This window comes from Harpegnathos saltator, unplaced genomic scaffold (assembly GCF_003227715.2).
Source record: "Harpegnathos saltator strain DR-91 unplaced genomic scaffold, Hsal_v8.6 scaffold716, whole genome shotgun sequence".
In the NCBI taxonomy this organism is placed as follows: Eukaryota; Metazoa; Arthropoda; class Insecta; order Hymenoptera; family Formicidae; genus Harpegnathos; species Harpegnathos saltator.
In genome coordinates, this window is record NW_020230556.1 from 1 (window position 1) to 144,179 (window position 144,179).

General features: G+C 38.8%; 4 protein-coding genes across 8 annotated transcripts; 2 read left to right on the forward strand and 2 right to left on the reverse strand.

The window, feature by feature from the left end:
• Positions 1–1,820: 1,820 nt before the first annotated feature.
• On the reverse strand, positions 1,821–76,567 carry LOC105186858 (solute carrier family 35 member G1). The gene is given in 7 exon segments (XM_025305814.1): positions 1,821–1,850; positions 1,853–1,887; positions 1,890–2,143; positions 2,145–2,226; positions 2,229–2,301; positions 2,672–2,887; positions 75,950–76,567. Coding segments are annotated over 7 exon segments (1,113 nt in total). The 5' UTR covers positions 76,373–76,567.
• On the forward strand, positions 15,830–18,162 carry LOC112590102 (uncharacterized). Of its 2 annotated transcripts, none has more exons than XM_025305813.1 (3): positions 15,830–16,050; positions 16,468–17,417; positions 17,662–17,748. In XM_025305813.1, exons 2-3 carry the CDS (start codon positions 16,469–16,471, stop codon positions 17,679–17,681), a joined length of 969 nt encoding a protein of 322 aa, XP_025161598.1. In that variant the 5' UTR covers positions 15,830–16,050; position 16,468; the 3' UTR covers positions 17,682–17,748. The 2 variants fall into 2 exon arrangements, with proteins under 2 accessions (XP_025161598.1, XP_025161597.1); XM_025305812.1 differs by having other exon boundaries at positions 15,836–16,050; positions 17,574–18,162.
• LOC105180859 (uncharacterized) lies at positions 68,451–71,561 on the forward strand. 4 transcript variants are annotated; one of them, XM_025305809.1, is made up of 5 exons: positions 68,453–69,092; positions 69,161–69,343; positions 69,417–69,506; positions 69,582–70,200; positions 70,282–71,558. In XM_025305809.1, exons 2-5 carry the CDS (start codon positions 69,179–69,181, stop codon positions 71,376–71,378), a joined length of 1,971 nt encoding a protein of 656 aa, XP_025161594.1. In that variant the 5' UTR covers positions 68,453–69,092; positions 69,161–69,178; the 3' UTR covers positions 71,379–71,558. The 4 variants fall into 4 exon arrangements, with proteins under 4 accessions (XP_025161595.1, XP_025161594.1, XP_025161593.1 ...); XM_025305811.1 differs by having other exon boundaries at positions 68,753–69,092; positions 70,326–70,435; XM_025305808.1 differs by having other exon boundaries at positions 69,582–71,558.
• A 54,944-nt stretch (positions 76,568–131,511) lies between the features above and the next one.
• Positions 131,512–134,664, reverse strand: LOC112590100 (uncharacterized). The gene is made up of 4 exons (XM_025305805.1): positions 134,073–134,664; positions 132,633–132,803; positions 132,359–132,429; positions 131,512–132,279 (listed from the first exon to the last, which is right to left on the reverse strand). Exons 1-4 carry the CDS (start codon positions 134,662–134,664, stop codon positions 131,512–131,514), a joined length of 1,602 nt encoding a protein of 533 aa, XP_025161590.1.
• Positions 134,665–144,179: the final 9,515 nt, after the last annotated feature.

Here is a 144,179-nt window from a genome sequence, read left to right on the forward strand (position 1 = left end):
GTCGCAGTTTAATTGGCTTTTAGTTTTCTTGATATGTTCAACGTTTGTTATTAATTAAATAAGATTATGCCTTGTCTAGAAAATATCTATAGAATAATTTTAGTTTTAATTAGGTTAATCTAAAACACCAGAGCTACCTTATATATTAAATGTGTATTAGTAATTGTATTTATTTTTGTTTTAATATTCTTTAGCAGAAATTACAGTATTGGGTAGTGCAAAAGTTCGTGCGGAGTTTGTGAGTAAAAGTCACACAGTGATTAGGCAAACAAAAATCTTTATTCAATCAATGATATATTCTCATCGTCTTTCTATAATCTTTCCCAACGTTCTGACGCATACGGATGCCTCGATCAATAAAACTGCGCGGTTTAGATCTCGAAGAACGAAGAGACGCCGTTTTTTAAGGCCTTAAAGAAGGTCAAAGTTTTTCCCATTTTAAATAATTTTGCAATGACCGGAACAAGTGATAGTCGATGGTGCGATATCAGGAGAATTACGGTGGATGCGTTAAGACATCCCATTTTCAGGCTCTTCATTTGCGCAGCGTCTTTTTCGAAACGTGTGGTCTGGCGTTTGTCGTGATGAAAGACGACTCTCTTGCGATTTGACAAAAATCGGACGTTTCTCTTTTATTTCTCGATTCAGATTGGTTAATTGGCGACAGTACTTGTCCGAATCAATCATTTCGCCAGCGGGGAGAAGCTCGAAATAGATTATGCCCTTGCAATCCCACAACAGAGAGCATCACCTTCATCGGGTACAAACTGGCCTTTGGCATTGCGTACCATGCTCACCTGATTGTTTTCCATGTCCGTTTGCGCTGAACATTGTAGAGGACCCATTTCTCATCGCCCGTCACTAGTCGATCCAAAAACGACTCGTTATTGAGTCGCCCGAGTAAAGAAACGCTGCAGAAATTCGCTTGATTTTGTTCTTCTCGGTCAGCAAATGGGGCACCCATATATCGAGCTTCAAATCGAATCCCATCTTTTTTAAACGCCGAAAAGGGTTGATCGGTCAACGTTTAGTGCTGTAGCAACTTCTTCTGTTGAAATTCGCGAATTATATTGAGCACTAAAGTACGCAAAACATCGTCATCAATGTCAGAAGGTCGACCAGAGCGTGGCTCGTCTTCAAGGTTAATTCTCCGCGCCGAAATTTAGCAAACCATTTTTCCACAGTCAGATGAGCTGGTCAGATGAAGCTGGTGCTTCATCCTGATAAACATCCTGAATGTTTTTACGGCTGCAGTAACGTTTTATTCCCTTCCGAAACTCGTAAAGCATAACATGCCGTAAATGCACCTTATCGATACTCATTTTTAAAGTGATATTTCTCGAAGCAGTTTGTATGAAAAAATTGATTTTTTTTAATAACAGCTGAAGACGTCACCTTTCCAACGTTATATAATATGTAGATGGAAGTATTAATGACAACACTTTACGACGCTTATACTCCATCTATTGAAACTCCGCACAAACTTTTGCACTCACCCAATAATATAAATATTATTTTAATTTATCTTACATACAGAAACATGTTTAATCTAAACATCTCAACTTTTTTAACATATTTTTCTCTTGATTTTTGAAATGACTATTACAAGAATATAAAAAGAATTAATATTTACATTTATTAAAGTGACTACTACTTGAAAATATAAATATGAAAATAAGAATTAAATTTTACCGATTAAAATTTAATAATTTTTGCTTATTTAAGAGAAACAGGACAAGTAATTAGATAATTATATTTAATAACATTGCTTATATTTGTTAAGTCGACATTGATTATTCACAATGTTAACAGTTAATTGACTAGGGAATAAAGTCGCAAATAGAATATATTTTTCTTTCTCGAAACCCATACAAACGACAGAAAAATAATTAGAACCGCGCCTATTACACTAGTCGATGTAGGTTTTTCGCCGAAGAGATATACTTGAATCATATACGCCAAAAATATATCCAGTGATCTTGTGACTGAGACTTTACCTGCACTTTCAATTTTTAACGCCTTCGTTACTTAATACCTGCCCCATAAGGCCGGTACATGCCACCAACAGATTTGGATCCAAGTGAAATAATCATGTGGCAATTTTAGTTTGTGCTCATAACCGCCAGATACCACGATATAAAATTACAGCGGCAGCAAATGACCAACTTGACAAATTCAGAACTATAATGGAGTAGTGTATCTCCGAACATTTTCTCATAACAAGATATTGAGAGCTGTAAAGAGGGTTGCCAGGAGAGCACATACATATCCCATAAGGTTATAGTGTTCGGCATGATGCATCTGAAGATAACGAAAAATCAAAACGTTGCTTGCAACAATAAATGTAATCTTATTTTCTGGTGACATTAAATATCTATAAATTTAATTTTTTTAACACTTTGTCGGTTGAAAACTTAATTTTACCCACGAAAAATAGATAAAATATTAACTCAGAACTTTCAATTTTATCGGTTATTTTTAATAAATTCTAAACAATCTAAACAATAATTCTAAACAATCTTTAAGTAAAAGAATATAAATATATAACGCGTTAAATACTTCATAAAAATTATGAAATATTTAACGCGTTTGCTTTTAATTGTTAATTATTGTATTAATTGATTTTTCAGTTGTTGTAGTAGAATCTTATTTCTATGAAATTTTTGATTACCTGAAATAAGAATGGTGGCCTGGCAACTAAAACAACACCACCAAAGAGAGTGCAAACTACTATTATTCGCAGAACACCACAAGGTTCCTTTAGAAAAAGGAAAGAAAGAGTAATTACAATCACTGGCGAACTGAAGATGATTGTGGTAGCATCACCTAGAGGTAATTCTCTAAAGCTGTAATATAGCAACGACAATGTCATGCCACCCACTATGCCCTGAAAGAAAACTAAATTAATAGACGTAACATTTAGGAAATATTCATTTCTTTCCATTTCATCTTTCATTTCAAAGGAAATCAATCATCATTTTTTAGTTTGTTGATAATTTATACGAATAAACAATGAAGTTATTAAGGGGTTAACGCCCTTTTAATCTAGGTAAACGCCTGAAAGCATAGGGTAACTTTGGGAATTTTTTGTAGGTAAATAATAAAATAAGTGAAAAGTCAGTTTGAAGGCCTTTAATGTGCATGTCTTAAGCTACACAAAATAATTTTATATTTTTGCGTTAAGATGGCGACGCTGGAGTTGTGCAAGTGAAACTGCTTTTTGGTCCATGAGCTTCCGCGGCTTGCAATAGAAATACCGTACACTTTCGCTAAGGACAAAAAGCAAAATATTTTTATAACATACATCAAATTTGCTAGAGAAGTACAACACGTATACAGGGTGCACGATTTATCTGAAGACATTGAAATATCTCGAGAACTATGCATTGGATAAAAAAAAGTGGTTAATGAAAGTTGTTAGTCTCGAAGGGGGACATCCAATGATACCAAACTCGACCTCCCACCCCACCCCCTAGGGGTGGGGGTTGGGGGCAACTTTGAAATCTTAAATGGAAACCCCCATTTTTTATTGGCAGATACGGATTCTACGCCACAAAATACGTAAATTTTGTCCGAAACTTTTTTTTTTAATTCGTGATAGATGGCGCTGTAATCGCAAAAAATTATATTTTCCGCAATTCTCCAGAAATGATCAGGGAATATTAGACCGTGATTACAATGGTCGGTGGATTGGCAGAGGTGGGCCCGATTAATTGGCCTGCTAGGTCGTCTGATTTGACATCGCCGATTTCTTTCTGTGGGGTTACCTAAAAGATAAGGTTTATCAACAAGTGCAACAACTCGTGAAAACATGGTAGAACGCATAAGAAACGCTTGCGTTGAAACTCCCGCAGATATGCTTCTATCTGTGTACAGTCATTTGAAAAAAGGATCAATAAGTGTATTGAAGTTGAAGGTAAAATTTCGAACACTTACTCTAATTATTGAACAGTGAGAGGCAAGGGGACTCACATTAAAAAAGCACCCTGATCTGTGAGAGGCCAAGGGGACTCACATTAAAAAGCACCCTGATCTGTGAGAGGCAAGGGGACTCACATTAAAAAGCACCCGAAGGGAACATAAACTACTACGTCCTCGTCGTTGTTCCTGTGTAACGCTAAAAGTAGTTTCTCGGAAAAATTCAACCGCTATCTATCACGATGAAAAAATTGTTTCAATAAAAGTTTCACGTACAATCTAATTCTGCAATGAAAAATGTGGGTCCCCATTTGAGATTTGAACGTTATCACCCACCCTACCCCGAGAGGATGGGGGGGGGAATAACTTTATTATGTTCTTTTAAAAAATATTGAACAGGTATTTTTTATTTCTCAATCCAATGATCATTTCTGGAGAATTGCGGAAATATAATTTTTTGCGATTACAGCGCCATCTATCACGAACCAAAAAAAAAATTTCGGACAAAATTTACGTATTTTGTAGCGTAGAATCCGTATCTGCAATAAAAAATGGGGGTTTCCATTTAAGATTTCAAAGTTGCCCCCAACCCCCACCCCCAGGGGGTGGGGTGGAGGTCGAGTTTGGTATCATTGGATGTCCCCCTTCGAGACTAACAACTTTCATTAACCACTTCTTTTTATCCAATGCATAGTTCTCGAGATATTTCAATGTCTTCAGATAAATCGTGCACCCTGTATATTAAAATATTGATTTTTGTAGAAATAGTGAACATTTGAAAACAAAGTTCCATTTTACCCAAAATTCAGTGAAAAGTATTTATAAGTTATTAAAAAAGTTATTAATCGATCGTAAAATCATATGTACTTCTCTAGAGAATTTAATTTAGCAGCTGCTGTAAAAATTTCAAGTGGATCGAATAAAATTTGTTTTAGTTATGTTGCAAGCTAATTTGAAAAACATGCTTTCGAGAAAAACGCGTTTAAAATTTTCGGTATAGTTTTAACGGTGATGAAATATTTATTTTTTATCTTAAATTGAATCATTAATTCCATGCCCATAAAATAGACCTTCTGCAATTGAAAAAGCCTTTAAAACGCTAATTTGCTCTTGTCTGCGACGCATTCTGATCTCTTTCGCTCGTTGCTCGGCGATGTTAATCCACTCATCGTTCTCTTTAGCTGCGTGAGCGTGCGCATACGGGCCACAGAAGACTCCTATGGTATCGATAATTTGTAGTAAGGTTATGAAACCTTCATTAAAAATGTAAGCGCATATTATCACATATCACTATAATTTTGAAACCAAATCCTCGCATACTTGCAGTTTCAAATTTCACATCATTGTTACAGTTTGCACACATCACTATTACAAGTTTCGCACTTCACAAAGGTAGCAATTGTCGAAAATACAGTAATAAAATTTAAAATTCTGTATTCTATTGAACTATCTTGCGGCACGACGATTTCTTTCTGCATTTTCAGTTTCTTCACAGATACACTAAAACTGCTCTCGTCGCTCTCCGATATTTTAGTTTTGAAATGCTGCTTTCTTTCTTTGGCCTAGATTTTTTATACTGTTTAGAATTTCTCGTATTTCGCGTAACTTTTCAATGTGAATCTATGATATCGAAAACTGGCAAATATTAAGATGTAAATAACAAACTTTACTGCTCGACGTTGCCTGTTATACTGACGTATTGTCTTAAATATCTTTCAGTTTGCTAACGGTAACTGTTTAGACCTTATGTATGCAATAGTACAAGCATATTTCATCATTATATTTAATGCCTGACCTGACCTAATCTCCGTAAAAGGGGCGTGGCTACTCGAAAACAGTTGTGCGCTACCTGCGCTAAATGCACTGTACTTTTTCAAAACAGAGTAGCTTCCTCAATTTTGAGCCAACTTGAATGAAACTTTCAGGGAATATTCTTCAGATGTTATACTAAAGGAAATGGAAATTTTTCAAAAATATATTTTTTGACCTTACTGACTAGATGTAACCCCTTAAGTATAGAGAATATCTTATTTTAATCGTACATGAATTTCTTGGAAATCATACGAAATATTGTAAAAATATAGTATTTTAATGAAACATCTCAAAATCAACAAGTAAGAATATTAAACCTAAAGAAATTTTTTTCTATGTGAGTTTTTATAATATACAATCGCGACTTGGTTACATGGCGTACGAGTGTATGATTGCGTGAGTTTGAGAGAGAGAGAAAATAGAGATTGTAAAATAAATAAGATAGGGGAGTAAAGTAGGAAGGTAGGAAAAGAAGCAGAAGGAGGTAAGATAGCGATAAAAATAAAGGCGGATAGAGGGAATAAGGAATAAGTAGAGAAGGGGCAGAATAGGAAGTGAGTAGTGCGGAGAGGTTAGGTAGACGGAGCGGAGATATGAGTACAGGGAGAGGAGGAAAGGGGGTAAGAGGAGGCAAAGGAGGAGTGGATGATAAGCAAGGAAAATTGGTGATAGAGAAAGGAGATCAAAAGAGGAAGGTGAGTTTCAGGGGTACGCATGGATTAGGAGACGAGGAGGTTAGAGAGGAGATAAGAAAGGAGATAAGAAAGGAGTTGAGACAGGTAATAACGGAATAGAAGAAGGAGATAGAGAGAGTAGGATGAAGGAATTAGAAGATAGAATGATAATTGCGGAAAGATTTATAGAAGAAAGTAAGCAAGGAGAGATGAGTGAAAGAAAAGGAGAAAATAGAGAGGAATGGGAAAGTCGGCGTCTAGTAGGCTAAGCAGCAGAACGAGATTGAGTAGTAGGTATGGTTCGATAAGAAGCGTGGATAGGTTAAGTGAATGCCTGAGTGAAAGGGAAATAGGAAAGATAAAGAAATTAATGGTAGAAAAGGAAAAGGAGGAGAGGCGAGGTAATGTTGTTATAAAAGGGTGGGAGATAGGGGACAGAATAACGAATGGAAAGGGAGAGGAATTTATAAAAAAAGAATTGGATGTGGAAATAAAGGTGAAGAGATGTAGTATAAGTGGGAAAGTGGTAGTGGTAAGTCTGGAAGAAGAGGAGATGAAGAGGGAGATAATGAGAAATAAGAGAAAACTGAAAGGTAAAAGTATTTTTATTGAGAACGACTTGACGTGAGAGGAAAGGAAGGTACAAGAGAAAATGGGCAAATGGGTAAGGGAGGAGAGGAGGAAAGGAAAGACGGTGAAAATGGGTTTTGCGAGAGTGATGATTGATGGAAATTGGAAAAAATGGGAGGAAATAGAAGAAGAAATAATTAGAAGAAAAGGAAGGGATAGAGATAGGGAATTAAGGGAACTAAAGGGAAGGGAGATGAAAGAAGCATTAAGGGAGGAAGAGGATAGGAGAAGAGAAAAGGAGGAAAGAGATGGAGAGAGAGGAATAGGAGAGAGAGAAGAGGGGGTAGGGAGGAGAGACTAGAAAAAAGAGAGAAAGAAAGAAAGGAGAGAAAGAGAAAGGAGGGGGAAGGGAGATTAGACAGGATTTTATGTAAGCCAAGAAGGGGAGAGAGGGAAAGGAAGAGGGAGGGAGGGGAGGAAGGGAAGAAGCCTAATTTTTTGGAATGTGGCAGGAATACAGAGGCAGGATAAAGATTTTTGGAACTGAGATAAAGGGCAAGGATTTTATCAGTTTATGTGAGACATGGTTAGAAGAAAAGGGATGGGAAGGGTTTAAGGAAAGATTACCTAACACACACTGGTGGGCATATAGGCCAGCGAAGAGAGAGAAAAAAAGCAAAGGGAGGTTTTTTGATAGGTAGAAGGAAAAATTGGGGAAAAGAAAGTAACATTTTGGGGGAGGAAAAAGAGGAAGGGTTACTGGTTTCCGAAATAGAAGGTAAAGGCAAGGATAAGGAAATGATAATTATCTCAGTATGTAACTCGGAAAGATGAAGGGAGATAGGACAAAAGATAAAGGAAATAATGGAGGAAGGAAGAGAGAAGAATGTAATAATACGAGGAGACTTTAATATAAGGATAGCAGAAGAGGGAGGATTAGAGGAGGAGGAGGAGCTAGGGAGAAAGAGTAAGGATAAGATAAAAGGAAAAGACAGCAAAAGTATGTTAGAAGTAGTGGGAGAGGTAGGAGGATATATATTGAATGGATCTGCGGAAGGGGACAAAGAGGGAGAATTTACATATATAGATGCGAGAGGAAGCTCGGTAATAGATTATGTAATTGTTAATGAAAATTGTAAGGATATTGTGAGAGAATTTAAGGTTGGAGAAAGAGTGGACTCGGATCACATGCCCATGATGGTGGAAATAAAAGGAAACGGAGACTGCAGAAAAGATGAAGGAGAGGGAGAAGAGGAAAGAAAAACAAGAATAAGATGGGATAAGAAAGCAATTGAACACTTCAAAAAGGAAACAGAGAAGATACTAGATACAACAGGAGAAGAATTAAAAGAGGAGCAAGGATCGGTAGAACGGAAATGGTTATCTCTGAAGACGGTAATTGGGGAAGCATTAGTCAAAAAGAAATGGAAGTGAAAAAGGAAAGGAATAGGACACAAGGAATGGTGGGACAAGAGCTGTACGTAAATGAAAAGGAGGGTGCATAGAGAATTTAGAAACTGGAGAAGAGGTAGAATAAGCAGAGAAAAATACATGGAGGCAAGGAAAAATTTAAAAGAGCACGTTGAGAACAGGAAAAGAAAGAAGAAAGAAGAGGAAGAAGAAGAGTTAAGAAATCTGAGGAACGAAAGAGAAGTATGGGAATTTATAAACAGGAGAAGAGGTAAAAGAAAACAGGTCAAGAATAATATAGACAAGGAGGGATGGAAGGAATATTTTATGGAATTATTAGAAGGGATAGAAGAAAACACGAAAGAGGAAAGGAAACTTATACAAGAAAGAGAAGAAGATGAGGTTGGAGGAAGTTAGGAAGAAGAGGAACTGAAAGAGGAAGAAATTACAGAGGCAATAGATAAACTCAAAAGGAAGAAGGCAATAGAGATTGACGAAATACCGGCGGAGGCATGGAAATATGGAGGACAGGCAGTGAGGAAAGGAATTAAGGAATTATTGCTGCAGATATGGAAGGAAGGATCTATACCGAAGGATTGGAAAACAAGTGTGATTTGCCCCATATACAAAAAAGAGATAAGGAAAAAGCAGAAAATTACAGAGGGATATCAATACTATGTATAGCATATAAAATTTATGCAGAGGTGTTGAGGAGGAGATTGGAGGAAGAAGTGGAAGCAAAGGAATTACTACTTGAAAGCCAGGGAAGATTTAAAAGAGGAAGAGGAACATTGGATAACATCTTCGTACTAAATCATATAGTGCAAAGAGAAAAGAATAATGAAAAAGATAGGAAAATATACGCAATGTTCGTGGATTTTAAGGCGGCTTTCGACAACATAGAAAGAAGTTATGGGAGATTCTGAAGGAAAAGAAGATAAATAGGAAGATTATAGGAAGCCTGGAGAAGATTTATGAAGAAACTAGATACGATAAAAACGAAGGATGGGTTTACTAGCTGTTTCAAGACTACGAAAGGAGTAAGACAGGGATGTGTGATGAGTCCACTGCTTTTTGATTTGTATGTAGCGGATCTAGACGATCACATGAGGAGGAGAGGAGTAGGAGGAGTAAAAGTAGATAAAGAGAGAATTAGGTCTCTGGCATATGCTGATGATTTAGTTTTAGTAGCAAAAATAGGGAAGCATTAGACATGATGGGTACATTAAGAAAGTTTACAAAGGATAGGAAATTAATTGTGAACACGGAGAAGACAAAAATAATGGTATTTAACAAGGAAGGAAAGGAAAAAAAGGAGAGATGGAAATGGGAAGGTAAAGAGATAGAAGAGGTTCAGGAGTTTAAATATTTAGGATTTAATTTTAATAAGGGAGGGGACTATAGGGAGCATATAAAGAAATTGAAGAAAAAAGGGAGACTGGCGGTGAATAAGGTATGGGGATTGGGAGAAAGGATTTGTAGAGATGACTTTGGAAGGAGAAGGAATTTATTTAAATATTTGGTACAAAGTGTGATGTCGTACGGCGTAGTAATATGGGGATGGGAGGAACAGAAGGAGTTAGAGAAAATTTGTATGGATTATGTAAGATAGGTGTTTAGGCTAGATTTTTGTACGCCAAGGTATATTATTAGGAGAGAATTAGGGTTAGAAAAGTTGAAAATTAAATGGGATATAAGGGCTAGAAGGTATGAATTAAAGATAAAGAAAATAGAAGACAAAAGATGGGTGAAAGAATGCTGGAAGGAGAAGGTTAAGGATGGATGGAAGGAAAGGTACGGAAGGGAGAGAGAAAAGTATTACAATAGGAACGGGTGGGGAATAGCAGCAATAGATAGTTTAGGGAGTGAGGAAGAGAACATAGAAAGGAAATTGGTTAGAAGAGAGAAGGAAGTACAAAGGCAAATAGAGGAAGGGCAAATAAGAGAGGCGAGATATAATAGGAAATATAAAGAAATAAACGAAACAGGGGAATGACCGAAATATTTAGAGGAGGGACACGAGATAGAAAGGAAGGAAGGAATGGCAATTAGGGCAATGATGAGGTTAAGGTGTGGAAATATGGAGGAGGAAAATAAGTATTGGGTAAAGGAAGAGGATAGGAAGTACGTGTTTTGTGGGCAAGGTAGGGATAATATAGATCATTTTATAGGAGAATGTGAAGTTACGAAGGAATGATTTAAGGAATTAGGTAACAGTAAGGAGGAAAGAGTGAAGAAGTTATGGAAGGATGAGTTAAATAAGGTGAAAACAGAAATTCTGAAGAAGTTATGGAAGGAAAAAGAAAAAAAAGGAAAAAGAAGAAGAGAAAAAAAGGCAGGATGTGATATAGGCTGTGATATAGACTGTAAGAAATTAGTAGATAAGATAGTCGATAGGTAATAGGTAATAGGTATTAAGATAGTTAAGATAAGGTAGGGTAGGAATAAGGTAGAGAGGGTAGAGTAGAGTGTGTAGAGTGTGCAAATGAGTGTAGGAATGAGTGAGATAAGGATTATTGTAAACCAAGTCCCGCTTCTTGGTAATGTATGCTGAAGTGAATAAAGTTTATATATATATGATATACAAGCATTCTTAAACGTTTAAATAGAATAAGTGCGGATGTCCCCACGAAAACAGGAATGTTGTGTCCACGTGAAATGCATATGGTTTTGTAGATTCCACATGAATGCAACAAATGCGTTCCACGTAGATTCGATGTACGTTTTTGTAGGGACATATACAGGGTGGACCATTTTAACTTTTAATGGAGAATAACTCGACCGGTGAGCGAAATAATGAAAAAAGTTTCATACAAAAGTTGTTGGACAAGGAGGGGGACGTATGACCATATCCTTGAATTTGACCTTGACTTTGACCATAGGGGTTATTTGAAGGTCAAATAACATTTTTTAAATGGAATTGCCTATTTTTGACCCCGGATTTGGAAAGAGCGGGAAATTTTAGAATAGGATATGGTATGATCGATAAGATCAAATTTCATGTTTTGAGGTCATTTCAAAGTCAAAAGGAACTTGTACGTGTATTCATGCGAAAATCGTATCTATATACGGGGATTTCTAAATTATCTTCTACACTTAGCATTACCCAGAGACAACGACGTAGACGTGGTAGAATTCTGCCTCTTTCGGGGTGCTTGTTTAGAGTGAGTCCCCTTGCCTCTCACTATGCATACTTTGCTATTGTTAATCTAGCTATTCAAAAGGTTTTCGAAAGTTGCACCGTTAGCATTTATGCAATAGTTGAGCCTTCTTTGGAAATGGGCCACTGTGCTGAGCAAGACATTTCGTGGAATCGCTTCGTCTTATGCGATTTTCCATATCTTCTCTTGTTGTTGGTTCTTCTTTGAAAACAACTTCTTTCAAATAGCCCCAGAGATAAAAATCGAGTGACGTCAAATCAGGAGAACGAGGAGGCCATGCAATCGGACCCTCTCGACCAATCCATCGGTTCGGGTACCTTTCATCTAAAAACCTCCTGACTATACGTGCAAAGTGCGGTGGTGCACCATCCTGTTGGAAGAACATCCTTCTCCTGGTTTCCAAGTCTACGTTCTCCAACAAATGAGGTAATTGGTCTGTGAGCAAATCGAGGTACGTATTTGCATTCACAGTACGTTCGAAAAAGAATGGACCGACCAAGTATCCATTAACAATCCCGCACCAGACATTGAGGCTCCAGCGGCGTTGATTGTTAATGGATACTTGGTCAGTCCATTCTTTTTCGAACGTACTGTGAATGCAAATACGTACCTCGATTTGCTCACAGACCAATTGCCTCATTTGTTGGAGAACGTAGACTTGGAAACCAGGCGAAGGATGTTCTTCCAACAGGATGGTGCACCACCGCACTTTGCACGTATAGTCAGGAGGTTTTTAGATGAAAGGTACCCGAACCGATGGATTGGTCGAAAGGGTCCGATTGCATGGCCTCCTCGTTCTCCTAATTTGACGTCACTCGATTTTTATCTCTGGGGCTATTTGAAAGAAGTTGTTTTCAAAGAAGAACCAACAACAAGAGAAGATATGGAAAATCGCATAAGACGAAGCGATTCCACGAAATGTCTTGCTCAGCACAGTGGCCCATTTCCAAAGAAGGCTCAACTATTGCATAAATGCTAACGGTGCAACTTTCGAAAACCTTTTGAATAGCTAGATTAACAATAGCAAAGTATGCATAGTGAGAGGCAAGGGGACTCACTCTAAACAAGCACCCCGAAAGAGGCAGAATTCTACCACGTCCACGTCGTTGTCTCTGGGTAATGCTAAGTGTAGAAGATAATTTAGAAATCCCCGTATACAGATACGATTTTCGCATGAATACACGTACAAGTTCCTTTTGACTTTGAAATGACCTCAAAACATGAAATTTGATCTTATCGATCATACCATATCCTATTCTAAAATTTCCCGCTCTTTCCAAATCCGGGGTCGAAAATAGGCAATTCCATTTAAAAAATGTTATTTGACCTTCAAATAACCCCTAAGGTCAAAGTCAAGGTCAAATTCAAGGATATGGTCATACGTCCCCCTCCTTGTCCAACAACTTTTGTATGAAACTTTTTTCATTATTTCGCTCACCGGTCGAGTTATTCTCCATTAAAGGTTAAAATGGTCCACCCTGTATATATATATATATATATCAGGATGCATTATAAACGTCAATATAAATAGGCAGTATCGTCTGCTTAAGTGTGATGAAGGCATTAAAAATATTAGGAGTACAAATAAGTTTCCGCCGTTTGACAAAAGATGGCCCCACCAGAAGGTTATGTTGAAATTGTCACATGTAAAACATAATATCGTAAGTTTGGACATCTGGTAGCAACATAACCTTGAAGTATTAGTGACTCTATATCAGCATCACATAATTTTTTTCGTGCGAAAATGTCAAGTTTTGTGCCGAATAAGCGTCATTTGCGGGAACTATTGATTTACTTCTTTAATTTGAAGAAATCTGCAGCTGAGGCGCACCGATTGCTTGTAGAAGCATATGGTGAGACTGCTATAAGTGAGAGAAGTTGTCGTGAGTGGTTTCAAAAGTTTAAAAACGGTGAGTTTGACGTGGAAGACAAAGAACGTAGTGGAAGGCCGAAAGTGTACGAAGACACGGAATTGGAAGCATTATTGGAGGAAGATTCGTGCCAAACACAAGAAGAACTTGCATTTACATTAGAAGTGACTCAGCAAGCAATTTTACATCGTTTAAAATCGTTGGGAATGATTCAAAAACAAGGAAATTGGGTTCCATATGAACTGAAGCCGAGAGACATTGAACGTCGATTTTGCACGTGTGAAATGCTGCTTGCCAGGCATGAAAGAAAGGGTTTTTTGCATCGTATAGTCACTGGTGATGAAAAATGGATCCACTACGATAACCCAAAGAAGAAAAAAATCATAGGGACTACCTGGCCATGCTTCAACATCGAAAAACTCATGCTGTATATTTGGTGGGATCAGCTTGGTGTCGTGTATTATGAGTTGCTCAAACCGAGCGGAACCATTACTGGAGCTCTCTACCGAACACAATTAATGAGATTGAGCCGAGCACTCAAGGAAAAACGCGCCCATTACTCCCAAACTATTCCCAAACTACTCCAGACACGACAAAATTATTCTCCTACATGAGAACGCTCGGCCACATGTTGCAAAACCGGTCAAAACCTATTTGGAAACACTTAATTGGGAAGTCCTACCCGCCGTATTCATCAGACATTGCCCCTTCCGATTATCACTTGTTCCGGTCGATGGCACATGGCCTGTTTAAGCAGCGCTTTACATCATATGAAGATACTAAAAATTGAGTCGATTCGTGAATAACCTCAAAAGATGAAGAGTTCTTCCGACGTGGTATCCGAATGCTGCCAGAAAGATGGGAAAATGTAGTGGCTAGTGATGGACAATACTTTGAATAAAACGTAATGTATCGTTCTTTTACAATAAATTTCTAATTTTTGATAGAAAACGGCGGAAACTTATTGTACTCCTAATACATAAAAACATAGACAACATAGACAACGTCACAACAAAGCATGTACAGAAAAGTGGAACGGGGTTTCTGATTGATTAACTTCCCACCATTTCTTTTATTTGTTACTGTTGCGCTTTGCTATTTCTTTCTGTATCGGAATACACCCTTATTCGCAATAGAAAGCATTTGCAGCTTTTAATGGATTGCATGAATAATTGTGTTATATAACATCAATGTAATATGAACGTAATTATTGTTATATAACGTGTTACATTACTGTTATATTATTATTATAATGTTATCTCCAGCTTATAGCAAACAATGTAACATATATATATAACACAATTATATTACAATTATAAAACCAAATTATATAACCTCAATATAAGTAGAGTATAACATATTATATCATATGTTACTTCTATATTATATAACAGTTATATTCTGTGTTTGCTGGGTCATCTGTTCCGGTCACTGCAGCATCACCTGGTTGATTCCCAGGTAAAGTTGCCCTAGGATATCGAATAAAGCATTAAGGACTTTATCGATTCAAAACCGCAAATTTTTTTCACTAATTGTCTGAAAGATGGCAGAAATGTGTCGAAAATAATGGGGACTATTTCAAAAATTAACATGTTTTTCGTGTATTTGTAAATAAATATCAAAATAATGTAAAAAAGGCACCGAACTTATTTGTATACCTAATATGTTTATAGTTTCTCATTATAAGTTCAACGCACTATGACCCAAAATTGTTAAGGGGATCCTGGAGTCGTCTGTTTTACCGACACATTGATTCAATCTTCTCAAACACTATTTTTTTTATTAGCTGGACAGATTGGAAAATCCTTTTGTACAACGAAAGTACTTATAATAACAAAGTCCGGAAGACAAAGTTTTATGTAAAATTCAATGAAAAATTACAAAATTACAGTTTCGTTATCATGTTTTGTGTCAGCTCGTTATTTTACTTATTAATTATAAAAGTTCTGCAGTTTATCCATGCAAAAGATTTTGCTTCCGAACTAGCCATAATATGAAAGAATAATACTGAAATAACAGAAATGAGCTCAGAAGTCAGTGTAAAAAGAATAGTGTTTGAGAAGAATGTAATGCATACGGAATTGTGTTTGCTACATTTTTGGATAAAACAGAACAGTAGATTAGTTCCGCATAATCGTAATCAATGGAGCTGCAGGCAGACACAATCATACTATCCTTGTCTGTTTCATGCGTAGAGTAATATTATGACAATGAAACTGTAGTTGTTAAATTTTTTGTCGAATTTTACTTAAAACTCTGCTTTCCAGACTTCGTTATTATAAGTACTTTCATTATGCAAAAGGATTTTTCAATCAGTGCAGCTAATAAAAAGATTAGTGGTTGAAACTCTCTCGTATCTTTGGTCCCTCGATTGCACGCTCATTAAGCCGCGTTTACAATCAGTCGAAAGACGTTGTCATATGTCGTACGTACGTCGTACGTAGGGGAGACTGGGGACAAAAGTAACAGGGTACGGTTGTAACATCGTGAATATTTCTGAAACTATAATATATATGTGGTTATGGTTGCGAGGCGAAATTCGTTAGACCAATCGACATTTGTTCGTTAGTTCCCTGCCGGCCTTCGCGGAACGTGCACGTGTGCAGGAGCAAATGTTACTTTTTCATGTCTCAAGTAAGTTTTATTGCGTGCACAAAATCTGAAATATTGTTCTTCCTTTATTGCGAAGGTATAACGTATGGTCCTAATATGATTTAGTGATTATCTATGTTGATGAATCATATATTGCAATTGACCTCCGTCTAGATATTTATGTATAAAATTGACTATAAATCATAAAATACCAGTAGGGGACAATAGTAACATTAATGCCTGGGGACAGATATAACGTTACAATTGTCCCCGTACAGTACGAGTCGTATTACCTAACCTAACTTAACCTGGTTATATTCCAATATTCTCATTCGTACACCATCAAGAATCAGGGCCCTGACAGTGAATATCGGAACATAGCCCTAACGTAACATAACCTATACTTTCTTGGTTTTTTTGTGTTGTTTTCTATAATGTTATTAGTATTTTTCTTCGTAGAATGCCGCGAACAAGAGTACGCAAGACTCAACGAGGTACAAAAGAAATGTCGTTATATGAGCAAGCTCTTGAAGAGGTTATGAAGGGCCAATTATCCATTCGTACAGCGGCAAAGAAATATGACTTGTGTCATGTATCTCTAATGAGGTATAAAAGGAAGAAAGATTCTGCAAATGAGAAAGGTTACATAGAATCCTCTGTTACCATGGGATATAAAAGCTGCAATAAAATTTTCACCGCGGACCAGGAAAAACTCATGGTGGAATATATTATAAGAGCTGCCGAAATATGCTATGGTTTATCGTCTAAAGAAATTCGGCGATTAGCCTATGAGCTGGTCAATAAATATAATTTTAAAAGACCTCAATGGGACGAAAATTGTCAAGCCAGCGTGGATTGGTTCTATTTTTTTATGAAGAAACATCCAGAATTATCAATAAGATGTGCACAACCGACTAGTCTTTCTAGAGCAACGAGTTTTAATACTACTAATGTAAACTTGTTTTTCGACAATCTGGAGAAAGTATTGGATAGGGATCATTTCGAAGCTAAAGACATATATAATGTCGACGAAACTGGTGTGACTACCGTTCAACGACCTGACAGAATCGTAGCAAAGAAAGAAACGAAACAAGTCGCAGCTCTGACATCAGCGGAACGTGGAACACTAGTTACAGTGACTATGGCTGTTAATGCCATTGGAAATTCTATTCCTCCGATGTTCATTTTCCCGCGGCTAAGATATCAAGAACATTTTGTGAGAGATGGTCCTATAGGATGTATCGGAGCTGCTAATGCCAATGGATGGATGCAGGAAGAACAGTTCCTCATATTTCTAAGACACTTCCAAACATACGCTAATGCATCAATCAATCATAAAGTGTTACTTTTGCTCGATAATCACTCTTCCCATATTTGTATACAAGCCTTGGATTTCTGCAAAGAGAATGGTATTGTAATTCTTTCGTTTCCGCCACATTGTTCGCATAAATTATAGCCCTTGGATCGTTCAGTATATGAGCCTTTTAAAAAAGCTTTTAATTTTGCATGTGATAGTTGGACGAGAAGCAATCCGGGTAAAACGATGACTATTTACCATATTCCAGGAATTGTAAAAACAGCTTTGCCTGTAGCACTTACCCAAAGTAATATTCAGGCAGGATTTAATTGTACTGGGATATTTCCATTTAACAGGCATAAATTTACTGATATAGATTTTGCTCCATCATATGTTACGGATAGACCAATGCCTCCATCAAATATTCTCAACTCCAATGCAAGTTCACAATCCACAAATACTGATACTGAACCTCAAACATCCAGCAGAAATGAAATTGCACTTCAGATGTCCACAAACAGTGACAATGAAAGTCAAAGAATGTCGATTACAATTGATTCTGCTATTTCATCTAATTCTGAAATAACCAAGACCAATGTAGAACTCCAACAAGGATCAGACAATGTTACTCTTACTGTATTTTCACCAGAAAATATTCGACCTTTTCCCAAAGCTCCTGCTAGAAAAATAACAATAAGAGGGAGGAAAAAAAGAAAATCAGCCATCTACACAGATACCAGAGAAAGAAAATATACAGATTGAATACGAAGAAAAGGAAAAGAAAAAAGTTAAAAAGAATCTAAGGAACCTAGGAAGTAAACAAAACAAGACTAGTAGTAACGTTATAAAACAAAAAACATAGATTTTTATGTTTTATTTTAATTTTATATATTAATTATTAGATGAAAAAAGCTATTTTCTGTTTTTATTTGATTTTGTTCCTTTATTTTAATTTCATATATTAATTAGAAGGGGGAAAGAGCTATTTTCCGTTTTTATTTGATTTACTTCCCTTATTTTAATTTTATGTATTAATTATTAGAAGGAAAGAGCTATTTTCTGTTTTTTTCTAATGTTATTATGATTGATTTGTTTAAATATATATGATAAAAAAGTTTTTAAGTTGAACACAGTATTCTGTACTTTTATTGTTAATATGTGAAGATATGCTGAGATATTGTCATGTAAACAAATTATTTTAGCATTAGAGTTGCATTTGTTATAGAAAGTTCGTAAGCCTATTTAATCAAACCTAATAAATAACCATTATTTTGCTTATAAATGGTGTTGTACAATTATCCCCATGTACTGTTACAATCGTTCCAGGGGTTGGGACGGTTGTAACAGTATTCCTCATATACTTTAGACAGTAATAACTTTTTTCCTAATTACTTTAAGGAATTCACGATAATATATTTTTGTAGTCAAATAAATGCTACATCTAAAGGTACAGGTCATTTTTATGTTGATATTATATTTTAACAGTTATACGATCTTAAATTAAAAATGTTACTTTTGTCCCCAGTCTCTCCTACCAATCACAACCTCACATGTCGTGTCCTCAATAAAATTACGTTTAAATTAAATTAGCTACACACATATATATATATATATATATATAATTAATATATATATATATAGTTAATTTAATTTATAATTTATATATATATATACATATGTCATAGGACATTAAACTTGCACATTCTCATTATTTTGTTCTAATGCAAATATTTAAATTTTCAACATAGAATACATAATATTTAATATACAGGGTGTTTGATAGCTGATCATGCAGACGAAAGTTGGAGATAGATTGGGTGTAATCGAGAAGAAAAGTCATGTACCATAATGTCAAATTGGCAATAGTTATCGAGTTATTAATTAAAACATGTGAGCCAACGAGCGCGTAGAGAGCGGAGGGCGGCCGCAGTAAGCACGTAGACATTTGATACAGGCGGAGTCAGAGAGTGTCGGTAGGCAAGCGCGCGCGGCGAGGGGCAACGTAAGCGACAAAAGGTGATCGCGCGCGACGAGGAGCGAGCGAGCTTTTTCTTTATAGGTTTTTCCTTATAGCTCGCTCGCTCCTCGTCGTTCGCGCTCGCTCACTCTTCGTCGCGCTCGCTCGCCTCTTGTCGCTTGTGCTCGCTCGCTCCTCGTCGCGCACGTTCGCCTCTTGTTGTTTACGTTGCCCCTCGCCGCGCGCGCTCGCCTATCGCCACTCGCTGACTCCGCCTGTATCAAATGTCTATGTGCTTACTGCGGTCGCCCTCCTCTCTCTACGCGCTCGTTGGCTCACATGTTTTAATTAATAACTCGATAACTATTGCCAATTTGACATTATGGTACATGACTTTTCTTCTCGGCTACACCCAATCTATCTCCAACTTTCGTCTGCATGATGAGCTATCAAACACCCTGTATATATACAGGGTGCACGATTTATCTGAAGGCATTGAAATATCTCGAGAACTATGCATTGGATAAAAAAAAGTGGTTAATGAAAGTTGTTAGTCTCGAAGGGGGACATCCAATAATACCAAACTCGACCTCCCACCCCACCCCCTGGGGGTGGTGGTTGGGGGCAACTTTGAAATTTTAAATAGAAACCCCCATTTTTTATTGCAGATACGGATTCTACGCTACAAAATACGTAAATTTTGTCCGAAACTTTTTTTTTATTCGTGATAGATGGCGCTGTAATCGCAAAAAATTATATTTTCCGCAATTCTCCAGAAATGATCATTGGATTGAGAAATAAAAAATACCTTTCAATATTTTTAAAGAACATAATAAAAGTTATTCCCCCCATCCTCTCGGGGTAGGGTGGGTGATAACGTTCAAATCTCAGATGGGGACCCACATTTTTCATTGCAGAATTAGATTGTACGTGAAATTTTTATTGAAACAATTTTTTTCATTCGTGATAGATAGCGTTGAATTTTTCCGAGAAACTACTTTTAGCGTTACACAGGAACAACGACGAGGACGTAGTAGTTTTATGTTCCCTTCGGGTGCTTTTTTAATGTGAGTCCCCTTGCCTCTCACTGTTCAATTAATTAGAGTACCAGGTATGTCGGTAATTACTTTTCGGTTTTTGTAACAGATGTCACTAGCCGTAAGTATGCAATGTTATGATTTGATACATATGTCATTTTATTCTACTGACATTAACCTCAAAACTACACAAGTTACGTTCCGCCAAAATAACAGTGTTATAGATTAATAATTTTTTGAAAATGTCGAGTTTTGTACCTGAAAACGTGCATTTGCGGCACGCATTACTTTTCTTGTTTAATCAAAAGAAAAAAGCCGCTGAAAGTCATTGTTTGCTGGTAGAGACTTACGGTGAGCATGCTCCAACCATAAGAACATGTGAAACGTGGTTTCGACAATTCAAATGTGGTGATTTCAACGTTCAAGACAAAAAACGTCCTGGTAGGCCGAAAACGTTTGAAGATGCGGAATTGCAGGAGTTATTGGATGAAGACCCAACACAAACTCAAAAGCAATTGGCAGAAAAGTTGAATGTGAGCCGAGTAGCCATTTGTGAACGATTACAAGCGATGGGAAAGATCCAAAAGATGGGAAGATGGGTGCCACATGAATTGAATGACAGGCAATTGGAAAATCGAAAAATCGTCAGTGAAATGCTGCTTCAAAGGTATGAAAGGAAGTCATTTCTGCATCGAATAGTAACGGGTGATGAGAAATGGATTTATTTCGAAAATCCCAAGCGAAAAAATCATGGTTATCACCTGGCGAAGGCGACCCATCGACTGCAAGGCTAAATCGCTTTGGTCGCAAGACCATGCTCTGTGTCTGGTGGGACCAGGTTGGTGTTGTATATTATGAACTGTTGAAACCTGGAGAAACAGTTAATACTGATCGCTACCAACAACAAATGATCAATTTGAACTGTGCATTGATCGAAAAACGTCCACAATACGTTCAGAGACATGATAAGATGATTTTGCAGCATGACAACGCGCCGTCTCATACAGCAAAACCAGTCAAAGAAGTGTTGAAATCACTTACATGGGAAGTTTTATCGCACCCGCCGTACTCTCCAGACCTGGCTCCATTCGACTACCACCTTTTCGCATCGATGGGGCACGCGCTTGCAGAGCAGTACTTCGCCGATTTCGAAGAAGTTAAAAAATGGCTCGATGAATGGTTTAGCTCAAAGGAGAAACAGTTCTTTTGGAATGGCATCCATAAATTGCCTGAGAGATGGGCAAAATGTATAGAATCAAATGACCAATACTTTGAATAAATGTATTTTAACTATCCATTGTAAATAACGTGTTTTCTTTAGCGAAAAAACCGGAAAGGAATTATCGACACACCTGCTAAGTGTTCGAAATTTTTACCTTCAACTTCAATACACTTATTGATCCTTTTTTCAAATGACTGTACACAGGATAGAAGCATATCTGCGGGAGTTTCAGTGCAAAGCGTTTCTTATGCGTTCTACCATGTTTTCACGAGTTGTTGGCACTTGTTGATAAACCTTATCTTTTGGGTAACCCCACAGAAAGAAATCCGGCGTTCTTTAAAATGTTCTTTAAAAATGTTCTTTATGTATGTTCTTTAAAAATATTGAACATCTCTATGTTCTTTAAAAATATTGAACAGGTATTTTTTATTTCTCAATCCAATGATCATTTCTGGAGAATTGCGGAAAATATAATTTTTTGCGATTACAACGCCATCTATCACGAATAAAAAAAAAGTTTCGGACAAAATTTACGTATTTTGTAGCGTAGAATTCGTATCTGCAATAAAAATGGGGGTTTCCATTTAAGATTTCAAAGTTACCCCCAACCCCCACCCCCAGGGGGTGGGGTGGGAGATCGAGTTTGGTATCATTGGATGTCCCCCTTCGAGACTAATAACTTTCATTAACCACTTTTTTTTATCCAATGCATAGTTCTCGAGATATTTCAATGTCTTCAGATAAATCGTGCACCCTGTATATTAAATGTATGTATATATATTAATTATGATCGAAAATTTAAATATTCATATTTAAAAATCAAAATAATAAGAATTTCCAAGTTTAGGTATATATCCGGGTATCGGCACTTTTACTTTATCTACTAATATGTTATTGAAAAAAGAACATTTCTTTATTGTACCAAAACTTATTTGCAGAATCTCATTTGTATTTGTATGGTAATATATTTTCTCTCCTAATACATTAAAATGACAGTGCACAAGGTGAACAATATAATTTTTTGCAAGGATTGATTGCCTATTTTGTAAATTGATATACAGCCACAAATAAACTTACTTCAGAAACATCTATATATAATATATATAGTAATACCTGCAGTAATTAAGTCATAATAATTACACACACTCTCTCTCTTTCATTTTGTACACTGTTATTGTAATTTATTATGAGAGAAAATATATTATCACAATACAACTACAAATAAGATTACTACAATGAGATTCTACAAAAGATTCTGCAAAGTTTTGATGTAGAAAAGAAATATTGTTCCTTCAATAAGTCTAACATATGAGCAGCTAAGTATGGCTAATTCTGTTACATTGCCCAAGATTCAAATAGAGGAGACAGCAATAATGAATTCACACTGGTATTTATCGCTCTAATCTCGCATAACAATAACATGATGAGACTTACATATCAGCGGATTTATTAATTATTTTAGCTAAAGAAAATTTGAAATAAGATGATGCGGTACGCGCCGTCAGTTGTCTGCGATTGTTATCGTAGATGGTACAGAGAGACACCAGTTACACATGATGCTCGTTTTAGCGCTGAAAAATTATCCGTCACATTTTTCACTTATATCTCTGCAAAGTAGAAATATCGACATCAGTAGCAAAGCATTACATTGCACGTATTCTGTTTTCCATGGATTAGTAGTTTATAAAGGTAAGAATAATGAGCATTCGTTAATTAGCGTGGAAGTTTGTAGGCCTTGCCTCGTGCCGCTATCTTAATCCATAATTCGAATACTCATTGTTCGTATCATTAGAAAAAAATATAAGAGTCACCACCAGATAAGCAGGGTGAATAAGGATAAGCATAAACTTGTGCTCGCGCAAGAAAACAAAATAAAGATGAACAGTTTTAACATAGTTTCACATGTGAATTCATATATGCGGTTATCAAACCATACATTTTATTTGTTTTAATCTTTTCGGAAACCAAAACATATAAATAAATAAAAAGTAAAACTTGGAATGAAAAGAACCTATTTTTTTTCAGTATGTGCGCGTGTGTGTGTGTATATATATATGTTTGCACAATCTGTGTGATGTAACAATCTGAATATTAGTACAATAAAAAAGTTGCGAATATTATATGAAGAATGTTGTGTACATGATAATAAGTGATAATAGAATATATGAAATACACATATATATTATTGACATATAAGCATTTTGATTAATTCAGCATTCAACTTATTAATTTATTATCTCACAGTAGTGATGCGAATTTGGTGACAGGCTTGCACGAGAATTTCTCAGCTGTGTGAAGTTGGCCTCCCGACAACGAAAAATTTTATTTTGACCATTGCCATTCGTTTGGTGGTCGTTTGGTAGCGTTTGGTAGTCTATTCCTAACGTTTGGTAGTCAAAAGTGCAATAGTTATCGCAAAAAATAAGGATTATATGTGAAGTTGGTCCCCCCGTCTCGAAAATCGGTTTTCACGGTGTCCTGGATAATTTTGAACATTACCAATCGTTTAGTGGTCGTTTGGTAGCGTTTGGTAGTCCATTCCTAACGTTTGGTAGTCAAAAGTGCAATAGTTCTCGCAAAAAATAAAAATTGTATGTGAAGTTGGCCCCTCCCCGTCTCGAAAATTGGTTTTCACGGTGTCCTGGATAATTTTGACCATTACCAATCGTTTGGTGGTCGTTTGGTAGCGTTTGATAGTCCATTACCAATGTTTGGTAGTCAAAACTGCAATAGTTCTTGCACAAAATTATAATGTGAAGTTAGCCCCTCAGGCTCGAAAATCGGTTTCCACGGCATCTTGGATAATTTTGACCATTACTAATTGTTTAGTAGTCGTTTAACTGTTTTATAAGTAAAAATAATTTTTTTGTCGTCAACTTTTGTAATTCTCATTAAAACCTCACATTGATTATTAAAATTTTAAAAATTTAATTTTAAACAGGGCCAAATAAAATGTAATTAGTAATTTTTTATGATTTGAATTGTGTTGTCTCATTAATTTTTTTTTAATTATTAAAGATTCAAAATATATTATACTATTAACAATTTTTGAAAATTTCATAAAATAGTACCGTGATAATTTTTTAAAGTTTAGCATTTCCATATTATCCTGAGAGACTTTACATTCAAAAATTTTAAGTCGCGCTGGCAATCTCTAATTTAGCTACACTGTTCTGCACTCGTGTACATCGGTATAAAAAGAAACCGTTTAGTGCAGCTGACTACGTATAGTATCTATATTATATTGTTATTGCTCTTGTATTATTTTCTGATAACTGATTATATTTCCTAAGTTGAAAACCGTTTTCTTTTTGGCATCACTAGTGCAAAATATGATAAGAGTCGTTTGTCGTTAGTATTACCCAGCACATCATTAATTAACTTGTACTTTAAGTAACAAAATAAGGTTATATTAATGAGATTTTATGTGGAGTAATTTGACTTATGTGTCGTACATATGATTTTGTTGATTGTGTACTGCAAGGCTTCCCTTCGGTGTTACTGTCAAGAAATTATTAACTGTGTCAATTTTCTCACTGTTTTTGTCTTACCGTTTACGTTCGTTTATGTACGCACTTCCCTCTGCTTAAAAGATCCGATAGGAAATGATAGAAAACGAGTCAAAAACATGATAGGATATGATAGGATGATTTATCTTATCATATCCTATTGTGTTTTTATATAGTTTATTTTTTATCATTTCTTATCAAACTTATAAGCAGGGTTAAGACAGATAAAAAACATATATTTGATAAAAAACATATTTGCATACAGTATAGAGTCGTGAAAGACTATAGATTCTATACCCATAGCCTTTTACGACTTACGTTTTTCTTTGCCTTACTTTACATCCACGACTACTACATACGTCACATTCTAATTAGCCTAAATATCAACTGTTTTTAAATAAATAGTAACGTTCTAAAAATGTCCTGAGGATGTCCAACTATCTAAGAATATTTCCAAAACATTCCTTGGAGATTATGTGCTGTCTGAGATAACTCCTAAATATTACATCCTTTAATGACTATTTACACTATCATGCACTGTCAATTTTTCTGTTAAAGCAATACCCTCCAATAATTATTTGCAACTCTGAAATGATTTTCTAAAGCTGTGCCTTCTTTTGTCATTTTTGCTGACCTGTTTAACTCCGCGAAAACAGTCCGCATGTTGGATCCCAAAAACAGTTAAAAACAGTTAAAATTCTTCTTATTAAAATCTGTGAGATAGACTGTAAAAATTCCTAATATCTCTAAAGTTTTTATTAAAACTAGTTGTCTATATATGCTATTTCTTTGTACTATCAAAACATTTATATTATTATACTATAACAATAGAACAATTGCAAGTAATTCCTAACACTATAATCGAAAAATCAATCAATTTCTGTAGGAAATTAAACATTTTTTTGCAGAAGCCACGTATATCAATTGTATCAGTAGAAGAAGCAGTAGCAGCTCTTACAATGTATAAGGATATTCTTTTAAAAAATAAGATATTACCACCATATACTGCGCAAGTTTGGCAAAATATCAGTAACGCTTTAAGCAATAAGTGGAATGCACATAGTGTATATATAAATGTGCGTGATAACAGGCGCAATATTTTTACCAAAATGAAAACTAATTTAAATATTGAAATTAATAATGATACATTATCTTTAAATAGTAGCAACGAACAAAGTATTGTTAGTCAGGAACAAAGTAACACTACGGTTAATATATCTCTTACAAATGATAATGAAAATAATAGCACTTTTATTCTTTATATCTCGCATGATATTTGGACGGAAATTAAACCCGAATTTATCGAATATAAAGATAAAGTTTATGGTTGTCTTAAGTCTGGTGCTTGGAGTGATGTTATAAGCGATGAATTTTGGCGTCAATTTAGATTACCGTGTGCATATGTTTTTAAAAGAGCAAAAGTTTATTTTTCTGATAATCGTTCGCATTTTATTGTTATAAAAAGAAAATGTAAAAGTAAAGCATGTGCATCTTCATTTACTGCTTACGCCGACACAGAACCAAAAATGGGAGAAAATTTAACTTTGCATTGTATTACAAAAGATACTTCAACAATTCCGCATGGGAACATAAAACGACAGCTTCGATTTAGGAAAAGGCAAGTTGTTGGTAAAGCCTTGATAGATAATGGAATATCAAATTGGCAAAGAAAAATAGCTGCAGAGGAAATGAAGCATGGTGATGTCGAGCCTCCTAATTTGTATAAATCGACTGTATTACGTAAATTAAAACAGGAATATAATGACAAAACTTTAGGTGTTAACTCAAAAGATGGAAATGATCCTATTTATACTATAAGAAAAATGAAACATTCTTCTGAATATTGTGGTAGCATACACGAAATTTCTTTGGATAAAGTTAATGTACATTATAGAACTCCTATGCAAATGCATATATACAGAGAATATTGCCGAAGAAAAAAAACATAAAAATATCTATGGATGCAACAGGAAGTATAATCTCAATAATATGTATAGATGATGGATTAAAAAGTGGACATATTTTCTTATATGTTATTGTAATAAATATTGATGGAAAGATTGTACCAGTCCATCAAATGATATCGGAAAAGCACGATACCAATACAATTGAATATTGGATTAAGGAATGGTTACGTATGGGTGCAATTAAACCAGAACAAGCAGTTTCGGATTATTCAAGAGCTCTTTTAGGTGCAATGACATCATCTTTTAATAAAATGACTATTAAAGAATATATTTTGTCTTGTTTTTCCGCAATTAAATGTAGCAATTTCATGAAAGATTGTAAACCAGCAGATACATATGTTAGGGTTGACGTGGCACATTTGATAAAATTTATTTGCCGATGGAAATGTTTTGATAAAAAATATCCTGATATAAAATCATTTTTTGTGCGGTGTATTGCATTTATGATAAACTGCCAGTCGTTCAAAAATTTTGAATCAATTTTGTTATTGACATTAACTGTCAGTATTCAACAATATGAAGGGTATTATGATACAGGATTACCATCATCTGCGGAAAAGGCTAGAAATGAATTAGAAAATCATATTGCGTCCGAAATTTATCATACAGATATTAATGCCTATTTGATAGATAATAATGAAGAAAATAATAAAGAAAATAATGAAGAATATAATGAAAATATTGAATATAACGATGTTATCATGGACATAAATAAAGATAAAGTTTATAATGACGAAATTTTTCCATGGATTGAAAATTTAAAAATACAAGCAGAAATAGATAGTGACAAAAAGGCTTCTCGTTTAAATGCATTCTATTTGCCAGAATTTTATAAACTATTAACTAAATTATATTTAGAGTTTCCCTTATGGACTGCAGTTTTAACTCCTATATTTAAATCGGAATTTGTCCGTGCAACATCTGCACACTGTGAAACTTATTTCAAAGATTTACGCGAATATATTTTTAAAAACGTACAAACTCCCATGCGTGCAGATAAGTTTCTGAAAATGCATATACAATCTATCGATGCTACTGTCAAATTAGCATCTGCAGCTATTATAACCTCAAATATGAACAATACCGAATACATAAATACTAACTATATAGATAGTAACAATAATAAAAACATTCAAGATAACAAAGATATGCATGAATTTGAAAATTAGATGAACCGAGGTAAGACGCAAAATTCATTGCAGCAAGATGAAAACGATGAAAATTGCACATCACTGACTAAGCGAAATGTGAAAACGATCGACAATCGTACAAATATTAAAACAAAATATTTTAAACCATATCCAGAAATAAGACAAATTAAAAATAATAAACCTAAAATGGCAACAAAGAAATTTCTTCTTCGAAATGGTAACTTATTACAACCATTAACTGTAAACGGAATAACGTATCAAATTCAGAATACTTGTCCTTTCGATTCCATCACACAAATTATCTTACTTATTTGCTTAGAAGATACAAGTTATTTAAATTACATAAGTAATTCAAATAATAGATTTTTTAAATTCTGTCATTTAATTTCAAAAACTGGTGTAAATAATTCAATATATAAAGAGCGAATCATCTTGACAAATGATATTTTTAATTCTGATATACACGAGGCAAAACATGTTGGCATACGCACAATAAATATATATGGTAATATAAGTACAATGTCGGCATTTCTCACAAGACGAGCCATGTGCTAACATAATATCGGAATGTTTTTCACTTGGGTGTCAAAAGGAGATTCGTCCTGTCTATGTTCTCGGTGTAAATCATCGTACAATACAACAAAAAGGATTTGGATGCATAAAAGAAGCGGTTCAATATAATTTTTTTATAAAAAACATTAAATGTCAACATTCTGAATGTACTGGACGTCGTACAAATTATACTGAAGTTAAATCGCATGTATATATTGAACTTGACATTAAAGGATCTTTGACTGAAAAGAGAGGAATGAGATGCAAATTAAATGATATTTCACCAACAATAAATATTTTAAAACAAGAATACAGGTAATATATGATAATTATTAAAACTTTTAAATCAAAATTACACTAGTTTACAGTTAATTTGTCACGTAGTTACTGACGTGTTTCTTATTATAGTTTTAGTATTATAGTTATAGTATTTTCATACGTAGAGTCAGAAACCCGAACTCCGTAATTACACATCAACCAGTTTTTTTGACTATTGAAAAATAATATAATAAATAAAAACAAATTCTGTTGAATTATTTACACCACATCATTTGATTTTGTTTAAAAATGTATTAAACTTTCAGATTAGCCGGAATAATTGAATATATAAGGAATCATTATATAGCATACGGCAAAAAAGTTAATGGTTCCTGGGAGAAATATAATGATATATCACCATCAATATTAAAATGTAACAAAAATAATGAGATAGAACCACATGCGACCATATATGTATGTACTAAAAATAAAGATATATAAAAAATATACAATTTCCACCGTTATTCTATGTTACAATTAGGTAGAATTATATACAGTAGAAAATTTTTTTCACACACAGGGAAGCAAATTTATCATTATATCATCCTATATCCTATTTTCCTTACAACTACAATTTCGATTATCGTTCGTGATGAAATAAACATAAAATAGCTTCCATTAAGCCAAAATTACTAAACCATAAAGATTTACTTATTCCCACTCTTTTGTCACGTCATAGAGAATTCTAACGCACTTAACGTGTGGTTATTATATTATATAATCGTGGTAGCGGCATTTTAGTTTGTTAGTTTCAAAGAAAATATTTTTTTATATAAGTTATGTTTATTACGTACCTCGATAATTGATGTTATAATCAAACTGACGCTTAAATTCGATTTTACATATCACATATTGTCAATGAAAACCACCTAAAGCGCTAAATAGACGCCACTGGGATTCATGATGATGTCAATACCTCTTCTTGTCGATGCGTCTTCTGCCCAGAAAATCGCCAATAAGCAAATCTTTATAGTTTAGTAACTTTGCATTAAACAAATGATTATAATGAAAATTATGTAAATTATAAAAGGATGCCGCGGAAAGTGCTTCTTTAAAATTGGCAGGCCATCTAACACTCGCAAATTCGATTTTCATTAATGATTACTATTTTTTATGAAACGTCAAGAATTGACTACCAACTGTAAAAATACGACCACCAAAAAATTTGTCACAATGAAAGTTATATAGAATATCGCGACTAGGAAATGCTGCGTAACATTTTTAAAACTTAGAAAGCCAGCTTCATAAATGCAAACTCGACTTTTACTAATAACGAAAACAATTTTGACTAATAAACATTGGGAATGGACTACCAACCATTACCAAACAATCACCAAACGATTGGTAATGGTCAAAATTATCCAGGACACCGTGGAAACCGATTTCCGAGCCTGGGGGGCCAACTTCACATTATAATTTTTGCGAGAACTATTGCAATTTTGAATACCAATCATTGGGAATGGACTACCAAACGCTACCAAACGACCACCAAACGATTGGAAATGGTCAAAATTATCCAGGACACCGTGGAAACCGATTTCCGAGACGGGGAGTGGTCATCTTCACATACAATTTTTATTTTTTGCGAGAACTAATGCATTTTTTACTACCAAACGTTAGGAATGGACTACTAAACGCTACCAAACGACCACCAAACGATTGGTAATGGTCAAAATTATCCAGGACACCGTGGAAACCGATTTTCGAGACGGGGGGGCTTAACTTCACATACACTCAAACGCAAAAAACCCGGTACACTAAAAATTTGAGAAAAAATTACAAAATTTCAAATGATCATAACTTGGTAAATAATGAAGATACAAATATGCGCAGAAATGCAAAATGAAGCTTGAATCGTCCTCTTTAAGAATATCTGAATGGCAATTATGCTCGGCCATTTTTTTCAAAATGGCGGATGATAAAGTGAGAGGATGCAAAATTGATAATCAAAGGTCTGTGTTTGCGATGGTGCATGGTGTGCATCAGGTATCGCAGCGTAATGGGACCAAATGCACATGAAAGTATAGAGTGTTATCTTTAAAATGCTACTTTACCGAGCTCGATGTGATCATTTTTCACTGAGTTGTTCCAAATTTTGCTAAAAATGCGGTTTTCTTGTTAAATTTGCATAATTCAGTGAATAAGTATCGCATCAAGCTCTATAACGAAGTATTTTAAAGAAAACATTCTATACTTTTAGGTACTTTTCGTCCCATTGAGCTGCGACACTTTCTTTGCTCCATGCGCCGTCGCACGCTCGAACCTTTTTTTAGCAACTTTTCATGTTCTCCTTTTCATCACCCGCCATTTTGAAAAAATATCGTTGCGCACAATTTCGATAGATCTTTCGAAAAGTACGGTTTCAAAGCTTTCAAACCGTTTTTGAAATTTGCTGCTAGGATATTTAGGTGTCGAGATATTCAATTTCGAATTTGCAACAAATGTCGATTCAGCGAGACTTAAGGGGCTAAGAGGCTCTGCGGTTCGTTTGGCTCTTTCATAATTTCAATAGCCGCGTTCATTATTCTCTATATAATAATTTACACAATTTTGCGAATTGGAAATTTAATTTTTATCAAAAGTTATCATTCTCTACCCTTCAGTTACGCATGATCACTGTGGTATACACTTTAGTTCGCGAAGCTGTCCCTAGCTTTCTACCTTCTCCTTACGATTGGCCATTATGTTACACAGCTTGAATATGCTGTTCAAGATCGCGCCTGAGTTCGCGGTGACCCGGCGCGCGGGATGCCGAGTCGCTGGACGCCACCTGAACGTCGAAATTCCTTGGCGCTCCTAGTCCACGGAGCCGCCGCGACGCGGCGATCTGGGTTGTCGCGCGCGCGAGCCCCTCGGCTCGCACGCGAGTTCGAGCTGCCCAGGGCATATAAGAGTGCCCGCGGAGACGATCAGAGATTGCCTTCGTACAGCTTTTGGCCTTCGTACGGTCCACCGCCGATAGTGGCACTATCTCTTGTACTATCTCTTGTACGCTGGACTTCGCGAGTTTGTCAGTACGCCGGGCTTACGTTCTGGCTTGACTGAGATTCTGTCGGTGCGCCGGGCTTTAACGCCTGGCTTGACTGGATTTTTCTTAAATGTATGTGCCAAGACAATAAACAAAGACAAACAATTTTCCTTTTCCGAACGTGTTCACTCCGATAAGCGCTGCCTCGTGCGATTTTTCTTTTTCCGTGATCTTTTCCTTTCGAGGCGCTTTGCTTCGTGCAACTTCATCAATTTAAACCATAATTGATTGTTTCGCATCGAAATTATTGCGTCGATTATGGCGACGATAAATCCTGAAAAGGCTGCTCAAGTTATTGCTTTAATTGAAGATGGCAGAAGTCGAAGGTACGTTGCTCAGGCACTTGATTTATCAGTGTCAACTGTGCAACGTGCTTATGCCAGGTACTTACAGACCAATTCTTTCCATAGAAGGCCTGGTTCGGGACGTCCTCGATGTACCAATCACAATGATGACCGATTTATTGTTTCAAATTCGTTAAGAGACAGACATCGAACATCTGTTCAAATTAGAAACAATTTAAGGGATGTCCGCAACATTAATGTATCCGTTAACACCGTTCGGAGAAGATTAAAGGAACAAAATCTGCTTTCGCGCAGGCCAGCAGCTGTACCTTTGCTTAAATGTCACCATCGCGTAGCTCGACTCAATTTTGCAGTTGAGCATAAAGACTGGACTTACGCAGACTGGAACAAAGTACTCTTTAGCGATGAATCTCGTTTTTGTGTCTATTCTCCAGATGGACGAGAACGAGTTTATCGTCGCGGTGGAGAACGATTTGCAGACTGTGCGGTAAGTGAGAGGCATAGCTACAATGGAGGCTCTGTAATGATTTGGGCAGGAATTTCAGCTAATACTCATACAGATCTGCACTTTTTTGACAAGAATATGAACGCAGATGTATACGTGGAAGACATACTCATTCCGTATGTTGTTCCATACGCACCCTTCATCGGAGAAAACTTCTTGTTTATGCAAGACAATGCTCGACCACACACTGCGAGAAGAATGCTTAATTTCTTCGATGAAGTTGGCATAAATCGACTCGATTGGCCAGCAAATAGTCCAGATTTAAATCCAATCGAACACTTATGGGACAACCTGTAACGGTCGCGCCTCCAGGCTCGGTTGTTTCGGGTTGATCCGGCCCTGTGGCTTGGATCGCGGTTTGCGAGCCGACCACAGGAAAGATTTTCAGGTGAAGGTGTGTGTGTGGTGTGTGTATGTGTCAATAAGCGAAGACAAAATAAGTATAACACAATAAGTCTTTATTTGCCCGTCACGACCGCGTGCCGTGACGCGACGTCCCAATGTTTGGGTGTTAGGTGATTGCGTGAATCGTTTCCGCGGACGCTACGAGCCCCGCGGGGTTACCGTGGTAGGTGAGCGATTTGCTTGGAGCTTATTTCTGTAATTATTTCGGACGGCGCTTGACCCGCAATGAGGGTCGAGCCACCGATTAGTGACCGCGCGGTGTGTGTTTCCGTTGTGGTTTAAAGCGCTAGCTTGGGTGATTCGGCACGCGACTTGACGACGGGTCGAAAAAACGGTATAAGAACGCGTCGCGACACGTCGCGCTCGCTTTTATCCTCGGCCGCAGCGTTGATCGCCCCGGGGGGCGAGGGGTGCGGGCGATGGGAATATTCCTTGTGTGCTGGACCGACGCGTCAACTCACAGCTGATCAGCTCTTGCCTTCCTGGTGTCCTATTTGATGAAATTAAGAAAGAGATATCGTGAGATCGTTCCGGTGAACACACCGGAGCGACGGCAAACTCGCCGTCCGATCCTTATATCGCAAAGACGGCACAAAATAAGATCGTTCCGGTGAACACACCGGAGCGACGGCACGGAATATCGCAAAGACGGCACAAAATAAGATCGTTCCGGTGAACACACCGGAGCGACGGCAAACTCGCCGTCCGATCCTTATATCGCGAAGACGGCACGAAATATCGCAAAGACGGCACAAAATAAGATCGTTCCGGTGAACACACCGGAGCGACGGCAAACTCGCCGTCCGATCCTTATATCGCGAAGACGGCACGAAATATCGCAAAGACGGCACAAAATAAGATCGTTCCGGTGAACACACCGGAGCGACGGCAAACTCGCCGTCCGATCCTTATATCGCGAAGACGGCACGAAATATCGCAAAGACGGCACAAAATAAGGTCGTTCCGGTGAACACACCGGAGCGACGGCAAACTCGCCGTCCGATCCTTTATATCGCAAAGACGGCACAAAAGAAGATCGTTCCGGTGAACACACCGGAGCGACGGCAAACTCGCCGTCCGATTCCTTATATCGCAAAGACGGCACAAAATAAGATCGTTCCTGTGAACACACCGGGGCGACGGCAAACTCGCCGTCCGATCTTTATAGCGCAAAGAACAGGTATTATTAATCACCGTCGTAGACGGCCTGGTAACTAACTTACGAATTTCGGCAGAAGCTTCTCGGTTGATCCTCTCTCGGAAAGAACTAGCCGCGGAGACGGAACTCTGGAGACTCTCTCTCGTCAAAATCTGCCGGGGTTATATACCCGAGATTTTGGGGCTTCGGTTTTCCTCGCCCTTAATCGGAGTTAATTCCGCTTTTTAATCGGAATTAATCGTGATTATGCGGCGTCTGCCGAATAACTTCGGCGGTGCCGCTAGCTCGGTTCGGCGGCCGATCGTGCCCGAGCGTCGTTGCCTGGTAGTCGGGCATATTCGGCCGAGCGCGACGTTTAGGCGCGGTGTCAGCGCGGGTCGGGGGGTGTGCGCTCAGCTGACTGTCGCGTGCTGCTAGGCGGCAGTCAGCGTAACGGCACAAAGATTTTTGTGTCGTTACACCACCCCCCCCTTTTTCCCTCGTTTTCCTCCTTTCTGGCATGTAGCTTTTTAACCGGGGATACGGTTGGCGGCACGCAACTGCCCGTTGCGTGTGAACCGCAGGCTCCATCGTCCGGTCAGCGTCCGTAGACGGTATTTCCGGGAAACCTGGATGGAAAAATATGGCACGTGCCATATTTCGCCGGTCGGCAGCAAGATGGGTACTGGTGGCGGTAGTGCGGGGCCTTGCACTGGCAGCTGGATGGTAGGCTGCACCCTGGCTTGCGGTGGCGGGGTGTCTCGGATGAGTCGCATGGTGCCCCTGAACGGCACGTTACTCTTGATCACCGGTCCCGGCTGGATGTTGCTCATTGCTGGAGTTTGCGGCTCGTCCTCGCCCAGTAGTGGCATGTCGCGAGGTGGCGGCGCTGGGGCCGTCGAGGAATCCTCCCCTTGCTAGTCGAGCGTGATGACCGGGATGGTCCGCCTGGTGGTCGTGGTGGATACGACGACGGAAGGGGGGGCTCCATGCGGGGCCTCGATCTCGCGTCTTCGTGCCACGTCAACAAGCCCGGGTGGCGCTGGGCGAATCTGGGGCCCTTTTCTCGGCCGGCCGATTCGGCGTCCGAGCGTTGGTGGGGTGGGCACTCGCCAACTTCCCTTTTTCCGTGCGGTCGGTTCCTCGATCTTCCTCTGGAGGCTAGGACCGGGCTTGGCCGTTATCGGTGCCAGCGGTGGTGGTTCGGTCGTTGAGACGTGGATGATCGTCGGCGGAGTCGCTGCGGGTGCCGGAAGCGTTGGCGTGGCTACTTTCGGATCCTCGGGGCGATGCTCGGCAGAGGTTCCCCCTCGGTCTGGCGGGCTCCCCTTTTCGGCAGTCTCGGTGACCCGGCGCCATACGGCGGCGGCGTCGTCGTCGGTTTTTAGTAGAAGCTCGGCCAGCTCGTCAATATAGTTGTCGAGGTCCATATTAACGATTGACTGTCCCGTGTGCTTGATCCTCTCTGCTTTTATAGTCGTTAGGCTGTAAATTACGGCTTGTTTCGGGGAGATCGGTCAATCTTGTGGTTGGTCGATGTTCGCTACCTGTCGTTGGGAACGTGATCGTGTTGATTTCTCGGTCTTTGTTATCCGGTGCGGCGCGCATGTCGTGCACGTGTATGTTTTTATAAATTCGGCCTCGTTCGTCTTTCAAATCGACGATTACTGGAGAATGTATTTTCTTCACGGTGAACGGTCCGCTATATTTTGGCGCAAGTTTGGCATTGAATGCCTTCGTCTTGTCGGATTGAAGGTGCTCCTTTTTCCATACTGTTTCTCCGAGTTGTGGACGCCATGCTCTCCTCCGTAAATTGTAATGAGGTTTCTGTCGTTGAAATGCTTGGGCGAGATGCATTTTCACGAGCTCGTGTGTTTCGGTCAATACCTTCGCCACGGTGGAGGGTGGCGGAACGGGAGGTTTGTCCCTTCGGTCTTCTGGGTGTGGTCGGGCCAGTTCGCGTCCGTGATTCAGGAACGCTGGGCTGAATCGGGTAGCGTCATGTTGGGCGGTATTAAATGCGAATCGGAGGGCGCCCAAGTGTTCGTCCCAGCGGCGATGCTTTTTATCGACATATTGGGCGATCATTGTTTTAATGGTGCGATTGGTACGCTCCACGGGATTGCACTGTGGTGTGTAGATAGGTGTGGTGCGGTGGCGGATGCCAAAATTTTTGCACATCTCCTGGAATTCCTTGGCACCAAACTGTGGGCCGTTGTCGGAGATAATGGTGTCCGGGCATCCGTGTCGATAAATAATGGTGTCGATGATGTGGGTCACGATCACTGGGGCCGTTGCCACTCGAAGTGCTTTGACTTCCAGCCATTTGGTGAAGCGGTCCTGCATGGTAAGTAACCACGTGTGTCCTTGACGAGAACGCGGCAAGGGTCCCACTAAGTCGATGGCCACCTGTTCCTAGGGGCGCTTCACTGCCGTGGCGTGGAGTAGGCCGGGTGGTTTCTGTTGTCCGGCTTTATGTGCTAAACAGGTGGGGCACTTTCGGACATACTGGGCGATATCGCGGGCCATGCCGGGCCAGTAGTAATGTTCGCCGATGCGTATGATGGTTTTGGCGATGCCGAGATGTCCGGCAGCGGGATCGTCGTGCATTCGTTTGAGCGTTAATGTTCTTTCGATTGTGGGTAGGCATCTCTTCCATTGTGCGGCGGTTGGAACTTCCCGGAAGTCGAGATTATGTAGAAAATGTCGGAACACGTGGCCGTCTCGCAGGTCGTAGTCAGGATGTGCGTCTGGGTGTGCTGTGACTTGGACCTTGAGGTTCTCGTACCAGGAACAGGTCGGATGGCTGGTGATAACAGCCACTTCAGGTTCTCGGGACAGGGCATCGGCTACCTGGTTACTGGATCCGCGTCGGTAGCGGATCTCGAAGTCGTATTGCTGGAGTTCGAACTTCCAACGTCCGAGTCGGCCGGTCGGTGATTCAATTTTCTGCAGCCACTTCAGCGACTGGTGGTCGGTGAGGACGGTGAATGTGTACCCTTCGAGGTATTCGCGCATCTTGCGGATGCCCCAGACCACGGCCAGGCACTCCAGTTCGGTGGCGCTATAATTCCTTTCGGCATTGTTCAGGGTTCGACTGGCGTAGGCGACGACCTTTTCTCCCTCTTCAGTCTCCTGGGTCAGTACGGCTCCCAGGCCGGACTGGCTGGCGTCGGTTTGGAGAGTGAATCGTTGTGCAAAATCTGGACAGGTCAGCACTGGTGCGGTAATGAGAGCGTCTTTTAGTCGTTGGAAGGCGTCGGCCTCCTCGTCGTGCCACCTCCATCGTTCTTTCTTTTTGGTCAGCCGCGTGAGTGGTGCTGCGAGCCGGGAGAAATTCGGTACGAATCGGCGGTACCACGATGCTAGGCCTAGGAATTGTCGCACTTTCTTCACGTTGGTGGGTGTGGGCCATGCGGCAATAGCGCTGGTCTTCCCAGGGTCGGTGTGGATGCCTTCCTTATTGATCAGATGACCGAGGTATTTTATTTGGGCGCAGCAAAACTGGCATTTGTCGATGTTGAGTCGCAGCCGGGCCCCCCGAAGGCGACGAAACACTTCGCGTAAATGAGTGAGATGTTCCTGGAAGGTGTTACTCAGCACGATGATGTCATCGAGGTACACCAACACATTCGGTTCGAGTTCCGGGCCGAGGACAGTGTTGACCAATCGCTGGAAGGTGGTGGGGGCAGAGTGTAGTCCGAATGGCAATACCCTGAACTGCATGAGTCCGCGCCCGGGCACCGTAAAAGCCATGATTCCCTTGCTGTTCGGGGTGAGCGGTACTTGCCAGTACCCGTTCTTTAAGTCTAATGTGGATAGGTATTTGGCCCCTCGCAGTTTATCCAGGGTAGCTGTGATTTGTGGCAACGGGTATGCATCCCTTTCGGTAACTTCGTTGACTTTCCGAAAGTCAATGCAAAATCGATAACCGCCGTCCTTCTTTCTCACGAGTACCACAGGGGAGCTCCAGGCACTGCTGGACGGTTCAATCACCCCGTCCTCCTCCATCTGTTGTACTTCCGCGTCAATGATGCGTTGCATAGCCGGATTCCGGGGTCGGTATCGCTGCTTGATCGGCGCGATCCCCCGGCGTAACCGAATTTCGTGCTGGATAGCGGGGGTAGGTCCGGAGACGGTGTTGAGTTTTTCTAGTTCCGACCGCAGAAAAATTTGTAGCTGCTCGTCGTCTGTTGTGGCGACTGGTTGTCTGAACGCCTCGACTACTCCAACTGTACGGGTATGGTCGGCGGTAGGGAGGGGCGGGGGTCGTAGAGTTAGTCCGAGGCGTGACCACAAATCCATGCCGATAATAATTGGCGTGGTCAATTTCTCCATGACCGTAAAACGGTGATGGAACTGTTGCGTTCCTACCCAAAATATTAGATGGGTGGACCCGCAGGTGGCAACCCGGGTGCCGTTGGCTAAGGTTACCCATGAGCTGGGTCCGAGGGGTTGATCCTCGGGCCTCAAACTTTCGGCGCTTACCAGGGAGGTTTCTGCTCCAGAGTCAATTAATGCCCTAAAAGGGCGATTTTGGTAGCGCACGGTTATACTGGGGCGCGGCGTGTACGTTATGCGTGGGACCGGGAAGTGTCCGCTCCGTCCTCGGTCACGCCCGCGTTTCCCGGTGGCGGATGGCACTGTTTTGTGAGCACCCCCTCTTTTCCGCATCGCGAGCAGAACTTGATGGCGGGTTGATCGCATTCCTGTCGCTGGTGTCCGGGCTATTTGCACCGCCAGCAACATGCCTCGCGATCGTATGCCATAGTGGCTACGGTGGGTCCGCTTAACCGTGGGGGTTTCCCCTGGACGCGTTGCTGTCGGGTCAGTTCCTCGTATTTGCGGGCTAACCGGCCGAGGTCCTTGATATCCCGTGCCTCATAGGCTCCGAGGAACATTTTATAGCCCGGGTCTAGATTATCGTACAGACGGTCCAGCGTATTATTTATTTCGTCGTCGTCGCCACTGCGTCGGATCAAGGTGAGTAGTGCATTTTCATATTCTCGATATGATTCGTGGGGCCGTTGTCGACGTTCGACGATTTGGCGGCGCATTTGTCACGACCGCGTGCCGTGACGCGACGTCCCAATGTTTGGGTGTTAGGTGATTGCGTGATTCGTTTCCGCGGACGCTACGAGCTCCGCGGGGTCACCGTGGTAGGTGAGCGATTTGCTTGGAGCTTATTTCTGTAATTATTTCGGACGGCGCTTGACCCGCAATGAGGATCGAGCCACCGATTAGTGACCGCGCGGTGTGTGTTTCCGTTGTGGTTTAAAGCGCTAGCTTGGGTGATTCGGCACGCGACTTGACGACGGGTCGAAAAAACGGTATAAGAACGCGTCCCGACACGTCACGCTCGCTTTTGTCCTCGGCCGCAACGTTGATCGCCCCGGGGGGCGAGGGGTGCGGGCGATGGGAGTATTCCTTGTGTGCTGGACCGACGCGTCAACTCACAGCTGATCAGCTCTTGCCTTCCTGGTGTCCTATTTGATGAAATTAAGAAAGAGATATCGTGAGATCGTTCCGGTGAACACACCGGAGCGACGGCAAACTCGCCGTCCGATCCTTATATCGCAAAGACGGCACAAAATAAGATCGTTCCGGTGAACACACCGGAGCGACGGCAAACTCGCCGTCCGATCCCCTATATCGCAAAGACGGCACAAAAGAAGATCGTTCCGGTGAACACACCGGAGCGACGGCAAACTCGCCGTCCGATCTTTATATCGCAGAGACAGCACAAAATAAGATCGTTCCGGTGAACACACCGGAGTGACGGCACGGAATATCGCAAAGACGGCACAAAATAAGATCGTTCCGGTGAACATACCGGAGCGACGGCAAACTCGCCGTCCGATCCTTATATGGCGAAGACGGCACGAAATATCGCAAAGACGGCACAAAATAAGATCGTTCCGGTGAACACACCGGAGCGACGGCAAACTCGCCGTCCGATCCTTATATCGCGAAGACGGCACGAAATATCGCAAAGACGGCACAAAATAAGATCGTTCCGGTGAACACACCGGAGCGACGGCAAACTCGCCGTCCGATCCTTATATCGCGAAGACGGCACGAAATATCGCAAAGACGGCACAAAATAAGGTCGTTCCGGTGAACACACCGGAGCGACGGCAAACTCGCCGTCCGATCTTTATAGCGCAAAGAACAGGTATTATTAATCACCGTCGTAGACGGCCTGGTAACTAACTTACGAATTTCGGCAGAAGCTTCTCGGTTGATCCTCTCTCGGAAAGAACTAGCCGCGGAGACGGAACTCTGGAGACTCTCTCTCGTCAAAATCTGCCGGGGTTATATACCCGAGATTTTGGGGCTTCGGTTTTCCTCGCCCTTAATCGGAGTTAATTCCGCTTTTTAATCGGAATTAATCGTGATTATGCGGCGTCTGCCGAATAACTTCGGCGGTGCCGCTAGCTCGGTTCGGCGGCCGATCGTGCCCGAGCGTCGTTGCCTGGTAGTCGGGCATATTCGGCCGAGCGCGACGTTTAGGCGCGGTGTCAGCGCGGGTCGGGGGGTGTGCGCTCAGCTGACTGTCGCGTGCTGCTAGGCGGCAGTCAGCGTAACGGCACAAAGATTTTTGTGTCGTTACAAACCTCGGCAGGAAAGTACGAAATCACGTACCTACTCCTCAGTCATTGCAAGAACTGTGAATAATTCTCGAAAACGAATGGAATACAATAACGCAGGATGAAATTAAAAGACTAATAAGGAGTATGCCTAATCGTATGAATGAGGTAATACGCGCACGAGGCAGTCATACCCACTATTAGTACACACACACCACACACACAGCAGAGAGGGTTTGGAGTCATTAATTACTGCAGGAGTGACGAACTGCGGGGTCCTTATCTCTGCTGTAACACCACACACTCACACACACACACACACACACACACACCACAAGGAGGGTGTGAAACCTTGAAATACTGTGGAGCTGACGAACCACGGGGTCCTTATCCTTGTGGTATACAAACACACACACACACACACTACATACAATGGGACTTTTCCTACCAGTAAAACTCCATGCGGCTTATATTGGGAAGACTTACAACCATAATTTGAGCTAATGACAGCGGTATCTTAAAATTCATCTTTATTACGTAATATCGATTACGCAAAATGAAGAACCTAAATTGAATTTTACTTTCATTTCCCTGGCTTTCAAAATAATAAATGCAAATCATTGAATATATTGTGCAGGTTATGTAAATTATTATATAGAGAAACATGAACACAGCTATTGAAATTATGAAAGAGCCAAACGAACCGCAGAGCCTTTTAGCCCCTTTTAGCCCCTAAGCCTCGCTGAATCGACATTTGTTGCAAATTCGGAATTGAATATCTCGACACCTAAATATCCTAGCAGCAAATTTCAAAAACGGTTTGAAAGCTTTGAAACCGTACTTTTCGAAAGATCTATTGAAATTGTGCGCAACGATATTTTTTCAAAATGGCGGGTGATAAAAAGGAGAACATGAAAAGTTGCTAAAAAAAGGTTCGAGCGTGCGATGGCGCATGGAGCAAAGAAAGTGTCGCAGCTCAATGGGACGAAAAGTACCTAAAAGTATAGAATGTTTTCTTTAAAATACTTCGTTATAGAGCTTAATGCGATACTTATTCACTGAATTATGCAAATTTAACAAGAAAACCGCATTTTTAGCAAAATTTGGAACAACTCAATGAAAAATGATCACATCGAGCTCGGTAAAGTAGCATTTTAAAGATAACACTCTATACTTTCATGTGCATTTGGTCCCATTACGCTGCGATACCTGATGCACACGATGCACCATCGCAAACACGGACCTTTGATTATCAATTTTGCATCCTCTCACTTTATCATCCGCCATTTTGAAAAAAATGGCCGAGCATAATTGCCATTCAGATATTCTTAAAGAGGACGTTTCAAGCTTCATTTTGCATTTCTGCGCATATTTGTATCTTCATTATTTACCAAGTTATGATCATTTGAAATTTTGTAATATTTTCCCAAATTTTTAGTGTACCGGGTTTTTTGCGTTTGAGTGTACAATTTTTATTTTTTCCGATAACTATTACACTTTTGACTACCAAACGTTAGGAATAGACTACCAAATGCTACCAAACGACCACCAAACGAATGGCAATGGTCAAAATAAAATTTTTCTTGATCGGGGGGCCAACTTCACACAGTTGAATTTCTCTCGCCATGCACGCACACACAGCCGGCTCGGTCTTTCGGTGTGAGCCACGCGGACGCGATCGGCAATTGTCGGCACGCCGAACGAGAGAGAATATCATTCCCTCCTTCTCGCTCTCGTTCCTGCTCAGCGAGCGAGCCTAATTCTTTCTCGCCTATAATCTGAATCGCGGGTGCGACTGTCTCTCTCCTCTCCTCTCTATGACAATACTGAAAAGTTTTCTCTATTCGGCGCGCCGAAATTATTATGTATAATATTTTATTATTAATATTATTATTTGTAATATTTATTATTTGTAATTTTATTTGTAATTGTAATAATGCTAGAAATAATACAAATTTTTACAAATAAAATTTGTAAAAATTTGTATCATTTGTAATACGAGGGTAGTTTGATAAGTCAGTGACTTTTTTAATAAAAGATATTTTTTTCGGCAAATAAGCGTTTTATTTCTCAACGTAGTCTCCTTTTAGCTCGATACATTTAGTCCACCGTTTTTCCAATTTTTTTATTCCTTCCAAATAATAGGTTTTCTCAAGGCCCTCAAAATAGGCAAAATTTGTTTCAGTGATGACCTCTTCATTCGACCCAAATCTCTTACCGCCCAGCCATTTCTTCAAGTTTGGAAACAGGAAATAGTCACAGGGGGCTAAATCTGGTGAATATGCTGCATGGGGTAGTAGTTCGTAGCCCAATTTATGGATTTTTGCCATGGTGACTACACACGTGTGCACCCGTGCATTATCCTGATGGAACAGCACTTTTTTCTTCGCCAAATGCGGTCGTTTTTGCTTCAAATCAATATCGAATCTGTCCAAAAGCTCTGAATAATATTCGTCGGTGATCGTTTTACCCTTTTCAAGGTAATCGATGTGAATGATACCGCGTGCATCCCAAAAAACTGTGGCCATGACCTTGTTGGCCGACAAACCCACCTTGGCCTTCTTTGGTGCACGTTCACCCGAAGAAACCAACTGTCTTGATTGTTCCTTGGTCTCTGGTGTAGTGTGATGGATCCATATTTCGTCTACGGTAACGAAACGGCGCAAAAACTCGTTCGGATTGCGGCTAAACATCGCCAAACACTCCTTTGAAATGGTCACACGGTTGCGCTTATGGTCGAGTGTGAGCAATCGCGGCACCCATCGCGTGGATAGCTTTTTCATGTCCAAATATTCATGTAAAATGTGATGTACCCGCTCAGTTGAGATGCCTACAGCCTCAGCCACTTCACGCACTTTCATTCTCCGATCGTCCAATATCATTCCATGGATTTTATCGACGATTTCTGGCGTGACGACCTCTTTTGGGCGACCTGAACGTTCGGCGTCACTTGTGCTGGTACGACTACAACGGAACTCAGTAAACCACTTCTTAACCATTGAAATTGATGGTGCAGAGTCCCCATAGTATTTATCAAGCTTTACCTTGGTTTCGGTGACGGTTTTTTTACGCAAAAAATAATGCTTAATCAGCACACGAAATTCACTTTTTTCCATTTTCGTTAAAATTCACGAGGTTGTCTGCTTTCAATGGCTGTCAAACACTAACTAAATGGCGCAGCTTGTCCAAACTTGTACAGTAGTCTATTAATAGATGGCAGTTGACGGGAGCAGTGCTGCATTTAAAGTTACTGCGCGGAAAATTCAAAAAGTCACTGACTTATCAAACTGCCCTCGTATTATTTCCAATAGTATTAATAATATTCGACATCAAGAAAATGAAATATATGTCATTAATTATGTTGCGGAGGCGGGCAGGTTTACAGGTTTGACTATTGAATTGTTTAATAATATTTTAAGAATAATTTTAAGTTGTACAAGGATGTAATACGAAATACACAAGAATATTGTAAAAGAATCAAGAAGTACGAAATGAAACCACTTTGCTTTTATTACAATACCCTCTAAATTAACAAATATTCCTCATACAGTATAAAATAATCTCAAAAAGCAATTATAACCGTGAAATTTTCTATCTGCGAGAAAGAAAATGCATAAAATATATCTGTTTCACCGCTCTAAATGAAAAAACTCTCAGAACAATGTCATAGTTGTTCAGTGTACTACTCAATAAAAATATAATGTTTGTATGTTTGAAGAATATTTTGTTAACTTAGAGGATATTGAAATAAAAGCAAGGAGGTTTCATTTAGTATTTCTTGATTCTGTTACAATATTCTTTTATATTTCATATTACATCCTTGTACAACTTAAAATTATTCTTAAAATATTATTAAACAATTTAACAGTTAAAACTGTAAACATGCCCGCTTCCGCAAAATAATTAATAAAATATTTTTCATTTTCTTGGCGCCGAATATTATTAATACTATTAGAAATATTACAAATGATACAAATTTTATTTGTAAAAATTTGTATTATTTGTAGCATTATTATACAATTACAAATAATAAATATTACAAATAATAATATTAATAATAAAGTATTATGCATAATAATTTCGGCGCGCCGAGTAGAGAAAACTTTTCAGTATTGTCCTAGAGAGGAGAGGAGAGAGAGAGACAGTCGCGCCCGTGATTCAGATTATAGGCGAGAAAGAATTAGGCTCGCTCGCTGAGCGAGAATGAGAGCGAGAAGGAGGGAATGATATTTCCTCTCGCTCGGTGCGCCGACTATTGCCGATCGTGTGACTCACACCGACAGACCGAGCCGGCTGTGGTGCGTGCATAGCGAGGAAAATTCTTGTGCAAGCCCGTCACCAAATTCGCATCATTGTCTGACAGTTTTCTTAAAAAAAAAAAATATGTAAAAATACGGATATCTGGCGGCGGTATCAGGGGCAGAAACATATCCAGCCGGTACGGGCATTTTTTTTATCTGAGTCAATGCAGGGCCATAATAACTTATCCGCCGGTGCGAGGGAATGGTAGTCGTTCTCTTTAGAAAATTCACAACTGCGACTTACGGAAATCGAGAACTCCAACCCGCCGGATGATGGGTCCGTACACCGTCGCCGCCGCCAGATATTCGTCTGCAAGCTCTAAAACTTATTATGTATTTGCTAGAGAATTATGACATCAAACATTTGAAAGTCTCTTTTGCGAAACTCCATCACATTTCATTAATACGCAAATAGATTGAAATGACATAATTTTTAATTAAATAGATGTTTGTATTATATATTTACATTTGTATTATATATTTATTTATAAATTGTCCTATTTGTGTCGTATTTGATGTCTTTTTAATGGTAAAACATCTCATGAAGCCATTGCAATAATTTTTAAACGAATAAAACGCGAAACATAAAAGTTGTAATTTTCATGAAGGTATTTAAAGTCGTGAGTTCACTGCTACGGAGAGATTCCCGATATCGCGAAAGCGAGAGCGAGAACGAGTAAAGAGCAAGCGAAATGTCACTATGAAAAGCGATACGTAAACAGATCGCCGCGAGCTTCGACACTTTTCGAGGAAGTGTCATCTCGTTTCCTCTTTACTCGTTCTCGCTTTCGCTTCTGCAACGTCGGGAATCTGTCCGTAGTAAGGAACTCAGGCATTTAAATATTTTCTAACATGAAAATTACAACTTTTACGTTTCGCATTTTACCTGTTTTAAAATAATTGCAATGGCTTAATGAGATGTTTTATCATTAAAATAACATCAAACACGACAGAAATCGGGCAATTATTGAATAAATATATAATACTAATATTGAATATGTAGTCAGTTAAAAAATATGCGATTTGTGTCGTGTTTAGTGTCATTTTAATGGTAAAGCATTTCTCTTAGCCATAGCTACAACTTTCCCACCGATAAGGTGTGAAGTAAATGTTTATTACTGCTACAACTGTTAGATAAGAGTGTTAGTGACACTTACGAAACGAACTCATGACAGCGATTCTCCACTGTCTCTACACAAATGCATATTGTGCGAGTTAGTATATTCGGTGATATATACTACTGCTCTAGTGGTACAATGTGTCGCGTAATGATGTCACTGACACAATGATATATACGTATATGCATTTGGGAAACAGTGAAAAATCGGTGTTGCGCGCTAACTTCGTGCGTGCCGCAACATATAAGCAGCTCGAAAAAAACGTCCGACGAAAGCGTTACGACGTTACGCATGATAACGCGAATAATCAGCTAACAAATATAAATAATAATCCATATCGCGAGCAAAAGGTGATGGTAAAGGAAGTGGAATGCATAAATCACTTGCTTCGTAATCTATACAGGGAGCTGAGAATCGTATCACAAACGACTCAGCCGAAAATGCAAAGAAAACGTAGCTTTGCACAAATACGAAATATTGTAGAAAACAACATTGTAAATATGCGAAGAGAATTGAGAAAAGCAGTCGCTATACGAAATAAAGAAGGGCGACCACATTATTACAAGGTTATGGAATTACAAAAAGATATTTTAAATATTCCTAGCCGTATTTATGGTGAGCATAAACGATGTAAAGAACGCGGTCATACATGCACAGATGACCGCGACGAAATGGAGAAAAATTATGTATTATTTTTGAAGTTGCACGGTCTGTAAGTGAAAATAGAAGATGCTTTCAGATTTATAAGCGCTCATTCCGATAGCTTGTTATGCAATGTAACAAATAATCGTGCAGAATCGTTCAATTCGATAATCTGCGAAGTCATCGGTGGAAAGCGCATTCATTTTGATGAACGAGGCTCTTACAATGTCAGAATTGCAGGAGCAGTATACAGGGTGCACGATTTATCTGAAGACATCGAAATATCTCGAGAACTATGCATTGGATAAAAAAAAGTGGTTAATGAAAGTTGTTAGTCTCGAAGGGGGACATCCAATGATACCAAACTCGACCTCCCACCCCACCCCCTGGGGGTGGGGGTTGGGGGCAACTTTGAAATCTTAAATAGAAACCCCCATTTTTTATTGCAGATACGGATTCTACGCCACAAAATACGTAAATTTTGTCCGAAATTTTTTTTCTTACTCGTGATAGATGGCGCTGTAATCGCAAAAAATTATATTTTTCGCAATTCTCCAGAAATGATCATTGGATTGAGAAATAAAAAATACCTGTTCAATATTTTTAAAGAACATAATAAAAGTTATTCCCCCCATCCTCTCGGGATAGGGTGGGTGATAACGTTCAAATCTCAAATAGGGATCCACATTTTTCATTGCAGAATTAGATCGTACGTGAAATTTTTATTGAAACAATTTTTTTCATTCGTGATAGATAGCATTGCACTGCCTTTTATAATAAGCCGTAGTTCGCCATACACCCACAGTGGCGCGTCGAGCAGTTCCCTCTTCGATTCGGGTTCCCATTTGAACGTTACCACCCACCCTACCCCGAGAGGATGGGGGGGGGAATAACTTTTATTATGTTCTTTAAAAATATTGAACAGATATTTTTTATTTCTCAATCCAATGATCATTTCTGAAAAATTGCGGAAAATATAATTTTTTGCGATTACAGCGCCATCTATCACGAATAAGAAAAAAAGTTTCGGACAAAATTTACGTATTTTGTGGCGTAGAATCCGTATCTGCAATAAAAAATGGGGGTTTCCATTTAAGATTTCAAAGTTGCCCCCAACCCCCACCCCCAGGGGGTGGGGTGGGAGGTCGAGTTTGGTATCATTGGATGTCCCCCTTCGAGACTAACAACTTTCATTAACCACTTTTTTTATCCAATGCATAGTTCTCGAGATATTTCAATGTCTTCAGATAAATCGTGCACCCTGTATACGCAACAAGTTCTAACGCAAGTGCATAAAGACATATGCAAAAGTGTCCCTCCCGTTGTCCAGAAATTGGAAAAAGGATGACAGATAAAAGTTGTGAAAAACAGAGAATCTCGATTAGTAGATGGAAGATAAAAAAATAAAACGCGTGTCGGGAGCAGATCGTTATTACGACCCGCAATCGCAAAAACCAGATCTTCCATTTGAAGTATACGAGCAATTTCGAAAAAATCATTTGGAAAAGTTATTCGAAAATAATAGAGGCAGAGAGAAAGTTGAATGCAATATGAGAGGTCAAAATGAATCCGAATTATGGCATTCATTGGGACGCGAAATGTTGACGGCATCCAATTTTGGAACCGTGTGCCGCATGAGACCAACAACGTCTTGCGCAGGGACTATAAAAAATATTTTGTTTCCTCCGTTTATCGACACCGTAGCCATGAAATATGGTCGTGAAAACGAAGAGAACGCAAGGAAAGAATTGAGCGCAAAGCTGAATAAAGAAAAAATTTGCGGATTATTTATTGATGATGAAAATCCATGCTTAGGTGTTTCTCCTGACGGACTCATTGAAAAAGATGGTCTCGTCGAAATCAAATGTCCTTTGTCAGCTGAGCATTTAACAGCAGACGAGGCTATAAAGACATTGCCTCAATTGAGAGGCATTTTTGATAGAAAAAATCCTGATGAAATGAATCGGAATCACCGATATTTTTATCAGGTTCAAGGGCATTGAATATAACGCAGCTAGATTACTGCATTTTTGTTATATGGACACCAAAAGGTTTTAAAACGTTACGTATTAACAAAAACGTTACTTGTTGGAAAAATAAAATGCTGCCCTATTTGACACGCTTCTATAATGAATGCATGCTTCCGAAAATCTTGGACAACCGCCATAATAGGCATATGCCAATTAGAGATCCAAGATATATAATGGAAGCTAAAGAACAAGCATGCAAAAAATTTATTAGTCGAAAAACTAACCGACGAGATATAGAAAGAGAAAGCATCCAAAAGAGCAAACGATTAAAATCAAATGTTTTGTAAACTACTGCTTCTCTAGATTTGGAGCAAGATGACGATTATGTCATTGTTAGTTACTCAAATGATAAACGAGATCTAACAACAGATGATGTGGTGAGACATAAAAAAATTCTGGGTAACATGATTGCTCCTATTTCTTTCGTGAAAGAAAATGTCTTGCCTAAATGCAGCAAGTTAAACGACGAATCGTTGGATCGATTTTTACGCGTAAGAGAAATTTCTGCATTTGAAACATAACGTGTGCTATATTTAGAATTACCTCATATAATCGTAGCTAGTCAGAACAATAAGAGCTTACAGATCATTGAAGGTAATTGCAGTAATCATTGGCGATGCACTTTCCTCGATGGCACCAAACTTCGCGTGTACGACAGTTTACCTAACTGTATGTACGATAAGTTGGTAGCTAAAGAGAAAAATTATATTCATCGCCGTTATCCGCAAATAAGCAAAAGTAACATCTTTTTTGAAAATGTTACACAACCGGATTCCACGTCTTAAATTTATGCTGCAGCTTTTGCTACAACTATAACTTTAGGCGAAAATCCTTGCGATGAAAAATACTCCAAGGATGTATTATGCATGAGACAACACTTTTTCAAAATTATAGATGGCAATAGACTGCTGCTTTTTCCAAGGCGATAAATTATTCTTAAAAAAAAACCTCAAAGAAATATCTTCGAGAGAAAAAGTGTCTTGATGCAATGTGTACAAAAATCGGCGAGACGACAAAAAATATATAGGTTACGTTCTCACGGGAATGGGCGATGAAGGAGCCTATTCCATATTCTCTTTTATATAATACCCAGCAAACACAATATTACATGTAACGTGCATGTTAGTTGTCATTTCCTACTCAACAATATAACTGTTATATAACACATGTGTTATATAACACTGGGTACTGTCGTGGTATATTTTATAAATATTTGTAAATTTATATGTATTGGGTGAGTGCAAAAGTTCGTGCGGAGTTTCAATAGATGGAGTTATAAGCGTCGTAAAATGTTGTCATTAATACTTCCATCTACATATTATATAACGTTGGAAAGGTAACGTCTTCAGCTGTTATTAAAAAAAAATCATTTGTTTTCATACAAACTGCTTCGAGAAATATCACTTTAAAAATGAGTATCGATAAGGTGCATTTACGGCATGTTATGCTTTACGAGTTTCGGAAGGGAATAAACGTTGCCGCAGCCGTAAAAAACATTCAGGATGTTTATCAGGATGAAGCACCAGCTAAACGAACTGTGGAAAAATGGTTTGCTAAATTTCGGCGCGGAGAATTTAACCTTGAAGACAAGCCACGCTCTGGTCGACCTTCTGACATTGATGACGATGTTTTGCATACTTTAGTGCTCAATAATCCGCGAATTTCAACAGAAGAAGTTGCTACAGCACTAAACGTTGACCGATCAACCGCTTTTCGGCGTTTAAAAAAGATGGGATTCGATTTGAAGCTCGATATATGGGTGCCCCATTTGCTGACCGAAAAGAACAAAATCAAGCGAATTTCTGCAGCCGTTTCTTTATTCGGGCGGCTCAATAACGAGTCGTTTTTGGATCGACTAGTGACGGGCGATGAGAAATGGGTCCTCTACAACAATGTTCAGCGCAAACGGACATGGAAACAATCAGGTGAGCATGGTGACGCAATGCCAAAGGCCAGTTTGTACCCGATGAAGGTGATGCTCTCTGTTTGGTGGGATTGCAAGGGCATAATCTATTTCGAGCTTCTCCCCGCTGGCGAAACGATTGATTCGGACAAGTACTGTCGCCAATTAACCAATCTGAATCGGGAAATAAAAGAGAAACGTCCGATTTTGTCAAATCGCAAGGGAGTCGTCTTTCATCACGACAACGCCAGACCACACGTTCCGAAAAAGACGCTGCGCAAACTGAAGAGCCTGAAATGGGATGTCTTAACGCATCCACCGTATTCTCCTGATATCGCACCATCTGACTATCACTTGTTCCGGTCATTACAAAATTATTTAAATGGAAAAAACTTGGACTCTTTGGAGGCCTTAAAAAACGGCGTCTCTTCGTTCTTCGAATCTAAACCGCGCAGTTTTTATGATCGAGACATCCGTATGCTGCCAGAACGTTGGGAAAAGATTATAGAAAACGATGGAGAATATATCATTGATTGAATAAAGATTTTTGTTTGCCTAATCACTGTGTGACTTTTGCTCACAAACTCCGCACGAACTTTTGCACTCACCCAATATCATTAAATTATACAAATATATAAATAATTGTGTAATATGGCTAAGAACTTGCATACCATACTTTTTATTAGCCTTTTACTTATATTGATTTGAAAAACGAATCGTACCGAAGAACGAATACGTATAAATTATATGTATAATTGACATAAAACAAGTTTTGTAAATATATTATTTGCATGTTGAATACATGCAAATTCCTCTGAGAATGCACCGAAAAAAAAACAGTGAAAACAGTGTGAGTCAAATTATGGAATTGTATTCTAAATATGTGTGTGACAAAAATAGATACCAATGTGCTGTAAAATCGTTTGTATACTTGTACAGGACGATAAAACAGTCAAACTTCAAGATATCTTATGTCTCAACACATAGAATACAATGCAAAAGGCTTTCTATTTCTCACTACTATTTTTATGCGTGTTCTAAATGATTGCTTTATATATAGACTATATTTCGATATGCAATGCGAATATTGAAGAACTATAATATATATTATATATATTATATGTTTTCATAATGGGTGCGTTCAGCGGAGAAAACCGCTCAGTGAGCGATTAGTGACTATTGGTCCTTAAGGCTCGTCTACATTAGCTGTAAGAGTAAGGCTGTAAGGTTGCAAGACACGAAATGAAATATTTTCATTCGCTGACAGCTTACGTTACGGCCTTACAGCCTTACTCTTAAGGCTCGTCTACACTAGCTGTAAGAGTAAGGCTGTAAGGTTGTAAGGCACGAAATGAAATATTTTCATTCGCTGACAGCTTACGTTACAGCCTTACAGCCTTACTCTTACAGCTATTGTAGACGAGCCTTTACAGCTAATGTAGATGAGTCTTTACATTCAGACCAATAGCATTGACGAATTACTCTACAGTTGCGCAACTGTTGAGTGTTGTGAACGTACCCAATGTATATTTTCGCAATATACGTGGAAACGTGTCTATATGTACATATCGATAAATGTCGATAACGAAACTGTAAGTGTTGGTATTACCGACATTATTAGTTCCGCTCAGATGAGGGCGCAATCCCACTGGAGTTCAGTCGCCGCTCCAGGATCCCCTTAAAGGTCAAATTATCAAATACAAGTTTACAACATTCTCGTATAAAAGGATGGCAATATTTTTGGACGTATTATTTTCGAACGAAACAACTGTTACTTATATAGGTTTTATATAGGTTTTATAAATAATGTAAGCTAATAATTCACAATATTGAATATAAGATCTTTATTTATTAGTATGGTACTGTACCACATCGGAGGCCATAATCAACAAATGTTTGATGCGGTATTACGAATATATACAGGATTCTCAAAAAGTCTTCGAACGATAAAATATCTCGAAAACAATCAGTTTTTGGAAAAAATGTTTCAAGCAAAAGTTGTAAGGTTTAAAATTATATATTTACTGGTCTTATCAGTTTGACCTTGGCTAGCGTCAACAAGATCAGGGAAAAGTCACCTTAAACTTTTCAAACGGAATATCCTACTTTTTTTGGCATATTCTTATAACGTATTTCAAGAGCTTTCCAAACACTACAACAAAATATTTTTTTGTTAAGTACATCCCGAGTTATGAAGCTTCAAAGTTACAATACCGTCGGCATTAGCGTTACCTAAAATGTACCACGTGGAGGTTGCACGATCGGATTTACACATCTTGTATGTGTGTGTGTGTGTAGATCACGCACGCACGCACGCACGCACGCACGCACGCACGCACGCACGCACGCACGCACGCACACGCACAAGAGGTGTAAATCCGATCATGCAACCTCCACGCGGTTTACCTTGGGTAATGCTAATGCCGACGGTACTGTAACTTTGAAGCATAACTCGGGATGTACTTATCAAAAAAATACTTTGTTGTAGTGTTTCGGAAAGCTCTTGAAATACGTTATAAGAATATGCCAAAAAAGTAGGGCATTCTATTTGAAAAGTTCAAGGTGACTTTGCCCTGACTTTGTTGACGCTAGCCAAGGTCAAACTGATAAGATCAGTGAATAGATTGTTTTAAACCTTACAACTTTTGCATGAAACATTTTTTCCAAAAACTGATTGTTTTCGTGATATTTTATCGTTCGAAGACTTTTTGAGAACCCTGTATAATGAGTCCTCGTTTTCTTAATGATACACTTACAGGGATGACCTTATTTGATAATTTGATCTTAGACGACCTTTTGGACGATCTTTTGGTTACAGTGTATTACATTCGTAATGAGAAGGACTATACAAACGCAGCTATTTAAAAATATATATACAGGATGTTTGGTAATTTAAGTAGTTATAGCTAATGGGAATGTAGAATTAGTTAAAACAAACGTGAAACTTCTGCAGTGTTTTACACTATTCACAATAATTATCGAGTTATTAAATATAGAAATCTGAGTGAGCGCTGAGATGAATGAAGAAACGTTGTATCCGCTCGGGTAAAAGTGCGGTCCAATTAATCCAGCAACTGTTGCAGAACGAGAACTGTTGCAGCGAGACGTAGGAACGACGAAATAAGACTAATGCATAGCCAAATAGTAATATATTGTCTTTTCCCTCGCTGCATGCCGGCAATAGTTGCTAGATCGACAGAGTCGCGCTGTTACCCGTTGGCGAGATATCGTAAGTTAAATATTGAAAAAGTTTCTAAGTTTTCCTTAAATATCTCAACAAATATTAGGCAAATAAAAAATGTTTCAGATAAAAGTTATTAAAATTAATTGATAAAAGAAATAGATATAGTAGAAAATGGAGATTTCTATTAAAAAAATAAGTTGATCTTGACTTGACCTTGTCAATTGACCTGACCATTCAAGGTTAAACTGATGAGTTCAGTAAATACCAGGTGCACAACTAAGTTTCCGGGTTTCACACATGGATGGCGCTAACGACACATGTAGTCGACATACATGTCTGAAGTTGTGTTTTTTTTATAGCTTGGACATCTGTTAACAATAACCAGTCGTAATACCAACACATATCGCAACGCAAAAATATTTTTTCTAACAACGAAGATGTCGAGTTTTGTGCCAAATAAACAGCATTTGCGGGAAGTTTTGCTTTTCTGCTTTAACTTGAAAAAAAGTGCAGTTGAAACACGTTGTTTGCTTCAGGAGGCCTACGGTGAACATGCACCATCGAAAACTACCTGTGAAGATTGGTTTAAATGCTTCAGAAGTGGTGATTTCGACACTGAGGACAAGGAGCTCTCCGGAAGACCAAAAACAATTGAGGACGCCGATCTGCAAGCGTTATTGAATGAAGATGATACGCAAATACAAGATCAACTTGCGGAGGCATTAAACATGACTCGCCAAGGTATTTCCAAACGTTTACATGCCATGGGAAAATTCAAGAGGAAGGAAAATGGGTGCCGCATGAGTTGACTGAGAGACAGATGGAAAATCGAAGAGCCACTTCTGAAATTTTGCTTTTGCGGCATGAAAGAAAGAGTTTCCTGCATCGAATTGTTACTGGCGATGAGAAGTGGATATATTTCGAGAATTCCAAACGCAATAAATCGTGGCTTCCACCTGGCGAAGCATCAACATCGACGGCACGGCCAAATCGCTTCGAAAAGAAGATAATGCTCTGTGTTTGGTGGGACCAGAAAAGAATCATGTACTATGAGTTGCTGAAACCGGGCGAAACTGTCAATAGGCATCGCTACCGACAACAACTGATCAATTTGAACCATGCATTGCTCAAAAAGCGGCCAGAATGGGACACGAGATACGAACGAGTGATATTGCAGCACGACAACGTTCCGTGCCATCGCACTTCCATCATCCAGGATACCATCAAACGCTGAAATGGGATCTGCTACCGCACCTGCCGTATTCGCCAAACCTGGCCCCTTCCGATTATCATTTGTTCCGGTCGATGGCGCATGGCTTGGCTGGGCAACACTTGGCCAATTTCGAAGAAGTGCAAAATTGGTTGGGTGAATGGTTTTGGTCCAAAGACACGTCGTTTTATCGTCGCGGTATTCATGTATTGCCAGAGAGATGACAAAAATGTGTAACTTGCGAGGGACGATACTTTGAATAAACCATTTTTTGTATTTCTCTTGAAATTTTCCATTTTTCATTGATCAAAAAAACCCGGAAACTTAGTTGCGCACCTGGTACATCGTTTTGAACCTTATAACTTTTGTCTGAAACACTTTTCTGTAAAACTTATATCTTTTGAGATATTTAAGAGTTTCCATCTTTTTTCTTCACCCTGTATATGTATGTATGTATTACCATTTAAAAAAAGCGAAAATTAACTTAAATTTGACTTTGACGTCTCCACATAAAGTCAAATTCTTTTTTATTATTAAATGTTCCGGTTAATTTCTGCTGTTCGCATTTAGATAGCTCCAGCTGCAAATATAGTAAACTGTAAAGTCATGCTATATTAAAGTTGTTAGATTATATTATATTAAATTAAAGTTATTAGATGTTTTTCAATAGAATTTAGTCCACCAAGATTTACTTTTGCAAGTAGTGATATTATGGTAGTTGTTTAAAAACTGCAAGCATTATTGGATTAAAATCGATCTCAAACACTCAAGGAATTGGTTGAGGCACTAAATGTTGTAATTTCGACAAAAATGTTGTAGTTTCTAACCGTTTATATGCAATGGAAATCATTCAAAAGGAAGAGAAATGAATGCTACATGAATTGACTGGAGTGAACATGCTGAACCGTGTATCCATTACCACTACTTTAATTTCCAGGCAAAAAAAAAGAACTTTTGGAACCGAACTGTCACTGGTGATGAAAAATGGATCCATTATGACAATCCTAAACATAAGGAATCATGAGTAGACCTAGGCCAACCATCCACATCGGCACCAAAACGTAATACTCATGGTCATAAGACATTGCTTTATATTTGGAGGGATCAAGAAGGTGTTGTGTATTAGGTGCTTTAATTAATTCTTGCTGTTTTCTGCAACAAAAGCTTATGCTTATTTCAAAAGAACGGTGCATTATATTTTATTCAAAGTATTGTCCTTCGGAAGCTATAACTTTGGGTGGGTGGTTAGGTTGTGTGTGTGTGTGTGTGTGTGCGCGCGCGCGCGCGCGTGTGTGCATGCGTTTGCGCGTGTACGTGTGCGTATGCGTGTGCGTGTGCGCGCGCGCGTGTGTGTGTGTGTGTTTGTGTGTGTGAGGTCCTACGGTTCGTCACTGCCGTAGTATTTGTGTATTAGTATGCAGAGAAGCGACTGAGTGTCCGCGCTATGTAGTGTTTTATTCCCACCACTGACGCGCAGAGCACTTGGGCCTACGTACACGTGCTAAGCACACAGAGCTGGCACTATTTGTCGGCATATGAACGCCAATAACCTGGCAAAGTTTTAAATCGACAACGGATAATGTCCCATCTCCGAGCAAAGAAAAACAAAAATTAAATGTAAGAACGAAGTTAGGAGCCGAGCGCAGTTCCTAACTCCGATCAGATTTCAGATTCGCACGAGACCGACTGCAAGTATCAATTTCGCTTCGTTTCGCGCCATTTTTCACTAATCAGCTGCTCAACCGCTCTGGTCGAACCTTCGCGTACGGAGACTGGGTTGCGGCTTCAACTGGCTGATACTTCGACTGGACGTGCCACGTACAAACTTAATTTTCGTCCAAATTGTCAGCGTTTTCAACTTGTATCAACTTTTGTGTTAACAAAATTGGGATCGCGGGTTCGGGAGGTGCTCGCGCTCCTACCAGCGAGTATCGTCCTTCCAGAAGCGAGGCGAACATCGCCCAAGAGGAGGAAATAAAAGGGAACGATCCCACGAAACTCAAAAGGGCTGTGTCTTCCTTTCTGTCGAAACCCGAGCTCATTGCTGAGCGGTCCAGGCCTCTTTTTGACTTCGCCAAAAGGCGAACACAAACAATTATCAATATCTGATAGCTTTCTTTAAGCCCTACAACTTTTATTTCAAACATTGTTTTAAACAATCATTATTTTTTTAAATAATTAGCCGTTCCCGAACTTTTGGCAGATTCTGCATGCAAAATATTTATACTTTGCATGGTGTATATATTCATAAGGCGCGCACCTAATATGCTGAGAGAAAATAAGCAGCTGGGTCAACAGTATTGGCAGCCCCTTATCTTCAAAGAAATATTATATACAGGGTGTCCCGGGAGGAAAGGTCAATATTTCGTAGAGATATAGAATGAGGTAACATAAGGCAAAAATGTTATATAAACATGATGTTACGTCCTGCAGATTTAACTAACAAAATTGTCTTTTCCTCTCGCGGATTTATATTCTCCTAATATAACTATAATAGGAATATATACATATATAAATATAAATTAGGAAACAGACCCATCTGGCGAACAGCCGTCGCGCCAAATGAAAGGCGATTCGGGAAAATTCCATAACAGGAAACAGTGCCCTGTTGTAAAAATCTACGTCTTCGTTTAAAGTTTATATCTGGGTAGTGTTCGCCAAGTGTGTCCGTCGTCCTAGCTATAAAAATTTGAAACTCCGCGCTAACAAACCTTCAGTAAAACAAAGCAACACAGAGCATTCCTGCTCTAAAACTTGAAACTTACATCTTCCCAATCAAAAACCATATGTGCCCTATCAGTCAACCAACAAAGCTTACTTCACTGATAGTCGTAAAATCTGATCTCAGCCTTTGATTTACGGCATTTCGATTTTTCCAGCCGGCCACTTGTATACATTTCTCTATCTCAAGAATCCACCACCTCCACGTTTGTCGCGCCTAATCCATTCAGCCAATCATATCATATCCACCTGAAACTATGAGACACCCACGCTCCACCCTTTAGCCCTTCCATATTCATATCTCCAAAAACTAACTGTCTCCTCCCATGATGTCTTTTAACTTTGCTAATGGCTGAGACTTTTTCCCACTAAGACCAATCCACCCCTTCCTCAAAGGCCATCTCTCTACCCACCCTGATAGCTTCTGCCTCCGATTATCACTATAAAAACCGCGGTAATCCGCCTCCGCGACACACTACTTCTACTTCTACTTCTAATTCTGCTCTGAAAAAGGCAGTCACACTCTCACTCGGATTTTGAACATTCAGAATTTAGATTTCAAGTCAGACATTCAGATAATATATCTACGATTCATATATCCGAGTTTGTGCAAACCTTCAAAGAAATCAGCAAAAGGCATTAGTGTTTGTGTTATAATTGAACAACCGGAAGGGAGTGGACGAGCACAACTTAACCTACCGAGCAGGAGCTACCAAACGACAATTTTATTTTTTGCTCACCTTCGGGATAACAGGAGTCAGCAGTAAGTTCTGTTTTTTTGCTTCTACCTTTTCTACCACTATCTTATTAATTCCCCATATTATTGAAATCCGTTTTTAGTGGGTCATTATTACAACATAGGAATAACCCTCCACCACGTTTTCCGAACGTTCGAAGCAGTTTTTGATATTAGCGATCCAGACCAACTTACGTCTCAGATCCACTACCTCTGAGCCATAGTTAATATAGCGTTAGGAACTGATTATCACCCGGATCCTACACTCCTATCCCCTTACCTTCTTCCTCGTTTTTCCCCTGGTACTCCGCCTTCTTCTCCTACACACGCGTCCCCGCCTTCAACCCCTTCGATATCTTATTCACTAGTTTCCTTCTCCGAACTATCCACTTCCTTAAATTCACCCGACCACTCACGCTCCCCCTCACCCGACTAACTCTTTACTCATATTCCTTCCTTTTTTTTATTATTTCCTCCTTCTTTCACTTCTCATACACACACACATACACATACACAGTCATTCATCAATTGTATTAAACCGCGCCGTAATTAATTTTGTTATTATACTCATTTTAATAAATCTGTTTATATTTCATTTTTTTCCAATTGATTTCAAAATCACATATACCCTTCCAACAGTCAACTCATGGTCCTATCCCCGGTAAAGGGATTCGCGTCCCTGACCGAAAAACGGACCGCTCGTCGTACATCGGTGCCCGAGTAAAGGGACCCGTCGGGTCCCTGACCCGTTCACTAACACGCGTGTACGAACGAGGTTCGCCTTACTCGCGAACGAAAGGGTTGCGTTCCTCCTCTAGGACGTAACAATGATGTCGTTTATTATTAGTTTCGGAGATATAGCTATGTTAAATTACATGTCGGAATTTAAAGTTGGCGTGTCATTGGGATTTCATTCTTCACTGTAACGGAGCGCTGCAGGCTGTGTATCAGTTGGAAAGGTTAGCGAAACACACCTGATGATCTGTCCTGCTGTTTGTGACACACTGCAAACATGCCGCATGTGTTTTCTAATGTAGAGTACGCAGATATGGTTTATGTTTATGGGTATTGTGATGACAGTGCTCCCGCAGCCGTTAAAGAATGTCATTCCCGTTTTCCAATGCGCCGCATTCCAGACCGAAAAGTATTCTCAAACATGTTTAACAGCTTACGTGAAAATGGTACACTTCCTAGTGCTCACATCACATCTGAACATAGAGTTGAGAGAAATGTTTAGGAAGAAGAAAATGTACTTCAAATGGTACAAAGGAGCCCTACGACTAGTACAAAAAAAGTCTCTGCACGTACTGGCGTTCCTCGGATACGTGTCTGGCGGATACTACATGACCAACATCTGTACCCATTTCATCCGCAACAAGTGCAAAACCTCCATGAAGGAAATAGAGCCACACGTCTACAGTTTTGCCGGTGGCTACAGAATCATCGTGAATTGATTCCCGTCATACTTTTCACTGACGAGGTAACATTTACGCATAATAGCATAAATACTACGCGTAACATCCATCGTTGGTCGCAAGATAATCCTAACGCCATTGTTGTACAGAATTTCCAAGTTCGTTTCTTCGTCAACGTATGGTGTGGAATGATTAATGGAATGCTGATTGGTCCTGTTATTTTACAACATCGTTTGACAGGGCAGAGTTACCTCGACTTTTTACAAAATACGCTTCCACAACAACTAGAAAATATTTCCCTGGCTACACGAAGAACAATGTATTTTCAGCACGACCGAGCACCTCCTCATAACACACATCTTGTGAGAGAACACTTAAATGCAGTGTTTCCACATCGCTGGATCGGTCGCAGTGGAACAATGCAGTGGCCATTAAGATCACTCGACCTAACTTCCCTGGATTTCTGCTTGTGGGGTTGGTTAAAGTGCGAGGTGTATAAAACTAAAGTGAATACACGAGATTAACTTATTGCACGTGTAATAGCCGCTGTTGACCAAATTAGGGGCTGTGAAGATGCCCTCCGGCGCGCAACCCGCCACGTTCTCACAAGATGTGACAAATGTATCGAAGTACACTGATAAAATATTCGAACCAAATATTCGAAAATTTGTTATGATAGATGTATTACAATGTAATTGCAGTAAACTTCAACTCATATTAGACAATTCCGACGTATAATTTAACATAGCTGTATCTCGGAAACCAGTAATAAACAACACCATGTTTATATTATACTTTTGCCTTATATTACCTCATTCTATACCTCCACGAAATATTGGCCTTTCCTCTCGGGACACCCTGTATATAGGACAAATTACGCATTAGTGCAACAATAAATTGATATAATTACTGATCAAATCGCAATCATTGAATTAATTGACATCTCATCACAGCAATTATACAATTTGTTCAATCGATTAAACATTTGCGTGAACGATTTTTTTTCACTCTGTCATGCCCTAAATGAGTACGACGAATTACCTATAATTAATATGCATTAATTATATTGGCGGAAATGCCAAACAAATCCGCCTGCGCCGCATGTGCTGCAAGCTAAGCATCACGCCACCCAGCAGAAATGTTCAAAACATGCAGCAGGCAAATAATACATTGTCGACATGGACGAAGGTCGCAAGTGGCGCAATGTTTCCGCAAAGCTTGCAGATTCCTTCAACGACGAGCCTGGATAAACCGACTGCCGTCGCCGAAGGAACGTTCAGAGTTTAATCACCGGCCAACCAAACCGAACGCACATCTATTGCAATATCGCACATATTGCATATATACGCAATATCTCTAAGACTACATCTGTAGCACGCTAGCAAGAGGGTCAAGTCAACAGGACTCCTTTCTCAAATAAAACTAAGTTTTTATTGAAGCCTTTACCGCCACCACTGTCTCGTTTAACGAACCTCAACAGTTCATGCAAAATTTCATTAACTCAAACTTTCTTTTCTCAGTGCAGTAGTACATGTAACCGAACTGTCAAAACGATGTAATGCCGCTAATATTACGCTAATATAACGATGTAATACTGCTAAAATTGTTATTATTTATTTTGGAATGCAATAATGTAAACAATTTCTCACTACTAGCGGAGATATTGATAATTATTAAATATTTTTTTATAAATATTGATAATTGTTAAATAAATTGTGTAGTTAATTAGTATTTTCGTTTATAATAATACAGAAGTTGTTTACATTATTGCACATTCCACAATAAATATTAATATGTAATTATAATATGAAAGTGAGGGGCTGCCGATACTGTCGATCCAGCTGCCTATTTTCTATCAGCATACTAGATGCGCGCCTCCTGAATATACATACCATATATATAAAGCATAAGTATTTTACACATAATTATGTCATAAGTTAAATATACTGGGTGTCCCAAAAGTAACGGACCACTAATAACTCTTCAGTATTGAAGTTTCAAAGAAAATGATATGAATAAAAGTTGTAGGGATTTAAGTGAACTACCTTATGATGACCTTCACTTTGACCTCGACCTCTATTTTCAAGGTTATTTGAAGGTCAACGTGCGTTTTTTAAATAGGAATCCTTATTTCTTATTACACTGTTTTTTTCAGCTAGTTAATTTGAATAACTTTTGTCTAAAATATTTTTCTATTTGTCTAATATTTTTTGAGGAAAACTTGATAACTTTTTCAATATTTAACTTACGATATCCCGCTAACTATTTGTCGCAAGAAAAAGTGGTACTAGACTTTCTTGCTTTATTTAGTCTCAAGAATATATTTTTACAATAGCGTCCTGATTTTTGTTGATTTGATGATTTTGAAATTTCCAAAAGTCAGTAAGTTAACAAAAGTCAGAGCGCTATTGTAACAATATATTCTTGAAACTAAATAATGTAAGAAAGTCTCGTACCACTTTTTCTTCCGACAAATAGTTAGCGAGATATCGTAAGTTAAATATTGAAAAAGTTATCAAGTTTGTCTCAAATATCCCAAAAAATATTATACAAATAAAAAATGTTTTAGACAAAAGTTGTTCAAATTAACTAGTAGAAAAATATAGTGTAATAAAAAATAAGGGTTCCTATTTAAAAAACGCAAGTTGACCTTCAAATGACCTTGAAAATAGAGCTCAAGGTCAAAGTCAAGATAGCTCACTTAAATTCCTACAACTTTCATTCAGATCATTTTCCTTGAAACTTAAATACTGAAGAGTTATTAGGGTGGTCTGTTACTTTTGGGACACCCTGTATATTAAACATATCAATACTGACTGCATTGAATAACATTTTCATATATAGGAGGAAGAAAATAAGAAAAGAAAACAAAACAGCATGCCGGGTTTCGAAACCCTTTTCTTCAGGGTGAGTAGTATGGGGATAAGTATGGCTCGTCAAAACATTCCCCCTCCACTCTACTTCTGGCGCCAATAGACCACGCCCACCCGTCGCCAGAGATCGAGTGGAGGGGGAATATTTTGACGAGCTATACCTACCCCCAAGGTCTAATTGGTCGATTTTTTTACATACTACTGTGGTCAAAAAGTATCCGAATTTTATTTTTAAAAATCAAAATTATAATTCAATCACCAAAATTCTTATAGTCTCTTTCAAAGTAATCCCCATTGCTTACAATGCACATATGCAGGCGTTTGAGCCAGACATGTAAACATCGCTCATACGCGGCAGACGATATGGCCTTCAATTCACGCAACGATTTTTCTTTGATGTCCTCAATCGATTCGAAACGCTGTCGGTGAAGTGGTTCTTTCAGTAGGGAGAACAGGAAAAAGTCGCAGGGGGTCATGTCTGGTGGATAGCGGTGCTTGCGGAGCAACATTTGTTTAGTTTTTTGTCAAAAATTTACGCACAAGTGTCGAGGTATGTGATGGTGCGTTGTCGTGATGCAAAATCCACGAGTTGTTTTCCTACAATTCCGGTCGTTTCTTATGGATTGCTTCGCACAAACGCCTCATGACGGACAAGTAGTGTTTTGCATTGACTTTTTGACCAGTTGAAAGAAATTCCTGGTGCACAACACCGCGATGATCAAAGAAAACCGTGAGCATGACGTTAACTTTTGACTGCAAACGGTGAGCCCTCTTCGGTCTTGCTTCTTTTTTCAAACGTCATTCCGATGATTGTTGCTTTATTTCGACGTCGTATTGGCAAATCCATGTTTTATCACCAGTTATGATTCGTTTCATGTATGTGCTGTCTCTGGATACCGTAGAAATCATCTCAGACGACACCAATATTCGATTATCTTTTTGGAGAAAATTCAGGTTTTTCGGAATCAAGCGCGATGCGACCCGTTTCATGTCCAGTACAGTGGACAAAATGTGCTGGCACGATCCAAATGATATTCCAACTTCATCTGTTATCTCTCGCATAGTCAATCGACGATTTTGGAGCACTAATTTTTTCACTTTCTTATTGTATGCGTCATCCGTTGACGTTGATGGTTTTCCAGATGGTCTTCCAGAGAGTGGGTCGTCTTCAACGGATTCTTGTCCTTCTTGAAACTTCTTATACCACTCAAACATACTTGTTTTCCATAAACAGTCATCGCCATAACTTTTTGCAACATTTTGAATGCGTTTGTGAACGAGATTTCATTTGCAACATAAAATTTCAAACCAATTCTTTGCTCCATATTTTTCGACATCGTAAAAATCGCCGTGCACAACAATCTTCACTGACATAAACAACTGCCACTTTCAAATGGCTTGAAGGAACGCCATGATTTTTTCATCAAATGTGAAAGACATGTGTATCAACTTGAGAAAGCAAACAGATTTGATTTACAGTTTACCCGCGATTTTTAAAAAATAAAGTTCGGATACTTTTTGATTACAGTAGTATGCAAATTATAGACGCGGCTAGTAAATAGCGGAAATTTGAATCAGCTGACTAAAACTTAGCATAATCTAAAAATTAGCATAATCTAAATATCAAATTTTTATTATTCACATTGAGAGTTGGCGATTCATTCTAGCTGTTGGTCAGCAAAATAATTTATATATTACGTTTTGGAAAAATTTCCTAGGCATTGCAAGACTCGAACCTGAGGGACACCTCAGGCTCTCTTGAGTCAAGTGCCTTACCTACGAGGGTGGTCCGATAAGTACTTAGCCTACAAAAGAAAAACGAAAATTTTGGAAAAGTGGCGACTTATTTCTCAACATAGTCTCCTTTTAGCTCGATACACTTGACCCAGCGATGCTCCAACTTCTTTAACCTGTTTGAGAAATACGTTTTCTCGAGGTCTGCAAAATAGGCTTCCGTGGCGGCGATGACCTCCTCATTCGACTCAAATTTCTGCCCGGCGAGTGACTTTTTTAAGATTGGAAACAAAAAGAAGTCGCACGGGGCCAAATCTGGAGAATACGGTGGATGGGGCAGCAGTTCGTAGCCCAATTCGACCAATTTGACCGTGGCGAGGGCGGAGGTGTGAGCCGGTGCGTTGTCATGGTGGAAGAGCACTTTTTCTTCGCCAAATGGGGCCGTTTTTTCTGCAATTCGGCGTCGAATCGGCCCAATAATTCGGCATAGTACAGCCCTGTGACCGTTTTGCCCTTCTCCAGGTAGTCGATGTAGATCACACCTTGTGAATCTCAGAAAACGGTGGCCATCACCTTTCCGGCCGATAGGACAGTCTTCGCCTTCTTCGGAGCACGTTCGTCGGGTGAAGTCCACTGTTTCGACTGTTCCTTAGTCTCTGGTGTGTACCAGTGGATCCATGTTTCGTCGACGGTCACGAAACGACGCAGAAACTCCTTCGGATTGCGCTTAAACAGCGTCAAACACTGTTCTGAAGTGGTCTCACGGTTGCGCTTGTTGTCCGGAGTGAGCAAACGCGGCACCCATCGCGCCGACAGCTTTCTCATGCCCAAAATTTCATGCAGGATATGACCCACGCGGTCTTTTGAGATGCCTACTGTCTCAGCTATCTCGCGCACCTTCAATCGGCGGTCTGCCAATACGAGATCGTGGATTTTTGTCATGTTATCCTCCGTGGTAGCCGTTTTCGGGACACCTGGGCGTGGTTCATCAAAAACCGATGTGCGACCACGTTGAAACTCGTTAAACCAATTTTTGACGGTCGCCATCGAAGGAGAAGAGTCACCGTACACAGCATCCAAGAGCTCTTTGATTTCGCTGCGCAATTTCCCTTCCAAAAACAAGAATCGAATCACCGACCGATATTGCTCTTTTTCCATTTTTCTAAAATCCGCGGACACGCCCGCTTCCACACGCGGTCAAAACAAAACTACGAGTCCGATTCGGCTGAAATTTTGACAGTAGCCGTCTACGAGAATGTACTACACGATAGTAAATTTCTCTTGCGATAGTGGCGCCATCGGGCGGTGAGGCTAAATATTATCGGACCGCCCTCGTACTCTATGCTACTACTACTCTTTGGTAGAAACTGGTTTCACAGCATACATATATAAAGAGGGAGTGTGTATGAGTGTGTGTTAGTGCCGCATGCGAGAAGTTCTGGAAAAATCCTATGGGCCCTGCCGGATTCGAACCTGGGGTCACTGGCTCTTGAGTCAAGCGTCTTATGCACTGCGCTACTGCTTATACCCTGATGGAAACTAGTTATATTGCATACATACGGAAAGTATCGACGTTACACGTGAAAAATTTTGGAAAATTCTAGGCCTCATGGGACTCGAACCCTGAGACCCTTGCTTTTAAATCACGTGAGCGTGCGCGAGCATGTTCGAGTAGGCGATGATAATTTCGAAAACGAAAACTATCCAGCGATTGTTGGAAGACGATACCTCCGGTCTATATATACCCCAATATTTTACCTGTGAGGATCCCTCGCTTTCAAATTCTAAAAGTTTACGATGGGATTTGTTACCTCGAACTCACAGGGAAAATCACAGGGAAAAGGAAAAAGATACAGAGAAAGGAATGTATAACATTTTTCATAGAATTATTTCATAGAATTATGAAATTCACATTTCATTTTTCATGATTAAGATGAGACATTTATTATAATTGCTCGTACAATTTTATTTAAATAAATCAAGGTAATTTCTTAAAATGCAATGGGAAAATAAGTATCTAAAAACGTTAAATCTTTTAGTTGCCGGCATTTTGCTTGATTTCCTGATAGTTTTCGACGAGCATTTGTTTCACGACGTCCTCGTCTAAGTTTTTCTTGGGGAGTCTGACAACGTAAGTTGTGAGTTCTATCTTCGTTTCGAGGAATCGGGCGCAATCGTTTACAAATTTTGCAAACGACTGTAATTGTCCACATCGAGCGTCAATACATTTTGTTATAAGTTTTAGCCTATCAAAAGATGTCGTCTACATGATGTTTACTGTGTAGACTTTTCGTTTCTTCATCGGCGGCTGTTATTTCTGGGCTGAATCGGTAGGCATCCTCTTTAATGCGGTGTCACCTTTGCCATTTTCATATTTTCACTTACCATGATCGCCCTTGCCCCGTACGCTGTGATAAAAGTGATAGTCATATTATTCATATGGACTGGCTCCAGCATAATCTTGGTTACCAAGCGCAAGTAATCGCCTGTGTGTTTCATGTACTCCTTAAACTCTTCTCATGTGACGAAGTCGAACTGGATCCCTAAAAGTATTGCCAGATAGTTTTATTGTAGGTTCGAACGTTGTCCCGTCGTGTGATGCCCGCAATCCGATTTGCATCCTCTTGGTATCCGAAGCGTTGAGGGGGTAAATGGCGGAGAGAAGCATATATTAGGTATTAAACTTAATTTTAAAGGATTTACAAGATATGACGCAATAAGCACCTAATGGCATCGGCCCATACTGAAGCCAGAGAGAAGAAGGAGAAGTGTCATAGGCCGCTTTTAGCCGAGCCTAGAGACCCTCTAATAGAGAGTCTGGACACGGGCCTGAAAATGGCCGACTCAATGTGTTCTTTTTAGCTGCACAATGGTGCAAAAAGTATCAGTTTAATAGTGCAGTTAAAAAGAACAGCCTTAGGCCAAATGTGGGAGATAACATCATCAGTTTAATTTATCTGCTACGAAGAAGTTTCATTTATGTCATTTATATATTAATACGTTGACTGCCAACTACGAGATATCTCGTAGGTTGTTTACTTGCCCAAGACGCCTAACTACGAGTTATCTCGTCCCTTCATTACTTGCCATATTTGTACAGCTACAAGGAAACTCGTAGCATAACAATGTAAATATGAATAGATGGCCTCAGGAAAGAGAAAAAAAATGTTTTCTAAAAAAAAACATTTTTTAAGCTTTTTGATTATTACTATGTACTATTATTAAAGTTTTTAATAATATAACATGATTAAATCAAATTGGCTCTTTAGACCGGAATCGTGAAAAATTCTGTGGCAGAAACGTATTAATCAGTGACATATAACGGTATGTAATTAAAAATGAGGAAAATATTTTTTGTGCTTATTAATAGAATTATAATGTTGTAACATAAAATAAAATTAATAAAATAAATAAAATAAAAAAAAAATAAATAAATAAATAAATAAAATAATAAAATTTCAGAGTATGGACCCATATCTGTTTCTCTGCATAAATTCATGAAAAATATTATGTTTCTTTTATAAATGTTGAATTCGTTTATAAAATTCTTTACTTCTCATGTGTTTATGCTAAACAAAATAATATATGACGCTATCCAGAAGACACATTACCTGACATCCAAATTATCTACCCGTTCGTGCTAAGTAAGCAAGGTTTTCTATTGGTGCCGCCATTTCCACGCCACCGGTTCGTAAACCAATTACGCCGAAATCCTGGTGTCCAGACTCTTTATTAGAGGGTCTCTAGCTCGAGCCTAAAGTCCCTGAATTTATAAAATATCGCAATCCATAAGCAGAGAGAAGAAGGTGAGGTGTCACGGGCCGCTTTTAGTCGAGCCTAGAGTGCCTCTAATCAGAGTGGCGACAAGTTGGAAGGTCCGCCATGTTTTATCGAAATCAGGTGTGTTCAGACATACGCCGTCAGTACTGAAAATCTATGAAATGTACAATTTATGAACTGACCGTAAATATCGGAACATAGTGCAAAAAGTAACACAAACATTCGTATAACCTGTAAGCGTTTGATAACTGTTTATATTTTCGTTTTTATAGTTTTTATAGTTTCGTTAATTATTGCAAAATGGTTGGATGTACCATACCATTTTGCAACAATTCCTCAGAAAAGGGATATATTCTGAAAATAATCCCGAGAGATGATGAACGTCGACGATAATGGATAGAACGTATAAATACAAAGTATAATTGGACGCCAGCAAAACATTCATGTGTATGCGAGGTAAAATTATTTATTATGTACAAATATAGAATATGTTTACTATTCAATTAAATGTTACGGTAATATAGGTACACTTTCAACCTGAAATGTGGGAACAGAGGAGCGATAAGAAAAGAAAATTGAAACATAACGCAGTACCTACAATTTTTGAATATTTTGTAAAGAAACAAATTCCTGTTACGATACCTAATACCATTGAGGAAACACAGCAGCCCGTTTATGAAAAACATATAGCAGTAAATGAGAAACAGGTAAAATAGAAATGAGAGAATATATATACTACTGAAAGAAAGTATTTTTGAAGATTGCATTATATTGTTGTAGACGGTTATAAATGACATAGTTGAACCTGCTCCTGCTCCTACTACATCATTGTTAAATGATATAGAACACATTGAAGTAAATGAGAAACAGGTAAAATAGAAATAAGAGAATGTATATGTACTACTGAAAGAAACTATGTGTAAATATTGTATTATATTGTTGTAGATGGTTATAAATGACACTGTTGAACCTGCTCCTGTCCTAACTATATCATCGTTAAAGGATAAAGTGTGTACTTCACCTGCTAGCGATACAAAAGAGAAAATTGCTAATAAGAAGCTGGAAGAAAGAAATGAAAAACTGCAACAACGTATAATGCTCTTACGTAAACAGAATAAGGTATTGCGTTCACAAATACAATCACTCCAAAAGAGCGATACGAATAATAAATACAAACAAGTATTAAAGAAGGTATTCCACGAAGATCAAATAAAAGCGTTATTAACAAAACACCGAAGTACAAAATGTTGGTCTAATATAACTGTTCAACGTGCACTTAAGTTAAGGTTTGCGTGTGGTATAACTGGATATGAAGAATTTCTGCAACAAAAAATACATCTTCCAAGTTTGCGCATTTTACAACGACGAATAGAAAATTTAAAATTTGAGAGTGGTATTTCAAATGACATGTTTCACTTTTTACAAATGAAAGTGAGTACATTTCAAAATGATACCGACAGAGAATGTGGACTCGTTCTTGATGAGATGAATATAACACCTAAACATGTGTATGATTCATCAACAAAGACATTACTTCGAAATATAACGCTGCCACATGAACAAGGTACAGCAACGCATGCTTTGATATTTATGCTAACTGATACAGTTAGTCGATGGAAGCATATCATAGGTTACTATTATACAGGTGGCTCCTTTAATGGGGAAACTATGAAAGACATAATATTTCAGATAATTAAAAAAGCTGAGGACATTGGTCTTCATGTCAATTACGTAACTTCTGTCATGGGTCCAGGAAATGATAAGATATGGAAATGTTATGGAATAAATGTGGGACGGTATTCTAGTGTTAAAAATTATATACCTCATCCTTCTAATCCCGATAGAGTCCTATATTTTATTGCAGATGTGCCACATCTTTTGAAAAATTTAAAAGAATCATTGTTTTCAAATCAATTTTTTCTGTTGCCGGAGCAAATCGTTACCAAATATAACTTACCATCAAATAGAGTTGAAAGTGCACATTTTAATGACTTAATTGAATCTCAAAAGGACTTAGAATTTTACCTAACACCTAAATTACGTCACGATGATATTCATTGTACTAACACTTATAATAAAATGCGTGTCAATAAAGTACGGTCTGTTCTCTCAACCTATGTCAGTAGTTCTTTAGAATTTTTAGCCAAAGAGAATCAGAAACCAGAGTTATATACTACCGCGTGGTTTGTGAAACAAATGTCCAGGTGGTTCTCATTGATGACTTCTAGGTCATGTTGTTTAGCTTTAGGTTTAAAAAACATTGACATATACAATGACAGTATTTCTTTCTTACGTGAAGTAATTGAGCTATTTACCAACATAAAAATAGGTAATAAAGGAGTATTTAAACCTGTACAAAGAGGAATTATACTTTCCACTACATCAGTTATTGACTTAGTTGAATTTTTGTTAAACGAGCGCAACTTTAAATTTGTTTCGACAGATCGTTTTACGCAGGACTGCGTTGAAAATGTATTCTCAGTTTTGCGACAAAGACATGTGATTTCAGATGCTTTACAATTTAAAAATAATTTAAAACTGGTTGCCATATCCATGTTTACAAAACCAATATTGACAGGAAACTATGAGATTGATGATAGCGAATATCTTCCTGGTTCTATAGATTATTTAACATCTAAAAAAAATAATGTATCTCAGCCGTTTGTATCTGATGCATCTACAATTGTAGAGAACATTCCTCCTTTTGACATAAGCGTAGTGACAGAATATAATAATATATAGATGAATTGTTTATACAACGTTGCAGGATATTGTTTGTCATCTATAATAAAAATATGTAGGACATGCAATACTTGTGTGCGATCTGTCGTTTCAAAAAAACCACAAACTTTTCAATACTCGGAATTTGTGAGAATTAGATGTTATAATACTAATACCTTATATTTTGTTAATAAGCCAACATTTCAGGTTTTTTTACGAATGGAAAATATTTATAGACATTATAGTCCGTATTTTACTAATATGCGTAATGTAGATCTACATAAGTTTTTAGTTAGCTTATTTGACTCCGTTCCCACAGATCACATTCCAGATTGCCATAACATGCGTTTGAAATTATTCCACAAATACGCTACATTGCGTTTGCAATTTAAAAATAAACGTAAAATTGTATTACCGAATCGTAAATTCTATGACAGCAAGTCCATGGCGATGCATCATTCGTTCAAATAACTGCAAATCTATATACGTCTATTAATTAAATTATAGTTCTAAGTTTATTTAAAGTTTATTGCAAGTGTGTTGCAAGTTTATTTAAAGTTTATTTCAAGTTTGTTTCAAGTTTATTTCAAGTTTATTTCAAGTTTATTTTCAGTTTATTTAAATGTACTTACAATAATTGTTGTGCAACATGATTACAATGTTTTGTGCAATGAAACATTATTTTGGCATTAAATAATATTTTATTTACGCACCATTTGTTTATTTTCATTTATGTATTTGTTAACAATAAGTATCATTGTTTTATATGTTACTGTGATAATATGTTTTCCGAAAATGCGAAAAAACTCGTTTAATAACTGGCGGGAACGGATAAAACATGGCGGACCAATGAAAAGAGATATTCAAGTATCGTCACTCTGATTAGAGGCACTCTAATGTAGTCGACATACATGTCTGAAGTTGTGTTTTTTTTATAGCTTGAACCAGAGCTCGGCAAAATGTGCACGCGACGGCCGATTTTCGACTATCTCCGCCCACCGCTATTCCCTTTACCTCGCCGCTCCGCGCGCTTCCTACAAGCCGCTCGAGCCTCAGGAGCGTGTTTCCAATAGTTTCCTACATCATCCATGAAGTACTATTGTGGACGCGTTTTTTTTAAGTGGTATCCCCAGTAAGCCTAATCCACTGATGACTATAACAACCCGTAACTAATTGAACAGAAGCGAAATATTGTATAATATTGTATAATATATAATAAAATATGTTAAATGAAGAATATTCAATTCGACTTTCGGCGTATTTTATTGGTAAGAGTGGAAACGTCAATTTGGATATTGCATGTAACGAGCCGCATAAGACGTGGTAAGGAATCGTCGCTTAAAGAAGAATACTTCTCATTTTTTATAAACTTCATTTTTCAAAAATGAAGAGGCCTACTGGGGATGCCACTTAAAAAAAACGCGTCAACAATAGTACCTCATGGGTGACGTGGAAACTATTGGAAACACGCTCCTGAGGTTCGAGCGGCTTGTAGGCAGCGCGCGGAGCGGCGAGGTAAAGGCAATAACGGTGGGCGGAGATAGTCGAAAATCGGCCGTCGCGTGCACATTTTGCCGAGCTCTGGCTTGGACATCTGTTAATAATAACCAGTTGTAATACCAATACATATCGCAACGCAAAAATATTTTTTCTAACAACGAAGATGTCGAGTTTTGTGCAAAATAAACAACATTTGCGGGAAGCTTTGCTTTTCTGCTTTAACTTGAAAAAAAGTGCAGCTGAAGCACGTCGTTTGCTTGAGGAGGCCTACGGCGAACATGCACCATCGAAAACTACCTATGAAGATTGGTTTAAACGCTTCAAAAGTGGCGATTTCGACACTGAGGACAAGGAGCGCTCCGGAAGACCAAAAACATTTGAGGACGCCGATCTGCAAGCGTTATTGGATGAAGATGATACGCAAACACAAGATCAACTTGCGGAGGCATTAAACATGACTCGCCAAGGTATTTCTAAACGTTTACATGCCATGGGAAAAATTCAAAAGGAAGGAAAGTGGGTGCCGTATGAGTTGACTGAGAGACAGATGGAAAATCGAAGAGCCACTTCTGAAATTTTGCTTTTGCGGCATGAAAGAAAGAGTTTCCTGCATCGAATTGTTACTGGCGATGAGAAGTGGATATATTTCGAGAATCCCAAACGTAAAAAATCGTGGCAAAAAAACCTGGCGAAGCATCAACATTGACGGCACGGCCAAATCGCTTCGGAAAGAAGACAATGCTCTGCGTTTGGTGGGACTAGAAAGGAATCGTGTACTATGAGCTGCTGAAAAGAAGCCGGGCGAAACTGTCAATAGGCATTGCTACCGACAACACCTGATGAATTTGAATCATGCATTGCTCGAAAAACGGCCAGAATGGGACACGAGACACGAACGAGTGATATTGCAGCTCGTCAACGCTCCGTGCCATCGCACTTCCATCGTCCAGGACACCATCAAAACGCTGAAATGGGATCTGCTACCGCACCCGCTGTATTCGCCAGACCTGGCCCCTTCCGATTATCACTTGTTCCGATCGATGGCTCATGGCTTGGCTGGGCAACACTTGGCCAATTTCGAAGAAGTGCAAAATTGGTTGAATGAATGGATTCGGTCTAAAGATGCGTCGTTTTATTGTCGCGGTATTCATGTATTACCAGAGAGATGGCAAATATGCGAGCTTGCGAGGGACGATACTTTGAATAAACTATTTTTTGTATTTCTCTTGAAATTTTCCATTTCTCAACGATCAAAAAAACTCGGAAACTTAGTTGCGCACCTAGTATTAAAAAAAAATAAGTTGACCTTGATTTGACCTTGGCAACACCACTCACGGTCAAATTGATAAGATCAGTAAATATATCATTTTGAGCCTTATAACTTTTATCTGAAACACTTTTCTGTTAAACTTATATCTTTCGAAATTTTCCATCTTTTTTCCTCACCTTGTATATCTGTTACATTGTTTTGTTATAAGCTGGAGATAACATTATAATAATAATATAACAGTAATGTAACACGTTATATAACAGTAACAGTAAAGTTAGTTGCTTTCATATTACATTGATGTTGTATAACACAATTATTCATGCAATCCATTAAAAGCTGCAAATGTTTTCTATTGCGAATAAGGGTGTATTCCGATAGAGAAAGAAATAGCAAAGCGGAACAAATAAAAGTAACAAATAAAAGAAATGATGAGAGGCAAATCGATCAGAAATTCTGTTCCGCTTTTTTGTGGATGCTTTGTTATATAGTTCTATGTTTTTCTGTATTTTTAATGCTTTCATCGTGCTTAAGCAGATTATATTGAGAGATCGTATTACCTATTTATATTGATGTTCATAATGCATACTGATATGTATATCCCCACAAAAACGTACCATGTGGAACGCACGTTACATTCACGTGGAATCCACAAAACCACACGGATTTTACGTGAACATAACGTTCCTATTTCCATGGGGATATCCGCACTTATATTATTTAAACGTTTAAAAACGCTTGTATATTATATAAAACTCACACAGAAAGATTTCTTTAGGTTTAATATTCTTACTTGTTTAATTTTGAGATGTTTCATTAAAATATTATATTTTTACAATATCATTTTTAAAAATAAAACTATTTGATTGAAAAAACCATGTTGATGAAAAGCAAATTCGAGATATTCTTCAAAAATTTTTTTGGATTTAGTAATTAAAATTTTTTATTTAGACTTCCTTGAATTTATTTCAAACTATCTTTTGGAGGGTTAACCATTATAATACTTCATTATCAGTAATTTTGAAATACAGCCTATATTGATATTCGTCGCATATCGAATGTTGCGTTGGTTTAACTTTTGACAAGAAAGGTTATAATGTTCTGTGAATATTATAAAGATACATTATATAAGTACAAATCACAAGAATATCGTTGGAGTCATTGGAATAACTGCATTCTACTCGATTATTAAATTAAGCAAAGCCTAGCGCGGTCAGCATATGGATAGTGACCGTTTGTACCGCTTAGAAACGAAGCTATCGACGGACGCAAGATGCGAGAAAATTAGGAGTAATTTTTTATATAACAATAATATTTCAGTTATATAACAGCTATATAACATTTTAGTAATATGTAATATTTCTGTTATATAACTGCGACTTTCTGTGAATGGGAAATTACAACTAACATGTATGTAACATACACGTTATATAATATTACATGTTACATTTCGTTACAGTACGACAATGTAACTGTTATATAACTGTGTTTACTGGGTATTCTTTGGTAACTATTTAAATATGTCTAACTATTTAAATGTAACTATTTAAATGAATCTAAATAATTCTACCGTAAATCTCCTCGATTTCTGTCATTAATCTATTGTCAAATTAGCAGACTTTGTTGTAAAAACACAAATCTAATGCACAGACACAGATATTTATTAATCTACTCTTGGATTCTAGTTGAATATATTGCCAATCCGCCAGTACATTGCTAACAGTGTGCTTGTTGAGATTATATTCAGGGTTAATATCGATCATAAACGACAAGTAATAATTTACTAAGGTCGAAAGAGTTTAAGAACGAAAAAGAAAAATGTTACCTGAAAATGTATAAGCAGTCTTTGACCAGAAGGACCCGTGATATTGCTGGACGATTTACAGACTACAATGGCCATTGCTAAAATTTGCACGAGAGCACGAATAGCCAGTAGAATCATAGGATCTACGTTACGGACCGCCTTGACTAAAGCAGAGCTGATAGTAAAAAAAGTTCCTGATAGGAACGCTAAGAATACACCGTACCATTTAGTACTATCTCGATAAGTTTCGCCATTATTAGCAAACTGCTCAGTATAATGGTAAGCTGGATGAATGCTGTTATACGAAGCAGTAGATTCTACGCTGAACTTCATCGTGTATACACAAGAGTAAGAACTAAGAACACTGACGATCGTACTGAATGACACTCGCGCAAATAATATTAGTTGAACACGCATCTGCAGCGGTCTGTTCTCAATTAGCATATTTAAGCGGTCAGGGGATTATTGAAGATTAAAATGTTAGGAAGATTCGGCCAAATGGAATGATGGCTGTAAAGAGAATATATCATCGATAAATACATAGTTTTACGAGATATCGTTCTAGAATGAATAAATTGTTTATCTCTTGTATTAGTAGAATAAAAATTACAAAGATACACATTATAAATGAAGACTGAAAATGTGGATTTCTACTAAATTATAAGTAAAATGTGATTATGATCATAAGTTAACGATGAATTCAGAATATTTAATACAAACACGATGAGTTTACAGAATAGTTTATTAATAAATCTGTTTGATACTTATACAGGGTGTCCCATAATTGTAATACACCAACTCCATAGGGGCGTAGAGCTAAGCAAGAAGAATGAAAAAGTCCTTTTCCATTTAGCGATATCTCGTATAATTTTTTAGTAATAACCGTATAAAGTTTGACGTTTGTCACGCCCATCGCGGCCTATAGACGTTCCGCGGCGAGCTGTGTATGTCGAAGCTGAGCAGTAACGCGGCTCACGCTGACCGTCGCGCAGCATCAAAGCGCCAAAACGCCATCGCGATGGTCAACGCGAGACGCGTTATCGCTCAGTTTCGACGCACACAGCTCACCGCGAAGCGTCTATAGGCCGCGATGGACATGACAAACGCTACCCTGTATAAAACGTCGAATTGAAACGTATTAAAAAATATTGACATTTTGAATATGTCTGAATTCTGCTTTCTGATCCGAAGAAAGGGATTAAAAAGTATTAGTTCCCATTAAATTTCACTGTGCTAAATGCGAGACGGCAGTGGTGAATGCTTTGCATTAAAAAAGATTCAATTCATTTCAAATATGCCTTGCATTCAATCGTAATCGATAATTTTCAAATGCGAACTTTCGCATTGAAAAGTATTCACTTCTTCTGCTAATTATTTTCGGATTCAGAGGCATATAAAATTTTCACGTTTTATTCTCCGTCGCATTGAAAAGTATTAGCCCATAGTCCAATCCAAGATTTCCGCAAAGCAGAATTCACGATGAAATCTCGTGAATGCGAAACAATACTTTTACATATGACATTTTATACAGGGCAAACTTTACGCGGTTATTACTAAAAAAAACTATACGAGATATCGCTAAATGGAAGAGGACTTTTTCGTTCCTCTCGCTTAGCTTTATGTCCCTATGGAGTTGGTGTGTTACAATTATGGGACACCCTATATAGTATTGCTGCGCCCGTGTCTTTGGGGGACATGTTATCCCCACGCTCCTGGGAGTGGACTGCAAAGGAATCGAGTAGAGATTGTTTGACAGCTGTTGTTGTCAAGGAGGTTGTTTAATAAATAAAAAAGGAAAGAAGAAGAGAGAGAGTCGCCCTAGTCTTGTCACGACGAATGGACGTATTAAAATAAAGCTTCTTTCGTTTTGTTAATTCCGTGTTATTTTTCTTGCGCAAGGGCGCAACATTTTGGGGGCTCGTCCGGGATTAGATCGACGTCGTGCGGGAGCATTGACGCGATTTTTTTATTATCCGAGTGAAAAGAAGTATTGTGAGAAATGTTACATTCTCCGATGGCAACTTGGAATCAAACAGCAGAAGCCCGTCAGGCGGTTGCGGCCGGACAGGAAGCAGAGACAGAGGCTCCGACGTTGATAGCAGCGATGAGAGAGTTGCGTCAGCTACGCGAGGAGCGGGAACAAGAGCGACTGGAGCTCCAGGAGTTGCGACAAAATCGGAGGATGGAGCAGTAAGGATAAGGGGAAAATTGTCAAGGCCAGTGTCAAAAATGTCTTAATTTAAAACCCGATATTTACGATGGTACTGAGTCTTTTTATGAATATGTCTCTCAGTTTGAATTAGTTGCGCGAGCTAATAAATGGAGTGAGGGAAAGGCTTTAGTTTTTTGCGACAAATTTGAGAGGGAAGGCGCGTTCAGTTTTAGATGGGATAGAACAAAATTTAGATTATAATGAGTTAAAATTGAAGTTAGAATTAAAGTTTGGTTGTTTAATCCGCATCGCATTGTAGGAAGGGCTATTAAGTGATGTTGTTTACTGTATTCAACAATCTTCTAAGCATAAAAAAAAATTGTTCATGCAGATAGATTAGCTACTTATTAGTTTAGGAAAAGATATTAAAAGTTATTTTTATTGCTGTAGATTTTAGTTGAAATTGTAAAAAACAGATACTCTCTTTTTCTTGTGTGAATTTCAGGAAAGAATAAGGCTGGTTGTGAAATTGGTGAAGCTTGGATGACATTAAAAAATCTAAGGCCACCTTACTCACGGTTTTTGACCGTGGTTTTCCCGTGAGCCAAAAGGCGAATGCCAAGATGGGGGTAAGGGGTGTTCTTTTAAAGAACGTTGGGTTCACGGGTTATACCCCCCTTTATCCGAAGAAGGAGCTGAAGAACGGTGAGCTGAAACTTCAAGCGTCACGTCGACAATTTTTCGGCCTGGTAGCTGTTAGGACAAGAAATGGTATAGTCAAGAAAACCTGAGACAGCAGTCCAGGTTGTGACAAGGAATCGCCAGAAGTGCCTTGGAGCAGCAAAGATGGTGTGAAATTTTTGGAGACAGACTCGTAGAAGAGCATTGAGAGCAACTCTTCCATGAAATTGTCGGGACGACAATTTTGGAAGAGGGGGGGGCAGTGCTGCACCCGTATCTTTGAGGGACATGTTATCCCCACGCTCCTGGGAGTGGACTGCAAAGGAATCGAGTAGAGATTGTTTGACAGCTGTTGTTGTTAAGGAGGTTGTTTAATAAATAAAAAAGGAAAGAAGAAGAGATGAGAGAGAGTCGCCCTAGTCTTGTCACGACGAACGGACGTATTAAAATAAAGCTTCTTTCGTTTTGTTAATTCCGTGTTATTTTTCTTGCGCAACTAGCAAGCTGGAAAACTGGCTAAGGCAACTGGCTAAGGCAAGACTGGAAAGGTTTATAGCAATTGTTCAAAATGTTCACCAAAATGTCCATCAATAGTTTGACAAAAAGCTACTCTATCGTAAAAAGATGAAACGACATTTTGAATGTAATCAATAGGAATAATAGCAGCTTCATCAAGAATCCGATTTCATAAATCATCCAGATTTTGTGGATTTGTTTTATAAACTCTGTCTTTTAAATAACCCCACAGAAAGTAATCAAGAGGTGACAAATCTGGCGATCGAGGAGGCCATTCTACAGGTCCTCTTCTGCCTATCGCGGAGGAAATCCTGTATCTGGATAATTACGAACGTCCCTCCTGTAATGTGGCGCAGTACCATCTTGCTGAAACCATATATTCTCGAAGTCGTTACCCGTGATTGCTTGTATCGCTAGAGCTATTTCATTTCTTAGCATATTCTCATATTTTATCACTGTTAGATTGCCTTCAATAAAGAATGGACCTATGAGAACATTATTCAAAATGTCTGCCCAAACATTCAATTTTTTTAAATACTGCGTATGTGATTCTTGAATCCAGTTAAGATTTGTATTTGACTAGAATCTACAATTGTGTCAATTAATATAGCCATTTAACTGAAATGTTGCTTTTCAGATGAAAAAACTATATTTGACAGATAGTTAGGATCTTCATTTATTCTTTCCATCATCAACTTACAAAATTCAATACACCTATCAAAATCATTATTACTTAGCTCTTGCACGAGGTGGACTTTATAAGGATGAAATTTATTAAGTTTTAATATTTTGAGCACAGATTTTTTATTTAGATCATTTTGCTGTCCTACTTTGCGGGTAGAATCATGCGGATTTTCGATGAAGAGTTGTGAAACATCTAATGATTTTTCTGGATTTGTTGCTGATGCAGGTTTACCTGATATTACACGATTTTTCACATTACCAGTTCCCTCGCTTTATTGTTCTCTCAAAAGATTTTGAAATGGCGGTATCTTGATCACGAAATGTTTCATTGAAAACTGCTTTACATCATTATACAATCTTAATCGATCACCCCATCCCCTCATCGTCAGAAGAGATATGCATTCTCGCTCTGAAAGACGTAGCATATTAACAAGCGAAAGAATTAGTTAAACCGAATAAATTAATATTTGGATCAATTTAAAGTTTTTCTAAAGACAATGCTGAAGAATAATGACTGAATGAAATGCAAGTGACGACAGCTAATGCTGTTTCTTAACTGTTGCTCGAATTCGAAAATCGAAATATTTAATATTCCTTTCACTTTGTATTTTAAGAGAAAGTCGAAATCGCGCAGGCGTGCAACCTCCACGCGGTACACTTTGGGTAATGCTAATGCCGGCGGTACTGTAACTTTTAAATTTTGTAACTCGCAAAATATTTAACGAAAAATCATTAAGTTATAATGTTTTGGAAAGCCTTTGAGATAAGCTACAAGAATATGTAATGCAAAATAGGGAGTTCTATTTGAGAAATTTAAGATGATCTTCATGTGACTTTGATAACGTTATTCAAGGTCATACTGATATTGCTATGTAATGCGTTACTTGAAACTCTACAACTTTTGTCTGAAACATTTTTTCATAAAAATATTTTTCGATATATTTCGGAGTCCAGGTATTTTTTTCTCACCCTATATGTATACAGGGTATCCGTAAAGTCCGATCCTACTCCTGGATCTATGAAACGGCTTTAAATATGGAAAAATATTTCAGATAAAAGTTGTAGGATATTGAGGGGAACACATGATAAAAATATGAACTTGACCTTGAATGACTTTACCAAGGCCAGGTTAATGTGATCGATGTTTTCTTAAACAGAACCCCCTATTTTTTATTGCATATTCTTGTAGCCCTTCTCGAGTTGTTTTCAAAGTACTGCCTATTTTTGTTTTCTGCACAAGCCATTCTCAAGATATGAAACTTCAAAGCTAACATACCGCCGACATTCGCATTATCCAAGGCGTACCGCATGGAGGTTGCGCGGTCAGATTTATGCCTCTTTTGTGTGTGTATTTGTCTGTCTGTGTGCGTATGTGTATCACAGTAGAGATAAGAACCCCACAGTTTCAGTGTCCCTCGGTACTCATTTTGAGCATCTTCTGCAGTAACAGCAAGAAAATAACTAATGTAAGGGGAAAGAGAAGAAGAAGAAGAGAGAGAGAAAGAGAGAGAGAAAGAGAGAGAGAAAGAGAGAGAGAGGGGGGGAGGGAGAGAGAGGGAGAGAGAGGGAGAGAGAGGGAGAGAGAGGGAGAGAGAGGGAGAGAGAGGGAGAGAGAGGGAGAGAGAAGGAGAGAGAGGGAGAGAGAGGGGGGAGAAGGAGAGAGAGGGAGAGAGAGGGGGAGAAGGAGTGAGAGGGGGGAGAGAGGGAGAGAGAGGGAGAGAGGGAGAGAGAGGGAGAGAGGGAGAGAGAGGGAGAGAGGGAGAGAGAGGGAGAGAGGGAGAGAGAGGGAGAGAGAGGGAGAGAGAGGGAGAGAGAGGGAGAGAGAGAGAGAGAGAGAGAGAGAGAGAGAGAGAGAGAGAGAGAGAGAGAGAGAGAGAGAAGATGAAGATGAAGATGTAACGGTCATGCCTCCGGTTCGGTTTCTTTCTTCTACGATCCGACTCTGCGCTCCCGATCATTCGAGACGTGTCGGACGCAGGAATATTTAGAAGAAGGTGAGCAATCAAAGAGTCGGTTTTTAGTATGTGTGTATAGATGCTTTATTATTTTTTAATCCGCACGCTGAGTTCGCGTGTTGTCGCTTGACGCACCAATATCCTTGTTTTCGTTGTCGGCACGTACCGCGGTGATCTCATCACAATATTTACAACGGCAGAAAACGTGTGCGTATATACGTGAAACGGAGCCGACAAGAAAGTTATATGCGTCAAGATGAATCTTATAGGCCAGCTAATTAGAAGATATTCACACTAGTCCGATTGTGAAATTGCTTAAAAGTAATAAAAATATCTGAGGCAATTGATATATAGGGTGTTATAAAAGTCCCGGAAAAGCAGAGTAACTCGAAAAATATGAGCCCTAGAAAAAATACAAAGTACTGGGTTTTTATGATTTTTTCCTGGCTATCTGACGGTGACCATGAATTTGACCTTGACAATGAGCTTGAAGGTCATTTCAAGATCACGTCAATTTTTTTAAATAGGACCCCATACTTTTGACCCCAGAAATGAAAAGAGCGGAAAATTTTACGTTCGGATATGTCCTCGAACTGCCAAATTTGACTGCCCGATATTGAGTTGACTGCCAAATTTGACCTCTGAAGGTCACATAAAGGTCTAAGCTTGTTTTAGGCTGAAAACGCGAATATCTTCGAAAATGCATCTGCTAGGGAGCAATGTTACGCATAAGAATAAGAATGTACAGGTCAACGAGGGACATTCAGCCGTGACCTTGCCCTTATTCTCAAGGTCATGAGTTAAGATTATTATTAAGATCAAACCGGACTTTTTTAGGACTGAAAATCCATACTTTTGACCTAGAAGTGTCAAGATTGAAAAATTTTGTGTTCGGATATGACGTTTTCAATCTTGACCTTGTTCTTAAGGTTATGTATCAGTCATATCAAGGTCAATTAATTTTTTTACGCTGGAAACACATACTTTTATCCCCCCTCATAATGTGAAGAGTGAGATTTTACGTTATGTACGAGGTCACACTCCGATTGTTGGTATTTCCTCAATATTGGACGCCATTTTGGGTCGGTCATCTTGAATTTATAAAATCCAACGTCGGATTCGATTTCAGAAACGACTTCAAAAACTCCTTAAACGAGATCCAATTTTTGTTATTCTTAAATATCGGCCGCTATCTTGAATCGGCCATCTTAAATCTGCAAAATCCGACGTCGGATTCAGTTTTAGCGAGCTCAAAAATCCCAGGATCGGTATCCGAAAAATTTATTCGCCATCGATAAAGTGTATGCTTCAAGGTTTTTATTTGACTCGATTCTATCAGTGTCAAACAGTTTTCATCGATTTAACAAGTTTTGATATAATTCTAGTCCGTTTTATATTATTATCATATTATTATTAACGATTAATGGTACATTACTTATTATTTTTATTTAAAGGTAAAGAAGCCGAATTTTTTATACCAAATTTTTGCAAATTTTTTGTTTTCAATTCCAAATGGCTTCTCTTATAGAGCATGAGAAAGTTTCGCTATTGATGATGAGAGAATGAGGGGATAAACAAAGGTCATACAGTGAAGTGAGATTGCTGTTCAATAAAAACTTTCGTAATGAAGGCGAAGGTATTACAACATCGACTGTATCTCGCACCATCAGACGATTTGTAGAAACTGGGAATAATAAAAACCGCCAAAAATCTGGGAGGCCAAGGTCCCAAACGACAGAAGAGCGACAATTTGAAGTAGCCCAATCATTTGTTGAAAATCCCAGATTGTCAATTAGAAAAGCATCTCAACAGCTTCAAATGAGTGTATTGTCAATTTCCAAAAATCTAAAGACCATTAAGTTCCACCCCTACAAAATTCATCTCCACCATGAGTTGAATGAGGGTGATTTTGACCGCAGGGTGCAATTTTCAGAAGTTATGATGCAAAGAATTGATCAGCAACCGAACTTTTTGCATAATACCGTTTTTTCAGACGAAGCGTCTTTTGAAATTAGGGAGGGAGGGAATAACTTTTATTATATTCTTTAAAAATATTGAACAGGTACTTTTTATTTGTCAATCCAATGATCATTTCTGGAGAATTGCGGAAAATATAATTTTTTGCGATTACAGCGCCATCTATCACGAATCAAAAAAAAAGTTTCGGACAAAATTTACGTATTTTGTAGCGTAGAATCCGTATTTGTAATAAAAAATGGGGGTTTCCATTTAAGATTTCAAAGTTGCCCCCAACCCCCACCCCAGGGGGTGGGGTGGGAAGTCGAGTTTGGTATCGTTGGATGTCCCCCTTCGAGACTAACAACTTTTATTAACCACTTTTTTTTATCCAATACATAGTTCTCGAGATATTTCAATGTCTTCCGATAAATCGTGCACCCTGTATATAGCGTGTAATGAAAAACACTTCTTTTTTCAAGTATAGTATATACTCTGCAGTCGTTTGCAAATAATAGAATTCTACAACAAATTCATAACCCTTATCTGCATTAAGCTCGTGTTCTATAAATAGCATCTATTGAAATAATTTTGCAGCAGGTTAGCGAAAAAATAGCCATTCCTTGTCATAAACAGACATTACAACAGTCATTACAATAAACATTATCCACAGAACATGAGCTTAATGTGGACACAGTAGGCTGTAGATCTACTGAGATTTTACTATTTGCAGAAATTGGTTAGATATGATTTAAATATATTCACAATTTATATATTGTAAAAGTTATTTGGTAAGATTGCTATTTATATTTACTTTTGTCTTTTTTTGAAATTTCTTGTGAATGTGATGAAAATATCAAATCAGCAGTTTTATCAGTTTTATTTGCAGGCAAATCTCGTGACTGCCAACATTGTGATATCTTTGTTTGACCTGTTTCATTATCCATATCATCTAGGTTCTTGTCTTCGTTATCACTATCGCTATCTGAAAAAAATTGCCTGGGCACTTTTTTTCTGTGCTCTTTTCCCAAATCAACTTCATCTGTGAAAGTATAATTATTATTTTCCGCAACTTTTCGAGCTTTGCCCAATGTACCTTTAAAGATGTAGACATATATTAAAGTTACAATGAAACATTAATAGAGAAGCTTATCTATATTTATCATATATTCTTACTACAGTATTTTTCAATTAATATTGGATGTTGCATTCATGTTTTAACATCTGATTCAGTACGTTTTAATATTAAAGTTGATAAATTTTTTGTTTTTGTTGTTGGCCACCAACATACTGTTTCGTTCTGATCTTTTTGAATCCAATTTGTTGGAACTTCACTTACTGCACTATCATCAAGAAATTTTACCACAGCATAAGCCATATTTCTGAAATAGTACATAACATATACAATGCATTACCCTGTCAACCAAGACTACAAATAACAAACTCTCAAAGCAAACCTATAGCTATCTGTGTCTGCGTTAAGCTTATATTCTGTAGATGTCTATTGAAATAACTTTATGACAGGTTTCAATGGTCATTCTTGCCATTTACCTATCATAAGGTTATTTCAATAGACGTCTAAAGAATATAAGCTTAAAGTAGACACAGATGGCTATGCATTTGCTTTCAGACTCTATTATACGCAGATTTGGCTATCTGGATAATTAGTATCATATAATACATGTAAGAATATTTCTTTGAACTACTATAATTTTGTAAAATTATTCAATGTGTTGTAGAGTTTTAAAAGCCAACCGCACATGATGTGTTTTTGGCTGAATTGCTTGTATGCTCTTGTGCTGGAAATCTTCCTGTTTTGCTGGAAACTATGCAGTTTGTCGACTACTTTACTAGATTTTCATAATAGCCCAGGGCCTATTATCACAAATTCAGCAGAGTGGCCATCAGACTGCATAATTTCAAGCAGATTTTTAGCACAGAACACGCAATCTAGCCAAAATCACACTTTATGCACTTAACTTATATAATAATCTCTCATATATTGAAGTTTTCGATTAATTTTATAAATGTTGAAAACATAAAATATGGAAGTAAAGTTATGTATAATATTGACGTTTTAAAAAAACTTAAACTTATTCCTTAATTATAAATATAATAGATAATAATACTAATATTTGTTAACTTACTGAAGAAATTTGTATATGAGTATATATTAAAAAATTATATGAGTATATATTAAAAAATTGTGGCTATAAATTATAAGTTGTAAAAGATACACGTAGAAGAGAGAGAACGATGTGAACGTAAATAAAGTGGACGCAACTTTGGGACTACGCAATGATGGGAAATTAGTCCACGCATAGCCGCACGTTTTAAGGTAAAAGTACCTATCGCGAAACGTGCCTGATTCTGGAACACTTTCATCAAAAATAATATTTAAAACCATAAATAAAAAAAATTGTGTTATTATGTATAAATCTTTAAATGTATAATCATTTAGAATTAAATATTATTGCTACTTATTTAATATGAAAGACTAATAATATAAAAAAATTATTTAAAGATGTTCGTCTCCAGACTTGTGAAAATTGACTTCTATTCAGAGGCAACGCAGCTGATGCTCGCGTTTTGTATAAACTGTTATATATACACATATATAAATAAATTCACAAATCTGTATTTAATAGTTTGAAGATTAAGAACCGTAGATTCTAATTCTTTCCATTATTTTTAAAATCTAACCTCTTTATTTATTAAATAAATGTTCCTTTTTAGGGACCTTAATTTTTACGAATGCCGTATTGTAGAACGCTGAATACAGGCGTTCCAAGTTCCGGTCTTTAGTATGCTCACTTTATGGAATACGTGTGTACAGATTTTTTGTATAAGTTCTTTTATCATAATTATTGAAACAAATACAATTTTTATGGTGCATTATTATTCGATTATACTTTTGTTGTCATTCCACAAGAAGTAAGTATATTATAATGCAAACTTTTGTTAGAAAGTAACATGTAAACAAAAGATAACCTCAATATTTGACAGCTATGTACAAATAAATTCAATTTTTACCTATAAATATTTAAAAATTTTGTTTCAAGCAAGAGCGGAGATTAAGAAGAAATGAAAAAATTCAAAGAATAAAGTTAAGAGAGGCACAAAAAGTGGTAAAAAGAAGGAGATGAAAAAATATTCACCTGATGTACTTCACTCTGCTCTGCAGGCAATAGCTGAAGGAATATCAGTGAGAAAAGCTGCAGATACATATGGAATTCCTCTAACAACTCTTTTTACAAAATTCAAGAATCCAGAAAAGATAGATAGTAAGAGTGGACCACCGACAGTGTTGTCAGAAGAAGAAAAAGCTGAGATTGTCAACTGGATTCGATATAAAGCTGAGAGGGGCTTCCCAATAACTAAAACAGAATTATTGGACAGTGTGCAAACCTATATAACATGTCTTAAAAAGAATACTCCTTTCACCAACAATAGGCCAGGACGACATTGATATGAGGGCTTTCAAAAACGACATCCTAATTTGTCAATTAGAACAGCTCAATATCTAACATTTGTACGAGCCTCAGTTACTGAACAAGATCTAAGAGAGTGGTTTTAAGAAATAAAAACCTCCTTGACAATTAAAGATCTGCTCTACATCCATTCTTCTAGAGTATTTAATTGCGATGAAACTAATATTCAGCTGTGTCCCAAGCCAGAGAAAGTTCTTGTAGAAAAAGATACACGCTCAGTTTATAAAGTAGTCGGTGCTAACGATAAAGAAAGTATTACATCGTTGTTTATGTATAATGCCGAAGGTACTAGAGCTCCTCCTTTGATTATATATCCTTATAAAGAGAGTGTACCAAAGAAAGTACTCGAGCATTTTCCAAGTGGCTGGGGCATTGGTATTTCTGAAAGTGGCTGGATGACAAAAGAGACGTTCTATGAATACATAAGTAATGTGTTCTATCCATGGTTTTTGAAAGAAAATATCCATTTTCCAATTGTTTTATACTTGGATGGGCATTCGTCACATGTGACTATGCCTCTAGTATCGGTTTGCAGAAAGAAGAAAATTGAATTGATATCACTATATCCAAACACCACGCATATTATACAGCCTCTTGACGTCGCACTTTTTCACCCATTCAAAAATGTTTGGAGAAAAACCGTGCCCAAATGGAAACTTCAAAATAGCATTTTGCGGTTAAGGAAAGAACAATTTCCTGCAGTGTTAAACATAGCATTGGACTCTTTTACAGAAGAACGTAAAATTGTACAAAGTGGCTTTAAGACTTGTGGATTAATGCCATTTAATCCTGATGCTGTGGAATATGATATACTACGTAAGAAAAAGAAGACAACTGTTTCAGAAGAAAATCATCAATCAGAAGAATATGAAGATTTAGCAGCGAATCAGCAATTAGTTTCAAATACACTATACGAAGATAAGAACAAATATAAAGACCATTATCTGCAAATGTTTGAAAAAACCTTACGTCCTGAATTATTACAAAAATTTGAAACTGCTGAGTCAACTGAGATATGGACTGGCAAGAAGACTGAGAAGAAAGGACTCTTTGAATATTGGCTTGAAATTAAATAAAAAGGTTATATTGTAATGATTATTTAAGTTAATGACAGTGAATTATTGCACTGATCAATATTTTCAATTTAACTTTCACTAATTAGATATATTTTTTATAGAATCAATCTATTATTTACAAATTTATCAACTATTTACAAACTAATTTTATATAATATTTACAGATTCAATAAACATTGACACACATATTTTGCATTTATAAAATCAGTTTAATCTTTACAGCCCATTAATTATTCAGAAAAGTAATTTTTTATAATACTTATATATAATTGGACCGATTTATATTGTTACGTCCTAGAGGAGGAGCGCAACTTTTTCGTTCGCGTGAAAGGCGAACTTCGTTCGTACACGCGTGTCAGGGAACGGGTCAGGAACCCGACGGGTTCCTTTACTCGGTCCCTGATGTACGACGAGCGGTCCATTTTTCGGTCAAGGACGCGAGTCCCTTTACCGGGGATAGGACCATGAGGCAACTGTTGGAAGGTGGGGTGATTTTGAAATCAATTGGATGGAAATAAAATATAAACAGATTTATTAAAATGAGTATGATAACAAAATGATATACGGCGCGGTTTAACATAGAATAATACAATTTACGAATGACTGTGTATGTGTATGTGTGTATGTATGAGAAATGAAAAAAGAAGGAATAAAAAAAAGGGAAGGAATATAAATAAAGAGTGAGTCAGGTGAGGGGGAGCATGAGTGGTCGGGTGAATTTAAGGAGGTGGATAGTTCGGAGAAGGAAACTAGGGAATAAGATATCGAAGGGGTGGAAGGAGTGGACGCACGAGTAGGAGAAGAAGAAGGACTAAGGGGTAACCGTTGGAGTAGTAAAGGGGGTAAGAGTGTCGGGTCTGGATGATAATCAATTTCTAAAGAGACATTAATGATAGAACGGAGGTATTGAAGTTGGCGTTCAAACTCATAAGGATTTCTAATCCCATACACCGTCTAAAAAAAACAGGGGACTTGTTGGATGGATATCACCGAGTGATAATAATGGCCCACTAAAACCGGATTTCAACAATGGCAGAATTGATAAAAATGGCGATAAGGGAGGTAGAACAAAAGAAAACAACTTACTGCTGGTTCCGGTGATTACACGAGGAAAACAGTAATTGGAAATAGTCCACGTGGGGTCCGTTTGCGGGTGTCCAATTGATGACAGCCAATTCTTTGGTTGAGGAGGGTTGGCAAGACCTCACTGAGAGCGATATTCACTGCGCACTCACCACAGGTCACGTTTTTGCTTGAATGCTGAATTCTAAATTCTAAATCTGAATGTCTGGATCTTTTGAATGTTAATAATGATGCTGAATTCTAAATTCTGAATCTGAGTGAGAGTCTGACCCTTTTGAATCTAAAATGCTAAAATCTGAATGCAAGTCTGACTTTTTTTGAATCTAGAATCTGAGTGCTCGCGGAAGCGTATGTCGCGGTTTTTATACTGATGATCGGAGGCAGAACCCGCCAGGGTGGATAGAGAGATGGCCTTTGAGGAAGGGGTGAATTGGTCCTAGTGGGAAAAAGTCTTGGCCATTGGAAATTAAGAACGAAGTTAAAAGACATCGTGGGAGGCTTGGAGACATGAATATAGAAGGGCTAAGGGGTACAGCGTGGATGTCTCTTAGTTGGGTGGATTGGTTTGATTGGCGGAATTGATTAGGCATGACAAGTGCGATGGTGGTGGATTCCTGTGAGAGAGAGATGTATACAAGTGGTCGGCTGGAAAAATCAGAATGCCGTAAATCAAGGGTTGAGATAAGATTTTATGACCATCAGTGAAGTAGGCTTTGTTGGTTGATTGATAGGGCACATATGGTTTTGGATTGGGAAGATGTAAGTTTCAAGTTTAGAGCAGGAATACTCTGAGTTGCTTTGTTTCACTGAAGGTTTGTTAGCGCAGAGTTTCAAATTTTATAGCTAGGTTGACGGACACACTTGGCGAATACTACCCAGATATAAACCTTCAACGAAGATGTGTAGATTTTTACAACAGGGCACTGTTTCCTGTTATGAAATTTTCCTAAATCGCCTTTCATTTGGCGCAACGGCTGTTTGCTAGATGTGTCTGTTTCCTTTTTTATATTTATATATATTAGGTGCGCAACTAAGTTCCCGCTGTTTTTCAAGAGATGGCTCCAGTAGTAAGTGCTGGTCGATTGTGACATAACCAAAACGTCATGAACCAAGCTTAAACATATGGTAAACAAACCGCTTTGACACATTAGTGATTTTGTTTTTGCGTCATATACTTTTGGTTGTGTGAAAATGTCTGATTTTGTGCCAAATAATCGTCATTTGCGGGAAGTGTTGCTTTTCTTCTTTCATTCGAAGAAAACGGCGGCTGAAGCGCATCGAGAACTCCAAAAAGTTTATGGAGATGCTGCTCTAAGTGAAACAACGTGCCGTGATTGGTTCCGTCGCTTCAAAGACGGTGATTTCGATGTTGACGACCGTTCGCGTGAAGGAAGGCCAAAAACCTTCGAAGACGCTGAATTGGAGGTATTGCTCGATGAGGATCCGTGCCAAACGCAAAAAGAGCTTGCTTCAGTATTAGGAGTTACCCGCCAAGCCATTTCCAAGCGACTGCATGCGTTGGGAATGATTCAAAAACAAGGAACTTGGGTTCCTTATGATTTGAAGCCAAGAGACGTTGAGCGTCGTTTTTTCGCTTGTGAACAACTGCTCCAGCGGCAAAAAAGGAAGGGTTTTCTTCATCGCATCGTTACGGGTGATGAAAAATGGATTCATTACCAGCAACCCAAAGAGAACAAAATCATGGGGACTGCCCGGTCATGCTTCTACGTCGTCGGCTCGGCCGAATATTCACGCTGCGAAGGTTTTGCTGTGTATTTGGTGGGACCAGGGCGGTGTTATTTATTATGAGCTGTTGGAACCGAACGAAACCATCACTGGGGAACGGTATCGAACTCAATTGATGCGATTGAGCCGAGCACTGTGCGAAAAGCGGCCACAATACGAGCAGAGGCACGAAAAAGTGATTCTATAGCATGACAACGCTCGGCCTCACGTTGCCAAACCCGTTAAAACCTACTTAGAAACGCTCAAATGGGAAGTCCTACCCCACCCGCCATATTCCCCAGATATTGCGCCGTCCGATTATTACTTGTTCCGTTCGATGGCACATGGTCTAGCTAATCAGCAGTTCCGCTCATATGAAGACATCTCAAAATGGCTTGATTCGTGGATAGCCTCAAAAGACGAACACTTCTACCGTGACGATATTCGAGCTCTGCCAGAAAGATGGGAAAAAGTTGTCGCTAGCGATGGGCAATATTTTGAATGATTCATTTGTAACCATTTTTTCACAATAAAGTTGCATTTTCATCAAAAAAAACAGCGAGAACTTAGTTGCGCACTTAATATATATTTCTATTATATAGTTATATTAGGAGAATAGAAGTTCGAAAGGAGAGAGAAAAAGGGAAAAAAGATTTTCTAAATAATTGTCCGGAGTTCGCAGGACGTAACAATATTTTATATCCCTCTATACGATGTTGATCTCTTACACTAATTATGTGGTATGGTTTTTTACAATTATAGAAGAAAGTGTTAAAATAAAGCCTACAATTAAGAGTAATGATAAGCTAGAAAATCATAAAGTAATCATACATCACTTATTTGAAGAAACAGTTAAACTTTCAGAAGAAAATATGCCATCATGTGATCAACAAAGCACTGACTCAATCATTAACAATGTGATTATAATAGTAAACCATCTTGAACAGAATTATTTGAAAAATGAACACATCACACCAGAAAATAGTTATGGAACTTCTAGTAGAAAATAGTTATGGAACTTCTAGTTTTCACTCCAATGATATACAAAATTCAACACTGAATCCTAATCCGCTTGAAGTCATAGATATCATTCACAGTAATTTCGAAAGCAATATTGAATAGTCAAGCAGGTATAAAAATTCATTTTATGTAAAATTATAATAATATCTGTAAATGCGAAACTTAATTTTTAAATCATATTTCTTTTAGAGCTTATTTTCGACGCAAATGTGGATATATCTGATAATCTCTTACAAGATAAACTACAGCGAAAAAAAATCAGCATAAATAATATAGTTTCTATTGCAAATAATGAAGAAAAAAATGTTGTCGGAGAAAACAAGAAGATTGAAGAAATGTTTTTCAATGAAGGTTAATTTTTTCTATTTGAAAGGAAAGCTTCAATATGATATTATATGATATAATTATGGGTTATGTACAAATTTTTATTTACAGATAGCAATAGCAACAATAAAAATAAAAGTTTCGCTGACGCTTTTACTTTACCACATAAATATTTGCCAAAAAAAAAGAGTTAAGTTAGAAGCTTCTGGTAAAGCTAAATTACCATCTGCTGGGACTTCTGATGAATGGTGGAAGGCGCAACTTGAAAAGGAACATCAACAAATAAGAAAAGATAATAAAAAAGAAAATGTTGCAAGAAGAGAAAAAAATTGGCAGAAGGAAAGAAGAAGTTACAGGGAAAAAATGAAAGAAATTCAAAGAAAAATTAAAACAGGAAACTATTTAACCATATAAAAACTATTTAAAACATTTCTATTCTTTATTAATTATACTTACGTTCATTGTGATACGTAGAATTACGATTGTGAACATATGTGATATTAGTATATGCGTTATATACAGGGTTCTCAAAAAGTCTTCGAACGATAAAATATCTCGAAAACAATCAGTTTTTGGAAAAAATGTTTCAGGCAAAAGTTGTAAGGTTTAAAATGATCTATTTACTGATCTTATCAGTTTAACCTTGGCTAGCGTCAACAAGGTCAAGGCAAAGTTTTTTTTTTGGTGACGCAGGGGAAATCCATCATGGATACCCCCGACCCTTGGGGGGGGGTCGGCGGTTATGTCGGACTCCTACTGACTAAAACCCCTGCGGGATGCCTACCTGTCGGACCGATTTGTGGAGAGTCAGAGGCACTGCTCCCGCATTCCCTCCCCAACACCCCGGCCCCAGGGCTCCTTTCCAGGAGCTCCCCGCCACCTGTTACCGCGCCCTGTTCCACAAAGGGAATCCCGGTCGGTCTAAGACCGACCGGTTGGCCTTCTGGTTTCACCTATGGGGTGAGGAGGCATCCGCCCTCACCCCTTACCCCCCCTCCCCATTAGCCAGGGAGGAAGGCTTTCTGGGGGAGTGGGCCCGTCTCCAAACGGGACACCACTCCCCCCCATTCCTACTTGTCCGAAGCAGAGGGGATCCGGGCTCTACGCCGTAGAGTTCCCGGATCCCCTCTGTGTCGGGTTTGAGACACCTTGCCTTCAGTGGTCGGGTTCCGAGACGTTTTACTTTCAGTAGATTTCACGATCAGTGAAGTCACGTAAAATGCATAACCTTAAGAACAAGGTCAAGGTTTATATTGTAATGATTATTTATCGAATAACGTCATATCCGAACGTAAAATTTTTCAATCTTGACACTTCTAGGTCAAAAGTATGGATTTTCAGTCCAGTTAAAAAAGTCCGGTTTGATCTTAATAATTATCTTAACTCATGACCTTGATAATAAGGGCAAGGTCACCGCTGAATGTCCTTCGCTGACCTCAACATTCTCATTCATATGCGTAACATTACTCCGTAGCAGGAGCATTTTCGCGTTTTCAGCCTAAAACAAGCTTAGACCTTTATATGACCTTCAGAAGTCAAATTTGGCAGTGTTTAAGGTCATATCCGAACGTAAAATTTTCCACTCTTTTCATTTCTGGGGTCAAAAGTATGGGGTCCCGTTTAAAAAAATTAACCTGACCTTGAAATGATCTTCAAAGTCATTGTCAAGGTCAAATCCGAGGTCACCGTCAGATAGCCAGAAAACAATCATAAAAACCTAGTGCTTCGCATTTTTTCTAGGACACATATTTTTCGAGTTATTCTGCTGTTACGTCCTGGAGGAGGAACGCAACTTGACGCTTGCTTTTGCAAGCTCCGACGTACTCGCAAATCTGCGGAACAGATCAAGGATCGGAATGACCCCTTTATCTGGCGCAGACGTACGTCGGTGGTCCTTTATTTAGGTCAAGGAACTGAATCCTTTTACCTGGGATAGGACCGTGAGGGACAGTTGAGGGAAGGGAGAATTCTTGGTTGAGAATAATTATTTGGAAAACGTGATTGGTTTACAATTACAAACAACTTGTTTTATTAGTGATTAGACGGAAGTTCACAATGAAATAAAATTTGTAAGATTTTATAATGTGTCCGTATACATATGTGGTTAATAATCGCGCTCAGAACAATGATTCTCGATTACTCAGAACAATATTCCGTGTTCGTTATGTCCGACTGTGATCGAAAGAATTGGGCTACTGACGTCGGATTTCACTATTAAGGAGGAATGCCAAGGAGGATAGAAAACGGAAGTAAAACGAAAGGAAAAGAAAAGAGAGAGAAGAAAAGATAAAAAAAATTAAACGAAAGAGGTCACTCAGGTAAAAGAAAATATAAGTAACTTACTGCTGGACTTCTCTGATCTTAGTAGACAATGAAAGATGTGGTTGCTGCGTCTCTGTGAGGATAGATGCCTCAAGTTCTGCGCCAAGAACAGGCAGCTGGTTTCAGCAGGATCGCTCTCAATGGCCCAAAATGGCACAAGATCGTTACACCGAATAATTAACAAGTGAAGAATACTGGTCGGTCTAAGCCACAAGTTGGCTTAATTGTTAAGAAACCCTGAAGGGGTGCTGGAGAGAAGCGTCTGTCCTGGGTGCTGGATCGGCGAGAAGTGAGTGAGGCTTTTGACTTTTCTCAAAAAGTCAGCTCGGTTGAGAGAGTGGGGTTTTGGGGGAAATGTTCCAGAAGATTATTTTATAGGAGATAAGATGCATGTGGCAATAAGAAGATTTCGAAAGACTTTTGCAAATAAAAAAAAACGTGACAGCTATCTTAAGAAGTAAATATCGATATTTATAAGAACGATGTCGTGGTACTGTTATCAATGGTTAAGCGCGTGGGAAACAGGATAGGAGTTGATTCAAGATTGTTAGTATTTTCGGGGTATCGGAAATTCCAGAGATATCGTCGTGTGGTATCATGCCTGAGCGCATTCGGCCATATGATAAGTAATCATAAATTCGATTTCCCTTATTTATAAAATAAGTCTAGGGTCCGCTGAGTCAGCAGGACGTAACACCCCCCACCTTAGACAAATGTTGGGATAGCCAACATTTGCTAGTGAAGTGTATTAGCTCAAGGCTTACGTATTACGTGAGGTTTTAGTTGCTATACCTATAGACGAATTAAGATACTCGTAATAACATAGTTAAAAGGAGGAAAGATAGAAGGAGACTTCCATATTTTCCTTCTCTTCTTTCGTCCTCCTAAAAATTATTGAATAAAGTATAAAGGTATTTCTGTTTTGTTTGTGGTTTAGGATTAGGAAGAGGAAAGATAGAAGGCAACCTCCAATTCCTCTTCCTTCTTTTCTTTCGTCTTCCTAAGAGTATTGGACAAGTATATTTTGTGTTTATGTTTTAATTTTATTTTGGTATAGAAGGAGGAAAGATAGAGGGCAACCCCCAATTCCTCTTCCTTCTTTTCTTTCGTTCTTCTATGTGGATATATGTGTATGTATATAGTAGAGAGAAAAGAAAATGATGTTGAAATAGTACATTATAAAAAGGAAATTGATTGTTATAATTTATATCATTATTATAAATTATTCTAAAATTATTATTATTATAAATATTTTTCTTTTCTCTCTCTCCTTTTTTTATTAATATTATTAAAAAATATATATACATATTTATATATATATATATTTTTCTTTTAGGGATTATATGATGTACAATATGATATATTAGGTTGTTCGGAAAGTTCGTTTCAAATTTTTGAAATAAATTAAGAGCGCAATATTTTACACAAAGAGGAACTTTATTGAAGCAAATATATACCGTTTTGTTCAACGACCTTGGCCCATCTTTCAGGAAGCTGCATGATGCCTTTGCTCCAAAATAAAGATTTCTTATTGGCGAAGAATTTATCAAGATGACTTTTGAGGACTTTCAAAAACTCGAATTTCTTGTCCCGAAGAAAATTTTTTAAAGAAAGAAATAGATAGTAGTCAGATGGGGCAAGGTCGGGAGAATATGGAGGATGAGGAAGAACGTCCCATTCGAAGTCTAACAGCTTCCTACGGATAGACATTGCGACGTGAGGTCTGGCGTTATCATGATGGAAAACAATTCCACGCCTGTTGGCCAATTCAGGGCGCTTCCGTGCGATGGCGGTCTTCAGTTCGTCCAGTTGAAGGCTGTACTTCGCCGCGTTGATGATTTCGTTTGGTTGAAGAAGCTCATAATATACCACGCCCTTAAAATCCCACCAGATATTCAGAAGAACCTTTTTCGCGTGAAGCCCCGGCTTGACCACTGTTTGCGTAGACGCGTCGCTGGTTCCCCACGACCTCTTGCGGCTAACATAATTGTATAGGATCCAACTTTCATCGCCTGTTATGATCCTCTTCAAGAACGGTTCTTTTTGGTGTCGTTGAAGCAGCATATCGCAGACGTTCACACGTTCCAGCAACTGCCGTTCATTCATTTCGTGTGGCACCCACACATCCAGTCGACTTGAAAATCCTAGCTTCTTCAGATGGTCATGCACGGTGGAAACAGACATGTGCAGAGTGTCAGCGAGTTCTCTAACTGTCACTCGAGGATTTTCGTGCACGAGATCCATAAGAAGCGTTTCATCAACCTCCTGAGGCCGGCCTGAACGAGCTTGATATTCTATGAAATCGCCAGCTTCGAATCTTCGATACTATTTTCGAACTGTCTGGTGAGTGACGCAGGCATCTCCATATACTGAGAACATCTCATTCAGGGTCTGCGAAGCCGTGAAGCCACGTTTAAAGCAATATAGCATCACATGACGAAAATGGACTTTTTGGTTCTCCATTTTTCAAACTGATTTCTGATGAAATAGTTGCACTTAGGAAGATCTGCGAAGTTTCCTTAGCGGGCTCATAGATCCGGGAATGTTTGTTGACAAACATAAAATTGTTTAGAGCGCCCTCGTTCTTACTGATTACATAGAAATGTGGAGCGCGCGAAATTTGAAACGAATTTTCCGAACAACCTAATATAATATGAATGCACGTAGTATATAATGCGACATATATATATATATACACGAGGGCGGTCCGATAAGTACTTAGCCTCACCGCCCGATGGCGCCACTATCGCAAGAGAAATTTACTATCGTGTAGTACATTCTCGTAGACGGCTACTGTCGAAATTTCAGCCGAATCGGACTCGTAGTTTTGTTTTGACCGTGTGTGGAAGCGGGCGTGTCCGCGGATTTTAGAAAAATGGAAAAAGAGCAATATCGGTCGGTGATTCGATTCTTGTTTTTGGAAGGGAAATCGCGCAGCGAAATCAAAGAGTGCTTGGATGCTGTGTACGGTGACTCTTCTCCTTCGATGGCGACCGTCAAAAATTGGTTTAACGAGTTTCAACGTGGTCGCACATCGGTTTTTGATGAGCCACGCCCAGGTGCCCTGAAAACGGCTACTACGGAGGATAACATGACAAAAATCCACGATCTCGTATTGGCAGACCGCCGATTGAAGGTGCGCGAGATAGCTGAGACAGTAGGCATCTCAAAAGACCGCGTGAATCATATCCTGCATGAAATTTTGGGCATGAGAAAGCTGTCGGCGCGATGGGTGCCGCATTTGCTCACTCCGGACAACAAGTGCAACCGTGAGACCACTTCAGAGCAGTGTTTGACGCTGTTTAAGCGCAATCCGAAGGAGTTTCTGCGTTGTTTCGTGACCGTCGACGAAACATGGATCCACTGGTACACACCAGAGACCAAGGAACAGTCGAAACAGTGGACTTCACCCGGCGAACGTGCTCCGAAGAAGGCGAAGACTGTCCTATCGGTCGGAAAGGTGATGGCCACCGTTTTCTGGGATTCACAAGGTGTGATCTACATCGACTACCTGGAGAAGGGCAAAACGGTCACAGGACTGTACTATGCCGAATTATTGGGCCGATTCGACGCCGAATTGCAGAAAAAACGGCCCCATTTGGCGAAGAAAAAAGTGCTCTTCCACCATGACAACGCACCGGCTCACACCTCCGCCCTCGCCACGGTCAAATTGGTCGAATTGGGCTACAAACTGCTGCCCCATCCACCGTATTCTCCAGATTTGGCCCCGTGCGACTTCTTTTTGTTTCCAAACTTGAAAAAGTCACTCGCCGGGCAAAAATTTGAGTCGAATGAGGAGGTCATCGCCGCCACGGAGGCCTACTTTGCAGACCTCGAGAAAACGTATTTCTCAGACGGGTTAAAGAAGTTGGAGCATCGCTGGGTCAAGTGTATCGAGCTAAAAGGAGACTATGTTGAGAAATAAATCGCCACTTTTCCAAAATTTTCGTTTTTCTTTTGTAGGCTAAGTACTTATCGGACCACCCTCGTACAACGTGTAGGAGTATGTAAAAGTATATAAAAGTATGAAAGTATATAAAAGTGTAGGAGTATATAAAAGTATAAAAGTTTAAGTATATAAAAATATATAAAAGGGTGTATAGTGTATATGCATTATATTTTTGGCTCTAAATTGAGGGGAAGGGGCGACAAAGTTCGTTGGTCGCGATTGCCTGACCGATCGCGAGTAGTTCTTCTTTGAAATTTTTGTAGCCGATGGAGTTAGCTCGCGGCAGGTATAAATCTATGTCGGCCGCTTTTCCTCCCACTGATTTCTTTATTTTCATTATACCGGTTTGTTCTTCCGCAAGTAGTTTTGTAATTTCTCTTATTGGTTTAGCCCAAGAGACTGCGGATCCTAACTGTTTTAGGCCACGAAGCCCCACTCCGATGGCTTGCCACGGTATTTGGTGGAATTAATCAGGTAGATGACGCAGGTGCGTCACAGATTTTCTCACCATTCTTCCCCAGTCGCCTAGCGCGATTATCGCTGAGTGTCCCATCAACGCGGTGATTTCTCCTCTGTACCATTCTTGGTCGTCTTGCACAGCGACCAGTGCCCCGACTAAGGCAGCCCTGGACCACATGGTATATTTGTTCGGGTGTCTATCCATTTTCCAGGCGATTTCGGCTTGTAGGTCCATGATGCCTGCCCGGTTATAGTTTAGCTGCTCCCACATTATAGTGGGCGACTCCACTTTTGTGACATAGACGGTTAGTTGTCCACGGGATAGCCGATTGGTGTCGATGTACTTTATTGCCATCTTCTAGTAAAAGAAATAATGATAATAGTGAAAGAAATAATGAAGCTCAACTGACTTTATGGGTTGAGGGTGAGAGAGTAAGTAGTAGTCTCCTTTTGAGGGAGTGTATGATGAAGACTGTGATATCCGAAGCTAGTGGTAGGATGAGGTTGTTCGGTGGTAGCAGGAAGATTGCTAGATTCAGCACTGAGTTCTTGTAACTCAGTGGAACCGTTATTATTTTTGGCGGTCTTCTTTCCGCCGACTAGAATTAATAATTGTGTAAGAGAATCCCAAATAGCTCCTATTAAATAACATGACCACCTATATATTGAATCTAGTGCATAACCATGTAAAATGGTATCCAGTAATAGTTTAATAAACCGGAAAATAAGAAAGATTCCCATTATTCCAGCACTAATATTGCCGAAAATCAAAAATCGTCCCCAGATTTTGTTCCAAGTTGAAGTGGCTAGTTTTTCTAGTGAAGCTTCGTCTAAAAGATTCGTAAATTATCCTCCGTGGATCGTAGCGCTTTGGCCCATCATTGCTCTAGCCATTGTGTTGAGAACGGAAGGTCGTTCTGCTGGGAATAAGATATGGTCCTTAAATTCGTCGAGATCTGATTAACTGTAAATGCCACTGGTAGCTAGTGCTCCAGGACTGGTATATTTCCATTCTGGTTTAGTCATGGGTTTCAGGATTGTTGGTGAAATGGATTCTATCGGATTTGGCATTATTTTGTACCAAGCTTATCCTAATTGGTACATCACAGGGGCTAATGGATTGCAGTTGACCTGTGTTCCTTGACGGAGCAGTAAGTGAGGTGCTAAATAATAAGTCTTGTTTCCTCTTATCACCGGAAGTTGATTGTAGCAGTTGAGTATTTGTGCCACTTGAACTTCCACTGATACGCATTTAATGATGTGTATTACTTCTCCGGCTAATATCGAGGTGTAACTCGGTGCTTTCATGAAATGATATGCAAATATATCTGGAGATTGAGTTGCTATCGCCAGTGCGTTTTGTAACATTTTCTGCTCGAGATAGCATTGTTGGTATAATATATTCCTGTAAAGCTGGTTTAGGTGTGCGCGGAAGTGTTTTTCTACATACACGAATTTGGAGTTCATGTACGTAAAGATATCTGTGTTTGCTGGGTTGTGTATCCTTTTAAAGATACTCAGGTCAGTAAACGTTTCGAAGATAAATAGTTTCGGGTGTTCAGTTTTTATCAAGGGATAACCGCAAACCTATACCTCGCCTCTACTGGCTAGGGCAAAGGTAGTGTCTTGTGTAGAGATGGAATATACTCTTTGGGATTCGGCGTCATTGCTGTCCTGTATTTTGTCCGCATACCCATCAAATAAAACTCCGTAACTGCTTCCTTTGCATGAGTCATCGGGGATGGCATCCCAATAGGTGTTACCTCCCTCAATGTCGGTACAGTGACCAGATTTTAGTTCACAATGAATTCCTGATCGGAGTATAACTTGATTATTGTTGCTCTTCACAGTGGCTTGGTATTCTTGCAATGTGATTCTTATATTTGCTAATACCACGACACTTATCCAGCTTCCATAATCGTCAGTAAAAGCGCTTCCGTAAAACGTACCATCATTTTCAACTTTTCCTGCTAATGTTACTGGCCTACTTATGGTTTGGTTAACTTTTAGTCCTGTTATATATGTGGTTCCTATTCTAGCAGTACCATGCCAGTGCATATGTAAGCATGCTTGACGAGACGTTTCTTGAATATAAGCGTATTTGCCATTTGTTACGTCCATTGTATGAGAGTGCATTCCGCATCTTTTCACGATACGATCTATTTCCATTTTGCATTGCCTTACCATTACAGATTTGAAATCGTTAGCTTGTAATAGTTGTAATTTCAACTTGGTGGAATTAACTTTCTGTGGCGGTATGTCACATTCTTCTATAGTCAAAAGCAATACGGTAGTTATGTTGGATGAAGCTTAACCGCAATCATATCCTATTATCCCCTTGATAGCGGGAAGATATAAGATGAGGATAAGCAGAATGATCCCACGATGCATCTGAAATTGTGATTATCTCAGTCATTAAGCTTTATTCTTGTTTGATGGAATAATGTAAGATATTCGAAGCCTATTAGGATGAACGATACGGCTGTTCTTTTGCAATTTGATTCTGACATTATTTCTGTTTATTATTTCTAATACTTCGTGTGGCCCAGTATATTGATCTCCGAATTTTCCGGGTTTAGGTCTCTTTAATAAGAAGACATAATCTCCCGGTTTAAAAGTTTGAGGATTAATCTTTCTATCGTAATAACCTTTAAATTTTATTTTGGCGTCAGTCAGATTGTCATTTGCTTGTAATTGCATTTTATGTAATCGAGTAAATAGTTGTATCAAGTAATCGTCATACGTTTTTATTTTGTCATCCTCGAGTAATGGTTCGTTTGACGGCATTCTTGCGGGTCTATCGAAAACTATTTCGTATAGTGTATGTTTAGTGCCTTCATGTATGCAAGTATTGTAATTTTGTATCGCTAAGTCTACCCATTCATCCCATTCCTTTTCATTGGTTGCTTATTGTTTCAAATATTCTCCTAGTGCGTGGTGAGATCTTTCCAAGGAACCGTTTGATTGTGGATGGAAGGCAGTTGTACGAAACCTTCGTATTCTGTAGTATTTTGCTAATTTTCTTATTAAATCGCTGATGAAATTTCTTCCTTGGTCGGTGAGCACGGCTTCAGGTGGTCCAAAAATAGCGATAAATTTCTTCACGAATTTATCGGCTATTGTTGCAGCAGTTTGATCCGGTAATGGTACGGCTAAGCTGAATTTACTTAGTTGATCTTGCATTGTGAGGATATACTCGTTATCATTTTTAGTACGTGGCAGTGGTCCTACTATATCCATGGCAATTTTATCGAATGTCTATCCTGGAGTATCCGTTATTACCATGGGTTGTTTAGTTTTTACTCGGACCAATTTCTTTAATTGGCATTGCAGACATTGTCGAATATGACGTCGGACGTCTGATTTCAGATTTTCCCAGTAATAATTCTGACGAATTCTGTTGTATGTTTTATGTCTTATTATCTATTGTATGTTGTATGTTTTAGTTACTCCTCTGTGACCTCCCACTGGAGTGCAATGCATTTCCTGAAGTATTGCTTCACGTATATCTCCTGGTGGATATTTGATCAAGCCTTTGCAAATAATTATTCGTATGGTTGAATCCAAAAATCCTGTCTGAAATTTAGTTTTGATATCGTTCCATGGTACATTTAGAATATATTCGCTCTTGGCTACACTTATACTTGTGAGATTCATGCTCTCAGCAGTCTGTCGCAAATTGATTATTGCTTGTGTTATATTTTTTAATATCAAAGTTGGGCCTTCCTTCTGATCTTCGCTGATCGGTAGTATAATGTGATATCTCTTGTTTCGCTTTATAAATTTTGCGATGCTTATTAATAGATTTGTAATCTTCGGCATTTCTTGTCTTTCGAATAATTTATTTCCTCCGTCATCCACAGGATTCCCTGAAATATCTGTAAAATATAGCAAATTATCTTTGCGTAGAAAATGTAAATCCCTAGAATCTATCAAATTGCTTTCTTTACCTTGTGATTTCGTATCGGTTGTTACGAGTGGTTCGTTTTCAATATCTTCTTTGTCCGTGTCCTCAGGTAGCGGCTTTGGTGGTAGGTTCTGTTTCTTTACTTTTATGACCCCTTCATGTGATTCATCTGATTGGGTCAGCTGTTTCGCTCGGCTTCGGGTCATGATAGCCCGAGAGGCTTCGGTAAGTCCCTGTGTAGAATCCGTGCATTCAGTATTCATAGGTCCAGGCATATAGACCAAGGCCTCCACTGTTTGTGTTTTTGGTAATTCCATTGTTTCTCCGTCGGTCAGTGGCGAAATATTCTCGAGAGAGTCCACAGTCAGTGCGCGGTCGTCGGAAGGATGCGTGTCGCGAACGTTCTCCTCGGTTGATTCCTCGATATGTGGGTGATCATTTGTGAGATGTCCTTCGTGACCGTCTTCTTCGTGTGATTCTTCAGTGTCGCTGTCTTCTTCAAGAAGGCGTTGGATAATTTCTGCATCCTTTGGATCATTTGGATTTAATTTGCTTCTTGTATTTATCATCTTGCAGTCCTTTGAAGGTGAGTCAATAGGATTCCGTGACAATGCATCCGCATTTACATTAGTTTTCCCGGCCTTATAAACTACATCATAATCATACTCAGATAATTTCAATCTCCATCGAAGTATTCGCATGTTCGCATCCTGAGCATTCTGAAACCACATTAGAGGTTTATTATCTGTTACTAGAGTAAATTTTCTTCCGTATAAATACGGTCTAAAATGCTTAACACAATATATTATTGCTAAAGCTTCCTTTTCGTGAGTATCATATTTTATTTCATTCTCTCTCAGGGTACGAGATGCGTAAGCTATAGATCGATCCTTATTAATAACTCCTTGAGATAGAATTCCGCCTATGGCATAACCGGATGCATCGGTTGTTAAAATAAATGATTTTGAGAAATCGGGGTATTGCAGCACAGGTTCCTTACATAATTCGTTCTTTGGTACTGTGAATGATTGTTGCTGTTCTAATCCCCATTGGAAAGGTATTTCCTTTTTTAATAGTTGTGTTAAAGGTCTTGATAATTTAGAAAATTCAGGAATAAATCTCCTGTAATACCCCGCTAATCCCAAAAATTGTTTAATATTGTTTGGTGTTTTTGGTATTGGAAATTCGTGTACAGCTTCTAGTTTTTTAGGATCCGGTTTCACTCCTCCATTCCTAATCACATGACCTAAATAATTGACTTCTCTGCGTAAAAATTGACATTTATCGGGTTGTAATTTTAAATTAGCTTCTTTGAGTCGTTGCATTAATTTTTCGAATTTATGTTTGTGTTCTTCTAGAGATGATGCATATACTACAATATCATCCAAGTAAACAAATGCTTCCTGTCCTTGTATTCCCGATAAAACGATGTCCATTAATCATTGAAAAGTTGCAGGAGCATTTTTTAAACCGAAAGGCATACGATTAAACTCATAATGTCCAAAAGATGTGGTAAACGCGATTTTATGTCTATCGCGAGGATCCATTTCAATTTGATGGAATCCTGAAGCTAAATCAAATACAGAAAAATATTGAGCTCCACCGAGTTGATCTAGGATGTCGATTATATTAGGTAATGGATAAGCGTCTCCAATAGTTTTATCATTTAATAAACGAAAATCCAATACCATACGCCATCGCTTATTGCCCAATTGATCTGTCTTTTTGGGTACAATCCAAATTGGAGTATTATACGGCGATTGAGAAGGCCGAATAATACTATTGGCTAATAGTTCTTGTACTTGTTTGTCAATTTCTTGTTTGTGAGTTTGAGGAAATCTATATTGTTTTGTATTAATTGGATATTCGTCTATAGTCGGTATGCGATGTTGCAGTACGTGCGTCGAAGTCAGTTGTTCTCCAGGCAAATAGAAGCAATCTTGATGAGATTGTATTAATGCAACTATGCTACTAATTTCGTTTTTATTTAAATGGTTAAAATCCATTAGGTCAAATAGTCTGTCTAATCGTTCGTCATCATGGTTGTCGGTTGAATTTATTTGGAGAACGTTTGTATGCAACTTTGAATCAATGAAATTGTTATTGAGATAAGTGGCAGTGTCTATATCACACTGTTGTTTTGTTCCGTCGTATCGTTGAGTCGTGTCAATGTTTCGTCCGTTCGTCAAGAAATCGGCTGTTGCAGGCTTACCAGCATTTGTAGTTGAGGCTGGGAGAGCTAAAACTGTCGTATTGTTATTAGAAGAATAATTACATTTAAATTCGATCATATTATTTCGGTTAAAAGATTGTAAAGATTCCTGGTTATAAGGGAAATTTGAAAGATCAATTACTGGCACACAGTTAGTATCATTTGTAATTGTTTCATTTCTATCTATATAATTCTTATTACATTTTTTAATTTTTTGAGTTTTAACATTTTCATAAGAAGCTTTAATAACTCCTTCTTGGATATCATTAAATTTTTTTTGATACTTCTATAGATTTTTCTGTACTGTACTGTGGGCTGAGATACTCCAAAAAGTGACCAAAAACCAAGGTCAAAATATCGATAAAACATTAAAATTTTCGTAAAATAGGCAGTTGAAATTAACTATTTCCAGAATTGTATATTGATTGAATAATTAGTTTGTCCTTAATAAAAGTAGAAAGTTTAAAATTGTATAGAAATGATATCCTTCGGTTATCCGTATAATATTTTTTTTATCTAAAATTATCTTACGTCCTGAAGTCTATATATGATTTTATTCATCTATATAAATGAGAAAACCAAGATTATAAACAGTGAAGGCTGTAATATGACTTTTAAGATATAAAAATCAAATAAATAATGTTGGAATGTATCGATTTTTAGACGTAAGTCCATCTATTTATCGCATGCTCCACAAAGTTCCACGGCTTTTTCGAAAAATGAATATATCATTGTATTCTACAGAATGTCCGCTTGAAAAAGAACTTGCGCATTTTTGCGCCTTTTTGTTTAAACTTCGCGAGACACCGCCCGCAAGCGGCTAGTGCCGGCCCGGCGGTGAAACCGAAAGGGTCGCCAGCGACGTCGATCGGCCTAACCGCCACTTCTTCACGCAGTCGGTCGTCGTAACGCGGCGCATCGCCTCATAAGGTCTACTTGGGGGAGAAATCTCGCCTGGGGATAAGAGCAAGCGCGTCGCGCGTCTCGAGATCTTTTTGCACGGTCCATCGCCAATTGTGGCACTTTCTCTCTCTTACAGCTCGCTACATTTTGTACGCTGTTCCACATAGAAACTATCGACGGCTCAAGTCCGTTCGAATAAATTGCTGTCAGCGCGGTGATCCCCGTGCTCTGTCGCCACTCTTATCAAACATGGCAACTTTTACGAAAAAAGAAATTTTAGATTTAATTCCAGGAAAGACAAATATTGATGTAGCTGTCATTTACATTTTAAACAAGTTAAGTACTTTTAATGTAAATATAACGGGAGACAATCTCTTGAAGTTAAAGCAAAGTATAGCGACTCTTCAAACTAAACGGAATACAAAATTTAATAATGCTCAAAGGAAGAAGACCAGATTTGAAAAAAATAATTCTGCATGGCTTGATTCGATATTCAACATTCGCACTGATACTTTAATAAAAGAGCCAGTGCCTTCTGTTTCACATTCTGGTCCAGGGCGCCCATCTCTTGATTTCGTAAACAAATCTTCCAGATCCAAAAAACGAGAAATTGCACAAATAAGTGCTGAATGTAATTATGATTCTGCTAAAATGTTATTGGTGGGAAAGCATGCTGCAAAGCGTTCAGGACAAAAAGATTTACAAGCAGTCTCAGATGAACTTTCAAAAAGTCCAGAACGTCCGCACAAAGTTAAGAAAATTTTGGATACTGCTTCTTCTTTAATAATAATTAAGAAGACTCCCGAAGAAGCTTTGGCATTTCTTTTAAATAATTCTCTGTCAAAAAATGTCTATTTCACTTTCTGTGACAACCAGACGGAAAGAATATAAGGAATTATCAAAAGATTTATACCGCGTAGGTTCAGCGCAAAAACTAGTTTCTTCGACAGATACTTCTGCGATAGGACTCGGGGGTTTATTAGTTCTTTGAGGTGAATGAGTTATACCAAATGCGCTGAGAGAAAGTGGGCTATCACTCAAAATTTTCCGGATAGTTGAAGTATCGACGTCAGATGTAGGAGCAGGAAATGTTTCAGTGGTATTAGTGGTAGTTTGTTGGTTGTGTGGCACGAATGGTGTAGATGTATGTTGAGGTTGTTCCGATGATTCTAACTCGCGAGGACGACGAAGTGGTGTGTTCTCGACAGCTCCGCGGAAAGTTTTTTCCACCCCGTCTTTATCAGATTTAGACCGCGTATTCATACCCTTTTCCAACAGTCACTCTTATCATCCCGGACGAGCCCCCAATTTTTATATGTTACGTCCTGGAGGAGGAACGCAACTTGACGCTTGCTTTCGCAAGCTCCGACGTACTCGCAAATCTGTGGAACAGATCAAGGATCGGAATGACCCCTTTATCTGGCGCAGACGTACGTCGGTGGTCCTTTATTTAGGTCAAGGAACTGAATCCTTTTACCTGGGATAGGACCGTGAGCGACAGTTAAGGGAAGGGAGAATTTTTGGTTGAGAATAATTATTTGGAAAACGTGATTGGTTCACAATTACAAACAACTTGTTTTATTAGTGATTAGACGGAAGTTCACAATGAAATACAATTTGTAAGATTTTATAATGTGTCTGTATACATATGTGGTTAACAATCGCGCTCAGAACAATGATTCTCGATTACTCAGAACAATATTCCGTGTTCGTTATGTCCGACTGTGATCGAAAGGATTGGGCCACTGACGTCTGATTTAACAATTAAGGAGGAATGCCAAGGAGGATAGAAAACGGAAGTAAAATGAAAGGAAAAGAAAAGAGAGAGAAGAAAAGATAAAAAAAATTAAACGAAAGAGGTCACTCAGGTAAAAGAAAATATAAGTAACTTACTGCTGGACTTCTCTGATCTTAGTAGACAATGAAAGGTGTAGTTGCTGCGTCTCTGTGAGGATAGATGCCTCAAGTTCTGCGCCAAGGACAGGCAGCTGGTTTCGGCAGGATCGCTTTCAATGGCCCAAAAAGGCACAAAATCGTTGCACCGAATAATGAACAAGTGAAAAATACTAGTCGGTCTAAGCCACAAGTTGGCTTGATTGTTAAGAAACCCTGAAGGGGTGCTGAAGAGAAGCGTCTGTCCTGGGTGCTGGATCGGCGAGAAGTGAGTGAGGCTTTTGACTTTTCTCAAAAAGTCAGCTCGGTTGAGAGAGTGGGGTTTTAGGGGAAATGTTCCAGAAGATTATTTTATAGGTGATAAGATGCATGTGGCAATACCTATGGGGTGAGGGCGGATGCCTCCTCACCCCATAGGTGAAACCAGAAGGCCAACCGGTCGGTCTTAGACCGACCGGGATTCCCTTTGTGGAACAGGGCGCGGTAACAGGTGGCGGGGGGCTCCTGGAAAGGAGCCCTGGGGCCGGGGTGTTGGGGAGGGAATGTGGGAGCAGTGCCTCTGACTCTCCACAAATCGGTCCGACAGGTAGGCATCCCGCAGGGGTTTTAGTCAGTAGGAGTCCGACATAACCGCCGACCCCCCCCCAAGGGTCGGGGGTATCCATGATGGATTTCCCCTGCGTCACCAAAAAAAAAACTTTGCCTTGACCTTGTTGACGCTAGCCAAGGTTAAACTGATAAGATCAGTAAATAGATCATTTTAAACCTTACAACTTTTGCCTGAAACATTTTTTCCAAAAACTGATTGTTTTCGAGATATTTTATCGTTCGAAGACTTTTTGAGAACCCTGTATATAACGCATATACTAATATCACATATGTTCACAATCGTAATTCTACGTATCACAATGAACGTAAGTATAATTAATAAAGAATAGAAATGTTTTAAATAGTTTTTATATGGTTAAATAGTTTCCTGTTTTAATTTTTCTTTGAATTTCTTTCATTTTTTCCCTGTAACTTCTTCTTTCCTTCTGCCAATTTTTTTCTCTTCTTGCAACATTTTCTTTTTTATTATCTTTTCTTATTTGTTGATGTTCCTTTTCAAGTTGCGCCTTCCACCATTCATCAGAAGTCCCAGCAGATGGTAATTTAGCTTTACCAGAAGCTTCTAACTTAACTCTTTTTTTTTGGCAAATATTTATGTGGTAAAGTAAAAGCGTCAGCGAAACTTTTATTTTTATTGTTGCTATTGCTATCTGTAAATAAAAATTTGTACATAACCCATAATTATATCATATAATATCATATTGAAGCTTTCCTTTCAAATAGAAAAAATTAACCTTCATTGAAAAACATTTCTTCAATCTTCTTGTTTTCTCCGACAACATTTTTTTCTTCATTATTTGCAATAGAAACTATATTATTTATGCTGATTTTTTTTCGCTGTAGTTTATCTTGTAAGAGATTATCAGATATATCCACATTTGCGTCGAAAATAAGCTCTAAAAGAAATATGATTTAAAAATTAAGTTTCGCATTTACAGATATTATTATAATTTTACATAAAATGAATTTTTATACCTGCTTGACTATTCAATATTGCTTTCGAAATTACTGTGAATGATATCTATGACTTCAAGCGGATTAGGATTCAGTGTTGAATTTTGTATATCATTGGAGTGAAAACTAGAAGTTCCATAACTATTTTCTACTAGAAGTTCCATAACTATTTTCTGGTGTGATGTGTTCATTTTTCAAATAATTCTGTTCAAGATGGTTTACTATTATAATCACATTGTTAATGATTGAGTCAGTGCTTTGTTGATCACATGATGGCATATTTTCTTCTGAAAGTTTAACTGTTTCTTCAAATAAGTGATGTATGATTACTTTATGATTTTCTAGCTTATCATTACTCTTAATTGTAGGCTTTATTTTAACACTTTCTTCTATAATTGTAAAAAACCATACCACATAATTAGTGTAAGAGATCAACATCGTATAGAGGGATATAAAATATTGTTACGTCCTGCGAACTCCGGACAATTATTTAGAAAATCTTTTTTCCCTTTTTCTCTCTCCTTTCGAACTTCTATTCTCCTAATATAACTATATAATAGAAATATATATTAAGTGCGCAACTAAGTTCTCGCTGTTTTTTTTGATGAAAATGCAACTTTATTGTGAAAAAATGGTTACAAATGAATCATTCAAAATATTGCCCATCGCTAGCGACAACTTTTTCCCATCTTTCTGGCAGAGCTCGAATATCGTCACGGTAGAAGTGTTCGTCTTTTGAGGCTATCCACGAATCAAGCCATTTTGAGATGTCTTCATATGAGCGGAACTGCTGATTAGCTAGACCATGTGCCATCGAACGGAACAAGTAATAATCGGACGGCGCAATATCTGGGGAATATGGCGGGTGGGGTAGGACTTCCCATTTGAGCGTTTCTAAGTAGGTTTTAACGGGTTTGGCAACGTGAGGCCGAGCGTTGTCATGCTATAGAATCACTTTTTCGTGCCTCTGCTCGTATTGTGGCCGCTTTTCGCACAGTGCTCGGCTCAATCGCATCAATTGAGTTCGATACCGTTCCCCAGTGATGGTTTCGTTCGGTTCCAACAGCTCATAATAAATAACACCGCCCTGGTCCCACCAAATACACAGCAAAACCTTCGCAGCGTGAATATTCGGCCGAGCCGACGACGTAGAAGCATGACCGGGCAGTCCCCATGATTTTGTTCTCTTTGGGTTGCTGGTAATGAATCCATTTTTCATCACCCGTAACGATGCGATGAAGAAAACCCTTCCTTTTTTGTCGCTGGAGCAGTTGTTCACAAGCGAAAAAACGACGCTCAACGTCTCTTGGCTTCAAATCATAAGGAACCCAAGTTCCTTGTTTTTGAATCATTCCCAACGCATGCAGTCGCTTGGAAATGGCTTGGCGGGTAACTCCTAATACTGAAGCAAGCTCTTTTTGCGTTTGGCACGGATCCTCATCGAGCAATACCTCCAATTCAGCGTCTTCGAAGGTTTTTGGCCTTCCTTCACGCGAACGGTCGTCAACATCGAAATCACCGTCTTTGAAGCGACGGAACCAATCACGGCACGTTGTTTCACTTAGAGCAGCATCTCCATAAACTTTTTGGAGTTCTCGATGCGCTTCAGCCGCCGTTTTCTTCGAATGAAAGAAGAAAAGCAACACTTCCCGCAAATGACGATTATTTGGCACAAAATCAGACATTTTCACACAACCAAAAGTATATGACGCAAAAACAAAATCACTAATGTGTCAAAGCGGTTTGTTTACCATATGTTTAAGCTTGGTTCATGACGTTTTGGTTATGTCACAATCGACCAGCACTTACTACTGGAGCCATCTCTTGAAAAACAGCGGGAACTTAGTTGCGCACCTAATATATATAAATATAAAAAAGGAAACAGACACATCTAGCAAACAGCCGTTGCGCCAAATGAAAGGCGATTTAGGAAAATTTCATAACAGGAAACAGTGCCCTGTTGTAAAAATCTACACATCTTCGTTGAAGGTTTATATCTGGGTAGTGTTCGCCAAGTGTGTCCGTCAACCTAGCTATAAAATTTGAAACTCTGCGCTAACAAACCTTCAGTGAAACAAAGCAACTCAGAGTATTCCTGCTCTAAACTTGAAACTTACATCTTCCCAATCCAAAACCATATGTGCCCTATCAATCAACCAACAAAGCCTACTTCACTGATGGTCATAAAATCTTATCTCAACCCTTGATTTACGGCATTCTGATTTTTCCAGCCGACCACTTGTATACATCTCTCTCTCACAGGAATCCACCACCATCGCACTTGTCATGCCTAATCAATTCCGCCAATCAAACCAATCCACCCAACTAAGAGACATCCACACTGTACCCCTTAGCCCTTCTATATTCATGTCTCCAAGCCTCCCACGATGTCTTTTAACTTCGTTCTTAATTTCCAATGGCCAAGACTTTTTCCCACTAGGACCAATTCACCCCTTCCTCAAAGGCCATCTCTCTATCCACCCTGGCGGGTTCTGCCTCCGATCATCAGTATAAAAACCGCGACATACGCTTCCGCGAGCACTCAGATTCTAGATTCAAAAAAAGTCAGACTTGCATTCAGATTTTAGCATTTTAGATTCAAAAGGGTCAGACTCTCACTCAGATTCAGAATTTAGAATTCAGCATCATTATTAACATTCAAAAGATCCAGACATTCAGATTCAGAATTTAGAATTCAGCATTCAAGCAAAAACGTGACCTGTGGTGAGTGCGCAGTGAATATCGCTCTCAGTGAGGTCTTGCCAACCCTCCTCAACCAAAGAATTGGCTGTCATCAATTGGACACCCGCAAACGGACCCCACGTGGACTATTTCCAATTACTGTTTTCCTCGTGTAATCACCGGAACCAGCAGTAAGTTGTTTTCTTTTGTTCTACCTCCCTTATCGCCATTTTTATCAATTCTGCCATTGTTGAAATCCGGTTTTAGTAGGCCATTATTATCACTCGGTGATATCCATCCAACAAGTCCCCTGTTTTTTTTAGACGGTGTATGGGATTAGAAATCCTTATGAGTTTGAACGCCAACTTCAATACCTCCGTTCTATCATTAATGTCTCTTTAGAAATTGATTACCATCCAGACCCGACACTCTTACCCCCTTTACTACTCCAACGGTTACCCCTTAGTCCTTCTTCTTCTCCTACTCGTGCGTCCACTCCTTCCACCCCTTCGATATCTTATTCCCTAGTTTCCTTCTCCGAACTATCCACCTCCTTAAATTCACCCGACCACTCATGCTCCCCCTCACATGACTCACTCTTTATTCATATTCCTTCCCTTTTTTTTATTCCTTCTTTTTTCATTTCTCATACATACACACATACATATACACAGTCATTCGTAAATTGTATTATTCTATGTTAAACCGCGCCGTATATCATTTTGTTATCATACTCATTTTAATAAATCTGTTTATATTTTATTTCCATCCAATTGATTTCAAAATCACCCCACCTTCCAACAGTTGCCTCATGGTCCTATCCCCGGTAAAGGGACTCGCGTCCTTGACCGAAAAATGGACCGCTCGTCGTACATCAGGGACCGAGTAAAGGAACCCGTCGGGTTCCTGACCCGTTCCCTGACACGCGTGTACGAACGAAGTTCGCCTTTCACGCGAACGAAAAAGTTGCGCTCCTCCTCTAGGACGTAACAATATAAATCGGTCCAATTATATATAAGTATTATAAAAAATTACTTTTCTGAATAATTAATGGGCTGTAAAGATTAAACTGATTTTATAAATGCAAAATATGTGTGTCAATGTTTATTGAATCTGTAAATATTATATAAAATTAGTTTGTAAATAGTTGATAAATTTGTAAATAATAGATTGATTCTATAAAAAATATATCTAATTAGTGAAAGTTAAATTGAAAATATTGATCAGTGCAATAATTCACTGTCATTAACTTAAATAATCATTACAATATAACCTTTTTATTTAATTTCAAGCCAATATTCAAAGAGTCCTTTCTTCTCAGTCTTCTTGCCAGTCCATATCTCAGTTGACTCAGCAGTTTCAAATTTTTGTAATAATTCAGGACGTAAGGTTTTTTCAAACATTTGCAGATAATGGTCTTTATATTTGTTCTTATCTTCGTATAGTGTATTTGAAACTAATTGCTGATTCGCTGCTAAATCTTCATATTCTTCTGATTGATGATTTTCTTCTGAAACAGTTGTCTTCTTTTTCTTACGTAGTATATCATATTCCACAGCATCAGGATTAAATGGCATTAATCCACAAGTCTTAAAGCCACTTTGTACAATTTTACGTTCTTCTGTAAAAGAGTCCAATGCTATGTTTAACACTGCAGGAAATTGTTCTTTCCTTAACCGCAAAATGCTATTTTGAAGTTTCCATTTGGGCACGGTTTTTCTCCAAACATTTTTGAATGGGTGAAAAAGTGCGACGTCAAGAGGCTGTATAATATGCGTGGTGTTTGGATATAGTGATATCAATTCAATTTTCTTCTCTCTGCAAACCGATACTAGAGGCATAGTCACATGTGATGAATGCCCATCCAAGTATAAAACAATTGGAAAATGGATATTTTCTTTCAACAACCATGGATAGAACACATTACTTATGTATTCATAGAACGTCTCTTTTGTCATCCAGCCACTTTCAGAAATACCAATGCCCCAGCCACTTGGAAAATGCTCGAGTACTTTCTTTGGTACACTCTCTTTATAAGGATATATAATCAAAGGAGGTATTACGTCCTAGAGGAGGAACGCAACCTTTTCGTTCGCGAGTAAGGCGAACCTCGTTCGTATACGCGTGTCAGTGGACGGGTCAGGGACCCGACGGGTCCCTTTACTCGGGCACCGATGTACGACGAGCGGTCCGTTTTTCGGTCAGGGACGCGAATCTCTTTACCGGGGATAGGACCATGAGTTGACTGTTGGAAGGGTGGGGTGATTTTGAAATTAACTGATGGAAATAAATTAATACCAAATTTATTAAAATAAGAGTGACAACAGAAAGTTATGCGGCGCGGTTTATTACAATTTACTTGAATGATGTTGTGTGTATGTATGTGTGAATGAGAAATGAAAGGAGGAGGAAATAATAAAAAAAAAAGGAAGGAATATGAGTAAAGAGTTAGTAAGCAAAGAAAATGTAACTTACTGGTGATTCCTGGGATGCGAGAAATGAACAAGATATAACGGTTGATAGGCGGCTCCTGCTCTGTAGGTTGGGATGGGTTGTGCGACTCCCTTCCAATTGTCCAATTATGGCACAATAGCACTGATTCTAAATTTTTATTTTTGTCCCCAAAAAAAAAATAAGACAGAGGACGTAAGAGTATGTGTAGTGCCGAAACAAAACCGAAGACGAATTTGAGTCTAAGGACGCGTTTTTACAGGTTTGACTTTTGAATCTAGAATCTAAGTGAATGTGAATCTGCTCTTTTTCCTGTCTCTCAGAATAGAAGTAGTAATAGAAGTAGAAGTAGTGTCGCGGAGGCGGATTACCGCGGTTTTTATAGTGATAATCGGAGGCAGAAGCTATCAGGGTGGGTAGAGAGATGGCCTTTGAGGAAGGGGTGAATTGGCTTAGTGGGAAAAAGGTCTCAGCCATTAGCGAAGTTATTAGACATCGTGGGAGGAGACAGTTAGTTTTTGGAGATATGAATATGGAAGGGCTAAAGGGTGGAGCGTGGGTGTCTCATAGTTTTAGGTGGATATGATATGATTGGCTGAATGAATTAGGCGCGACAAGCGCGGAGGTAGTGGATTCTTGAGATAGAGAAATGTATACAAGTGACCGGCTGGAAAAATCAAAATGCCGTAAATCAAAGGTTGAGATCAGAATTTACGACTATCAGTGAAGTAAGCTTTGTTGGTTGACTGATAGGGCACATATGGTTTTGGATTGGGAAGATGTAAGTTTCAAGTTTTAGAGCAGGAATGCTCTGTGTTGCTTTGTTTTACTGAAGGTTTGTTAGCGCGGAGTTTCAAATTTTTATAGCTAGGACGACGGACACACTTGGCGAACACTATTCAGATATAAACTTTAAACGAAGACGTAGATTTTTACAACAGGGCACTGTTTCCTGTTATGGAATTTTCCCGAATCGCCTTTCATTTGGCGCGACGGCTGTTCGCCAGATGGGTCTGTTTCCTAATTTATATTTATATATGTATATATTCCTATTATAGTTATATTAGGAGAATATAAATCCGCGAGAGGAAAGAATTTTTGGTAATTAAATCTACAGGTCGTAACAGAGGAGCTCTAGTACCTTCGGCATTATACATAAACAACGATGTAATAGTTTCTTTATCGTTAGCACCGACTACTTTATAAACTGAGCGTGTACCTTTTTCCACAAGAACTTTCTCTGGCTTGGGACACAGCTGAATATTAGTTTCATCGCAATTAAATACTCTAGAAGGATGGATGTAGAGCAGATCTTTAATTGTCAAGGAGGTTTTTATTTCTTGAAACCATTCTCTTAGATCTTGTTCAGTAACTGAGGCTCGTACAAATGTTAGATATTGAGCTGTTCTAATTGACAAATTAGGATGTCGTTTTTGGAAGCCCTCATACCAATGTCGTCCTGGCCTATTGTTGGTGAAAGGAGTATTCTTTTTAAGATATGTTATATAGGTTTGCACACTGTCCAATAATTCTGTTTTAGTTATTGGGAAGCCCCTCTCAGCTCTATATCGAATCCAGTTGACAATCTCAGCTTCTTCTTCTTCTGACAACATTGTCGGTGGTCCACTCTTACTATCTATCTTTTCTGGATTCTTGAATTTTGTAAAAAGAGTTGTTAGAGGAATTCCATATGCATCTGCAGCTTTTCTCATTGATATTCCTTCAGCTATTGCCTGCAGAGCAGAGTGAAGTACATTAGGTGAATATTTTTTCATCTCCTTCTTTTTACCACTTTTTGTGCCTCTCTTAACTTTATTCTTTGAATTTTTTCATTTCTTCTTAATCTCCGCTCTTGCTTGAAACAAAATTTTTAAATATTTATAGGTAAAAATTGAATTTATTTGTACATAGCTGTCAAATTTTGAGGTTATCTTTTGTTTACATGTTACTTTCTAACAAAAGTTTGCATTATAATATACTTACTTCTTGTGGAATGACAACAAAAGTATAATCGAATAATAATGCACCATAAAAATTGTATTTGTTTCAATAATTATGATAAAAGAACTTATACAAAAAATCTGTACACACGTATTCCATAAAGTGAGCATACTAAAGACCGGAACTTGGAACGCCTGTATTCAGCGTTCTATACGGCATTCGTAAAAATTAAGGTCCCTAAAAAGGAACATTTATTTGATAAATAAAGAGGTTAGATTTTAAAAATAATGGAAAGAATTAGAATCTACGGTTCTTAATCTTCAAACTATTAAATACAGATTTGTGAATTTATTTATATATATGTATATACGAGGGTGGTCCGATAAGTATTGGGTGAGTGCAAAAGTTCGTGCGGAGTTTGTGAATAAAAGTCACACAGTGATTAGGAAACAAAAATCTTTATTCAATCAATGATATATTCTCCATCGTTTTCTATAATCTTTTCCCAACGTTCTGGCAGCATACGGATACCTCGATCATAAAAACTGCGCGGTTTAGATTCGAAGAACGAAGAGACGCCGTTTTTTAAGGCCTCCAAAGAGTCAAAGTTTTTTCCATTTAAATAATTTTGCAATGACCGGAACAAGTGATAGTCAGATGGTGCGATATCAGGAGAATACGGTGGATGCGTTAAGATATCCCATTTCAGGCTCTTCAGTTTGCGCAGCGTCTTTTTCGAAACGTGTGGTCTGGCGTTGTCGTGATGAAAGACGACTCCCTTGCGATTTGACAAAATCGGACGTTTCTCTTTTATTTCTCGATTCAGATTGGTTAATTGGCGACAGTACTTGTCCGAATCAATCGTTTCGCCAGCGGGGAGAAGCTCGAAATAGATTATGCCCTTGCAATCCCACCAAACAGAGAGCTTTCATCGGGTGCAAACTGGCCTTTGGCATTGCGTCACCATGCTCACCTGATTGTTTCCATGTCCGTTTGCGCTGAACATTGTTGTAGAGGACCCATTTCTCATCGCCCGTCACTAGTCGATCCAAAAACGACTCGTTATTGAGCCGCCCGAGTAAAGAAACGGCTGCAGAAATTCGCTTGATTTTGTTCTTCTCGGTCAACAAATGGGGCACCCATATATCGAGCTTCAAATCGAATCCCATCTTTTTTAAACGCCGAAAAGCGGTTGATCGGTCAACGTTTAGTGCTGTAGCAACTTCTTCTGTTGAAATTCGCGGATTATTGAGCACTAAAGTACGCAAAACATCGTCATCAATGTCAGAAAGTCGACCAGAGCGTGGCTCGTCTTCAAGGTTAAATTCTCCGCGCCGAAATTTAGCAAACCATTTTTCCACAGTTCGTTTAGCTGGTGCTTCATCCTGATAAACATCCTGAATGTTTTTTACGGCTGCGGCAACGTTTATTCCTTTCCGAAACTCGTAAAGCATAACATGCCGTAAATGCACCTTATCGATACTAATTTTTAAAGTGATATTTCTCGAAGCAGTTTGTATGAAAACAAATGATTTTTTTTTTTAATAACAGCTGAAGACGTCACCTTTCCAACGTTATATAATATGTAGATGGAAGTATTAATGACAACACTTTACGACGCTTATAACTCCATCTATTGAAACTCCGCACGAACTTTTGCACTCACCCAATACTTAGCCTACAAAAGAAAAACGAAAATTTTGGAAAAGTGGCGATTTATTTCTCAACACAGTCTCCTTTTAGCTCGATACACTTGACCCAGCAATGCTCCAACTTCTTTAACCCGTCTGAAAAATACGTTTTCTCGAGGTCTGCAAAGTAGGCCTCCGTGGCGGCGATGACCTCCTCATTCGACTCAAATTTCTGCCCGGCGAGTGACTTTTTCAAGTTTGGAAACAAAAAGAAGTCGCACGGGGCCAAATCTGGAGAATACGGTGGATGGGGCAGCAGTTTGTAGCCCAATTCGACCAATTTGACCGTGGCGAGGGCGGAGATGTGAGCCGGTGCGTTGTCATGGTGGAAGAGCACTTTTTTCTTCGCCAAATGGGGCCGTTTTTTCTGCAATTCGGCGTCGAATCGGCCCAATAATTCGGCATAGTACAGCCCTGTGACCGTTTTGCCCTTCTCCAGGTAGTCGATGTAGATCACACCTTGTGAAACCCAGAAAACGGTGGCCATCACCTTTCCGGCCGATAGGACAGTCTTCGCCTTCTTCGGAGCACGTTCGCCGGGTGAAGTCCACTGTTTCGACTGTTCCTTGGTCTCTGGTGTGTACCAGTGGATCCATGTTTCGTCGACGGTCACGAAACGACGCAGAAACTCCTTGGGATTGCGCTTAAACAGCGTCAAACACTGCTCTGAAGTGGTCTCACGGTTGCGCTTGTTGTTCGGAGTGAGCAAACGCGGCACCCGTCGCGCCGACAGCTTTCTCATGCCTAAAATTTCATGCAGGATATGACCCACGTGGTCTTTTGAGATGCCTACTGTCTCAGCTATCTCGCGCACCTTCAATCGGCGGTCTGCCAATACGAGATCGTGGATTTTTGTCATGTTATCCTCCGTAGTAGCCGTTTTCGGGGCACCTGGGCGTGGCTCATCAAAAATCGACGTGCGACCACGTTGAAACTCGTTAAACCAATTTTTGACGGTCGCCATCGAAGGAGAAGAGTCACCGTACACAGCATCCAAGCGCTCTTTGATTTCGCTGCGCAATTTCCCTTCCAAAAACAAGAATCGAATCACCGACCGATATTGCTTTTTTTCCATTTTTCTAAAATCCGCGGACACGCCCGCTTCCACACGCGGTCAAAACAAAACTACGAGTCCGATTCGGCTGAAATTTTGACAGTAGCCGTCTACGAGAATGTACTACACGATAGTAAATTTCTCTTGCGATAGTGGCGTCATCGGGCGGTGAGGCTAAGTACTTATCGGACCGCCCTCGTACTTTTACCTTAGTTTCTACCGAGGGCGAAAATCGGTTCAGGAGATCAGGTGCCCAATTCTCTAACTTACGTTTGAGAGAAACGTCTACGCAAATTCCAAGTTACGAATGTTCACACTTCAAAATCTATTCTCTAACTTTTCCAGAGTGTACGTATTAAAACGTATACGCAAATTTATGTACATAATGCAACGAGTAGTCTGAGGTAGTCGTTTTTACTTACGAACACTTTTACGAGTGACTTTTAATGAAGCAGTAGTACAAAGTAGTAAGAAATAATTGAGTAATAATAAGGAATACGAACATAATTATGAATATAATGAATAATTTTGTAGTTGCTCAAGAAGCTGAACATGAACATTTAAATATTAGAAGAAATTGTATAAGAAATGTGGCAGCCGAAGCTTTTAATATAAGCGCTGAAAAATTTATTAAATTATTCGGGTTAACAAAACCATTAGTGCTTATATTAATAAGAGATTTATTGTCATATATGAAACAAAAACAACGAAAATCTATGCTGGATATTAAAATAAAGGTATGTACAAAAGTACAAAATGTTCATATATTTATCTTTACTTGGCTTAGTTGAACAGTACAGACCCACATAGCACAAATATTTATATTACACCAAAATTAACTTTAATGTTATATTATTATTATAATGTTATCTCTAGCTTATAACAAAACACTGTAACAAATATATAACATAATTATATTACAACTATGAAACCAAATTATATAACCTCAATATAACTAGATATGTTATATTACATGTTACTCCTATGTTATATAACAGTTTTATTCTGTGTTTGCTGGGTTACTATTATTATCACATCAATTGTAATGAGAAAGTGCAAAAATAAAAAAGCACTGAATAAAATAAAAATACCAGTGCATACCACACGTGACATACCATTGACATCTAAAATTTGAGAACTTAATATAAAAAATAATGATAAATGTATTGTAAAATGATATTCTAATAAAAAACTTACATTAGCGGGTTAAACTAAGAAAACAAAAAGAAATGATTATATTATTATTGTATACGGGATGTAAACACATTGTACCAGCGTACCAATGAGGAAAACGCCGTTCTGGGAGAACGCCGTTTTCTTTCCCCAAGGAGGGGAGGATATCATGCTCTCAGTAAGCATGATAAATTACCTATAATTAATATACATTAATTATATTGGCGAAAGTGCCATGCGAAGTACTTCCGCCTATGCCGCACATATTGCAAGCTAAGCATCACGCCACACAGCAAAAAGTCCCAAATGTCCTATAATACATTTGGCAACAGACAAATAATGCACTGTCTGCATGGACAAAAGGCCACAAGTGGCGCAATGCTTCCGCAACGCTTGCAGATTCTTTCGGCGACGAGCTTAGATAAATTGACTGCCGTCGCCTAAGGACAACAGAGCACAAGAGCACAAGAGCACAAGAGCACACGAGCACAAGAACAGAGCCAGACCACCGCCGACTGAATCAGACATATATCTATCTCTAAGACGCGACTGTAGCGCAGCAGCGAAAGGAAGGTCTGACAAATAAAAACCCTTTTGTTTGTTAAGTATTGTCTTAATCTCCTCACTACCACCGTCTCGTACAACGAAAAAGCGAAACGCAACAGTTCGCTTTTAATTCTTTTCTTACACTTCTCACAACCATATATTTTGTTTTGCCCGCCTTTAATTTTAGACCATTCACATTCATTCATTCTTCAGCTATATTAAACATCATATTCATTTTTCTTTCAATTTCCTCGCAACTTACTCCAGTAATATATTAGGTTGGGGAAAAAGAAATCCATTATTTTTTCGTTTATTTCAAGGCTTTATTTAACATAGTTAGGATTGTTCGATTTTGGTCAAATAAGCACCGTTTTGTTCTACAATTTGTCGCCATTTTAAAGGTAATTTCATGATCCCTCTTTCATAGAAGCCCTGGTCCTTATTTGCAAAAAACTCGACTAAGCGATTTTCACAGTCTTCTCTTGAGGTCAATTTCTTACCATCAAGGAAGTTTTGCAATGACAAAAACAGATGGTAATCGCTTGGTGCCAGGTCCGGATTATAAGGTGGATGCATAAAAACTTCCTAACCAAGCTCCCGGAGTTTCTGACGAGTCACTATAGACGTATGTGGCCTGGCATTGTCCTGATGAAAAGCAGTTCCTCTCCTATTGACCAATTCTGGCCGCTTCTGGTCGATCGCTAGCTTCAAACGGTCCAATTGTTGACAATAGAGGTCCGAATTTAGTGTTTGGCCATATGAAAGCAGCTCATGGTGAATGATTCCTTTATAGTCCCACCAAACACTCAGCAAAACCTTCCTGGCCTTCCTGGGGGAATTGAAATTCGGTCCATCATGTTTTTTTGCATCAATTCGTGTGGCACCCAAACATCGAGCGTTTTTTGAATCCAGCTTTATGCAAATGGTTTAAAACTGTTTTGTGGTCGATCTTCAGCTCCTGGGCGATACTACGACTGCTAACATGCCAGTCTACTTCGATCATTTCCATAATTTTATTGACATTTTCGACGACGGGCCTACCTGTGCGAGATGCATCTTTAACATCAAAGTTACCGGAATGGAAACGACGAAACCAAAATTGCGCATGATTGGCTGTGACAGTATCGGGACTATAAACACCATTCACAATTTCAGCCGCCTGGCTTGCATTTTCACCTTTATCGAAGTAGAATTGTAAAATATACCGAATTTTCTCTTTGTTGATGTACATTTTTTACATGCTATAACTCACAACTTAATCGACAAATCACAAAACCGTTAAAGAATTTTTTTTAGTACGGAATGTCACTTTTCCAACGAGTATAAATATTAACTTATGCGATTAATACATCACGTGATATATATCACTAAAGCTATGTAGAAAAATAATGGATTTCTTTTTTCCCAACTTAATATAATATGGTATCATCTGCGAATATTTTTATACGTCCTTCTGGACAACTATTAACTATATCGTTTATATATATATTAAATAACAAAGGTCCCAATACAGAGCCTTGTGGTACCACATAATCATTCTCCATTAGGCTAGACAATATGTCACTACAGCATACTTGCTGTTTTCTATTACACAAGTATGATTTAACCATTTCAGAACTGATCCTCTAACTCCATATTGATCCAATTTTCCAACTAGTCTATCTCTATTTACTGTTTCAAATGCTCGCTTCAAGTCCATGAATATTACATCTATAATTTTATCCTCACTAATTATCAATTTCCATTCATCTATGATCATCTGAAGTGCACTTTCATACGAGTGTCGTTTCCTGAATCCTGATTGATGTTCTGTGATTATATCGTTTCTCTTTAAATAGCTTTCAATTTGTTCTTTAACTACGAGCTCTAACACTTTTTCGTAGATTGAAAGTATATTGATAGATCTATATTCACTAGCCTTCTTAGGTTTGTTTACTTTTGGTATAGGAATAATCGTGGATGTTTTCCATCCATCAGGACATTGACCCGTCCTCAATGAATCATTAATTACACCTACAAATTCATTTTTTATCACATAAAATATTGCTTTCAATAAGTCACTTGATATTATCTCTTCCGTTCCTTTTTTATTAGCTAGATTCATAACAATATTCTCTAAATACTTTGTCTCAATCAATTCAAACTTTTCTATTGTGTCTTTCATTTCCACAACATAAATAAGTTTTTTTAGTGATTTTCTCCTTTCTCCTTCTATTGATTTAACTATCTTATTAATGCTTATTAATCCGCGCAGTAACTTTAAATGCAGCACTGCTCCCGTCAACTGCCATCTATTAATAGACTACTGTACAAGTTTGGGCAAGCTGCGCCATTTAGTTAGTGTTTGACAGCCATTGAAAGCAGACAACCCCGTGAGTTTTAACGAAAATGGAAAAAAGTGAATTTCGTGTGCTGATTAAGCATTATTTTTTGCGTAAAAAAACCATCACCGAAACCAAGGCAAAGCTTGATAAATACTATGGGGACTCTGCACCATCAATTTCAATGGTTAAGAAGTGGTTTACTGAGTTCCGTTGTGGTCGTACCAGTACAAGTGACGCCGAACGTTCAGGTCGCCCAAAAGAGGTCGTCACGCCAGAAATCGTCGATAAAATCCATGGAATGATATTGGACGATCGGAGAATGAAAGTGCATGAAGTGGCTGAGGCTGTAGGCATCTCAACTGAGCGGGTACATCACATTTTATATGAATATTTGGACATCAAAAAGCTATCCGCGCGATGGGTGCCGCGATTGCTTACACTCGACCGTAAGCGCAACCATGTGACCATTTCAAAGGAGTGTTTGGCGATGTTCAGCCGCAATCCGAATGAGTTTTTGCGCCGTTTCGTTACCGTAGACGAAACATGGATCCATCACACCACACCAGAGACCAAGGAACAATCAAGACAGTTGGTTTCTTCGGGTGAACGTGCACCAAAGAAGGCCAAGGTGGGTCTGTCGGCCAACAAGGTCATGGCCACAGTTTTTTGGGATGCACGCGGTATCATTCATATCGATTACCTTGAAAAGAGTAAAACGATCACCGGCGAATATTATTCAGAGCTTTTAGACAGATTCGATATTGATTTGAAGCAAAAACGACCGCATTTGGCGAAGAAAAAAGTGCTGTTCCATTAGGACAATGCACGGGTGCACATGTTTGTAGTCACTATGGCAAAAATCCATAAATTGGGCTACGAACTGCTACCTCATGCAGCATATTCACCAGATTTAGCCCCATGCGACTATTTCCTGTTTCCAAACCTGAAGAAATGGCTGGGCGGTAAGAGATTTGGGTCGAATGAAGAGGTCATCACTGAAACAAACGCCTATTTTGAGGGCCTTGAGAAAACCTATTATTTGGAAGGAATAAAAAAATTGGAAAAACGGTGGACTAAATGTATCGAGCTAAAAGGAGACTACGTTGAGAAATAAAACGCTTATTTGCCGAAAAAAATATCTTTTATTAAAAAAGTCACTGACTTATCAAGCTACCCTCGTACCTTATTTCTTTCAACTTTATATTTTAACCAGACCTGCTTCGTGCCTGTGACACAGCTTTCCGATATGCATTATCCCTTTCTATCGCTGCAATTTTTAGTTCATTCGAGAACCATTTTTTCCTATACCTTATGTTTGGGATTCTAAATATTTTTTTAGGAGCTATTTTATCCAGTGTGTCAACTATTTTGCCAATCAATTTTTCCGCCCTCGCATTCACAGTTAAGCTCTGACCCTGTATTATATTCCTTTCTAGTAGCTTAAGAAAATTGCTTGTATCAAATTTGCTATAATCTCCACCGCTAATTAATCTGTAATTATTATTCGATTTAATTGATGCCATTTCAATTTCTAGCCATGCGTGATCCGTTATTTTAGGCTTATCATGCACGTCAACTGTTATCTCATTATTGGCAAAAACTAAGTCAATGATTGTTTGACTATCTTTTGTAATTCTTGTTGGCTTGTCAACAAATTGCTTCATCCTTAAGCTTAATAATGTCGTTCTTAGTTTTCTTGCATAGAATGAATCTACCATCATATCTATGTTAAAGTCGCCTACCAAGTTTAAGCGGGGCCGGGTACTAATTAAAAAGCGGGGCTGAATGCAAATTAAACAGCAATACTTCATATCATTATATTTATTTTATATATATATGTATATATTATTTTGTATATATATTTTTTTATGAAAACAAAAAATATAGACTTTATTTTTATAAAATATTAATATACTATACGATATAAAATATGAATAGAAACAAAAACCTTCTCTTTGGTATTTAAACGGTATTCTCTTTAGCATTTAAATGAATAAACTTAAAAAGATACTTTTCTTGCCTTTATTGCAGCAAACGAATCAATCGTACTATTAAAATCAATCTCATGAGATATGTCACTTTCTATCGATATCAATGTTATACCCGATAATCTTTCTTGCGACATAGATGAACGAAGATAATTTTTAATTATTTTTAATTTCGAGAAACTCCTTTCTGAAGAAGCAATCGTTATTGGTAGAGTTAGCAATATACCAAGAGCTATATATGTATTTGGATAAATTAGATTGAGTTCAGTTTTAACCAAATATTTTAATACGTCAAGCAGGCAATTTGTTCGTTTTCAGAAATTATATGGATAAATGATTTTAATTCTTCAAATAGTTCTAACCCATTTATATCAGAATCATTTTTATCTTGTAATATATCTAATTCTAGTTCTAATTTATTGCAACTTTTTATCAGCTCTAGATCCGATAAATTTTTTATATCACAAAAACTATATAAAAATAAAAAGTTTTTAAAATTTTGATATAATTTAAATCGTTCATTAAATGATTGTATAGCCTGATCAACGATTAAAAGAAAATATTCAATGTGAAATTTTTCTTCCTCGGTAGTTATTACTTCATCAGCGCATTCATAGTTAAAGGACCCCGCACAAACGTTATGGAAATTGGGTCCCTGTGAATTTGTCTGAAACTTTGGGAAATGGTAGCTTCCGTCACGCTGATAAAAAGTTATCATTGCACCAAATTGATTTATAGCGTCGTTTAGGCGCTAGTGTTGTTTGAAAGTCAGGAATTGTGCGGTATTCTATGGGTAGCATGGGTAGCATATCAGCTGCATATACAGGGTGCGTACAGTATTTGAAGACACTCAGATATGTGAATGTAATTTCTGGAGAACAATTTTGTTTGTTTTTTTTCTTGTCAGATCATCAATGGAAGACTATAAAATAACGCAAGAAATGAAGAGACATGCAGTTATCGTCAGTTATGCGCGAAACACACCGATTTAGAAATCTCCAATTTTCTCAATTGCGCTCAATCAATCGTACATAAGGTTCGTCGTGAATTGGAAGCATCAACTGGCGATGTAGAAACTGTTGCAAAACGCAAAAAACATGAGGAACGTTCGGACACTACTAGAAATACACAATTTGTCCAACAAGTGCAAGAGATCGTTGACAAAAGCCCTTCAAATTCCATGAGGGCCATTGCGAGGGACCTGAATATCTCTGAGAGCCTAATCCGTCGAGTTGTCCACGAAGACCTCCGCTATACGTCCTACGTTATGCGCAAAGGACAGTTTATGTCGGCACAAACTCGAGAACAGAGACTTATTCGAGGAAAACGTCTTTTGAACAAGCTTAAGCACCCTGAAGTTCCTAACATGTTGTGGTTTTTTTCTGACGAAAAAAATTTCGACCAAGACCAAAAAATCAATCGGAGAAATGACAGGTGGTTATGCTCACATCCTACAGAGGTTCCCCGTGTTATGCGCACGAAGTTTCCAGCAACTGTCATGGTTTTAGGAGTTGTGAGCAACGAAGGACATGTTATGCCACCCCACTTCTTTCGTCAGGGGCTTCGGGTAAATGCTGCCGCCTACATCGAGATTTTAGAAACAATTGTGAAACCCTGGATTGATAGTGTACGTGGGGACAGACCATACATATTCCAGCAAGACTCTGCTCCTTCACACAAAGCCATGACGACACAAGATTGGATGACCGAAAATTTCTATGACCACATTACTCCAAACTTATGGCCACCTAGCTCCCCAGACCTTAATCCCCTGGATTATTACGTATGAGGCGTAGTTGAGTGGGAGACCAATAAACATCCTCATAATAATATTTCATCACTGAAGGATACTATAACAACAACAATGATCAAAATGAACAAAGAGCATTTGATTCGGGCATGCAATCGTTTCCGACCCCGGATTGAGTCCGTTATTGCCGTTAATGGGGATTTTATTGAGTAATTGTATAGTCTAGGAGTCAATTAACGTCGTGTAAAAATTTCATGGAATTCTAATAAATTTTGCAAAAAATATGAACAAATTAGTTTTAATGTCAATTTGTTCTCAAATACCGTACGCACCCTGTACATATATACATGTATACATGTGTGTGTGTGTGTGTATATGTATGTGTGTATGCGTGTATGTATGTGTGTATGTGTCATATATATGTATATATGTGTTCATGTATGTGTGTATGTACGGATGGGTGCTGCATGTGCACTCCATATATACCTTCATTATATATTGATATTCGCTCTATACACAATATTAGTGGCAAGACTAGATGTTAGCTGGGCTTCATATCTTCATATATAAAGTATGTGGGGAGCCTCCTAAGGTTTTATATTTCGCCGCAACTTAAACGTGATTTGTACGGTACATGTAGACAGCCATATCATATGTACATAAATGTTACATATGATTTATATACATATAAAACATTCTTACATTATTAATCTTATTGGGTGAGTGCAAAAGTTCGTGCGGAGTTTCAATAGATGGAGTTATAAGCGTCGTAAAGTGTTGTCATTAATACTTCCATCTATATATTATATAACGTTGGAAAGGTGACGTCTTCAGCTGTTATTAAAAAAAAAATCATTTGTTTTCATACAAACTGCTTCGAGAAATATCACTTTAAAAATGAGTATCGATAAGGTGCATTTACGGCATGTTATGTTTTACGAGTTTCGGAAGAGAATAAACGTTGCCGCAGCCGTAAAAAACATTCAGGATGTTTATCAGGATGAAGCACCAGCTTCATCCTGACCAGCTTCATCTGACTGTGGAAAAATGGTTTGCTAAATTTCGGCGCGGAGAATTTAACCTTGAAGACGAGCCACGCTCTGGTCGACCTTCTGACATTGATGACGATGTTTTGCGTACTTTAGTGCTCAATAATCCGCGAATTTCAACAGAAGAAGTTGCTACAGCACTAAACGTTGACCGATCAACCGCTTTTCGACGTTTAAAAAAGATGGGATTCGATTTGAAGCTCGATATATGGGTGCCCCATTTGCTGACCGAGAAGAACAAAATCAAGCGAATTTCTGCAGCCGTTTCTTTACTCGGGCGGCTCAATAACGAGTCGTTTTTGGATCGACTAGTGACGGGCGATGAGAAATGGGTCCTCTACAACAATGTTCAGCGCAAACGGACATGGAAACAATCAGGTGAGCATGGTGACGCAATGCCAAAGGCCAGTTTGCACCCGATGAAGGTGATGCTCTCTGTTTGGTGGGATTGCAAGGGCATAATCTATTTCGAGCTTCTCCCCGCTGGCGAAACGATTGATTCGGACAAGTACTGTCGCCAATTAACCAATCTGAATCGAGAAATAAAAGAAAAACGTCCGATTTTGTCAAATCGCAAGGAAGTCGTCTTTCATCACGACAACGCCAGACCACACGTTTCGAAAAAGACGCTGCGCAAATTGAAGAGCCTGAAATGGGATGTCTTAACGCATCCACCGTATTCTCCTGATATCGCACCATCTGACTATTACTTGTTCCGGTCATTGCAAAATTATTTAAATGGAAAAAACTTTGACTCTTTGGAGGCCTTAAAAAACGGCGTCTCTTCGTTCTTCGAATCTAAACCGCGCAGTTTTTATGATCGAGGCATCCGTATGCTGCCAGAATGTTGGGAAAAGATTATAGAAAACAATGGAAAATATATCATTGATTGAATAAAGATTTTTGTTTGCCTAATCACTGTGTGACTTTTACTCACAAACTCCGCACGAACTTTTGCACTCACCCAATACATTAAATATTTTGTTCTATGTATGTGCATTGTGACTAATCCGATTGTACACGGCATTATCATAGTAAGTTTGTGTAAAGATATTAGTGTATCATTTTATGATTATTTTCATTTATAATAAAAATGCATTGTAACTTCAAGTTGTTGTATTTTCACATTTTAATGCAGTGCTAGCAATTAAGTGAGCAGCGCGAGCCGATTTCAGAGGCAACGCCCGCGCTTCCCCCACTACCTCTCGAAGTGCGGCAGCCGAGCCGCCGATATGCGTGAGACGCTCTGCCTCAGGAACGGTCTCGTATATGATATAAGTTGGGATCGCACTCTCCGTCAAACCAAAATTAAAATATTTATTTATCCTTGTTGAAATTTATCAACTCAGGAACAGCGGGTTAAGCACAAGCAAGATAGGATTAGTATACTTTTATTTAGTACACAACTATATTATCAAAAAGGAACACAATACACTTGAACTCGGTCTTCACAGTATATAGATTAACCTAACTCTATATAAGAAGCCACTTCCTCGACCATACGCTCACGACTAACTGACTTACTAAAGACTTGCTTCTCCTCCTACCACACGCGCGCCACGCATCTGTCCGCTGACACATTAGTGCAAACGTCACAAAGCGCGCTAGACAAAAATTTAAATTCAAACCACAACACTCCCTCGGTCTAAGCACTTTGTTGGTTTGGCAACTATTTGCAACTTAGTACAAATCGTATAAAACCGCTCCTTCGGAAGAGCTTTAGTTAATATATCCGCTAATTGAGATCTTGTAGGAACATACTTAACGACTATCTCCTTGGCTTCTACTTTCTCTCGTACATAATGTAAACGCAAATCAATATGCTTGGTCCGTTTATGGAACTCTGGGGTATTTGCCAAGCGTATTGTGCTTTGATTATCAACATTCAATACTGTCGCTTCCTCACAAGAATAACCTAAGTCGGTCAATAAACCTCTCAACCATATTGCCTCTTTGGCTGCCGACGCTGCAGCAACATATTCCGACTCTGTCGTGCTCAAAGTCATAAGACATTGTCTATGTGATGACCAAGTTACTAGTCCACCGGCAAACATAAATACCACTCCAGTTGTCGATCTCGTTAATAAGTCGCTCGCAAAATCCATATCTGAATAACCTACTAGTCGTAGGTCATTTTTCTCGCTATTATACAATATTCCTACTTCTAACGTACCTTTCAAGACTCTTAATATGCGCTTTACCGCCTGCCAGTGACTATTTTCATAGCCGTTTAAAAATCTACTTACATAACTAATCGCAAACGCAATATCGGGTCTCGACACGGTTGCTGAAAACATTAATGAATCTACCGCTTCTCTGTACGGTACATTACATGTTAATCGGACATTATCTCTAACAGGCTACAATAATGCGTGTGGGTCTGCAGGTACGGCAACTTCTTTCGCGTCATTCATTCCGAACCTGTTCAGTACTTGTTCAATATAATTCCTTTGGTTCAAGAATATCTGTTTGTTACTCCGATCATGATATATTTGTAGACCCACAAACACTTCTGCATTTCCCAAAGTAATCTCAAACATTTCTTTAAGCGCATTCGTTACTTTGGCAATAGAGCGTTTTGATTTGGCAGCTATGAGTCCGTCATTGACATATAATACAAGATAAACATCGTCATTATCTACCCTGCCGCGAAAAATACGTTTATCCGCATTGCTTTCCGTGAAACTAAAATACTTTAGGAATGATACAAACTCTCGGTTCCAAATTCTTGATGCCTGTTTAAGACCGTATAACGCTTTCTCAAGTTTACACGCTAGAGTCTCGTTTTTCACTACATGTAATCCTTCTGGTATTTTCATAAATACACGATCTGCCAATTTTCCATACAAAAACGCTGTCTTTACATCAAATTGTATTAGCTCAAAATTTCTTTGCGTAACCATAGCAAGAAATACACGTAACGAATCAAACCTAATTACCGGGGAAAATGTCTCTGAGTAATCTTTTCTGGGTTTTTGCATAAACCCTCTCGCAACCAGTCTCGCCTTGTAGCGACATATCTCTCCCGTCGGTGTCCGGGAGATTCGAAAAACCCATTTCGAATCAATCGGAGTTTGGCCTGGTTCTTGGAGAACAAGTCCATGTTCCATTCCTCTCGTGTGCATCTAGTTCCTCTGCAATAGCCTTGACCCATTTTTTAGCATCCGATTTAGATATGGCGTCTCTGTAACTTAAAGGCTCATTACACTCTGTAAGGTTTACTTCAAATCTTGCCGGTCGCTTTATCTGGGTGCGATCACGTAGCTGACGTGAATCTTCGTCAGGCGAATGATAGGTGTCATCCGACGACTCATTCTCCTTATCGCTTATTATCTTTTCTAGAACGGCTTCATGTCGTCGGCTTTCATCCCCGTCTTCAATCTGCTCGTGTTTTTGGTCTGGCAGCTTGATTAGACTACCTGTCGACCTTTTTGGGCTGGAGCAGTTTCTTCTTTCATTGAATATTACATCTCTCGCAACAAAAACTCGCTTCTTTTGTGGATCATAAAGTCGATAGTTCGTGGACTCACCCTGATAGCCGACTAGTATCAACTTCTTCGCTTTTGAATCGAGCTTGTCCCTTTGCTGTTCAGGTATGTAGACATAGACATCAGATCCAAAAATACGTATGTGGGCCAAGCTCGGTTTCTTGCCTGTCCACCTTTCATATGGAGTAGCTTCTGATGATTGCGTCGATGTTGTCCGATTTAGTACATAAACAGCGGTATTTATTGCCTGTGCCCACAACGCCTTGAGGAGCTTCGATGCAATCAGCATGGAGCGCGCACTCTCCACTATAGTTCGGTTGTCTCGCTCCATTCTCCCATTTTGCTGGAGTGTGTACGGTGCTGTACACTCCATCCGAATACCACACGCAGAGAGATAGTTTATCATGTCTTTGTTTACATACTCTCTTCCATTGTCCACTCTTAACACTTTTGTAGAATGCCCAAACTGATTCACAACTAGTCTCTTGAATTACTTAAAACGATCAAGAACATCAGATTTATGTTTTATGAAGAACACTCGATAACCTGATGCATCGTCTTTAAAAGTCAAAAAATATTTCGCGCCATCAAAGGAAGTTTTCGAGAACGGACCGCATACGTCACTGTGAAAAAATTCTCCAACCGCCCTTGACTGTGGCGACTCCCTTTTTGCAAACGACAGTTTATGCGATTTACCAAACTGACACGTTTCGCAGAAGGAATTGCTTTTGTGCTTGAATTTCAGTCCATGAACATAATCTTTATCTGCCATGTGACAGAGAGAACGATGATTCACATGTCCCAAACGTTCGTGCCATACATTCAGATCCACCACTGACGACATATTTGCCTCATCTGATTGCACTACTTGGAAAAACATGCGAAAAATATTATTATCCTGTCTTATTCCCTGCGCAACTATTTTCTCATTCCTCAAAACAATCACGTGTTCCCCTTTAAATCGTATCTCACAACCTTTGGGTGTGAGATACGATTACTGAAAAAATATGTTTTACATATTACTACATACACCTACTGAAAAAATATGTTTTCTGAGAGAAGGTACGTAAAGCACGTTTTCAATGCTTCCAAGTTTCCATACACCATCAACTAGTTTATTAATTACAATTTTTCCAGTTCCTTCAGCAACTCGCACACCGTTGTCACCTAGCGATACTATTTCTCCTTGATATAGTTGATAATGCACGATCCAGTCTCTACGGAAAGTACAGTCTGTCCCAGATCCAATGAGACTGGTCTAAAAAAAATACAAAGCGTTTATTATTTTGATTTTTTATTCTTGTTTATTCAAAATAGTCTCCTTCTGAGTCAATACAGCGCTGGAAACGTTCAACAAATTTTTCGAAACATTTTTTATACTCATTGGCAGGAATGGGTTTTAGTATGGCGGTCGAAGTCTTTTGGATGACCGGGATGGTATCGAAACGATTTCCTTTCATCGCCAATTTCAGTTTGGAAAATAGCCAGAAGTCACACGGAGCCAAATCAGGTGAATACGGTGGATGATCGATAAAAATGATGCCTTTTTTGGTCAAGAATTCACGTACCATGATGGCTTTGTGCGATGGTGTATTATCGTGCAACAAAAACCAACTGCCTGGCTCTCGATATTCCGGTCGAACTCGTCGAATTCTGGCCCACAATCGTTGTAGAACTCCCAGATAATATTTGGGCAGACACACAGCGGTCGCTTCGAAGAATTTCTTTGACTTTCTCGATGTTTTCTTCATTGCGAGTGGTTTTTGGCGGCGGTGCTCGGTCATCGTCTGCAAGATCCTCACGACCGTCACGGAATCGGCCAAACCAACGAAAAACCTGTTCACGGGACATGCATTCATCCCCGTACACATTTTTTAGCGTTTCGTACGTTTCTGCGCCACTTTTACCCAATTTAAAAATTGGTTTTTCGACCGACGTACACAAAGTGACTTTACATAAAATGTCAAACCACAGTGAAATATCAACCGAATTCGCTCAAATTTTGAGGTTAAGTAGATGAAAGGTAGAACATTCACCTACCATCATTCACTCATAGATATCGCTGCGCTAAGAACTTTGATGGAACCAGTCTCATCGTATCTGGGACAGACTGTGTAATGTGCCTCGAGGCGCCACTGTCTGTCAACCAGACATCTTCTGTCTTCTGGTTCAGTAGGTAGCTTATTTGTTCGTCTGTCACAGTGCCACCTGTCTTGAGCTTGTCGCTACTTCCCATACGATTATCTTCCGAGTGCGTGATCACAAAAGCACAGGTATCCGAGTCGTCACTCCTCTTCTCTCCGCCTTTTCCAGGTTTCCCATCTCGTTTCCACTTTCTACAAAATCTCTTTATGTGGTCCTTTTTCTTATAGTAAAAACACTCTATACCAGCCGAGTCATTTTGCTGGGTTTTTTTCTCCTTCTGTAAGACACTATCTTGCTTTTTCTTGCTCTTAACTGTTACAGCGGCCAACGCACTTGCCAATTCATCATCTCGAGATAATCTGCTTTCCTCCTTTATTAGTCGTTCTTGCAGTCCATGTATGGTTTGTGAAGCGGGTTTCACGCTGTCCCAGGCTGTAATCAGAGCTCCATATTTCATAGGCAGGCTCTCCAAAACTTTCGCCATTATAGCCATGTCTGATACAACCTCACAAACATCCGTAAGCTGCCTGGCCATATTTTGTACTTTAGACACGTGCTGTACCACTGAGTCATTCGCGGCCATCTTATATTCATGAAACCGTTCCAACAAAAGCAGTTTGTTCGATTCTGAGGTTCTTTCATTATTGCTATTCAGCTTTGTTCACATCTCATGACAGACATCTGGTAAGTAATTAAATACTCAAGTTGAGAGTACTCTATGGCCGACGATATAAGGAAAGTCGCCCTTGCATCATCCTTTATCTCAAATTCAACTCCTGGATAGCTGCTTCGAATATAAAGCTGCTTTCAAACCATGATGGGGGAAAACCAGTTTCTCATGATATTACCGAGCAATAGTAGCATGCGACACTATCCCGAAAATACAACTACTTCATTTATTACGGAATTGTCTCAAGAAGTGAAGCTGACTGGCTTATGGTAAGTTGCGCTTACCGAAATTCAATTCCCCTTTAGTTTTTTACACGTGTGCCCCGAAGAAGATACAGAACTCGTATTCATTTCATTGCCGCGTGAAAATATTAATACCAAAAATGCCAAATCAGTCATCATAAAAGGCGACGACCATCTACCCAAATTCGAGCTTACCCACATAACCTCCGGTGTTTACACCACGGAAAGCGAACTGCTACAGTCTTTAAACAACGCTAGCTCATTACTCAAAACGCACATTGCCTGGCGCCAGGATCCTCATCGGGGTGGTAAAGTAACGGTGTACTGCACATGTGATATTAAAGAATGCAGTAGTTTTCATTTCGTAAAGTTTTCCGACAAAGTGGCTCGTATGCTCGGCTTCGATATGTATAGGCCGAACGAGGAATTCATTCATCTTGACTTGCCGAAAATTATACAGGGGCATATAGCGTACCATCCCAATACTGATCGTAATGCGAATCCCCAGAAAGTTGGAAAAGGAAGGTTTTACTCTTTTATCACGTTAAAACGTGAACTTATGTCCGACGAACCAGCTAGTACGGTGCGGGGTATACCCGATAAACTCTTTGTTTATTGCGACATTTGTGAGTCCTATATAACGGGAGACGTGTATTCTCCTCTTCTCCGTGTAATCCCCGTCGAATACAACGGTGGCAAATCTGCCTACGGTCGTAACATGGTGAAGCATTTTTCTCCGCCGAATTATATTCCATTGCGATTAACATGTTTCCGCACGATCGAAATAGATATAAGAGATCAGGTTGGCGAAAGAATACCATTTGAATTTGGGACGTTGACAGTTATATTACAATTTAGGCGTCGTGTTTAGCACGATATGACACATTATTTAGAGTATTATGAAGCGCAATCCGGGGGAAGTCGCAGCGGTGGAATTCTGCGAGTTTTTGTAGGATCGCAGTATCAGCGCGGCCATGGTATCGGTAGTTTTCTCGGTGGTTTGTTCAGGCGTGTGTTACCTTATCTGGTCAGTGGTGCGCGTGTAGTTGGAAAAGAAGCTCTACGCGCAGGGGTTAGTATACTCGATTATGTGGAGAATAACACGCCGTTGAAAGCAGCTGTTAAAACACGCCTCAAGGAATCAAGCTCAAATCTCAAAAGAAGAGCGGAAGAACACATTAACAAACTGATGGAGGGGTCTGGATATAAAACTCCTGCGAACATCGGAAAAGCTCAGTTTCCTTTCGTTACGCTAAGCGGATACAACGGCAAATCATCTGCACCCAAACGTCTAGTCAGCGCTTATAAATCAAGTAAGAGGAAAACGACTCGAAGAAACATACAGAGAAAAAAACGGGGTAAGAAGCTAACGAAGAAGCCGGCGAAGAAGCGTTCAGTGAAGAAAAGCGGGAGAGGCCTTGTTAAACGTCGGGAAGTTATCAAGAAGCGTACCGTGTCAAACATTTTTTCCTAAACATCAACAACAGACGCGTGCTTTCGAAGTCTGTCCTTTCTTCATACGCATTCCAGTGAATGTTTAAAGAGTGAACTCGATCTCCTCACCCTGCCGCCTACACAAACCAGCATTGAGAGTTCACAATGGATTCACTACAAACCCGTGTCTTCTCTCACAGACGACGCGCCCATCGAATTCGTCGTACCCGGGCATGGAGAAGAATACATAGATCTTGCTCACACCATGCTGTCGCTATGCATACGAGTAGAAACGGAAATTGTAGCAGGAGTCGCCGGCGCAAAAGTAGGCCCAGCAAACCATATACTGCATTCGATATTCAATCAAATCAACGTATATTTCAACCAAAAGCTCGTATCTCCTCCAAACAATGCTTACGCTTACCGCGCTTACATAGAGGCGTTATTAAATTATGCTTCACCAGTAAAAACCTTCCACCTGGCTTAGTGCCTGTAGTACAACGATACGGCGGGGAACATGAACGCTCTGCCGGGAGCGACACCATGCAATCACGGACTCGACAAGCGAGCCGCTTTTATACGAGGAGGACGAACACTGGATCTCATAGGTCATCTTCACTGCGACGTCTTCAATCAAGATAAATTCTTGATCAACGGTGTCGAAGTGCGCATGAGGCTTGTTCGTTCGAAAGATTCCTTTTGTCTTATGGAAGGAAATACTATGTCGTGGATAAGCGTTTTAGATGCTACACTACTCATCAGAAGAGCTAGAATAAATCTAGGCATATTACGCGCTCATACAAAAATGTTGACCAGGACTACTGCTAAATACCCTCTCACGAGAATCGAAGTTAAAACGAGTCCCCCACTTTTCTTTTCGACGTCATTCCCCTTCCAATGTAAAGATTTTCAACATCATAGTCCTCCCGAGTAAAAGTTTTGAGAAAAGAGTACCTGGGCCCCGCGGGTTGCTATCGGATGCTCGAACCTCTTAGACCAATGCTGCCTGTTGCTAGTAGACGTCTAGTGAAGGTTCTTACAGTATGTGTGTGATGATGTCACGCATACGTCAAAAGAAAACACATGGCGGCGGTGTAGGCCAGACTCGAACCTGGGCCCCGCGGTTGCTATCGAGCGCTCGAACCTTCTAGACCACCGTCGCCTATTGCTAGTAGACGTCACGTTACGGGTAAGATGGCGAGCGTGACGTCACGCATACGTCAAAAGAACAAACATGGCGGGGGTGTAGGTAGGGTCAAACCTGGGCCCCGCGATTATTATCGAACCTGGGCCCCGCGATTACTATCGAACGTCTATCGGACGTCTCTTGGACGTCTCTCTCGAACGTCTATCGGATGTCTCTCTCTCGGACCTCCTAGACCATTGTTACTTATTGCTAGTAGGCGCATAGTGAAGGTTCTTACAGTGTGTATGATGGCGTCACGCATGCGTCAAAAGAAAAACAAAGTCGGAACTAGGCCAGACTCGGACCCCGGACCCTTCGTTTACTGTGCGATGGTCCTACCACTTAGACCATCATAGGGTAGGTTGGAAGGGAATACGAAACGTTCGTCGAAAGAGTATTTACTATACCGACTTGCGCTGGGCACTATCCTCATCGTTCTGAGGAGGGGGAAGGGAAGTAAAATGGGAGACATATAGAATTAATTTATACATAATCTTATGTTTTAGAATATCATTTATTTGTTCGCGGCTTCATACATTATATTTTTCACAGCGCATGCTAACAATTCACAATCAATGTTAGTTAAGTTTGCGCACCATGTTGGTTAGCGGGCTGTATTCAACTACACGATCATGCAGGATGAGACAATATGCGGTAGTATTCGCCGGTATATTCTCCTTACACTCAAATTCGATGCGCACATCCACAGTGGCACTCTTGACGGACTCATTTTGACGCGAGCAATCGATAACCACAAAAGGACCTAGCCGCAGAAAGTCGGTAGTTGTTAACCATGCCTCAGCATTGTCGCATCCATAATACGATTTACGAAAACGTCTATACATATCGTAAAGTACGGCGTATTTATTTTTTGTAAAGTCCAAATTCATGTCGTCGTACGGATAACACTCTGAATTCAGATAGAGCTTCACGTTGATCAATTTGCAGTCATCGAAACGAGTTATATTTTCCGACATGACATTCTTCCGGCCAGTCTGCAGCGCAAAGATAACGTATCGAGGTTTCTCCAAATTAGTAGCAGTTTTGACGGTCCACAAGTGTTTGGTCGTGCTTTGCAGTAGAGGAAATTCATACAGATCCCACGAGCGGAAACTCATACTCAGGTATCGTCCATCCTCCAAAGTTTTCAGCATGGAAAGTTTATTGATATCGTTCAAGATTACATGAAGCATTCGCCATTGTATCTTGAATAGCTCAATCTTAGGATCCAGCGCTGAAGATCCTAGTAGACTGTTGCTGTCGCTGCGCGATCGTAATAGAATCAATTCGTGACGCGCGTTAATCACTATACGTTTGTAGTCTTCACAGAATCCTAGCAAAACGTTGAGCGGTACACAAAAATTGAAGTACCCGTCCGGCGAAATAGTGTCAGTCGTATCCCACGCGGCATTTTTCATGATGGCATTTTTGTCTGAAGATATCGATACATAGTTTTTGAGCGTTGAAGTTATTCCCACGTTTCTGTTACGATCAATCTCCACACCATCCAGTTCATAACGGATCTCATCAAACATAAATGCAACGCCATTATATCCCAACGTTACAGTCGCACCATCGACTGCAACTTGTTTCGTCACCTTCCCCTCGACATAGAGATAACTCTCACATGGCAATATGTATAAATTCTGCTGCTGTATGGGTATTCGTATCTCGTCGCTATGTCCAAACGTTGTGTTAGCGTATGGATTGTACGTATGTGTCTCAATCTTGACGATGTGCTCGTCAAAGACCGGTTCATTTCCAATGTTCAAAACGTCAATCACCTTTCTCAATCGTTTCGTACGATGAATCCCAGAGATTTCAAAAATTCAACGTTCTACGCGCTGAGTTTCTTTCGAACGAGGGATTTTGTACTGTTAATCGCGCGTCTCGTAAAAAGTATATTTCCAGCTTGTTTCACCTGTTCCACTTGATTCACCACAATTATTTCATAGATTACGTTTATTATCGTCGCCGTCGTACATGCAATCTGAAGGTAATCTCTTCTCCTCGAAAATCGAGCGATTGTCCTTCTTGATTAACTACATGCACCGTTAAATCTGTAATGTTCCGTGCGATGATTGGAAGGTAAATAACATATGTCGGTATTTCCGATATCTTATATTCTGGTGGCACCTTAGGCGAAAACTTATGTATCGTATGTATATGCATACTGTTACTGTACGCACCACTGACAACGCTGCATTCTATACGAATGATATTCACGTTGATAATTTTAATCGGGGCGTCCGATTCGTACCATTGGTGCGATTCTAATATACGACTCGATGAGAATCCCAAAAGCGAGCCAATGTTGTTTGGTTTGCTAAAATTTATTCTATAAGCACATTTTATTTCACTCCTCATAGTATTATTATTGGCACGAATTATTATAGGATATTCATTCTCGTCATCTCTATATGGATTATTTTTGGAACGCACTGCTTTTGGAGAATGTGAAATTGCACGTTTCAGATATTCGTATATGGCGCGCAATTCGTACGATCCTTCAGGAATCGTAATTTCTTCATTGTTAGCACCATAGTAAAATTTATTATTTGACGAATTTACGTTTGGTATCGTATTGCTGCGAAATCCGTTAAACCGAGCTCGTAATCACCATCGCTCAAATATATAGCGGGTGTTACGTCCTGTAGATTTAATTAGTAAAAGTTCTTTCCTCTCGCGGATTTATATTCTCCTAATATAACTATAATAGGAATATATACATATATAAATACAAATTAGGAAACAGACCCATCTGGCGAACAGCCGTCGCGCCAAATGAAAGGCGATTCGGAAAAATTCCATAACAGGAAACAGTGCCATGTTGTAAAAATCTACGTCTTCGTTTAAAGTTTATATCTGGGTAGTGTTCGCCAAGTGTGTCCGTCGTCCTAGCTATAAAAATTTGAAACTCCGCGCTAACAAACCTTCAGTAAAACAAAGCAACACAGAGCATTCCTGCTCTAAAACTTTAAACTTACATCTTCCCAATCCAAAACCATATGTGCCCTATCAGTCAACCAACAAAGCTTACTTCACTGATAGTCGTAAAATCTGATCTCAATCTTTGATTTATGGCATTTTGATTTTTCCAGCCGGTCACTTGTATACATTTCTCTATCTCAAGAATCCACCACCTCCACGCTTGTCGCGCCTAATTCATTCAGCCAATCATATATCCACCTAAAACTATGAGACACCCACGCTCCACCCTTTAGCCCTTCCATATTCATATCTCCAAAAACTAACTGTCTCCTCCCACGATGTCTTTTAACTTTGCTAATGGCTGAGACTTTTTCCCACTAAGACCAATTCACCCCTTCCTCAAAGGCCATCTCTCTATCCACCCTGATAGCTTCTGCCTCCGATTATCACTATAAAAACCGCGGTAATCCGCCTCCGCGACACACTACTTCTACTTCTGCCATTACTTCTATTCTGAGAGACAGGAAAAAGAGCAGACTCACATTCACTTAGATTCTAGATTCAAAAGTTATACCTGTAAAAACGCGTCCTTAGACTCAAATTCGTCTTCGGTTTTGTTTCGGCACTATATATACTCTTACGTCCTCTGTCTTATTTTTTTTGGGGACAAAAATAAAAATTTAGAATCAGTGCTATTGTGCCATAATTGGACAATTTGAAGGGAGTCGTACAACCCATCCCAACCTACAGAGCAGGAGCCGCCTATCAACCGTTATATCTTGTTCATTTCTCGCATCCCAGGAATCACCAGTAAGTTACATTTTCTTTGCTTACTAACTCTTTACTCATATTCCTTCCTTTTTTTTTTATTATTTCCTCCTTCTTTCACTTCTCATACACACACACATACACATACACAGTCATTCATCAATTGTATTAAACCGCGCCGTAATTAATTTTGTTATTATACTCATTTTAATAAATCTGTTTATATTTCATTTTTTTCCAATTGATTTCAAAATCACATATACCCTTCCAACAGTCAACTCATGGTCCTATCCCCGGTAAAGGGATTCGCGTCCCTGACCGAAAAACGGACCGCTCGTCGTACGTCGGTGCCCGAGTAAAGGGACCCGTCGTGTGAACGGGTTCCTGACCCGTTCACTGACACGCGTGTACGAACGAGGTTCGCCTTACTCGCGAACGAAAGGGTTGCGTTCCTCCTCTAGGACGTAACATACCAAAATTTTGGGGGCTCGTCCGGGATGATAAGAGTGACTGTTGAAAAGGGGTATGAATACGCGGTCTAAATCTGATAAAGACGAGGTGGAAAAAACTTTCCGCGGAGCTGTCGAGAATACACCACTTCGTCGTCCTCGCGAGTTAGAATCATCGGAACAACCTCAACATACATCTATACCATTCGTGCCACACAACCAACAAACTATCACTAATACCACTGAAACATTTCCTGCTCCTACATCTGACGTCGATACTTCAACTATCCGGAAAATTTTGAGTGATAGCCCACTTTCTCTCAGCGCATTTGGTATAACTCATTCACCTCAAAGAACTAATAAACCCCCGAGTCCTATCGCAGAAGTATCTGTCGAAGAAACTAGTTTTTGCGCTGAACCTACGCAGTATAAATCTTTTTATAATTCCTTATATTCTTTCCGTCTAGTTGTCACAGAAAGTGAAATTGATCCCAGCAGTAAACTTACGGTAAAAGATCTTACGGAACAAGGCAATCATAGAGAACAATCTAATTTAGAACTTATTACAACCACAGAAACCATGAACGATAACGTAGTAACAAATAACTCTTCCGCTACTTTACGATATGCCGTAGAGGCTGTTCCTTTCTTTGATGGTCAAAATCTACCTGTAGAATATTTTATAGAAGGATGCGAATTAGCAAAGTCCATGTTACCGCCCGAGAACGAAAAATATTTGACTAAAATAATTCAAACTAGATTAACTGGCGCGCTCATTCTGTACAAGACCGGGATTTCTCGCGGATTAATCAATTAACAAATTTTTTGAAACATGTATACGGCTCTTCTAAAAGCTTAATGCAATTACAAGTTGAATTAGGGCGAAATTACCAACGGGCCGGTGAAACGGTACTTACATATGCAAACAGAACGAAAGCAATGGGCAAACGTATATTAGAAGCACACCGAACCACGAATAACGGAGCAACAGATCACTCTTATGAAACGTTATTAGAAAATGAATTGGTTCATAGTTTTATCAGAGGGCTGAAGCCCGAAATAGAGCAAACAATTGCCAGAAATTTAGATGTAACCGCAACTGTAGAAGAAGCTTTAAGAATTGAAAAAGAATTACGGGATATTTTCGAAATACGAGGGTTGCAAGGTTTTCAAGTCAATACAGATTTGTGTCAAATATGTAAAAAATCCGGTCACACAGCAGATAAATGTAACCTAATATTACAAAATACAACAAAATCCTTGGGGACCGAAATCTTAGTCCGCCAAATTTGCAAAAAACGGTCATTGTGCAGATAAATGTAGATTCCGAGAAGCTATCGGACAAAAGCCGATAAAAATTGTACAAAGCGATTTCGTCTCATGCCAAATATGCTCTAAACCCGGTCATACTGTTCAAAATTGCCGTTCACTTAATCAGCAGGTTATATGCCAAAATTGCCAGAGACCTGGTCACGTCTTTAGAGATTGTAGAGGTAATTCCTCTAATTTTACTAATATTATTTGTCAAATGTGCAATAAACCAGATCACAACGCGAAAAATTGTTATTCAAATCTTAATCGGAATAATATCCCTAATAACGAGGTATGTAAATGGTGTGGGCGACGTGAACATCAAGCATCTCAATGTAGAGAAAGACAAATTATTAATAGAAATTCTCCGAGAAATAACGTCCAAATTATTTGTGAAATCTGCAATAGAACGGGATATAGTGCTCGTAATTGTCGCGAAAATCGGTTATCAGAAAATACTTCCAATCCTACAACACAAGATTTAGCAAACCAATGTATTGCAAGATAGATATTGCAAGGAAACGGGGCACACAATAGAAAATTGCATTTTGAGAATCGAAAATAATCATAAGAAACAGGGAAACTTTCAAAGGTCCCCGACGGAGGGCGCGAACCGAGGTGCCGACGGATCGGGGCGCCCAGTGATGACTGCACTAACAGAAAACACAATAATCGAGCTCCAATAATTAGACCGGTAGAAATTAATTTGAATAAAGAAAGCTGCGTGCCTACTGTTCAGTTAAGTTCAAATGGAAATAGTTATTTTGAAACTTTTATGTTAGATACGGGATCGGGACCCAACCTTATTAAAGAAGCTCGCATTTCAGGAACTCCAGACTTAGATTCAACGCATATATTAAAATTAAACGGAATTAATAATTCACCCGTGTACACTATCGGAAAAATTACTAAGATAATTTTGGGAATTCCTGTCGACTTTCATGTAATTTCCGATGATTTTCCTATTCAATCTTGTGGGATATTAGGCAACGACTTTTTTCAACAAACTAAAGCTAAAATTGATTATTCAAAAGGTCACTTAGAAGTCAACCACTAAAATTCCTTTTTATTCACAAGAATCTGTAATAATTCCTGCGCACTCTAAAG

Coding starts and splice junctions, on each gene's coding strand:
- LOC112590102 (XM_025305812.1), top strand. CDS start 16,469: ATGCCGCGAACAAGAGTACGCAAGACTCAACGAGGTACAAAAGAAATG. Junction 17,418..17,573: donor GGATTTCTGCAAAGAGAATG/GTATTGTAATTC, acceptor ACCATATTCCAG/GAATTGTAAAAACAGCTTTG.
- LOC105180859 (XM_025305808.1), top strand. CDS start 69,179: ATGTGGGAACAGAGGAGCGATAAGAAAAGAAAATTGAAACATAACGCA. Junction 69,344..69,416: donor TAGCAGTAAATGAGAAACAG/GTAAAATAGAAA, acceptor ATATTGTTGTAG/ACGGTTATAAATGACATAGT. Junction 69,507..69,581: donor TTGAAGTAAATGAGAAACAG/GTAAAATAGAAA, acceptor ATATTGTTGTAG/ATGGTTATAAATGACACTGT.
- LOC112590100 (XM_025305805.1), bottom strand. CDS start 134,664: ATGGCCGCGAATGACTCAGTGGTACAGCACGTGTCTAAAGTACAAAAT. Junction 132,804..134,072: donor AGATGTCTGGTTGACAGACA/GTGGCGCCTCGA, acceptor TGTTTTTCCAAG/TAGTGCAATCAGATGAGGCA. Junction 132,430..132,632: donor CTGCGAAACGTGTCAGTTTG/GTAAATCGCATA, acceptor GATCGTTTTAAG/TAATTCAAGAGACTAGTTGT.